Below are 144,179 nucleotides of genomic sequence, written 5' to 3'. Positions count from 1 at the left end.
TCAATGGAAAAGTCATTACTAATGATGATAATAAGGAGGTTCCTGACGCTGTTAATACATTAATATTTACAATAGCCCAACATTTCATTAGAGACTCATCTCTCTGGAAAGATAGGTCTGCAGAATTATTATCAAATCTTGAGTGTAGAACTTTAGCCGATTTTAGGTGGTACAAAGATACCTAGGGGTGGGTAAGCGGACCGGCCCACCTCGCGTAAGGCCTGCCCACATAAGCCTATATTGGCAGCGGACTGGGCCAGTCCGCCCCGCTTCTTACACGGACCAAATAAATTGGTCCGCCCCCGCCCCGCGGACCTCGCGGATCAAATGGGCCGGTCCACATGCCTAGTTTTAAAAGAATTTCAATTTTAATAAAAATACAATACAATCAAATTAAGTTCAATACAAATGTAAATAAAATATCAATAATTAGTCAATTACATCAATAAAATAAATAATGTGTTAATAAAAGAAAATCCAAGAAATAAATCTAAAATATGAAATTTAAACATCTCCAACAACAAATGATTCCATATTTGAAGTAGCTTGAGCCTTCTCCATCTCCACATTTAAGAGTATACCAACAACGAATCAGCCCCAACAAAAATAGGATAAAACAAATTCTAGAGAGAGAAGATATCTACTTTGCATGGTGTTGCGGTGGTGGGCCGAGGCTGTGCCGTTGTGGTGTGTCGCGTGACTGCGTGAGTGTGAGTCGCGTTTAGTTTTCCTTGTAAGAAAAAGAGTCAAATAACTTGCGCGCGTGCGTGACTGCGTGGTGGAGAAAAATCATGAGGAAAAAAAGTATTCTTAGCCTGCTACAATGATAACTGCTAAATATGATGTGAGCTATTTTTTATAATAAAAATATATTGAAATATCTTTAAAAAAAGTTATTTAACAATTATTTTTAGCTTAAATGATAAGAATTGATATTTTTATTATTTATGGCTCCCAGATATGAAAATGATAGATTAAAAGAAAAAGAGATCGAGAAAATATCAAAAAGGAAGATTTTTAGCATGTTATCACTTATCTTTTTTTATCTTAATCTTTTATTTCTATTATCTTTTATTTTTTTATCTTATCCTTTTTTATCTTTATCATATTTTAATTTAAATCTTTTATTTTATCTTTAAATCTTTATCTTATCTAATATATTTCTTTATCTGTTATTTTAAAAGAAAATTTTAAAGTGAAAAAAGATCAAACCTAATATAATTGGGTCAGGGTCACACAAATCAAACCTAATGCGGGTTGCGGGCAATCCGCGGGCCAAACCCGCATAGTCCACGGGTTAAGCTGGACGGACCCAAAAATATGACATAATCATAGACCGTTCAAAAAAATTGGTCCGTAACCCGCGCGGACCGTGGGCCAGTCCATGGACCTGGGCCCGTTTACCAACCCCTAAAGATACCTTCCTAACTAGAGTTTACACCAGAGAAGATAGTCAACAACCTTTCTAGAAAGAAAATTTTCTAGCCGGTCTGCCAAGATCATTAGGAGATAAGGTTAGAGATAAAATCTGTAGCCAGTTTGCTAATGGAGACATTCCATATGAGAGTTTAAGTTACAGTCAATTAATCTCTTATGTCCAGAAGGTAGCCCTAAAAATTTGTCAAGACGATAAGATTCAAAGGCAATTAGCCAAAGAAAAAGCCCAAACGAAGAGGGACTTAGGTTCTTTCTGCGAATAATTTGGACTACCAGCTTGTCCAAAACAAAAGAAAAAACAAACTGCTAGGAAAGAAACCCATGAGAATAAAAGTATCCACAAAAAGAGATTTCCAAAAGGGAGATCTTCGCACAAACCCTCAACTAGTAAAGAAATGGAAAATCCTAAACAAAAATTAAAATAAAAAATAACATGTTACAATTGTGGAAAACAAGGCCACATTAGTAAATATTGTAGGTTAAAGAAGAAATTAAGAAATCTTAACCTAGAACCGGCCATTGAAGAACAGATTAATAATTTGCTCATAAAAACTTTGGAGGAAGAAACAAAAACTTCATCCTCCATGCTCTCTGAAGAAAATCTCAACATAATCCAACAGGATGACCAACTATCATCAACAGATGATGATGGGCAAATTAACACTCTAATGAGAGAACAAAATCTTTTGTTTGAAGCAATCAATTCTATACCTGATCCCCAGGAAAAGAAAGTTTTTCTAGAAAAATTAAAGAAAACCCTGAAAAATAAACCCAGACAAAAAGATTTTATTACAAATAATAAATTTGATGTTTGCAACATATTCAAAAAAGGTTAGAAAACACTTCAGCTAAATCTATAACAATCCAGGATCTGCAAATAGAGATTAATAACCTACAAAGAGAAGTTAAAGAACTTCGTCAACAACAAGAAATCCATCAAATTATCCTTTCTCAGCTCAAAGAAAGCAGTGATTCTGAGAGTACTAAAAAGGATATCAAAAATGAAGTCGAAAATGTAGAAGATGAAATGTTTATGGGATTAATCAACAAGATCAAAATCCAGAAAATTTACATAAACATTAAAATTATTATTAATGATTTTGTTTTAGATACAATGGTCCTATTTGACACAGGGGCTGATTCAAACTGTATTTTAGAAGGATTAATTCCCACAAAATTCTTTGAAAAAACTTCAGAGAAACTAAGTACAACAAGTGGATCTAAATTAAAGATCAATTACAAGCTATCCAATGCAATAATTGAAAACCAAGGTCTTAGGATTAATACAAACTTTCTTCTGGTAAAAAACCTTAAGAACAAAGTAATCCTAGGAACTCCCCTCATTATAGCCCTGTTTCCCATTCAAATATCTAATGAAGGAATAACTACAAATCATTTAGGAAGAAAAATTATATTTAATTTCTCTACCAAACCAATCTCCAAAAATATAAATCTTATAGAAAATAAGATTAACCAAATTAACTTCTTAAAAGAAGAAGTATCTTTTAATAATATTCAAATACAACTGGGAAAACCCCAAATAAAAGAAAAAATTAAATCCTTGTTAAGTCATATTGAATCAACTGTCTATTCTGATTTGCCATATGTATTTTGGGATAGAAAGAAACACATTTTCAATCTCCCTTATGAGAAAGACTTTAGGGAGAAACAAATTTCCACAAAAGCCAGACCAATTCAAATGAACGAAGAACTTCTTCAATATTGTCAAAAAGAAATCAAGGATTTTCTTGACAAAGGCTTAATCCGAAAAAGCAAAAGCCCTTGGTTTGGTGCGGCTTTCTATGTCAATAAACAAGCTGAGCTTGAGTGGGGTACACCTCGCTTAGTCATAAATTTCAAACCTTTAAATCAAGCCTTACAGTGGATTAGGTATCCTATTCCAAACAAAAAGGACTTGCTTAACAAATTAAATTCTACAAAAAATTTCTCCAAATTTGATATGAAATCCAGATTTTGGCAAATCTAGATCCAAGAATCAGATAGGTACAAAACAACGTTCACTGTACCTTTCGGGAAATACGAGTGGAATGTAATGCCATTCGAACTGAAGAATGCCCCTTCAGAATTTTAAAAAATTATGAATGATATTTTAAATCCCTATTCAAAATTTGTCATTGTCTACATAGATGATGTTTTAATCTTTTCCCAAAACATTGACCAACATTTCAAATATCTTCAAACTTTCATCCATATCATCAAACAGAATGGTTTGGCAGTCTCTAAATCAAAAATCAATCTTTTCCAAACTCGAATTCGATTCCTTGGTCATAATATATATATATATATATATATATATATATATATATATATATATATATATATATATATATATATATATATATATATATATATATATATATATATATCAAGGTACAATCATTCCAATAGAAAGGTCAATAGAATTTGCTAACAAATTCCCCAACCAAATCTTAGACAAAACCCAGTGACAAAGATTTCTCGGTTGTCTAAATTATGTAGGAGAATTTGTCCCTTATTTAAACAATATTGTCAAACCATTATATGATAGGCTGAATAAAAATTTGCCTCATTGGTCTGATCTCCATACCCAAATAGTTAAAGAGATCAAACTCAAAGTCCAATCTATAAAATGTTTGTATCTTCCCATTCCGCAGGCATTCAAAATTGTCAAAACCGATGCATCAGACATAGGTTATGGTGGCATCCTCAAACAAAGAGTCCATGGCCAAGATCATGTCATTGCATATACATCAAAGCATTGGAATTCTGCACAATTAAAATATTCAACTGTTAAAAAAGAAGTTTTAGCAATTGTTTAGTGCATTTCCAAATTTCAATCAGATTTATTAAATCAAAAATTTTTAATCAGGGTTGATTGCAAGTCAGACAAAGATATTTTACAAAAGGATGTTAAAAACCTTGCCCTGAAACAAATTTTTGCAAGATGACAAGCATTTTTAAGTGTCTTTGATTTTGACAGAATATATCAAGGGCACCTTAAACTCTCTGCCTGACTACCTTACCCGTGAATTCTTACAGAAAAGCGGTAATGCCTCCTAAGGCATCAGGGACCTACCTGAGAGGAGGTCGAAGTTTAGGGAAAGGATCCAAGCTAGCTCTACCAGAGCCAACTACTAAGAAATCATCTTCAACATCTTTTGGGTCACTAACCCAGGCTAGGTCATCCACCCAGAAAACCAAATTTGAAGGGTCATCAACCCAAATCATCTCAGTTAAACATGAGTCATCTACTCAGGAATCCCTCAAACCGACAACCGCCAAACAAAAATCGACCGACTATGCTTGGCCAATCGAAACACTTCAGACCCTTTAAGAAATGGGTCTAACCAAATTCCCAAAAATAATCAAAAAATCTTGGACAGATATTGCCTCAGAATCTGACGATGATTCTGAACCAAACTTACAAACAATGATTCAGAATACATCAATGACCAAAGCAACTATCAATTCTAAAGGGAAACAAACCCTAGCCAAAACTCAAACACCACCCACCAAACAAACTAGTAATTATATTTATAAAAATAAATTTTCAACTATTTTGCAGATGGAACCTGAATTCTAGGACAAGAACCCATTTAAGGCAACAGCCAAGGCATTCCCGTTAGGATTTCATTCAAACCAACCACCATCATGAAGTCCAAGACTTTTTATGAATTGATATTGGTAGACTCAAATTCAATGTCTATTAAGCATTTCAAAGACCCAAAAGATCAAACGTTGAACACCCACTCAACAATTCAAATACTAAAGGTTCTTCAACCAAGACATTTTGGTTCAAACTTAAACAAAGGGAAAAAAATTTCAGTACCATTTGACCCTGTAGGTTATACCTACTGGGATTATGTTGATGTTTGGACCAAGGTTTTTTGGCACCAAAATACCCGCTTCAAACACTCATGGTTAATATATTTCAAAACCAACACAATCTATAATTTCCCAAACTGGTTTTTACAATGGTGGGATTTCTTTGGTCCAATTCCGGAGATTTTCCTAGAGCAGGTTCAACAAGGATTTGCTCAATTTGAAAAACAATACAATTCTCAGGAATCATGAATTCCAGCAGACCTTAAATATTTTTTCAGTTTTGCTCTGTCATGGATTTTTTCATGGCAATATCGTTACAGTAAAACTAAAAAAACAAACCAATATGCATCACTACAAAGGCATGCATTTGTAAAATGGTGGACTCAGTTTGATTCGTCCAAAGCTGATCCAGAACAAGTGAAGCTCTGGTTCCAATCCCATCCAAAATTTCTTAAAGCAATTGATCCAGAGACTTCTGTGTTTTTGAACCAAAAGTCTCATCTGGCTGCATTTTTAGCAGGATCAAAATGAAAAGAGATCCTAACCAAAAATCTTTAAAAAGTTCTGCCAATGTTGCAACAAGAAGAAGAAGGTTCATCCTCAAAGAAGGAAGAAACAAATTTTGTTGAAGAAGAAGAAGACTTTTTTTACCAGAATGAAGATGATTGTTTTGGTATTTGTTTAGATTAATTGTAATTACAGTCACATAACCATTTGTATTTATTTTTTAATAGTTCCGGACAATACTACCTGTCCTGTAGCAAATAAGTATCGGTCAAAACTAATAGTCTTGTAACAAACAGTCAAATAATTCTGGTCAAAACTACCGACAACTATCGGTCTTATGAAATTTTTTGGCTATATAAGGAGTCCTCAGACATATTGTGAGGCACCCTTTGATTCAGCCATTTTCCAGGAGTCTTGAGAGAGAGGTGCTTTCATAAGAACAACTTTGTAAGCTCTTCTTTCAGTTTCAATAAATTTGAAGTTTTCTATCATTTCCCTTCTCCCTTCTGTCGATCCTGTGCGGCTCTGTTGCCGCTTCAGTTTCTTTGTTTATGAAAACCTAGGATTTGTAAGCTAGTCTTCGGTGTGCCCTTGATAACTGTTTTCAAAACCTGCATCCTCATACTTCATATTGCATCATTCCTACTTTCTATTTGTCCGATTGATCCCTTCCCGCTGATCTCTGGTATCAGAGCCAAGAACACAGCCAGAGGTTATATTCTATGATAAATGTCATATCCATGAATGATATAGGTAAAAAGAGGACCAGAGGTTATACACTTATGCTAGATGTGTGGGACTTGCCAAATGGAGAATTCATATTTGTTGAAGTAGATCATTGGGGCAATCCTATGGGTTGGGAAGGAAAAACTCTACTGAATGCAATTGGGAGCTTGGTAAGGAGACACTAATGTGCTCCTATCAATTTTCTTAGTTGGAAAGACATGCTTGAGGACTATATTACTGACATGGTTGAGTTGATTTAGGTCTAGTATGAAACTTTATAAGTGTTGTTTCATTTTGCTTATTGTAAAATTTTATGTTTTGTAATTTCTAATCTTTTTTGTTTGTTAATTATACTCATAATAGAGCAAGTTTCAATTTGTTCCTGAATTAACTGAACAAACAAAGAAAATATTGATTGATGACATAAGTCTGAAATGGAGGCAATTTAAATATAAACTGAAATCAAAAGGATATAATGAGAGCAAAACTAAGTAGTAAATGATTGCTCAAATCCCCGATCCGTGGGTTGATCCTTCTCAATATCATGATTTAGTACATTATTGGTGTTCTGAGAAAGGACGGGTATACATGACAATGTCATCAACCTTTGGCTAACATAACAATTATATATTATATGATTTTTTTATTATTGACTTTTTATATTTGTTGGTTATAGAAAATAAGCAACATTAACAAAAGGAATCGCTCAAAATATGAGGGCTTGCATTGCATGAGAATCAAGAATCTTCCAAGACGGATTCATGAGATGGTTTGTCTTTTTATATTTTTTAATATTTAATTGCTTAATACAAATAGGATGATTGATTTTTTTTAACTAATGTTAGACAACAAAGGCTAAAGGAGTGCAACTTTCTCAAGCAGAAATTCATATTGACACTCAAACTCGAAAAAGATAGAAGCATTGTTACTGAAAAGACTGCTACTGTAATTGTAAGAATTTTGATTTTTATTGCAATACTTTCTCTTTGTTTTGCTCAATTTTCTAATAGAAGGTTATGGTGTGAGGAAGAGTAACTAATGAGGAGATGAATTTTGTTTAGTGACATTGAAGTATTAAGGATATTGATGCATGATAATAATTTATAAGGTGTATTTATGTAGGATGAACTAAAAAAGAAAATGGTTGAAGCAAAGAGTTCACAAAATTTACAAAGCACCCAAGATTGTACTAATTGGACAAATGATATATATTTAAAAGTCAAAGCACCTGAAAAATGAGGACGTGTGGATTGTCTTGGCAAGCTTCCACATGTTAATCTCAAAGCTCTTATGCATACAATAGAATTCAAAAATTGGAGAATTTGCTTGAAAACATTGTTATTGTCCTTAAACTATGATTTGCAGAAAATCCACAAATTGATCAAGTCTTAGAAGCTATAGATCAAGAGGTATGAATTTATAATTCAACTTATTCAAAGATTTAACTATGATATGATACTTTACAAATAAAAAACATTCTTTTAATTTAGGTACCTACAAATGGTTCTACTAGTAAAAATCATCAAACTACAAACGATCCCAACTAGAGGTGAGTTGAAATTTAATAATTAATATGTTGAAAATACCATTTTTGTTAGCATATTATATAACTTGTAGTGTATTCATACTATCTATGTATGTAGTAAGCTCTAGCTTTCCTTTACTTGGTTGTCTCCTCTCTTTCTTAAGTCATGTATGTATCTAAACTTGTTGACTAAGAAAAAGAGTTTGAATTTTATTATTTTAAGAATTGACTCAAACTAATCTAGCAACTGTAATTGAGAAGCTATCACATATATTTTCATAAGATATTCATTTATATATCTTAATATGTATTCCTTTATGTCATTGTAATGGCTTGCAACAATGGAGATAACCAAGTAATGGTTTTGAGGTAAAGACATTTTCTTATTACATATATGCTTGATCATTTTAAAAAATTGTTGATGACTTAGTTCATGAATGTGCAGATCGGTGATTACTTGAATGTGAGTATTCTGTTGGTTGTTGTGAATGCCAGATATCATCTCAGCTTGGCTAGGTGTTTTGGGACATAAATACTTTTATTTATTTTTGTGTTTATGTGATTTTACTTGGATATAGCTATGTTGTTGGTTATTGTAGATGTTAGATATCATTTCATCTTTGTTAGGTGTTTTGAGATACATAAATACTCTTGTTTATTTTTGTGATTACGTGACTTTTCTAGCAAATGAACGTTTGTCCCCTTCATCCCTCAGAGAGAGAGAGAGAGAGAGAAGTTTAATTAGTCATGTTTGTCAATTTTCAATGTTTTCTTCAACGTTTCAAAACTAATAGAACTTTTTTTTAAAGTAAGGCAATTACTTTATTGCATAGATTAGTTCCTTGAACTTGTAAAAGGCTTAGACAATTAACTTAAATACAATTGATATTCATTTCACCTAGATAACTGAATAATAATATTAATAATAATTTGGAAACATAAAGCATCTCAATAGATAACAAGCGATTTGATTTTTTTATTATGTGTTTTATCTAGGATTAAAGCCTTGAAGTACAAGTAAATGGTTTTTACCTACAACTGGAGGTTGTAGGTACAAGTTAATGACTTTTACCTACAGTTGGAGGTTGTAGGTACAAGTTAATGAGTTTTACCTACAGTTGGAGGTTATAGGTACAAGTTAATGTTTTACCTATAGTTAGAGTTTATAGATATAAGTTAATGACTTTTACCTACGCACAAATGTAATTGTATGTGAAAGTAAATCTGTAGGTAAAACCTCTACTGACAGACTATAATTTGTCACTGTACACCCTCTCCAAGTTGACGGTCAAATTGTCCGTAGGACAAAGTCTTTATTACATTTACCTATGCATTTTTGGCATCTAGTGATGGTTTTTGTCCATAGGCATAGATCATTTTTCTTGTAGTGCAAAAAAAAGAAATAATGTTTCTACTAATGATTGAAACATAATAATAGTTATTTAGTTCTAAAAGCCTAAACAGCAAAGTAAAAACAAAAGACTTTATAGCTAATGCAACAATCTTTGCTCCATTTTCCAACTAGTAAGTTCACTTTACCCTTGGTCAATTTTCTATTCTCTTTTAGTCCATTAGTAAAAACGTAAGTACCACATCTAGTGTCTAATACTTATGATGCTAAAGTGAATGTACAAATTAACCTCAATAACATAAATACCTAAATTGAGAGAAAGATTCACCTCCATTTTTTTGCTTACTCTTTTATAGCCATTTTGGGAAATTCTTCTTCCAATGTCTGATCTCACCTAAATGGAAGCATCCTTAGCCACCCCTGCATGTAGCCTTTAGGCCAAAAAAATTGGGCTTGAATTTTAGCTTTCTACCCTTGTGCCCCCCCCCCCCCCCCCCCCCCCCCCATGATGTGTCAAACCTTGTACCCCTTTCGAGGTGTTTGATCATATCAAACGTCTCCATATTCTCATGTTGTTTCTACAGCTATGAGCTTATGGTAGTAATCATGAGATATACCACCGAAATATCAAGGATCACGCTAGAAGGGGGTTTGAATAGTGTGTTAGCAAATATGATAACTATTTTACAAAGAAATGATTTTCACAAACAGATATGCAAAACACAGATACTAACTATGTCGTCCTATGAATGAAAATTAATAGAGTTTTCATAAAGGTTTTTCAAATAACACTTGTATGATCAAGTGTCAAGCAAGCTTAAGAGAATACTAATCAGTTAGCTTAAGAGAAAAGTAGAAATACTTGATTTATGTTGGTTCACTCAAACAAAACTTCATATAGTTTTCCTTTACACACTTGTAAAGGTTTCCACTAATCAAACCTGATTACAAACAAGTATTCTATCATGTCACTCCTGGCTACAATAGTATTCTCTAGGTCACTATTAGTACACCTTTAGACTTCCCTTAAATCTAAGACACCCAAGTATTGTTAACACTAAGCCCCTCATAAATTTCACAAACAAATGTTTGAATGAATACAATGATTAATCAAACCACTCAATAGAGTGGATAAACAATTAAACTCGAATACAAAGAATAACTTTGTTGGGCAAAGGATGAACTAATTAAGTGCAGAATGTATCATTCAATGACTTGACAAATTTCGCTTCACATGCTTTTGCTCGTTTTCTCTTAGAATGTTCCATTATTGAATATAAGATATCGAATTACCTTTTATAGACTTATGAAAAGTATCTGTTATGAGATTAGTGCTAGCCTGTGATATGATTGTTGTCTCATAGCTGGAGGCAGTGCACTGTGTCATGCTTTTGGTTCGAAAAAGAAAGAATAAAAGTACAAACAACATCATGTGCTTCTTCTCGTTGGCGAAAATGACCCATGAGTAATATCCTTTTCAATCCTTTTATTCCCTTATATTCTTTCATTTCATACATGAAATTTAAATGTTATCAATTTAAAATAAAAGACACAAACATGAAATCGCAAAAGATAAGCTTGTGCACTTCCCTTTTCAGCTAACATGAATTTCAGTACAACGCATAACATCACTAGTACTTAATATGAAATAAAATGTGTAAGTGATTAAGTCCATTGGATGTGAATAATAACAACACAGTGTATGAATATTGGTTTTCACAAAGAGTGGACGTTGGTTAATTAACAGTGCATTGAACATTGGATAATAACTCTTTAATAAGATAAGTTCCATTTTTGATTGCATATGTACTAATGAGAGCTTGTAGGGTAAGAAATAATACCAAGAGTGTTCATATGTAGTAAGTACTTTTCACTTAAGAATCACCCATTAGTCCATCAATAATTTATATCTTTATAATCATCAAAATTATGGGTAAAGGTGGATCATCCAGTGATGGACCATCCAGTCTCAACAATCTCCCTTTTTTTATGATGACAAACCATATAAATTTTGATCAAGATAAAACATAATTCTGATAAGATAGAATGATCATGCATGATTATGAGTTATGTTTTATAACAAATAAATCATAGCACATATATGTATGAAGGCTTGTTAGAAACTCTCCTTGAGTTCAACAACCTTTATGCATGTTGCAGATAATCAATATTAAAGCAAAACATATATGTAACAACGGGTAACACCAAAACCACACTTGTATTATTTAATAGAGTGCCTTTACATATAAAAATTCCATTAACCTTTTCCATTCTTTTGTCATTAACAAAAAGACATAGGGTTCAAAGAAAGAAATGATGATTATACATCATTGTCACTCTTGGGTTGGTGTTAGTAGAGGTGGTTGTTGTTAGTGATGGTGGTGTTGGTTCAGCAGGGATAGACTGTAACATCCCATTTTTTGTAAATAAATTAAAAAGGTTTTTTAGTTTTAAAAAAAGAAATAGAGTTTTAGAAAATGGTGAGGTTTTTATAATTAAATAAATAAGGAGAAATAACTGTATTAAAATAATGGTTTGAAGGAAAAAAATTGATTTATTCATTTGATAGGAAATAAAATAGAGTTCCTTTTTATAAAATATAAAAATAAATAAATAGAGTAAATAATAGGTCATGAGTACCCTAACTATAAATACAAACATGTTAGGTCAGTTTTCAGACTGATAATAGACTTTATGCCTCATCTTCTTCTTAATTTTGTTTTCTTTTTTCCCCTCCTAAAACCCTTTCTTTTTCTCGCATACACTCAAATTTGTCTTAGTAAAACGTCAATCTCAGACTTTTTAACCGTTGGATCGTCGTGAATGTCAGGGCTAAGAGAAATATCCTTCGCATTGTAGCTTTCTCTTTTCCTGCAAAGACTCAAAACTTGTCTAGTAAAACTATGATCTCGGATTGGTTAATCGTTGGATCGTCATGAAATAATATTCATAGAGAGAGAAAAGTGAATCACAAGAACACAATACAAAATGAAAGCTTTAATCTTTTTTCCTTCTCTCTAACGCTTGGAAACCCTATCAGAGCAAACCAGGGGAAAAGCTTGAGAAATCTCATGAAATTGCTAGAGATGCCGCTATTGCTGTCAAAATATACACGTGAGCCCCCTTAGAGGTAAGGGATGAGTTTATCGCAATTGGGGTTAGAATGAATATGTGTAGGGATCCTTAGAGGATTAAATTGAGATTTATTTGGGGATATTTATTGAATTACAATTTTCCTTTACGATTATAAATACAATATTGTTGTGTTCAATGGACCAATTGATGTTCTGATGTGAATTGATAGATAAACTTTAGTTCTCTTGATGTTTTCGTATTTTTGACTTATGATTTTGATTCATTGATTTTAACATGACTGTGTGGAATTGTTTAAAGGGTTTTACTCCCCATATTGTGAGAAACATTTTGTATAAATTGTTATATTGAAATTATGAGATGGTGATTCAAATGGTGAGTAAGTGACAAATTGAATCTGCGATGAATGATGAGATACATGTGTATTGAGATGTTGTATGTATTGAGTTGTGAGCTATGAACTATGCAATAACACAATTGTAAGACCCTTTAAGGGCGACGAGTTTTTGCGCAATGAGTATTGTGATGGGATCCACTGTGGAAACCCGACGAGTTGAGTCACTTTGAGGCGTAACGAGTTAAAATGATTTTGAAAACAATTGAGTAGTTGTGTATATTGTATAGTTCATACGTAAAGTGTATATGATTCATGAGGTGTGATAACATGTTACTTTGGGATTATACCATTGTGATTGAGACCAAGTGTATGTGATAAATTGAGTATGTATTAACTTGCAATATATATATGTGTGCATTGAGATATTGTGTGCATTGAGTTGTGAGCTATGAATTGTATAATCACACGACTATAAGACCCTTTAAGGGCGATGAGTTAATGCGCAATGAGTATTATGATGGGAACCACTGTGGGGACCTAACGAGTTTAATCACAAGTGCGACGAGATAAAATTATTTTGAGAACAGTTGAGGAGTCATGTGTTTTATACAGTTCATAGATAGAGTCTGTGTGCTAAAATATTTTCTGTGTTGGACCTGAATCAGGAGGGAGAGGCCCTAATGGACTCTTTGGAGTCTAGGCCTTGGGGGTAAATACACCAGTTTAAGTGCTCCTTTAAGTCTGTGCCGATCCCACATGGTTGGAGCATTCTCGCAAAACAGCGTGACCCTGACTGGTCTTCCTATGATTTTACCTAGTGAGAGTGACCTGACTTACTAGTGTGTGGTTTGTCTTGTAATGTATTCCTAGGCGCCCGATGAGGTTTTTCACTGACATGGTACAACATTGCATATAGGATTGAGTCTTAGTGTATTTGTTGCATAATGCTTATGTATTTATTGATATTGATTGATTTAGTGATATTGTGTTTTGATCTTTTACTATGTGAATCATGTGAAAATGAATGAGACATGTTGTGATGTGATGTGATGTTACGCGACAAAGTGGTGGAATTATGTGAGCTATGTTTAAGTAATTTGTATCTCATTTACATGATATGTATATCTAGTTGTCTCGTTTCTCTCTATTAGTTAGGAATGTGATAACCCACTCCCCGTGTGCTATTTGCGTTTGGATCCTGTGATGATCTCAAACTTTGTGTTCGTGGGAGAAAATGGTTAGGTAAATGGCTATGGAGAACCTCATGCTAGAGGACGCAGGAACACAATGCTCTAATAGGATGTTACATTGGGGTATAGCTTTCTATATTAATTGCATGAAGTCTTGGACAACCTTGTTTGAGCCGAGATGATTTTATTATTTATTTGGACAAGTTTTATTATGATGCAAAAAAAATGAATGTGAGTCTTTTACCCTTTTGAAAGGATTTTATTTAGATGTGTTTTAAGAACTTTTAATTAATTTCGATTTCTTTTCCTTTTATTATTAGTACATATATGTATAAGGTAGAGGGTGTCACATAAATAATATACTTGCTAGTGGTGGCTGTTCTGATTGCAGTTTGACGAGATGAGGTGGTTGGACAAACGAAGCAACATAAACTCCCATCATATTCATTTGAACTTGTTGAAGATTTTGCAATAACATATTAACATCAATGTGCCAAACATGAAAATAAGCTTTGGAATGACATACTTTCAGTTTAAACAAAAACAAAATGGAGTATATACAATGCATGTTTAGCAAGACAAACTAGCACTTACTTGGAGGTAAAAATTAGAGATCATACCTTGTCACATGTAACATAGTTCAAGTATCTTGATATGAGGAAGCTCAAATTTTAGTCTCTCCATTCGTGTCCACTGCTTGGGTTGCAACAAGCAAAAAAAAGTATCATTCCTTCTTCCTCTTTGGTTGTTGCCTGAAAAAAGATAGCTTTCCCATGATTGCATTGAATAGACTTAATTCGAGGAAGCGTTGGATTTGCAACTACATCCTACAACTCTTGAGTACCCTCTCTAATAGACTGATGTATCTCATTCCTAATTAAACACACAAAAGTTATCAACAACCTCTTGAACAACAACATACAACTAGTCAAACAAGTATCAATACAAGTTGCATATGTAGTGTACCTTCCAGTTTAACCTCATTGCATGTGCAACCTAACTACTAGTTAAGAAACCTTTAACCAAAAGGAAAAGCTAATAATTATATCCAGAAGATCTATGGCAAAGAATTTGGCAAAAAGATGTTAATGCTCAAGACATTCCATTTTCCTGAAAATCAATTCAAATTACTGCATGTCTGTCTTTTCCTTACTAGGTATGGAAGGATGCCTTCAGGGTAAGTGGTCGTGGAACCAAATATTACCTCTTCAAATTAGCTATAAATATATGCAAAAGCAAAATAGATTGAATTAACCAATCAAAATATTACCTTTGCAAACTCCTCTAGCTTGGAATCCTTGGATCCAAATATGTAGAATATAAAGGCATGCACATGCATATTTGACATCTAATTGTTTGTCTTTTATATATTTATGAACTTTGCTTAAGAAAACCTTCTTAGCTTGAGGGAAGCTAATTTGCAAGACCCAAAAGCAAACAAAGAAACAGTTATTCTACATTGAAATGAAAATTTCAACTAATTAATTTCAGTCTACACATATGTAAAAAGTTTTGTTGCGTCTTGGTAACATGGTGAACAAATCCTAAATGCTGAAAAATAAATTAAGTATACAGAAAGAGGAACACACCTCTGTTGCTCTTATCAACTGAGCTTCAAGAGGGCATAAACGAGTACATAGTATTTGAACCTCATAACCAATTTGAAATGAAAAGAGAGAAACTGACAATTTTCTGATTAATCAATTAAAAAATGTAGCTTTGTGAAGCTGATATACCTTGATTGAAAGTCCTTTGATATTTCACCATAAGATAACATGTTTATCAGGATATTCAAAAGACCATCTATACCAGGACAAACATGAGCATCTTTGATTGGCAAGTAGCTTTTCACTATGGTTTTGATGCCATATATCTGCAGCAAAATAAGAAAAAGAAAGACAAAGAGAGAAAATAAAAAGAAAAGTCAAAATGGCAAACTTACAACTTGCAAGCATTATCCAATGTGTCAAATTATAGAATATCAGTACTATCCAAAGTATGTCAACATGGAATAGAATATCTTCCTACCTTCAAAACAAAAAGATCACCTCAATGCCACTAACACGATATGAAAAAAAAACAAGCAATTATCTGCATTCCGTCATAAATTAACCAAAAAGTTAGAAAGGGGGAGTCCAATATTTAAAATTTCCTATCCAAAATGACTGAAAACATGCCACTAATTGATAACAAAATCATAGAAGCATATGAAATAATTGAAATGGGCACTACAAAAATACTAGCATATCCTAACTCACACAACACTATTTTAAGATACTGATAAACCATTATTGGGCCTTCTCCTAACAACTTAAATATAAGAGATGCTTCAGACATGGTATTGATTCCTCCTTTAATAAAAATCACAATTCCTGCCTCCCCATTCCCTCAATCTAAATTCAAATCATATTATTGGCAGGACTAAGTTTTCTCTACATTTTGAGCTTAAAGGGGTTATTGGCCTTCTTGGTGACTCCTAAAACTTAAGTTTTTGGGATGAATTAACCATCAGGTAGCCAAAGACATAAAAAGGCTTTGCAATCTAAACAAGCTACAGAAAAGTTTAGGAAATCTAGAGTGTTAAGTGAGAAATTTATTTAACCCATTGTGAACAAGCTTGATGGGTTGCATCTTCATTTCATGTTAATTTTCACCTATAGCACATAAATATATACCCGTTGTTGTTTAATTTAGTCATCCTTATTGGCTCCTTTTTCTTACACTACTAGAAAAACAGTTTTCTACGACACAGTATCTACGACGGTTGTATAAGAACTGGCTTAAAAAGTAGTACGGTGGCATTTTTGTAATTATTATAAGGTTTGAAGCATTTTACGAAATACATTCTAAGACGGTTATTAAAAACCGCCTTAGAATGTTATATGAAATTAAATTTACTGCGGGTTTTAGTAAAAAACCGTAATAATTCAGAAAAAAAAAGAAATAAAACGCGTCCTCCCACCTTCCTTTCGCGAACCCTAATTCTTGAAGCTGGCCTCCACTCAGCCTCCCTCTCACTCTCACGCTCTCATACTCTCTCTTCTCTTTCACCGCTGAGACTGTTTCTTCCACCATGAGTTTTGCGGCGTACAAGATGATGCAGTGCCCCACCGACATCGACAATTGCGCCGCCGGGTTCCTCACCCACTCCCGCTCTAACTTCGTCCTTCTCCAGCCCGACGACATCGACGCCGAGTGGCCCTCCCGCCCTCGCCACCACGTCGGCTCCCTCCCCAACCTCGTTGTCACCGTCCTCAAAGTCTATGTTGTCCGCCTCGAGGAGGACCAACCGCCCAAGGCCGCCGTCGACTCCCGCTGCGGTGCCCTCCTCGACGGCATCGTCGAGGCCTCCCTCGAACTCGTGTGCCACTACAGGTTCCTCTTCTGTCCACTTACTAGTTCTGGAATTTGAATTGTGCTTAGAATGCGTAGTAACGATAGGGGTTGGGTCTAGCATAAGGGGTTAATCTCGATAATGCGATGAACAACTAACGAGGTTCCAATTCCCGTTGAGAGAGGTGCACACATTTGTATCTGTGCACTTGCTTTGGAATCTGGATTGTGATTAGATTAGCTTATTTTAAAGAAATAGTAAAAATAGTGATTACTTTCTCAGAGATGATCTCAACTAGACCTTTTAGCTATGGTAGATGTGTGGATTTGCTGGAATTTAGAATGTGCAGTACCAACAAGGGTTGGATCTTGCGTAAAGGGTTACTCCTATGAATGTGGCAAACCAAGGTTTAATTTTCAAAAGAGAAAGATGCTCACATTTAGTGTGCCATTGTGCTTCAAACATGATTGTCTCCATAGGAGTATACCTGTGAGAAATTAAAAATAATAAAGTGTAGCAGAGAGTTTTTATTTTAAATTCTTTTTTGCAATTGATGGTACATTGTGGGTTGAGTAGTGTTCATTTAGTTAGTGATAATTGTATGTGTTTGGTTAATGGTGCTGGGATGTAGATTTGGTTGTTTTCAGCTTTGTTAGTTTTTTTTATTGTGGTTGTTCCATGTAGCCAACCATCTGGTTGTTCTGGTACAGGACATTAAGTTGCATTATAGAGCTGTGGTTTCTAAGTCAATAAAAAGATTGCTGCTATGAGGATCTTGTATGCTCTTATTGTGCTTGTTTTGAACTTGTAAAATTCTGATTAAACCATAATTATATGTTTGGTGCCCATAGATATTCAATGTTGTTACAAAGTACCTAGAATCCACACTTATCCCAAACAGGTATTGTTGCATTATATGTTTGTTGCTATATATCTAGTGCTTCTGAAATGCCTGGAATAGTATAGTTCATGTACAAATTTTTTAGAATAAGTCTTATTCACAAAATAAAAAATTGAAAAAGATCTAGATATGAGAGTAGTTTGACTTTGATTCCCCATAATCCCCCTCGCGAACAAAATGTAAGGTTTTTATGCACTATGTTTTGAAACATTGATCGTCACCAACCAGTGCATTATAGTTCAAAAGGGGCCCATTTTTGGGGACGTGCAAGATGTGGGGCCTAGTTTGTTTTTGGGCCATGGCCCACCAACTTTATAGCCTAATTGGATATGCATCTATCTGAATTGTGAATATTAGAAGGGTACGTATCTAAACAATAGAATGCAAGTTTGTGAATATTGGAAGGGTACGTATCTAAACAATAGAAAGTTTTGTTTATGTGATCATTTTCTATTTCATTTCATTTTTATTTTAATTAATATCATCATCTAGATCATTCATTTTGTTCGCGATATGAGTGCTGAGGTTGAAGCAAAATTGAGACAGAAAATTGTAGAGCAACAACAAACCATTGATCACATAAATAATATCCTTGCACAACTTTATTTGCTAAACATGCAAACATTGATCTAGATGCAATGAACTTGGATGAAGATGATGTTGTAATGGGTGATGCTACTGCTAGAAGTGACGCTACAAGTGATGTTGATCATTAATGATCACGTTTTATTATGTTTTACATTATATTCGTTCTAAGTTATTAGAACTTGACTTTTGGGTTGTATTAATGGAACTTCTATTTTGATACAACTTAAATATGCTTATGTTCAAGTTATTATATATAGAATTGCATTGGACAAATTTCAAATGGATAAATTCAGTGATATTTGATTAGTATTTATAAATTGCAGTTGTTTATTATGTCTACCTAATAGGTTTTCAATTAAATTTCCTGACACTGATATCATTATCTAATTTTTATTTTTGCATAAATTAACTTTTCCTCCTGTTTCCTTTCTCATACCTGTACCAAACGTATTGAAAAAGCTTGATATATATACATGCACATTATGTTCTTTTCTTCTTACATAATGGTATCTGTAGGCCCATCAATACATAAGAGTTTGACTTCCTTAAGGTTAAGCTCAGTTTTTTTTTGGAGGATAAAGAACTCGGGCTTTTTTTATGGTAAAGAACCCGGGCATTTTTTACAACTTCATTTTCTCATTCATTCTTTAGAATTCATAAATACAAATGGAAAAACAACACTACTTTGTTATTGTCTACCTCTTGAGTAAATCTATTGATATTGTATTGTGATCTGATAGTGTTTGCTTTATATGGGACCTTGAAGGCTATTGCTGGAGAAGCTGGTGTTCCATTTTTCTATCAGGCAGGATTAGAATTTGAGGAGATGTAAGTCTTCCTTTTGCATTTTATAGCTTAATTTTTCTGTGTTTAGAATACATTATATATTGTCTTAATTTTTGAAACAGGATATTAGGATCTATTTTTCTAGAATGTAATAACTAATAAGGATACATTATATATTGTCCTGGAAAGTTTGTTAACGAGGGTACATTAATGTCCTCTGTAATACATGTATTATGTTTCTTTATCTTTTCTAATATCCATATACATACAGTAGTGCTAAATCCCTTTATATATATAGTAGTTAAATACTAATACAATTTAAGATAGTAATTAGCTCTAGTAAGTTAAATTAGCACGTAGTTTGTGATTTTTCTATTACTAGCTCAAATATGTGTATTTTTACATATTTGAAGGGGAAATTATAAATTTCGCACAAATAATAAAAAAAAAATCATTATTCTACATCGGTTGAGTGATAAACGATGTAGAAACCCTTCAAATTCTACATCGGTTGACTTATAACCGATGTAGAAACCTTGTCATTCCTACCCATTCTACATCGGTTCAGTAATAAACGATGTAGAAAACCTTCAAATTCTATATCGGTTGACTTATAACCGATGTAGAAACCTTACCATTATTACTCATTCTACATCGGTTATCAGTCAACCGATGTAGAAACCCTACCATTCAACATCGGTTGAGCTACACAACCGATGTAGAAAGGTCGCCCTTCAAAGACGGTCCTCCAACCGATGTTGGTATTCAACGACACTGTGTTACCACCACGCGTCATAACCGATGTAGAAAGGTCATTAGAACTGATATAGAAGGCCTTTTTTTTTAGTAGTGTTACGCAAAAAATTTAAGACTCTGACAATTTGTTTGATAAAAAGTAGAGAACATGTTCTTGGAAATTTCAATGTACACTCCTTAATTTCGAAGACATAAAATAAAGAATAAAAATGATTACTTTCAAACTAAAATTACCTTTAAATTATGCCAATTGACATCTAAACATAAAGAAAATGGACAATCCCTATGACAATTATATATTTTTTTATTTTACATTATTGTTAGGTTCAATTTTGTAGCAATTTTAAAGGATTTGAATTTAATGCAATTAAGATGGAGGTCAAAAGGGTTAAAAAATAATAATTATAGAGACCAAAAAATGATATGTTTTAAACTATAAGGACTAAAGGAAAAGTTGTTACAATTATAGGACAAAAGGGGTAAATTAACTTAATAAAAAAATAGGTAAAAAAACTTAGTTTATTTTTTCTTTTTATTTTATGAAACGACCTAAGATATAATAGGATTGTTAAAACTATGTTTGATAAAACTAGTTGAAAAGTTAGCTGGAAGCTGGAAACTTAGCTAAAAGTTGAAAAGCTTGTCGGTAATTAGAAGCTAAAAAACTAACTTATTAAATTATAATTGTTGAACAAAACTAGTTGTTGAAATAGTTGAAAAGTATAAAGTGATAGAAAAATAATAAAATCATGATTTATTTAAAAAATATAATAAGAAAATGAATAAATATATCGTGGAGAAAAGTGAAAGAAAATATAAAAAGTTAGAAATTAACGTTTTTAAAAATATTACTTTAATTAGTGTTTCAAAAAAAATACAAAAAGCTACTAACAAAACTTCTTTACCAAACATCCAAATGAGTTTTCCCGTTACTAAAAAAAAATCTAGAAGCTAGTTAAAATGTCTTATCCAATATAGCCTAACTTTCATCCTAATCTTAAAATAAACTACTTATTAACTTCATTAGTAATTTATAATAAGTCCATAAATTCATAGATTCAAATTATCTATGTTAGGTGACTTTCAAAAGGTTAACTAATGAGTCTAAGTACTCCTATCAATTATTAAAAAAATAAAAGTCTATTCTATCCATTTATTTGACAAATTTTGACAATAACTTTTACAATTATGCAACCAGTTTGCATTGGATGATTGTTAATCTCAATGTCTTAGGTAATGTTTAGTTTAATTACATTTAAGTACATTTGAGATGAAAGTTTCAAAATTTGGTGAGTCTCACTTTCACTCTCTTTAATGGAGCATTCTAGGTGGACCGTGTAGCAAGTGGTCCATGGGTGGAATTGAAATTTTGCAGTGAATAGTAAATGAAAATAATATTAAAATAAGATAAATAGTTAAATTACATTTAAAATGTGTTTGGATAGAGAATTTTAATCGAGGAAATTAATTTATCGGAGAATTTAAATTTCTTTAATCTAAAATTTATTGTTTGGATGTATTTTTATGAAGAATTTAAATTTTTGAAATTTTAAAACAAAATTTTAAACAACTAAAAATATGAAATTTTAATTTCCTTCTAGAAGGTGGGAAATTGAAATTCTCTTCTTGATAGAAGAACCTTCCAAAACATTTGCACATTTCCTTTATAACCTTCATCCTCTCTTCCACCTGAAAGTTCCTCTGAAATCTCGTTCTCGAACTCGTGACTCTTCCCTCACGTCCATGATTATCTTCTTCAAGAAATATCATCTGAGCTCGCGGAGTATCGATTTGGTGCAGACATAGGGGGACATGTAGAACTGCACACGCCAGTCAGGGGAGCAGTCGTCGCGGCGGAGGTGCTCATTGGCGCGAAGGGCCTGAGTCATGCCTTACGTCGTTGACTAAATGTTATGGTCAGGTGCGGTGATATACGTCGTCGTTTTCCAATTCCCCTGTGACTCTCATGCCGCATCAATACCCTTCTCTTTGGATGCACATCAATCATATCTTTTCTTCTTTTTGCATTTATTTTCTTTCACCCTCACAATTTTAAATTTTTATTCAAATACAAAATTTTGAAAATAAAAGAATTTGAATTGAAGTATTTGAAATTTTTAAAATTTAAAATTTCTCAGAAATTTAAATTCCCTTATCCAAACACACTCTTAATGATTTGTTCACGGGGTTAGATTTTAAAAGTAGTTGGACCAAATCTATCCTGATATTTGTAAACCCGATTATGTCTGGGTTGGGCAATGGGTAATGAATTTACCACCCATGATCCAATCCCACCCGGTCATATATAATAATAAAAATAATATTATTAATAAGAAATAAGAAATATATGAAATAATGAAATAGAAATTAGAAAAATAGAAAGTTAGAAACAACAAAAGAGTGAAAGTCTAAAACCACCTAGGCTTCTCCTCCTACATTCTCGATCCCAACTCTCTCTCGCTCCCCATCGACTTGCCTCTCACACCGGCCACCTCCCCCCATTATACATTATCTTCTTCAATCATCCCTTTGTCTCAGTCTCACATCAGCCATACTCCGCACTATCGCCTAAATTTTATAGTGCAGCAAAGCTAGCGGCACCCACCGGACAGAAGCAGAATATGGCTCTAATACCATATTAAATTTTATAGTGCAGCAAAGGCATCCGAAAGGTCCCCTTAAAAACGGTTCATAAGGGGGTGGTCTACCCAGCTATATAAGCACTTATCATGTTCATGAATTACCCGATGTGGGACTATTCTTAACAGCTAGAAAGTCCAATTCTCATCGCGACGGCGCTCACGCGTTGGTCAATCGTTGTCATCGTTTCCTCCAATGACATTGGAGGTTCCTTTAAGAACGAAAAGTATGTTAATGTTGAAAAATTTGATAAATTGTTGCAGTTGCCCTACTGCTTAATGCTTATAGAGTTTCTCTATGCAATCTACATATTTTGTGGATATTTCGTTATTAGTTATTTAGTTTGTCTGTGTTTGTAAATTGTGAGTAATTTGTTGACTGCTATGATTGGAAAGGTGCAAGGGTTCTACCTGGTAAGATCATTAGATGGTAGTGTGAATTTGTCTGCTTCCAACCATCTTCTGGTAGCCACTTGCTGATGATGATAATGATAATATTCACCAAAAATATCTTCTGGGACTAAAATGGCATTGTCATGCCTTGCTGTTAATATTATTCTACAATTATGACTTTATGAGGTTATGGCTATATTGGTTTAATTTTATTTTCGTTCTAGTGACTCGCTATAATTTTATTTTTGTTTGCACATATTTGCCATGATAGTAGTGCCCTAACATAGAAGACATTATAATATTTTGTGGTTTGCACTTATATGATAATTTTCCTTTATATTTGTTGTACGGGTTGTCTTAAAAGTCTATAAATTAGACAAATGACAAATAGAAGTTGTACTGGAAGTGTTAATGCCTCAATTCCTCTATCGTCGGTTACTCCCTCTCAATGTCCTATTGAACTAGCAGGAGCTCCTTTACTATCAGAACGAGTGTTAGAGATTCCTAAAGAAGTAACACAACAAGGGACAGAAGCTCCATCTCCATTTGGACAAGCAAAGGTACAAAATAGAAAAACTACTAGAGCCTTTTCTAATGTCTGGATGCAATACAATAGGGTAAATAATGATGCTTTTTGCAAGTATTGTGGTAAATCATATAAGGCTAACAATTCTAAATATGGAACCACTAACTTGATAAGGCATGCGAGAGATTATATGAATAACCCTAATAGGGAGGTTGATAAGAAACAAAAGACAATTAATGTTGGAAAGAAATCTAAGGATGACCCTAATGTTGTTAGTATGAAACTTGTTGAATTCAATCAAGGGCGGATTCTTATAGCACTTGCAAAGATTATTTTAGATGAAATTTCTCTTAAATTTGTTGAAAATGAAGGGTTTAGGAAGTTTATGGAAGAGGCTGAACCCTATTTTAAAATTCCTTCTCGTTCGATTATTGCTAGATGTTGCATTCAAGTGTTTAATGATGAAAAAAAGAAGTTGAAATGTGTGTTTTCTGCAAATAAATAATTGGTTTCACTCACAACTAATACATGGACATCAATCCAAAACATCAATTACATGTGTGTGATAGCTCATTATATTGATGAGGCATTTAGGTTGCATAAGAAGATATTGAAATTTTGTTTGATAGCCAACCACAAAGGTGAAACCATAAGGATAACCCTATAGAATTGCTTGAAAGAATGTGGGATTGAAAAAATTTGTTGTGTAACAGTGGATAATGCAAGTGCTAATAATGTAGCCATTTCATATTTAGTTAGAGGTCTAAGTGTTTGGAATGATCATACTTTGTTGAATGGAGAGTTTATGCATATGCGATGTTCTGCTCACATTTTGAATTTGATTGTTAGTGATGGGTTGAAGGAAATTGACTCCTCAATTAGTAAAGTAAGGGTTGTATGCAAGTCTGTGAGGTCTTCTCCTAGTAGGTTGACAACTTTTAAGAGCTGTACGGAGGAATTTAGTGTAAATTCTAAAGCAATGTTAACACTTGGTGTACCAACTAGGTGGAAATCCACTTATTTGATGTTAGATGTTGCTGAAAAATTTGAACAAGCTTCTTATTGCTTTGAGTATGTTGAGGCTGCATATGTGCTCAATCTTCTTACTAGTGAAGGAGGATATCCTAAAGATGTTGATTGGAAACGTGCTCGTGTTTTTGTGAGTTTTTTTTGAAGGTTTTCTATGATGCAACTCTTTCTTTTTCTGTGTCATTGCATGTTATAGCTAACAATTTCTTCGAGAGGTTTGTTAGTATTGAAAAATCCCTAAATAAGTGGATGCGCGACGATGATCCAATGATACAAAAGATGGAAACTAATATGCAGCTGAAATTCAACAAGTATTTGGAGAGTTGTGAGATCAACTATCTTTTATTTGTGGTTGTTTTTCTTGATACACGTTACAAGTTTGAGTAAATTGAATTTTGTTTTAAGGAAATGTATGATGTTGAGAAAAGCAAAGAGATGGTGAAAAAGTTTGATGATCTCATCATAAAATTGTTTGCGGATTATGCAATACAACATCCCATTTCCATTGAAAGTAGTACTTTGGCTTCAAACATTGACTCGCAATTGAATTCAGACCAAGGTGATGAGGATAAGGATTGAGATTGTCAATTTAGAAAGAAAAAGAAGAAAAAACAGGGTGATGAGCAAAGGAATGAGTTGGAGAGGTATTTTGAGGATGAAGTTGAAGATGACAACCTTGGATTTGACATTTTGGCATGGTGGAAAATGAAAGCTACCAAATATCATGTTCTTTCTTTCATGGTTAGAGATATATAGGTCATTTCTATGTCTACTATGTCATCTGATTTCGTATTCAACACAGGAAGTCAAGTACTTGATCCATTTCGTAGCTCATTCAGTCCCACTACGATTGAAGCTTTGATTTGTGTCCAAAATTGACTCAAAGTTGATAAGCAAAATGTCAATGATTTGAGTTGAATTAGATGAAACAAAAAAGATTGAAATAGGTATGAAAACTCCCAATTTTTTTCAATTGTTTACAATATCAATATGAATTAATATTCTATTCTAATGAGATTTTGTTTGAATTCTTGAGCTATATGACTTGGCTTTAAATTCTGCTACTGGGACTGCTAGTATTAGCAGGACCACTAGTTCTTAAGGTAATATTTTCAACTTAGTTTATAATGTCACTTAATTTTTCTACATATTTTTTTTTCTACACATCATGCATTAATTGATTTTGTTCTTTTGCTTGCAGTGTTTGAGCAACTGCCCAGCATTGCCGCATTGGATCTTATGACTCTCCAACAAACTGCACCGTTGTTTTCACTTTTAGACTTTTAGTTTGTATTAGTGTTTGTTTTTTGGGTTGATAATATTATCGTTTATAAAATTTATTTTGTTCAAGTGTTTGCTTTATGGGTGCAAGCCAGCAACACATTAGACAACAACTTTTTATTTTGTCAGTGCTTGACACTTTGACTGTTTTTTTATTTTCAATTTTTGTTGGTGTTTTAATTGTTGTTAGACAACAAAATTAACAAATTTGTATTCGGTTTTATTCAGTGGTGGTTTGAATTTTGGTGTTAAACTTCTTTTATGCAAAAAAAAATATTCTAAATTTTTTTTAAAAAGATTTCATGACCCGATTGACCTAACCCGATTGACCTAACCCAACTTAACCTGTTTACGACTAGGTTTGGTTGGGTTGGGTTTAATGATAATGTAGGGAAAGTCAATTAGACCCCTATTTAATACAAGTCTAATAAGTTAAATTGTTTAATAGTAAAAAAAGGTACTCGTCTATTCCAAGAATACTTTAGGCAGTGACCAATATTGTATTTGTCTAGAAGGACAAAGTAGAAAGGATTTTCCATCATCGGCGTGTGAATCCTAGCAGGAGGTGTTTCAAATTGACATTTAATTGTTTGTCCGACAATGTTGCACTGAGCTTAATTTATCAATGTCAATAACTATTTTCTTCACAAAATCTTACATTTGTTCATGTGCACCCGATACAGTGAAACTCTAACTTATAAAAATTCTCCTTTAATTAACTATTCTTTTCAATTTACACTCTACAATTTAACAGTAGACTCACAGGAGATGAATTCTACATTAGAATCTAATTCAATCCACTCTTGTATAAACAAATCAATATGTTCGAACACATAATCGTTGATTCCCTGTCATGGAAAAATATATTATCACCTACGCAATTCAACTTTCAAATGTTCTACTGATGAATGCAACCAAATCAGGAATCACAAATCAAAACGAGATCAACAAAACTTGAAACCAAAACACGTCCAAATTAAATGTGTAAACTTGCAACAAAGGATCTTCAATTCAATGATCTCCGACGGTGAGAAACGGATCTTCAATTCATAGATCCTTCTGCTATAAAAAAATTACAAATCCTTATTTCTCTTTTCTTTCATTCTCTCCCACCACCGCAACAACCATCATTCTCACATTCTCTCACCTTTGTTGTCAACAAGGAAGACGAAAAGGGCCATAGACAAGAAAGATAAAGAGGGAGAAAATTATGTTTTTTCATGTGAGAGTCGATGGTGGCATAGATTTGGAGCACGAAGGTAGCGTCGTCGACGCGCTGGGCAATGAGGTGAATAGGAACACAGGTTGAGGTTTAAGGGAGTTGGACAAAAGTGAGATATGAGAGTCAAAGTTAAAATGGTCTACTCAACATATAATTTATAAACAATTCATTGTATAATCAAACTAATATTCTCATTGCCCCTCACAAATCTCAACCATCCAATTACTTAAAGTAAGATCCAATGGTTATAAAAGAGGGTAAAAATGAAAGTTCCAATTTAGAAAATAGTGATGCTTGGGTGAACCACCTATTTAGGAATTCACAGTAGAATTTGTCATCTTTAATTCAAATATTTCATCTTTTTATCTTAATTACTTTCATACATTTTTTATACTTGTGAATCAAATGCACTCTTAACGACTCATGCATAATATCATTAATTTGGTTATATATATATATATATATATATAATCTTTTGATGGAATTCGAAATATTTTTTTTTTATTCATTATTGGTACATAATCAAAGTATTCAAGTATGTTACAGTCCTATTTATGTTGTGGCACCACAACTCCGAATATGAGGATTCTGTATCATCAATTAAGGCTTGAGGATTACATGAAATTCTGACTTACGTAAAATCCTAGCAAGTCGAACAACAATATGAATAAAAATAACTCGGCGTAGCTAGCCGTCAGTGTCTCCATGCATTTGAAGCTGGAAAAAAATGAAATAAAAAAAAGACAGATCAGACGTTATGGATAAAATTAATCATCATTCATGCACGGTGACACAAAGCTACCAAAATCAAAATCAAAACAAAAATTAGAAAACAAAGAAGCTGAAAAGTATGACAACAAGCAGAAAGAGGAGTAAATAGTTTATTTTGTTCATAGAAGATAGCGTCGCTAAGATTTGTTTATAGTTTATTTTGTTCATTAAAAAATTACACTCAAGACTTCTGATTGTGCACTTCTATCAAATTAGTTCCCATCTCACGAATCTCAAGAAATGATTTAATGACTTATACATATTAAATCACATTATTCAGAAATTAAAATTAAATGTTTTAGTTATTATAAATACGAGACTTCATTAATCATTTGATTGTGATATATTAAAAAATTCATTAATTTTGATTTTCATAAAGTTTTTAATTTTTAAGAATATCTCTATCACCACATAAGTACGTAACAATGGCATATGCCATACATTTGACCATATCATATGTTGATAATCATTTTCAGGTGGCATATATGTAGTGTAATAACTAATTAATCTATATTAAATCATTATTAAGTTGTGAAACTATTTTTTTTTTAATTCATAACACCAAAATCAACACACATAAAAAATTAAAACTAAAACCACATAAATTATAATTCCAAAAACTTGCTAGAAACATATTTTATTTTAAAAAATAATTTTATACTTATATTTTTAAGGAATTATTTTGACTAGTAACAAAAAGTACAAGAGTATATATGAGTGGTATACCTTGTCTTGAGATGGTCCAATCCTTATCCTTCCCAACAGCCCAAAAGAAATAGCCCTTCAAGCCCGTAAACCTTGCAAACTGAACCTTTTTCTTTATGGATGGCCCATCATCGTACCCAATCCAAGTTGTACCCGCATAAGAGTAGAAAGCCACAGCTACATCATCATACACCACAGTGGCACCATTCTCTTTGTTAAACACCAAAATTTCATCATAGTCCATAGTACCATCTGTATCCGTGGCTTTCCCAACTGCTTCTGCCTCAACCCCATTAACGTTCGGGTCTCGGAGCGCCCATGCCCGACCATATAACGGTAAACCCATAACCAACTTTTGGGTGGGCACACCCGATTCGATCCAAGATCCGATCCCATATTGGGTACTTATGTTGGACTTTGGATCATATAATGCTGCATTAAAGCCTGTAAAATTGTCCCAAGTCCCATGGTAATCAAAGCACATAGGACTTGCCCAATCCAAGTAGTTCCGAATGGCTTGGGCTGGATATGATCTTGGTCCATCACCGATGAGTTTGATGGTGGAAGCATAGTAAACTGCGGCTGTCAAAAGCAATCGCGGTTTTCTACTTATTTTTGCTTCCACCACCAAAGCTTGGTGCCACTCTTGAAACAAAACACCAAGGTTCGACATATCGTGTTCATCATCTGGGAACTCCCAATCTAAATCGAGACCATTGAACCCGTATTGGCGCGCCACGTGGATGGTGGAGTTTATGAACACTTGTCGTGTGTGTTTGTTGCTAGCCATGAGGGAGAATGCGGTTGAGTTGCTACCACCTCCTCCAATTGACAAGAGAGTTTTCACCGGCGGGTAACGGTAGCGGAGTCCATTGATGAATTTTGGTATCCATTTTTCATCAAATTCGGTGACACTAAGGTGAAAAAGTTGAGGGTCTTGTTGGATAAAGGCATAGTAGATATGAGTGAAGTATTTTGTGTCAATGGAAGAGGGTGAAAGGTCATCACCCGCAGGCCAATACGCAGCTCTAACACTTCCAATGTTTGGTGCATATTTCCAATTAGAAGACTCAACACTAGCTTGAGAATGGAGACTCATGAATAGAACCAAAAGGAGTGTGATGCTAAGTCTTTGGAGGGCCATGTTTATCATAAGAAGTGGTTTATTGAACGTGTATTTATATTTAAGCTTGTGGGCTTTATGGACATAATGGTATTGTATGGTGGGTATTTATATTTTCGGTGGCGTTGGAATGTTGCGTTCAAACTCTTATGAGGAGTAGATTTGTTGAAGTTTAATTGAATCTTACGCCTAGGTATATTTAATATGGGGAATAAATCAAGCACAAGGAAACAAAATTGGACAAGGTAACCAATATAATAAAGGTCAACCCGTCTAGAATCATATAGGTGTGCACCCCACGAGGTTTGTTTCGATAATGTCAATCTTGTTCAAGTCGTTGGCTATTGCATTCGAGGAATTAAGTGTGTATGTACCAGAAATTGCTTCCTCCTGTGTGTGAAAGGGGCCCTGCTCATGACATATAATTGACAAAATTTACATATAAAATTATATTTTATTGGTATTAATTACTTTTCAGTGTAGTCATCATGCCAACTGTAAACTTTAGTCATGAGAATCAAATTAATTATTGTCAAGATTAAAATATAAAATAATAATTTTTACTGAAAAATATTATATATAATTACTTATTGATATTTTGTAACCAAATACATATTCTTCGCATAAATATATTCGCCATTTTCCACTCTAAGAAACGTCAAACCCACTTACTCATTCATTGGACAGTAATTGGTTCGCAAGAATACATGGGTTTTTTTATGGTGTAAGCTTCAGTTAGTGCATTTGTTGAGTGGCCACTGATGTTGCAGTCCGGAGACAGATTCATAGTGTCTAAAATATACTAAATAAATTTTGTTTTTCTTGAGTGGAATTCGTCAAACGAAAACAGTGACGCTACTGTAGTACGGTACCCAAATTAAAGAAAGCAATAATATCTCCAACAAACTGACCCTACTCTGTTATCAAAATAATTAAGTACAATAAAATAAATAAATGGAAGAGAGACAAACACATAGACATGACAATGAGAAAAAAACAATGAAGAATGGTAACTAAAAAAAGAAACATAAAGACAAGCTATGAAGAAAAAATTAGAAACCTAATACACATATGTTCGAAATTTAAACTAGATGGAGACACTTTACTAATTGATTATTCATGAATCCACGGAATTATTTATGGCGCTCAAGAAATATTCATATTTATGAGTGGAAGTTATTTGGACTTGGTTGGGGACATATATATGGATTTAAGCCAAAACGTTCTATGCTGCATTTCAGGCATTTTGTCATGAGTGGATTTCCTGGTTCTCTTGTATTTATCTTTTATAAGTGCTCCTTTTTTATTGGTAAGTACAAGTTTGTGCTGATGAGTACAGAAGCTTAAATTTAAACAATAGCCCATATATTGTGGGGCATAGTGGATATTAATTAGAATAATAAGGCATAAGCAGAAGTGGTCAATATGGAAAGATGTTTTTCACTTAAGACTTGTAGAGATTGGTCTTTGGAAAGTTGGAGTCACTTCACTCCACCCATTAGGCTGAATATTACTCATCTTTAATAAATCTCCAAAAGCACGCACACACACATTATTCACATGTATATACTACTGACATATACTTTCAATTTTTATACTAAAAATATTTCTCTATTCTTGCTGTTATATATGAGATTTATTTTCAGCATTTACCTCTTCTATGCACACTTTCAATATAATCTCTATTTATATCACATCATTTTATTTTCTTTCTTTTCATAGGAACTTGATTGAGAGACATTTCACAAGTTTAATGAAACAAACAAAAATATAACATTAATCCATAACAATTCGAAATCTAATAAGAAAAAGGAATTATTGAAGAATTGGTTAACCTATGATGTTCACAAAGGAAGAAGAAGAGAGGATGAAGGGTGATCGGAAGATGACCACCAAGAATGATCAGAAGCACGGGAGAGGAAGGCACAAGAGAGAGGAAGGAACAACAAGTTGAGGAAGAAGAGAGAGAAATTTTGAGGGTTTAGAAAATGAGGAGGACATGTTTTATCATTTTGAAATTTTTTGAGGACATAATTGTCCAAGCATTATTTAGGGAATAGATTCCCAAAAAGGCAATTTCAAAAGCTAAAAATTTAAACTTCAAGAAAAGATCTGTAGCTTTCACTTTTCCAAAAGCTAAAAAAAATTAATAACCAAACATTCTTAAAAAATAAAAAAGATCTTTTTCTAGTAGATAAGATGCTAAAAGATCTTTTGGATGCAATCCAAATGGGCTATATCTCACCCATAAAATTTAAATTATAGTAAATTATTACATATTTAATACTATAATATAAATTTATCTCATTTTTTAATATGGATAATAATATTTTAGATTTAATTAAATAATATTTTATTAGATAAATTCTCTTTTTATGATTATTTTTTATTTTTTAAAAATTAATTTAAAATATTTTAAAGTGTGTGTCTACAATTTTAAACAAAAAATATAAAATTAATATTACATATTTAATACTATAATATAAATTTACTGTTTTTCTGAAGCTTTAACTTGTTAATTTACTCTTATTTTATTTGGACACACAAGTTATGAAAAATTGTTTTTGAAAAAACTGTTTTAAAGGATCCTTTGGATGATCTCTGCAACTAAACAGATTTATGTGAAATTATATTTTCTTTGTTAGACGATCTTTTGGTCATTTTTTTTCAAGAGTATTGTGAAATTTGCATAAGAAAAGGCTAAATATGTGTAAAAACGTTTTAAGTTTATATTAAACACACTATCCAATCCCTTTTAGTGTGTTCCGTTTATTTCAAAAGTGACATAAATAAATTGCCCCAAATTCATATATCTAAAATATAGTGACAATAATTTTAATAATACAGTAAATATTTTCATCCAAATTCACCAAACTTATTCAGTAATTTCATCATAGATTAAACTAAAATAATAATTCAATCTCTTGTTTGAAGTAAAACATCAATTAATAGCACAAATATAAATTTAGTTAAACCTAAACAACATTAACTCGATCTTTCACTATTTTAATTTTCAAGATGAACATTATTTATACAATTTATAAACAAATATCCTTAAAATGTTTTATCTCAAGAATACATGTAAAACAAACATAGCATATTCTATGGCTGACCTTATTATCAATAACAAGTCACCGAAAAGCAACCAATAAGTTAGAGAACATAATTGTTTTTTAAGCTCTTTTTTATTTTTTTTCTTTAATTCAAATTTACATAATCTTTTTTTAATCCCTCATGACTAACTTTTGACCGTTTGAATGTACAATTTATAACGATTTTTTTTTTATCACAAGAGATACTAAAAAACATTTTGCAAATTTAAGCACTAAAAAAATACAATTAAGTTGATAAAAAAAAGTCAAACTCCAACATTAAGGGACTAATTAAAAACATATTTTAGCCTTTTAATTTAAAGATTTTTTGTGAAAAAAATATATGATCTAACTTCTTAAAAAGATCCAACACTATCTAGTTGTAATATTTTTTGGAAAGCTCATTTTCTTTTCTTATCAATTAATTATGATGAATCAGGAGGGCTAAAAGCGAAAAAAATGCTACTCTTACTTATTTTATTGCAAATTTAAGATATTGGACGTGGATTAAGGTTAACATGCACTAGTTTTGATATTTGAACGTTAATATGCAAACATAAAAAATAAATAACATAGCATTCAAATGTAAACTTTTCCTGGCTTAAGCAGCCCATTGACCAACCATGTGCTTAGAACTAACCACCCTTAGTTTTTAACTAATTAATCTTATAAATTATTGTTATGTTCCTCGCCTCGTTTGTTATTTATGTATTTATTATGATATTGTTATGATTTACTGAGTTGTTTGCCATTTTGATAATTGGACTGATCAATCTAATAGTTTTGCGAAACATTAAAGTTGATATGGATCATTTAGTGGTGGGCATAGGGAGGAAATGTGTGATTACTTATAGTGTTTGCCTGAATGCTACTAGATACGGTTAAGGGTACAAGGGAGGAAAGGCTTCCCCACTAAAATCCTTTGGATGAGGAGAATGCATGTGCTCAGACACTTTCTTCGCAAGTATAGGGAATCTAAGAAGATTGACAAATATGTCTAAAAGTTGGTATAGATAGCACTATTTAGGAGTGTTCATCGTTTTGGTTATTTAAATAATCATAATTAATAAATAACTGAATTATAAGTGGTTATAATAACTATAACCATAACTAGTTTTGCATCGTTATAATTTGGCATAACTGGCTATTGATTTTAAAAATCGGTTATATAATCATTTATGAATATAACTAGTTATATAACTAATTATATCTAAAATCAGTTATATAACCTGTTATTAAAATTAAAATAATTAGTAGTATTATGTTTTTGACAAGTTCTGGTTTTATGCTCTATGATTATATGAATCATCATAAATTAAAAAGTTGAAATTATTGGAGTGTTATTGCTGAGAAAACTGGAAATTAAAAACTTCTTAAAGATAGATCAAAGTTAATTACAGGTAGAAGATGATGTTTCCTTTGCCACTTAGTTCATTAGTAAGGTTAGAATGAGTGATATTATGAATGGAGAAAGCAGAAAGCTTGTTAAGACATTAAGACCAAGACATGTGCAGTAGTACTGACCTGTTGTAGCATGTTCCAGACATGGTGATGGGAGCTGCCGGATGGCAATCCAAAATGGTCTTCCACATAAGGCCATCAGGTGCTTTCAGGCCTGTCGATTTCTGCAAGTTCTGCTTCCAAACAAACCATCCATCCATCCAATTTTTCTACTGTTACAAGTTTCATTTTAGTGTTCATTCCTTAAGTGGTCAAATACTATATGGATTTTGTTATTTTATCATGTCTTCATTGTGTGGATTATTTTATTTTATTTTATTTTTCAGGTTATGTCGTATCTGTTGATTCCTATATGAACTTGCATGTATATATCTCAATATTTAGGTGTTTTGCCTTATAATGATTATTGTTTGGGGCTTGGCTTAAGTCGCGCCTTATAATATTATTTTTTAATATCTATGAATATCTCTGTAGCTGGCCAACACTAATTAAAGAGTACATTGAGGGACAATTTACTGAAAATTAATTTAGGAGAGATTTTAATAAGGTAACTTGGATATTGACTACTCTATATGTTAGTAGCTTTTGTGTTTTGTGAAACATTAACTCTGGGCCGGTCCAAACATTTTAAAGAGGGTCCCTATTTGTATACAAATTTTAATATGTAAACATATAACCCAAAAAAAAAAAACACAAATAATTTCATTTAAAATTACAAGTATTTTAAAAAGATGTCTCATAATTTGTCTTCAATCAACTCCTACACCATCCTTCATCATTGATACCTTTGACGTCTCGCCTATCAACTACAAGACAAAATACACACAAATCATTGTAAAAAATTGATTTATTTGAGCATTTCGAGATGCAAAATCATTAATAATAACATTAATATTAATATTTTTCAACATATCATTTTCAATAGATAGCATTGTCAAACTAGTCATTTTTTCTTGTGACATTGATTACCTCAAGTATATTTTTATTAATTTTAATTTTAATTTAGAAAAACTTACTTCAATTGATGTTACAGTCACATACAAAGTTAAAGAATTTCAATGGCTGACAATAAGTTATCAAGCAAAGTCAATTCAATTCGAAGAAAAAATCTTTTGAATCAATATCTCTGATAAACTGCATTTAGAAAAGGTTGAGTGGGCACAAGCACAATGTTCCCTCAATTTATTATCATCATCATCTAAAAACTTTAACTTATTTGAATTAAATAAAAATCCAAAAATACTTTCAAATGTTTTTAATTGCTCAAATATATTCTTTAAAGAAGTAAATGTCATGTCTATAACAACTAAAAAATAATTAACTCTAAATGACTTGGCAACTGATTGAATTTCTTCATCCTGATTATTCTTATCAAATTGATTTTTCCTAATAACAAGATATTTTGTTGAAAGAATTGGCTCTACATCTATCTCAAGTGCAACACTTTTAGTAACATCCATACTAGATGTGAAACCTTCATTTCTATATTTTTCAAAAAACAACAAAATACTTTATATTTGCTTTTTGATATTGTAAATGCACATAGACTTAGATTGCAATTTCTTGCTCACCATATTAATAGAAAATAAGATGTCATACCAAATAATCATACCAAACAAAAACTTAAAACTCTCAATTACATTAACTGAATTCCCCGCTTCACTCTTTAACTTGACATCATCACAGATTTAAACAATTCCAACAAAGCAAATCTTAATTGAGGACCTTGAAATCTAATAGCTTTATCACTCTTAATTCGACTCTCCCAACGAGTATTAGACAAATATTTTACAGTTAACCCAAGAACATTATCAAACAAAAATTTTCATCTTTTTGGAGAACTAAAAAATAATGAGTATATGCATTGAACAACTCCAAAAAAAGAAACAACTTTAACACAAGAATGAGCCATATCACTAAGAGTAAGATTAAAATTATGACAAGCACAAGGCATATATAATGCTCTAGGATTTATTTCAAAAAAACTTTTTTAAACTCCTTGGTGTTTTCCTTTCATATTACAACCATGATCATAATTCTAACCCCTTACATCATCAACATTTTAAGATCAAGAGACTTCAACATATTTTGCAATTCATTAAAAAACCCTAATCCAGATTTGTCATCCACTTTTAAATATTCTAAAAAGTACTCTTCAATTTTTATTTTATTATTTGACTTATTTTCACATCGTATTATCAAAGTCATTTGTTCTTGATGATTCACATCAGGGGTACAATCAAGAATTACAAAAAAAATGTTTTGCTTCTTTAATGATTTTTATGATAGAACTTCTAACACTAGGCCAAAAAAGATATCGACTCATTTTGAATTTTATGCCCAATATAATAATAATGAATTTGACTATTACGAATGCGTCTAATACGATCTTGCATTATCAAATTAAATTTGGCAATCATTTCAATTAATCCTAAAAAATTACCATTATTATCTTTATATAATTTTTTATTTGATTCTCAAAAAGTCAAATTATGTTTAACAAGACATTTTATAATTATATAAATTCCAAATAAAATTTGTCTACAACGCTCTTTCTCTTTCATAACTTCTTGTTGCAAGTTTTATCAATTGTTTGATTCGTATCCAATCTTTCTCTCAATTCATTCCAAATATTCATATGCTCAAAACTATTCTCATATTGTTTAAGTCTCTCACTAATATGTCTCCAATCTATAAAGCCCTCATTCGCAAGCAAACTTTTGTTATTTTCATATTTGAACAACTTATAACAAAAACAATATATTTTGTCAACATATTTTTGAGTAAACCAACCATTTTCTATAACTAGTCTCATAGTTGCTCAACTTTTTTATAATAATAAGCATAAGAAGATGCCTAGAAGTGTTATCCTTAGGAAAAACAACATGTGCTTATCTTATAGGCCATTTTTTCAACTAAAGTGTCTTTTCCTTTGTTATCGGTTATCCCATTTTCTAGGATCATAAATATCTAAAGGAGAAATGAATTCTTCTTCATCAGTGCCAAAATTTTCATTATTTGATGCATTTGGCAAATCATTAGACTCAATTAAATCATTAACTCTCACTTAAATCATTAACTCATTCTCACCTCACTCACAGGATTTTTATTATTCAAATTTTCATTTAATTGATCTAAATTTTCATGAGAACCTATATTTTTAAAAACAAATTTATCAATGGCCCCTCTTTGTAATTTTATTAAATCTTCCTCTAGTTTTGGTTTTTGTCTTTCTTCACTTCCACATAAATGCTTTTTAGACAGGATCTTATAAAAGATAAATCAACTAGTTAACTAACAAAAAAAAAAAATTGCACTTGGAGGTAAAAGTTAGTTGAATATTTGCTCATACGTTTACCAATTCCAAAAGCTAATGTGTAACACCGTAAACATGACAAAAATAATTTGACAAAAAATTAGTCATAAAAATTAATCATATAATGTGGAAGAAATTATAAAAAAAATTAAAAGAACAAAATTTTGAAAAACCATTTTCATAAGAAAAAATATTTATTGGCTTGCACCCAATTCTTAATTATTCTCATAAAATATAAGCAGGCTTCCTTCTTTTCACAAACAAAAAGTACTATTAATATTAGAATTTAGTACAGGATGTGACAAATAAGATGACCGATAGTGATACACGAATTTATAAATATTACCCCACCTAAAAGAGCTTCCCAACAACAAAAACCACATTAGCAACAATAAAAGAACAAAACACATCGTAACACTATTTATTATGTTAGAATTAATGTTTTATGTGAGAAATATGTAACTTATGTAAGGATTAATAAATAAATAATTAATAATTAAGGACTAAATTATAATTGGGATTAATAAGAGAAATTTATAGAGTTAACGTGATGGGAGTAGTGGTTATAAAAGGGATTAATACTCACTAACGTAAAATAAGATCCTCTTTCTGACAGAAAAGTGTTCTCTCTCACTCACAGTTATGAATGGAGAGAGAGGCAGAAAGAAGAAAGGTCTAAGGAAGTGAAAATCTTATTTCTCTCCTTTTTCAAGGAAATCAAAGTGCACCGGAGAGAACTGTCTATGGAGAAAGGTACAAGTCTTCCTATGGAGAAAGGTACACATCATTATCTATTGTTTATTGATTGTTTGTGAGAATCATAGGTTTCAAGATCCTGTTGTTTCCTATAATTGATAGTCTAGAAAACCTCTTAAGATTTTACATGTGATATCAGAGCAACTGTTATGAAATTTATGATTTTTCAAGAATGATTTAATATGTATGAATCCTAATTATGAAATGTAGAGATAATTTAATTTCTTCCAATTATGCATCAACCCTAATTATGAAATTTAGAGGTTTTTTTTCCATTGCAAGTATGAAATCTTATATTGAAAAGGATATAAATTAAGTTGTTTTTCAAATCACAAGTATGAATGCATAAAATTATATTATTCTGATCGTGTTCAATAAAAAAAAAAAACTTGTAATATTTATATATAGTAAATACTTTGAATTATATATATTAAATTTGAAGAAAGATTTCAAATTTATATTTTGTGCAATCTGATTTGATTGGATGATAATGGTGGCTGGTATTGGTAATTTATTTTGTAATGTGAGAAAGTCAATTCTTCTTCTGCCCCTATATGCTCGGTGCATGAATTGTTTTAAAAAGCATCTACAGGTTCCTTTTAATTCAAACTTTTGAAAAGCTGCGCCACACGAGTACGTTGGTTGTAGAGAAGTAAGGAAATTTTGGAAATTTCTATTTGCAACCTTTGTTTGTTATTTTCAATCCCAGTAGCCCTTTTTTTTCCGAATGTTATTGTTGAATGTTATTGAAGGATTGAAAGTTTATATCTTAGAATTAAATTAATGTGAATGTTTTGAAATTATTGGTAGCAATAAATATGTATATGTTACATATTCCTTTGAATGTGTTTGAATGCAAAACACAAATAAATGCAAATATTATTTTATGGCCTGGAATAAAATTAATAGAATGACTATGAATTGTTAATAGCAATAAGTATGTGCAGATCATATATATTTGGTTGGAATTAAATGTATGTTGAATTTGTTAGTCACCAAAGTGGCCAAATTTGTAAGGTTATTTAATTCCAAATTAATGATTATTTCAATTATACTTGGTTGGAATTAAATGTATGTTGAATTTGTTAGTCACCAAAGTGGTCAAATTTGTAAGGTTATTTAATTTCAAATTAATGATTATTTTAATTATATTTGGTTGGAGTTAAATGTATGTTGAATTTTTTAGTCACCAAAGTGGCCAAATTTGTAAGGTTATTTAATTTCAAATTAATGATTATTTCAATTACTCATAGAATAATGGATGTTAAATTATATGATTATTGGTTTATGGGTAATTGAAATTCATTGTTATAAGGCATTTATGGATCACCCAAAGCTGGATTAGTTGTTCTTATAATTAATGAATATAATTGTAGGCGATTTGTGTGTATCATTAGTTTTATTTATATGCCCAAAGGAAATAGATACTACTAATTGGTGCATATTTAATTGCCAAATAATGTTAAGAATTTTTATTAGCATCACTATGTTTATATGTTGTGTGTTGGTGTATCACCCAAAGAAGAACATCAATATACATTGACCGTTATTTGAATGAATCATATGTATGACATGTATTTTATGTCTCAAAACACTTATGTGAATTTTATTATGTAATACTTGTTTTGAATTCATTGGATTCTTATGTATCATCTTTGCCAATTTTAATGGGCTTAACTTCTCTGATAGAAATGAGCAAGTCCAATTTTACCTCAGTGTTTTGGATCATGGTCTTGCTATGTTGGAAGAGAAGCTTGTTACTATTATTGATGCTAGTAGCAATGAAGAAAAACCCACTCCAAAGACTGGGAAAGATCGGATAGACTCAACCTAATGTAAATGAGAATGACTGTTGCAAACAATATTAAGATAACTCTCCCTAAAATCGAAAGTGTTAAAAAGTTTATGTGATTAGTGGGAGAGCGCTCTCAAACAGCTGATAAGTCTGTTGCTGGGATATTAATGAGTATATTGGCCACCATGAAGTTTGATGGTTCACGTATTATGTATGAACATGTCATTGAGATGACAAATATTGCAGCAAGACTTAAGGCCTTGGGAATATAATGGCCATGAATGAGAACTTTCTTGTTCAGTTTATTTTAAACTCATTATTGTCTGAGTTTGGCCCGTTCTAAATGAGCTATAATACCATGAAAGATAAATGGAATGTGCATGAATTGCACAGTATGTTAGTTCAGGAAAAAATGAGGCTTAAGAATCAAGGAAGTCACTCAGTCCATTATGTAAGCCACCAAGGGAATCAAGGAGCTGGAAAGAAATTTATGAAGAAGCATGATAAAGGCAGAGGGTAATTAAAGATCAATACTCTTTACAAATCCAGAGGAAGGTATCAAAGGGAAATAATTGTCAATTTTGTAGGAAATCAGGACATTTCTAGAAGGATTACCTAAAGTGCAAGTCTTGGTTTGAAAAGAAAAGTGAGCTTAATGCTCATGTATGTTTTGAATCAAACTTAACTGAAGTTTCCCATGATACATGATGGATTAATTCTGGATGTATGACTCATGTTTCTAATGCTATGTAGAGATTACTTACAATCCAAACCATAAGCCCAAATGAGAAGTTTGTCTTCATGGGGAATAAAGTGAAAGCTCCAGTATAAGTAGTTAAGACTTATTATTTAAAACTTGACACTGGACATCATTTAGATTTACTGGAAACTCTTTACGTACCTAGTTTATCTAGGAATTTAGTTTCATTATCTAAACTTGATGTTACTGGATACTCTTTTAATTTTGGTAATGGCTATTTCAGTTTAATTAAGCATAATCATGTCATTGGTACTAACGTTCTTTGTGTTGAGTGCTTAAACTGCCATATGGATTCATTCCATCACTAGCTATTCCAAGCCTAAGATTTCTTGCCTCTTTACCGAAATCCAGATACAAATGATCAATCTTCTTCCACTAGGTGAAATCAGCTGGATGACGAAGCACTCCATCACAGTTTCTCCCATTTGCATGTCATATAAGGTCTTTTGCGTCGTCTCCATTAGCAAATAGACGCTTAAACCTTGGAATGATGGGAAGATACTACAACACCTTCACTGGGGGGCCCTTCTTTGAGTTTTCGTCACTACTACAGTCGTCATCATCCTTCACTTTGTACTGTGATACCCCACACCTAGGGCATTTCTTGCAATTCATGTCTGTACAGTATGCAATCATTTGGGCAAGCATGAATCTTCTGATACTCCATACCCATTGGACACAGTATCTTTTTTGGCCTGATAGTAACTTTTAGGCAACGTGTTTTCCTCTGGAAGCATATCGTGCACTACTTGAAGTAGTGAACTAAAGCTTTTGTCACTCCACCCATATCTAGTCTTCACATTAACCAGACTTAACACCACTGACAACAACGTCAAGGAATTCTTGCACCCCGAATACAAAGGCTTCTTTGAATTAGTTTGCAATGTATCATACATAAGGGCATGTGCTTGCTAAAAAGACTCTTGTCCAACATCACAAATCATATCCTCTAAGAAATCTCCCATTTCTACATCAAATGGTTCAGATTGAGACCCTCTTTGCATGTCTGTTAATTCACCATGTCATATCCACGTGGTGTAATTCTTCTTAATCCCATCACACAACAGATTCTCCTGTATGTCGTCCAGCATTTGTCGTCTCCCGTTGAAACAATTGATGCAAGGACAAAAATATTTCTCGTCCTCATCTAGTCGACTTCTTTCGGAAGAAAACTGCAAGAACTGATCAACGCCTTCCTCATATGCAGGGCTCATGCGACGTTCGTTCATCCAACTTCGATCCATCTAAATAATAACTCTGTGATACTCACAAAGTTATTTGATGCATGAAAATCTCACTTTTTTATTATAGGTGTGGCCCTATCTCATTCAGGAAGACATTTTTTTTATGGTAGCTTCATACGTCAAGGTTAATTTTATTTTGTTAAATTTGACAAAATTTCGGCAACATTTCGCATTGGTCTCTAAGTACACTACATGAAATCGGTGAGATTAATTCCCCGATAATCCAGTATGCACTCAGAGAACAACTAGAAATTCTTTGTAATGAAATTTCATCAAATTAAACAAAATAATGTTAACCTCAACGCATGAATCTACCATAAAAATATCAGTCTCCCCAAACTATCCAAACGGACAATTCAAGATTGAATACAATGATTAATGCAAATTGTCTGCAAGAATCATTGCATTCAATCTCAAACAGGAATCTAAGGTTCACTCATCATGAACATAATTTACATAACATATATCAATTGTCATTAATGACAGTGAACAAGTAATAAAAACATTGGTAACAAACATTTGTACTTGTGATGATCAGCAGCACAGTCCAAAATCAAAGCAACAATCCAATAAATAACTGAAAGACCACCTACATCAATCATCATTCCCAAAAACATTAGATATGAATTTGAGTCATACAATATCATATTTCAAAGTATCCTATTGTTACTTCTACTAGGTGCCTTGCACCTCCTCTCGTAAACCTTCCTAATAGGTTTATTTCTATCAGAATTTGAGTCATACAATATCATATTTCAAAGACCTATAAGTACAAGGGGTGCAATTAAAAAAAGAGTTGTATATTAGTTACAGAGAGCAGTGGTCAACTGATTGACAACACACCTATAAATACCACAACCTCCCTTTGCACCCCTCATCATCAACACATCCAAACAAAGCCTAAAACAAACACCTTAAACTACCACCTATTCTTTCTTTGTTGTCTTTAAGATATAAATTGGGAACTAAATAATCAAATGATATAAAGAAAGTTTTTAAAAATTTTCAAAAGAAAATAAAAGGGACCTGTTCTATCTGTCCCGTGAGCCATGACTAGTTCACATGGGTCAACTTGTTCAGGATTGGTGTTTCCATTTTTTATCTATTTTTTTATATTTTATTTTTGAGGATTGGATGGATCAGTTCCTGGGTTTTCTAGTTCTAGCAGCCATTCTACTCTAGTTCTGGCAAATGAGTATGATAATGAGTAACGGATATACAGTTGTGATGTTTAATGCATCTTAATGAGCTGCTGATTGTGACATTGTTGAGTTTCGGTATTTAATTTTGAGGAATATAGATGATGTTGAGAAGACTGTGGACGAGATCAACGAACAAACAGAGAACATGAAACAAATTCAGGTAGCATTGTCTACTCCAATTGGTGCAACTACTTACTTTAATGAGGTCATTTTCTCAAATTTTAACTTTATTTGTAGTTTATGAAAATGAGAAATTTTTTATCTTTTTAGTTATTGAGCATAACTACAAAGTATGTGACATATCTGGGCATCATTCTAAAATCTGAATTTGGTTGCTATTCAGGATAAATTGGAAGTAGAACTTGAAGACCTAGAGGGTGTTGAATTGGAAGAACAGCTTCTTCAGCCTGCAACTACAGCTCCAACTGCTACAGTGCATGTTCCAGCTGGGCTACAACCCACTCGCTCTGTGTCTTCGAAGCCCACTACCGAGGAAGATGAATTGGCAGCTTTGCAGGATAAGATGGCACTTTGAGCAAGTCCCTTTTCTCAGCTGCGACACTATTAATTTATGTTATCTATTCATTAATCTGTTCTAGTTTGTTGGTATTGCAATTAAGGTGGCAGTTGAGTGAATTTGTGTGTGCACCAGTTTCATGTTAAATATCAACCTTTGCACAGTTGAGTCCACTTGTATAATAATAGTTTGGAATGAATTCCCTAAGGTTGCTTGTCTGGAAAAGTTTGACGATCTTATTTTATGCAATTTTTATTGATTTTGTAGCTGGCTTTGAATAGGCCAGAATTTTATAGGCATTAATGTTCATTATAAGTGGCCTCTTTTAAAATCAAAAGGTGACACAGAGAATTTTGCCCCCTTTCTTTCTTGCTTACCTATGAAATTATTAAACAGACAAGAGGATGTATATAAAGGTTATAAAAATTCAATAGCCCTTCAAAACTTATACTTTCTACTGAAATGTTTTAGTTTAAATGTTATTCAGATTGATAAGTGGATAATCATAGACTTAAGTCACAATGGAGAGTAACGAATTAAAAATGATTGATCTAGGAGAGGCAATGCTTGAGTTGTATTATTTTATTTAGATTATGTCGGAAGAGACAGTAATAATAAGTTACTATTGTATTGTATAGTTGATGTAACAACTATATACATAAAAGACAGTAGTAATTTAATAATTGAAGGCAAAAATGGCCTTGCAATTTTGTCTAGTGGGTATTCAACTAGAGAGACAGAGCACCAACCATTGCAGATAAGCACATCCCTACCAAACCACATAACACGTGTATATTGGGAGGAAGAAAGGATGTGATTAGCATATAAGTAACTTATTGTACTAATGTTTATGGGCTGGTTAATCTTATATTTTTAAGTGGACAGGTATATTGGGAGGAAGAAAGTATGTGATTAGCAGGGTTGAAGGTAAGAATGTCACCTTGTCTACAGAATGCTATTGGGACTACTTTATTTAAAATTATTTGTTGCTTTTTCCTGTTTTGTTTTTAGAATCCATAAGGCTTGATTAGAAGCACTAGAATTTCTTTGCAAGGAATGTTAAGGGGAAGCAATGCTAATACATTACAAATTGGAACAAGTTCCACGCATCGGGAAATTGTTTTAGGCAATAATTGCAAAATAATATGATGATTACCAATAGCCTAACAAGTTCCTTATCGTTAAATCAGGATGCACCTAGGGAACATGGAAAATTTTCATGATATGAAGTTGTAAACCATGTGAGTTGAGGGCTTTGGTTGTTAGAGCAGCTCCTCATCCTGTTGATTATAGAAACTGCTATCATTTTGAGTACCCTTTTATGGTTTCTCCATCAATATTTAGCACCCATTTACGTAGGTAGGAACTTGTTGGGTTTTATATTAGTGTAGATGACAGTCTTCTGAGTATCTAATCATATAAATTAGATATTAGTTATGGTATAAAAGGCTTCCTTGGTTTGTTCATAGCAGCCTCTTCCAAAATGTTCGTTTTTATTCCCTAAAGAGAGGAGCTCCTTATATCAGTTTTCTATCAGCTGACCATTGCTGGTCTGTGTAACGAATTAATTTAACTTCTATCACTTGGACCTCCTTAAGTTTTCTAAGAAAACAAAAATATATAATGAAATAAAATAAAGCATACCATAACATTATCTTGAAATGAGATCTCATGAGAAATCCATCAATTATGACTTATGAAAAGAATTCAATTCATTTTACATTCTTATTTTCTTCTCCTATAAATATTTATAGAAAAGTTTATCTGAATAGAGCCTAACTTGCATTTTTCACTCACCAATTTAGAATTCAATCTTCAATTTTGACCACCCAAATGTTGTAGGTTAAATGAATGAAACTAGAGCCAAGGGTATAAGGTTCGTCCAGAGTAACGACACCTTCGATGAAACCTATGAAGCATACATAAACAACACCAAGAATTCAAGTTCAAAGGGTGATGCCATTTTGGTAGCAGGTGCATTAGGTAGCCCTCAAGTTATGATGCTAAGTGGCATATCTTGGATCAAGTGGCCTCAGAATAATTAAGAAGGGGGGTTGAATTAATTATTCCTAAACCTTTACTAATTAAAAATTTACACTTCTAAGGCTTTTACTATGTTGTTAAGTGAATAAGGAGTAGAAGATAAAAAAGTAAAAGCGGAAATTAAAATGCTCAGCGGAAATTAAAAGAGTAGGGAAGAAGAAGACAAACACACAAGAGTTTTATACTGGTTCGGCAAAAACCTGTGCCTACATCCAGTCCCCAAGCGACCTGCAGTCCTTGAGATTTCTTTTCAACCTTATAAAATTCCTTTACAAGCAAAGATCCACAGGGGATGTACCCTCCCTTGTTCTCTTTGAACAACCTAGTGGATGTACCCTCCACTAGAACTGGTCCACAAGAGATGTACCCTCTCTTTTTCTCAGTCAAACCCAAGTAGATGTACCCTCTACTTGTACCACAAAGGATGTATCCTCCAATGTGTTAAGACAAAGATCTCAGGCGGTTAAACCTTTGAAACTTTGTGAATGGGGATACAAAAGAATTCTCAGGCGGTTAGTCCTTTGAAATCTTTTGTATATGGGAAAGGGAAGAATCAAAAGAATTCTCAGATTGTGTCGTTTTGAATTCTTTGACAAGGGAGAAGGGAGACACAAAAGAATTCAGGCGGTTAGTCCTTGGCGAATTCTTTTTGGCAAAGGGAGAAGAGATGAAAAGAATGAATAGCACAAGTTTTCAAGGTTTAGAAAACCAGAAAATTTTGGAAAGCTTTTGGCACAAGAAAGAAGAAGAAGAAGTTCAAAGAGACTCATAAATCAATGTGGAAAAATTGCTTGTGTAAAGAATGAATTGGAAAAAATAGATGTGTAGAATGATTGATTTTAAGTGCAAAACAAAGCCTTGCTTTTATAGACTCTTCATGTCTGGTCAAGAGAACCATTAGAAGAGTTATGACTTTTAGAAAAAACTTAAAACCAATTTGAAAAAGTCAAAAACTATTTGAAGAGTTACATTTTTTGATTTGTTCAGAAACTATCACTGGTAATCGATTACCAAATTAGTGTAATCGATTACACAAAGCTTTTTTTTGTGAAAGAATGTGACTCTTCACATTTGAATTTGAATTTCAACATTCAAGCACACTGGTAATCGATTACCAAAACATTGTAATCGATTACAACATTTTGAAATCAATTGGAACGTTGTAAATTCAGTTGAAAACTTTTTCAAAAACATTTTGCTACTGGTAATCGATTACAACAATATGGTAATCGATTACCAGAGAGTAAAAACTCTTTGGTAAACAAGTTTTGAGAAAAATTCATGTGCTACTCAGTTTTTGAAAAAAAAAATTCATACTTATCTTGATTAAGTCTTCTCTTGATTCTTGTTTCTTGAAATCAAATTTCCTCTTGAACCTTGAAGTGTTCTTGATTCAATCTTGAACTTATTCTTTGATTCTTGAGATCATCATCTTTGTTATCATGAAGTGTTCTTGACCTTTGAGCTTTTTGTCATCACCTTTGTTATCATCAAAACTTCTTTGAATCAATCTTGATTAATCATGAAGCTTGCTTCTACAGCATAGGGCCAAAAGAACAGTTGAGAAGGTTCAACATTTCAATAGTGCATGAAATGCAAGATAACCCTTGGCAAGCAGTTTTGGTGGACTCAAAGCCACAAAATAGGCTCCCTGATCCACCCCAAATTATTGGCATAACTGATGACTTCAAGATCATAGTTGAAGCATCAATACTTCCCCTAACTTCCAACTCATCAAGGCTTAATGTTGCTGCCAAGATAGCAATGCCTACTTCAAAAGGGATGCTTGAACTGAAGAACACTAACCCTAGGTAGTTGAGATGTTGCGTGTAACGAGGAATTTAAGTTCAAGGTTCCATTGATTGCCCAAAAACCATAGGTTGGAGCGAAGGAATTAGGAAATGCTTTTTAGTAAATGCCTATTAAACAGAGTTTTTGCTAACTGGGCTAATAATTAGTAAATGCTTTTTAATTAAAATGTATGGTAAATAGAGTACCAAAAATACATATCAAAGACTACAATTTGAAACTACTAATCAAGGTGAAACAACTCTACATCAGTACTTCTTGGTAATAATCTAGTTTGGGTGAAATATTGATGGTTCAATTGAAAATAGATGTTAGGAAAAGTTGTTATTGTTAAATAGTGTATAATGTTAGTAATTATCCAATAGCACACAATGGCAAATTGTTTAGCAGCACTAATTAAAAGAAAAGGAACTAAGAACCACTAATTAATTTGATTTTTAAGTAGCACTAATAAAAAGAAAAGGAACTAAGCAGCACTAATTCTGGTATTGGTCCAATAACAACCTTGCCGATATCAACTAGGCATTAATCTTCAACTAATAACTTAAGCTTCTAGCTGAGTTGGTTTGGTCCTTTGATGGTTTTCGTGTATATTGACTGACTGCCCTAAGATGTTGAACATGGTTAGTATAGATACATTTCCATTTGATATGACCCTACCTACTTCAAATTAAAGGGATTACCATCGAATCTTCTCACTGCCTATTAAACCTTAACTTGTAAATTAACATAGAGAAATATGATAATAATAACTGCTACACATGTTGCTTTCTTCATACCTAACTAACCGTGTGACCTAAGAGTAAGTAGTACCCAAATGAAGCTCCAGATCCAAATCATAACCTGTAGGCAAACCTATCTCCAAGTCTATCCTAAGAATCTCACCCTTCTTCAACATTTTGCACCCATCAAGATGAGGCTGAGTTATTGTTAGGATCAAGATTAAGGTTGAGCCTTATAGGGCCAGCAGCTTGACCTTGAACTTCATGAATTAGGGGTGATGACTGCCTCAACCTTGGCCTATCCCTCCTATGAACATTCATGTGTCCACCAAGTGCCTGAGCAGACTTAAACTCCTTTCTGCAGAAGCTGTAAGTGTATGATCTTGGTGGCCATGGGAAGCCATTCACATAGTCTTGATCTGCAATATTATGTTTCCCAATTCAGAATTATCATTTATCATCCATTCTTGAAAGGGCTCATGAGATCTTGTCTTTCAGAACTAGGTTTATACACAACTTCAAACTAGTTCCTCAAAAGCTTGGACAACCAATATTGTTGATCAATTATGGTAATTCTTTGGTGGAGCAGGTGCTTCGAGCCAATTTTCCATAGTCTTTATCCATTAAGGCAAAGGAAGCTTCTCACTCCTTTAACATCCTAAGAAATTGACCATTCTAGGAAAAAAAGAGTGATGCTTATGAAGGATATGCTTTAGTTCTTGTCCTCTATAGGAAGAACCTTGGTTGCATTATCATTGACAAGAACAAGGTGTTCTCACCAACTATTCCATGTCTCATATTATTTGACGCGAAGCTGCAGTTTGGTTTATATCTAGAACTTAATACCCCTTAAGTGTAAAAGTACTGTGACCATTATCCAAAAAACTTGTCCTCTTCTTTCTCCAATTTTTGTAGTCTTGCATAAGGTCTCCAACAACTCGACCTCTAGAATGATAGTCACTCCTCCCAAATACAATACATATGCATCTACCACTATATTGTGCCTCGCTCCTAACCTTGTCCTCAATAGCTTCAAATACCCCTGACTCTACCTTCTTCCTTATATAACAGACAAAAATCTTATTCTCTCTATATAACTAACTCCCCCTTTCTGTCAGTACTTCTTATAGTGAATTATGGGCCCTGGTTAGCAAGTTGAAACTCCAATCACTAAACCAGCCATGAGATTCATGGCCTTGTTAAAAAGCCACCATCTACAAACATTTTTTTATGATAGTAACAATGACGATTCTCATGCATTTATCCTAATCTATTACTACTAAGTTGATCCTAGTGGGTTTACACTTCAATTCTATAATGGGTTTACACTTCAATTTTAGTGACTTCCCTGGGAAAAGAAAACATAAGTTTAATGTAAATTTCTTTTTATGCATATATGTTATTAAACAATATATATATATATATATATATATATATATATATATATATATATATATATATATATATATATATATATCAATTTCTATTAAAGAGACACAGAACAGAACCATGCTATATGTTAGTCGCTTTATACGACTAACTTTTTTATAGAAATCATTTTCCAAAGCTTGTATAGATCCCCAATTTATGGTCATTTTGGAGTAAATTTTGTAAATAAATCTTGTTTTATGGTTAACGCTGTCTCTAGAATATTTCCATTGAATTTAATGATGAAATCTGTGCATTTTCAGGTGAAAAAGAGGCTAAGTTTTGAATTGCAAAAAGTAGCAGTTGGGCTAAGAGTTTATCCACTGCTAAGCGCAGCTTCAGCGTGCTTAGCGCAAAGGAGAATTTGGCAAAGCATCAGCAACAAAGCCGCGCGCTAAGCGTGAGATCGGTGCGCTAAGCGCAGCAGGTGCCTTCAGCCAGGCTAAGCTCGAGACTGGCGCTAAGCCCAATTTCACTTACTCGTGCTAAGCGCGAGGGTGGCACTAAGAGCAATGTCGCGATTTCAAAGCCTATTTAAAGTCTGTTTTGTGCATAATTAGGGTATCACCTTTACCATCTTTATGACACTTTTATGACAGCTTCTACAGACGGCCAGGGCACAGAAATTCCAGAGCAGCCAAAGGCCTATTTGGGGAAAAGAGCCCTAGAAGCAGAAAGGAGGAGCAGCTTGTGCATTGAAGCCTAGGTTTTGTCATTTGAGAGAGATTATTTGAGTAGAGAGTAAGTGTGAGATGCTGAGAAGAAGAGGAGGAATCCCCCTTCTTGTGTAAGGAACTATCATTCTCTGCTTTTAATCTCAATTATTGTTAGGGTTTCTTTGTAATGGCTGGCTAAACACCTTAGTTGGGGATTTCTAATAAACAACTGATGTAAATACCTAATATCTAATTGATTATGTTTTCTGTGTTCAATGCTTCCTTCAATGCTTAATGTTTGTATGCTTTTGGTCTGATCACCCACTTGTGTGCATAGTTAGGTGACTTTAGCATTGGGAAATGTACTGTTGCCTTAGAACTTGATTGAAGCAGGATTGAAACTTAGCCTTACATGAGAGATCTGCGGGTTAAGTTTTGGTTTTAATTATGTTGTACAATAATGTTGTTTAGTTTAGGCCTAGTCTTACATGAGGGATCTGCGGATGAAGCTTAGGTTAAATTAGGCTAAACTTTAGTAAGCTACTTGAGCTGAGTCTAGTCTTACATGAAGGATCTGCGAACGAAACTCAGTTTAAGTTAGTCTAAACCTAAGAGGGTTGTCTAAATCGGGTGTAGTCTTACATGAGGGATCTACGGACGAAGCTTGGATATTCCGCCTAACGAGGGATCGAGGGTTTAGTAATTTAGGCAACAACATATAACACAAGAGCATGATTGATTAGAGAAATATATTTCTATGCATCAGCTTGTTTGTTAGAAAGACCGAACATATCTACCTACTGTTGTCATTTTATTTACCTTGCATTTTATAGTTTTTAGCATACAAGTTTAGTTTACATTTTGTTTGAAATTATCACTTATACATGTTCTCTCAACAATGCTTCAATTCTGAACTTAATTCAGGCTAACATTAGTTCCCTGTGTTCGATACTCGGATTCATCCGTTTAAATTTTAAATACTTGACGACCCGGTGCGCTTTCCGGTAAACCCCTATTGAAATTTCCTCGAGACATAAATGCATAAAAACTAACTGCAATGGGGGGCGATCACTATACATCCACATAACCAAGATTTCAATGGATCCTCTAAAAAACCAATAACAGCACTTGTTAAGGGAATTAACAAATAGCAGAATTTTTATTTAAAAAATATAGAGAGCAAGTATAGAACAGAGCCATGCTATACTGCCATATGTTTAGTGAAATGTTAGAGAAGAAAAGAATAATTTTACCCGCAATGTTCCTTCTGTAGATGAAAGAAATAACAAGTACAACTCCTAAAGCTGCAACAACGGAGGTTCCAATAATTATTTTGGAGCTCTTCTTGCTCTTGACAGATTCTTCACAGTTGAATTTGATCAAAGAAAACAAAAATGGTTAAAGTCCACATTGAAGGATCAAGATTAAATTCTCAAAGATTATATATTTTGGTTTACATTTAAGTTTAACACAAGGCTTACCTTTGGTGAAGGAGCAGAGACTGGCTGTGGCTTGGGTTCTACTGATGGTGGCGGTGTAATTGGGGTTGCAGGCTCACTTGGTTGTTCTTAGGAATTCAACAGACGAAGTAAGATCAAAGGAAAATTATTCTCCAAAAAATTCACCTTTACATTGAAATCCTATTGCAATCCATTAAAATTCAGACTAGATAGTGCTTCATAAACAACAACACAAATAATAATCACTAAGAACAAAGGGTCACTGCCAATAGGCTCACTCACCTCTAATATAGCGCAAATCAAAGGGCCTAAGCCTAGTCTTAGGGTATCTGAAGCTTGAAACAGTCAAAGTACAACTTTCCTAAATAGATCACATGCTGGTTGCGACCAACTAAGGGAAGTTAAAAGCTTAGTTTAAGGGAAGTTATAATTAAGGCAAGTTAACATAATGGCAAGCACAAGCAAAACTTACCCTATGATTGCGAGTACAAAGAAGAGCAAAGAGTGCTTTGGTGCCAATGGAATGGATGCAAGGAAAGCAACGAACGTCGTTCAAAGACAATAGCAGTGACAACATGAATTTTTTTGAAGCAAGAAAACTTACCAAGACATGGCGGTAAGCGTCATAGCAGACACAACCAGATCGTGATGACAGCCTGAGGGTGGCTTTGCGAGACTCAGTGTGGGGGGTCAGGGACAATGGCAATGACGAGGGTGGGTTTGCGAGATTGAGCGTGAGCAGAGAAAAGGGTTTTGAGTTTTAGTTTAAGTAAAAACACAACATCGATTTTTTTAAAAAATCGATGTTAACATAACCTCGTTAACATCGGTTTTGACAAAACTGTTGTTACCTAGGTCATGTTAACATCAGTTTTGTCAAAACCGATGTTAATAAACTCGTCTTATTTATAAGTATGTCACCGCATTTGTGTTAACATCAATTTTGTCTAAAACTGATGTTAACCTAGCGATGTTAAATGTATAATTTTTAGTAGTGTCATAGTCATTCCTCGAAAATACTAAATCCTTTCCTATTGCTCACTTGTTCGAATCAACATCTCCAAGCTACATCCTCTTAGTATCACAAAATTTATTAGTGAACTAAACAACACAATTACATTCATCAATTAATTGCAACACATAAATCAAATTTCTAGTTAAAGTTGGGATATAATGAACATTAGACAACTTCAATTTATCACTAATCAACATTGTTCCTCCTTTGTAGCATTGGCTTATTTTCAATTATAGAAAGATTCTATGTATATTTCCTATGCCTAATAAAAGGAATTGTAGATAGGCTTGTCATATTTGTAAATACCCAGGGGAGGAGAAAAAGAAAAGAAAATGAGCTAAGACACCAATAATATCTCACAATTAAATAAAAGCAAGTGGATGCCACCGACTCACATGAGCCAAATTCATTGTGGTTTTGGTTTAATTTTAGGGTGTCAACCAGTTGACTAGACCATAATTCATCACTGACATCATCAACCACCAGCATAAATTTGTCGTTTCCAGTTTCCATGAATAGTGGTGTTTCGCTGTCGTATACTCAAAGATAGTGGACAACTTTTTTTATATAGCAATTTTTGGGCTGCAAAATATTTAGGAATTAGGGTGTGAAAAGATGGTTGTCGCAGTCCATGTTAGAGCATGGTCTATCAACAAATATTTACGTACAAAGAAAGATAACCCCCCAGCAAGAAATCATTGAACTCAAATAACCATATGTGCTTGTAGTTGTCACAAGCTAAAAGGCAAGTAAGGGACAACGTAGTCTATGAAATATAGGGAAATATATGGGGGAATATCTTCTAGTCCCATTCGTTGGAGACCTAGTGCAAGTACACTTTGTAACTCACTCATGCACTTAGATATTCAAAATTAAGATAAGAATCAAATCAAAAGTTTAACTTATTTTGATTAAACAATATATATGAATTATTATAAATTTTTTGGTATCTAAGTTCAGCCATATGAATATAAAAGATAAGAATGAGACAGATTATATTTTATTTTAATAAACTAAATTTGAGACATCCATTTAAAACATGAATTATTCAATTTTCATCTACAGTTATAAATGTGTTATATAATTATATATTCGAATGTGCTAAAAAAGTGACTACGCCAAATCTGGTTCTTTATCTAAACATATGTCTCCAAGCTTGATTCATTTTAGAAAACTTACTTTAGATCCATTCATATGGTCATAAGTAGCACACAACTTGCATGCATAGAAAAGCAAACTGGGCTTTGGGAAAACGACTTTTAGGATGCGTGTGAAAGAGAGCTGTGTATCAGATAAGATGAAACACGAAATTAAACAAATTAAGGTTTAGAAAGAGAAAAAAAAAAGTAACTCAGACTGACAAAGTGAACGTACACCATGTTAGGATTATCTATAACTCGTATACGTGACAATCAAGGCCCAGCCAACCATGTTTCGATTTGTCATTATCAGCATTATGTTTGTGTCGAGAGAAAGAGAAAAACATTTAAAACATCATTCATTATTTGATTTTATGAAGTAGTTAGTACAAATGAGTGTGTTTTTATTGTTAATTTATTATATTATAAATGTGAATGATGTATTAATTTTATTGATGGTTAATCTTTATTATTTATCTTTAGTTGAAATTTTTCACTTAATTTTATTTTTTTATTTACAATATTCGAATATAATATCTTATTTGAACAATCCAAATCGAGTTTCACTTTGACAAACATAAGATTGGTAGAAATATCATTATTTATATAAACTCATTGAATTTAATATAAATTATAAAATTTGAATGGAAATATTATTTTTTTATAAGAGTGACTTGAACTTTGGATTTAATTTAAATTAAACTTATACATATGTATGTATAATTTTATTTGTGAAAATTTTAGATAGATAGTTAAATATATAAATATGAAATTAATCATTAATTTTTATTTTCTCTGTAATTTTATTTTCTAAATTGCACATGATAAATTTAGTTAAGTTTAAGTTTTTTTTTTTAATTTTCTTTTATCTCTCACGTTCTCTTTGTTATATAATTTGAATTCGATGTCTTACACTAAATATATAAAGAATGTATAGAATAAATGAAATATATACAAAAGGATATTCTTTTTAAAGCCTTAAAAATTAATAAGTATTTTTTTAATTTGTGTTCGTAGGCACATGTTAAAAAGTATTAAATATATTTTACTAAATAGTATTACTTATTTTAAAAATACTAAATAATTTCTATATATAGTTATAGTATAATTAAGGTTTTTTTTTTATTTTTGACTCCCTAGCTAGTACGCATAGGCACATATTAAAGAAACTAAATAAAATACAACAAAGCAAATTAGTTGATTGATCGTTTAGAACTATCCTGGTTATGATGTGTGCATGTAGGTCCTCTTTTAGCAGTATATGAAATAAATTATATATGTTTATCTTTTGTTTCAACAATTAATTCACGGTATGATCGAGATATTGGATACTTTAAATCATCGATCTGTATTCTTTATTTCATAAATTTCAAGGTTGTCTTTTTAATATATATATATATATATATATATATATATATATATATATATATATATATATATATATATATATATATATATATAAAACAAAGCAAAATAAGAAAATGAAAATCAAATTTTGATTGAATCCAAACACATATTTGAATTTAAAATTAAATCGAAAGAATGATTAAATTTAGTCAAATGACCTTTTTACCGAAAAATATATCGAATCCAAATAAGAAGAGAAGATTGGAGAAGAGAAAGAAGCATTATAGTTGTCTTCTTTCCGGTACTTTCACGTGGATTTCAAATGTGGACCTGATTAGAGAGACAGAGAGATCTCTTAAAGAGATTTGGTTCTATGCATTGATTAGACAACTAATTAACAATATACTAACATGAAGTCATTGAGTTGTTTGCCCAATGGGATTAATCACTTTTAAATTCAAAAACTCACTCATGGCTCTTTAAGGTGGGGTTAGGACTTTTGCTAATCACAGTGCCAAAAATGACTTGCGAATATGGTAACAATAATTAGTATTATATATGTGCAAAAGCCAAAGTTATATAACTAATCCAATAGTTTAACTTGGAGATTTGATCCACTATAATAATGTAACTTTATACGAAATATAATACCACTATCAAGGGCATTAGAGGAACTCCACATCTACTTCCTCTTTTAATTGTCGGCCATTTGTCTCTTCTGCCACTATAGGACACATCAAATAGGATTTTTTTTCCCCTTATATTTTCTTTTACACCGTCTTCAATATTTTATTAGCTGTGGACCATTTTAATTTATAGTTTCTTCAGCATTGGTTGCAAACTAAGAGAGGAACAACGTTGGAAGGAAAGCAAAAGAGTACTAGATTGTGTTAAAATTTATTTACTAGTCCTATATAAGTATTAGAATGTTAGTTCTCATAAGTAGCTAGTCAATAATTCACAAGGATAAAAAAAAATAAACATGGCAGAAATAAAATATTTTAGAATCAATTTCGTGGAAAGACTTGGATGCATGAGCATGTGTCCATCTTTAACATATATGTAAGCAACAATGATTTTGAGCAAAAGGGAAAGATATGTATTTCACAACTTAATTACAGGTAACGATTTTATCTAATTTTCCGTTTATAATAAAATTACAAAGTTTAATTTTTATATATTATTAATGTAAAAAATATTAATAGAAATATTATTAATGTGATTTTTAGAATAATTATTAATTATTAGATGTTAATAAATCAATCATATATAAGTGTGGAGAAAAAAGTTATATATTAATAATGTAAAATTGTTTTAAAATATTATTTAATTAAAAATAAATTTATTTACTTTTATAATAATTATCTAAAAAAATCATATTTGTGATTGAATGATTGTAAAACTGTTGTGATTGTATTACTACTTGACTCATAGCAATTTATTATTAGATAACAATATAAAAACTCTTTACAATATCAATAGATAAACTATTTAGTCGTTGTATTACATGTACTAAAAATGAAAAGGGGAGGAGCATCTAAAAACAAAGTCGGCCAAACAAAAAAAGAAAAAAGAGGAATAATAAGAAGCGAAAGTCTTCAAAATCAGAGATATGCAAAGGGACAATCTTGCAACAACTGGGGACACGGTGGCTTTGTTGATGGACTTTCAAGTACTAACGAAAGTTTGTTTGGTGACTTTGGTATACAAGGACAATGTTTGGCTTTGTCTCCTATGTGAACGTGAATATGATCGAGTAGTATTATGATATGGTATGATTAAGGTACTTTTTAAGGCCGCGTGATCCTATCACTCCATAATTTCTCTTCTTTGTCCTTGTTGTGCAGTTGTGCCCCAATGCCAACTCCAAACGGTACCTTATCGCTGGTTTTCCAATAGCCTACAAATTGCAATGTTCCCACACATGAAGGTGTCATTGCAACGATAAATAAGACTTAAAAGTAAATCTTGAGAAAAAAATATATAACATAAAATAAAATTTATGTGTTAAACTTTTTTATCGTAATTATTTTATTAACATGTGATTTTTTTGTTTTATAAAAACAAAAATAAATCATTTTTCATTTATTGAATCTAATTAATTAAATTTAAATTTTAATTGTTTTTATTCTTTTTGAAGCAATTATGTTTCCAAATGCGTGTCGATACATGAGCATATAAACAGTCACATGGGTTCACTCCAAACCATACAGTTCATGCAGATATAATTCTCTCACACATATGACCCACTGTATTAGAGTACAAAACAATTAGATGTGAGTCTACACATCCAGCCACATGGGTTGTGGTACGGGACTTTCAAAACAAAGTCAAATAAAAAAAACCCATAAATCCCATCAATTTTTCTCCTGAAACGCTTCTATAACTACTATATTGAGAAATAATGTAATTAGTTCTTCCTTTTTCTATTTAATTAGTATTATTCGTATGTTTATAAATTTTCTTAAATTTCAATTAATAATAAGAAATATGCTCAAAAAATTATATTAGTATTCTCATATACTCTTTTAACGATATATGTTTAGAAAAAATGATATTTGTAGACTCTAATTTTTTAGTGCAGGAGGTAAGGATAAGATAAGTAAAAAGAAAACAAAAAAGTGCAAGATGTATTAAATAACATGATATGCTAAAAAAAATAGAAGGAAAGAGATATGAATATATATATATATATATATATATATATATATATATATATATATATATATATATATATATATATAGATGTAGAAACATCATTATTGTTTGTTGTAATGCTTATTCCACATCCATATATTGGATAATTAATAATCAAAATGAAGCATTTGTCTATTTTTAGACATTAGTTGATTTTCTTTAAATAAAGTTTTTAATTTTGAGGCTTATGAGAAGAAGGAAAAAAAAATCTATATTGATAGAATCAATTATCCCATTATAGTATAAATATTTCTAACCTAAATAGGGTTACCTAGCTAGTGTGCATGATAGTGTAGACATACAAATAAAATAAAAGCAAAAAACAAGTGTCTCTCTCCAATATATATCCTACTTTTATCCATTTAAAATGTGAAGAATCAACAAATTAAAATTCCTTAACCTAACAAACAAGAAAGTACTCTGCAGCTAGCAATGGAAGGACTAAGCATGAAGGAGCCATGCTTTTGTGACAGACCGACAAGTTCAAGCATCTTCTCTTCTTCTGCTCCTCCACCAGAGGCTCCCCCAAGTCCAAGTACCCCACTTCAGCATCCACATGAAAAGAAGAAACAGCTATGTGTTGAGGAATTAGAAGAGGAATTAGAAAATAAGGAGCCAAAAAAGCAGCATGTTAGTGTTACCCTTTTGGATCTGAATATTATCTCAGGTGGTGAAGATGAATCATGCACTCTAGAAGAAGGACCAGAACTCAACCTTATCACTTGTTTGGATGCGGGGTCATCATCCGATAATGCAAATTCTTCATCAGAAACAACAACAACAACAACAACAAACCCTCTTGGTAATTCTGATGCTACTGAGCCTAGAGTGTTCTCTTGCAACTACTGCCACAGAAAGTTCTACAGTTCACAAGCACTAGGTGGCCACCAAAATGCACACAAGAGAGAGAGGTCAATTGCAAAGAGAGGACACAGGTTTGGATCTCAGATTATGGCCTTTGGCCTTCCCCTTTTGCATCATAACAACAACAACAACAACAACAATCGTTTTGCAAGCATGGCTTCTCTACCTCTTTATCATAGCAATAGAGGAACTCTTGGAATTCAGGCACACTCCTTGATCCAGAAGCCTTCTTCTTCTTCTCATCATCATCATGTGAATGGTTTTGGAGGCTCTTATGCACACCATCATGGTTGGTCAAGGCCAATCATTGATCAACAACCCGGAATAGCAAAGCTTGCTGTGCCAGATTTTCATCACAGAACAAAATCAGCATTATCAGCATCACAAAGCAGTGTTGGTAGGTTTGAAATAATAGTTAATAGTAGTAATACCATGTTGAATTCTGCAGCCAGTAATAAAGAAATCGGTGGATGTGTGGCTAGTGGTGGAACTTGTTTGAAGACTACTACTAATCAAGAAGAAATGAAGCACCTTGATTTGTCCCTCAAGCTCTGAAGTCTGAACCAAAGCCGCGATTTCAGCTCGAACCGTCAAGGTTTTTGGACTCTCAGAGACCACATCGTGATCACAATTGTGACTGCAATTTCCCACGATGTCAAGGATCGCGATGAAACTGCATGACCGCAACTCTTAACATTAGATGGTCTTGGCCTTATTTATATAGTCTTTGCATCGATGATATGAGTAATTGTAGATTAATTAGTATAGTTAAGATTTTGCCAAACTTATTTTTCCCAGTGTGAAATAACATTTGTGTAAATTTGATTATGGGAGGATCCAAGTTCTTTAATTTTCTTGTAAATGACTACTTCAGAATCATTCAACTCCTGTTAGGTCGGGTGCTTTATTGAGTTGAAATCTTAAAGTTGTTGATGAGTCCTTTTCTTCCTCATATCACTTTTTCCCCTATTCTGTCAATAGATACAAGTAAATCTAATGAAGGGTTTCTTTTCGAGCTCCAAAAACTCTTGTCGACCAATCTCAAGACTGAATTAGAATGTGTCACGGTTATTTCCATTTTCATGTAGCTCAATTTTAAAATTTTATCTGTAAAATAATTGAAAAGGGAATGGATTGCTACCCTTTTGTGAATACTTCATGCTCCATGGGTGTGTGTACAGATCTCTGTTACATAATCATTTTTTTAATATCACATGTATTTTTCACTTTCACTAGACGTAATCCTATTCGAATCGGATAGAATTGTTATGGCTAATAAAAAAATTTCTCTAAGTATTTTTTGTAATTACATATTCACGATTTGAACCTTAAATATTATGTTAAGCTGAAATAATCTATCAGTTGATTCATATGTTTGATGCTAATTTGTTGCATAATTTTATATGTTGTTTCAAAACATGACACAATAAATAGCATTTATGATGATTAATTTATAAAGCACAATTCATCGTTCCACATATTTCATAATGCATGCAGAAATAATGCATTTCAAGTGGGTATTACAATATCTTCAAAAAAAATAATTTAAAAATATAAAAAAAATTAAAATGGGGTTATTCCTCTTCACGGAGTGGGACAATAAGATTTGATAAAATGTACTTATTGGAAGGGCAATGCAATTAAGAACCAATAATGGCAAAGTGAGTACATATTAATAAATACTTAAATTCTCTCATTACAACAAAGACCTAACTGGTGGGTTTGGGAACCGGATAACATTATGAACATAAAATATCGGGATAAAATAAACCACACGGTTTGTCTGTCCATACATGGAGCAGCAGAATAAGACTTGCAATAATATATTGGTTTTAGAATACGAAGGTATTTTTATCCTACATGGGGTTCATGTACTAGGTCTCTATCATCAAGAGTGGCCTCAAATCTAGGAAAGATTCGTGTGTTTTATATTTTAAAGTATAAATAACATGTCTAGTGACCCCAATGTAGGAAGGACAAAAGCCTTTGGGTTTAACTAATAATTAGCAAACGTGGCTGTTAGTCATCAATTAAAACCCTAGGCCTGCCGTCCCATTCGAACAGTTGTGTGCAAAGTAGTTAGTACAAACTTGTTTTCAGATGGCTCATTTCCGAGAACATTTATTATGCATCCCCTAAGTTGTTTTTAGCGACAACCAATATTTTTAATAAGAGAAAATATTGTTTAAACTGAATAAGATTATTATAAATAATATTTTTTTTGAATACTTAAAAAAATAATTTTACCATTTATAAGAATTATATTTGACTCAAACATAATTATTTATAATAAAAAATATATATGATTTTAAAAAAAAACAAACTCACTTGTTAAGTTAGAATAACATTAAGTTTGATAGTGTTAAGAGGTTTTATTTTGAAGTTTAATTTTTATGCAATTAATTAAAAATTATGTTGAGTATAAATTTTAAAATAATTATTATTAAGATTAATAAATTTATCACATATATATTTAGATGAAAATTTAAAATATCATATACTGCAGGAGCAGCATGAACTAATTACTCTTTATTTTATCTGCTTCTGTTCCCACACGAAACTTAACTTTTTGTCTTTTTAGTTCGATTTACAAGTGCACATGTTAATGATATTATTACTACTTCTTTCATTTTTTTTAGTATCTAACCAATTAAATGAAAACACCTAGTTTTGTCATGGATTCGTACAGCTGGCTTTTCGTATGGAACGTTCATATATATATTTTTATCCAAACAATATAATATTGACAAAATAGATTACATATTATCGGTAAAAAAAGTTTCACATTATTAATTTTATATTATCATTTAACAATAAAATAATATATATATATATATATATAATAATTTTATATATTAATTTTTATAATAACTTTTAAAAATAATATTAATGATTATTTTTAATTGATTGACTATAAGAAAAATTTACAAATTTATACATGAAAAATAATTCAGCTCGAATCAATAATAATTTTTACACATAGTCAAACTCTTTCTTTAAATATCAGTTACATACTCAAGACGTCGAGCTTAAAATCATTGATTAAGTTGACACAATTGTATACTAATTAATCACACACTTAGTGTTACGGTGTATATATTTTTAAACATAAGAAAAATTTAGAGAAATATATATTAAAAAAAAGTTTAGAGAAATATATTCTTAATTATATTATAACTTTGAGTAGAAACAACGATGCAACACTAATCCGTGTGGTTTATGGTGCATCACATTTTATCTTATACCCTTCATACTAGATTATTCCTCACCTAACCCTCTCCACAATAACCTTTGTATTTGGCCACTATGCGCCTCCATCAGAGGCAATTGTTTACGGTTTACCAATTTCTTTTGTATTCTTTCCGGCATTAGTTTCTCTCCAACCTATCATGGGGTCTTGTTGAATGGTCTACCAATAAAATTTGAAGCATAGTTCATAAGAAAGGTACAAGCTTTCCAAGTTTGAAGGAGAAGGTAAGTGAAGGGTATTATGACCCAATTCACTGTGCTAGTTCTTCAATAGGAGGGCATGTCTTCTATTTTGGAGCATAAGGATCATTTTCTCTAAAATTTCACATCAGTTCAAACTCATAAGCGAAGAATAATCAGTATCAACACCTACATTTTTTGCACTCCAACATCGAACAACCCTCAGATCGCTTATGAGTTTAAACTCCTGGAGGTCAATGATTATTCTTTGCTTATGAGTTTAAAGTCATCGACACCGAACAACCATTTTCTGATTACACAGTGTTTTCAAACTTGAAGAAAAATTATCAAAATATAGAAAGAAAAGAAAAAGACAAAAAAAATACTCGTAGAAGACGGTAAAAACTTGAACAGTGTTCTAAAAACCTATCCACATTTTAGAAAGAAGTTATGTAAGTAATTTTTTTAAGTAAATAATAGAAATTTAATTGATATCAATAATTTTAGAATCTAACAATTAATTTAGATAAGTAACATAATTATTTGAATAAAATAATATAAAATTAATAGAATAAGTATATATAAAATAAATTTATAAAATTAGAATAAAACTTTTGTACTACTTTTTTATATGGGCTGAATGAAATTACAGCCCAAAACGTACCTATAGTTAGCCCAAACACAATTAGATATAGATAAACATATAATTAAATAAAAAAATCAATGGATATAGCAAAGAAACATTTTTATATACCATGAGTCATTAATTGCTAGGTTCAAGTCGTGGAAGGAACCTTCCTTCATGTACATAAATAAATGCAAATAGATAAGACTTGATTATATATTTGATTCTTTAATTATAATTTAAAGTTTAATTAATTTCTTAATCATTAAAATATATAATCAGGACTCTTAATTTTTTAAAACAAAATTATTAGGGATATTCAAAATCAAACCAAATGGAACATAAAATTAAAAATCAACCCAAAAAATCATAAATTGCAGAAAAATTGAAGGACGCCAGATGGTTTGGTTTATTTTTGTTTTCCCCAAAACAAAGCGGTTTGGTTCAATTTTCGATTCAATATGCAAAAATCGAACCACACTTATTAGTTTAATTATTATAGGACTCTAATACGACATGTAGTTTAAGTTTAAACTTCTATGAAAAAGACACTTACATACCATCTTACACTAAGACTAAAACCATAAACTTAACACTTAACACTCAGCCTCTCACTCTCTCCTTTAACGCCTAAAATTGAAACCCTAAAACTAACGCCTAAAATCACTCTCCCCAGGCCCTCTTTGTGTTTACGGTGGCGCTCTCTCTGACGTGGGCCTCTCGACGTTTGCGGCAGCGCCTCTCTCCCACACATGTCTCGAGTCTCTATTTTATTGATTTCTTTTTAAAGTTTAGTCATTTCAAAGACTATTTATTATTCAAGTTTAGTCATTCTAAACAATTAAGCGACCTAATTGAATATTTTAATAATTAAATAAATATGAAAAAAAAAATAATCAAATCACCATTAAATGTTAGCTTATCTAAAACTAAATTTCTACATAAAAAAATCAAAATCAAAATCAAAATTTCCTCCAAGTAAAATAAAAACTCAATCTCCTTCATTTTCTTTTACTGCCGTGATCTACTAGTCACACTCTCTCCACTCTTTCTTCCATACTTGCTTGAGTGAGAAATACAAGGTTCAAGGCTTAATAGATCAAGGAGTGATTGTCTTAACATATTTAAAAGTGGAAATCTTTTCCAAGATCAAGGCTCTAACAAGTTACAACCACCACATAGGAAATGGCATCCTTTGTTTGAACAGACATAAATTATTCTTGTGCGTGTTAGTTCCTTGTATGATAAATATTGTTAGTTATGGGCCTATAGCACTATAAACAAGCCATTGGTATAAAACCATATAGAAACAAAGGACTACTTATGAAATGAGGTCACTGCTTCACCTTCCCTAAAGCTTTTCCTTATGTAACTTTTTTTTTCTTATAATGGAATCTGGAAGCTCTGGTATTTATGTTCTGAAAGCACAGAGCCGTAATGGGGTTGAAGAACACCACCAACATAATAAGCACAGATAAAAAAGATACCAAAAAATTAAAAGCTAAAACAATGGCTAATCTCATCAATTTCAAACCATGGTCAAATGAGTTGCTGTCTTTTCTCACCACCACTCTCCGAAACCACTCTGCTCCAAACTCTTTTGCCTTGTCAAACACCTATCCAAAGCTTTTCAGGTCTTTAAGTGAAATAATGGCTACACATTTGAAATTCTGGTTCGTGAGAAAAATCTCAATTTTAGCTAGGAATTTCCTATTTCCATTTAGAAAGAATCCAATGAGTGATGAACCTTGACAATTGGTTCTTCAACAGCTTAATTACAAGTTATGGTGAAGTTTGGTTGTTCAAATAGTCTGACCATTGGTGTTTCACCATTTGTTTTTACACTCAACAAGGGATCCAACCAATATGCCAAAAGGTGTGTCCGCTGAAATGCTCTGCATTTTCCAAAATGAAGACATTGTTGGAGCATCTCTCATACAAAGAACATTATAAATTTTTCAAGCTCAGAAGTAGATGTTCTTGAAAGAACATCTTGGGGTATGCTTTCATGAGATTTCTTCATACAAAGCACATCTCTCATCCATTGCCCTAAAAGCTAAAGAATCACTAGATGATTTTAAAAATGAAGATGGTGAAATTGATGAACTTTCCATCAGAACCAGAAGCTTAAACAAGATGTAAAACAAAAGGGAAATCACTACACCAGAAATGCATTCATATAACACAATCAAGATAGTGCTTCTGGAAGAAAGCGTTATTGGAAAAAAAGAAAACACTAGTCTTTTAGATAGCGCTGCTTTAGAAAGGCATTATCCAAGTTTAAGCATTACATATGCTTTCTTTGGAAAGTGCTATGCTTGAATTATTGTCATTTAAAAGAAAGTTACACAAATAGGCACAACGCTTGATTAAAAAGCACTATCTAGTTTATTTATTAACATAATGCATCCATAGGAAAGCACTATCTGATTTCTCCTTCAAATAGTGCTTTATATGGAAAGTGCTATCTAAAATGAAGAGTTATGGAAACACATGTTAAACAATATCCCAACAAATCATGACCTAAGGCTAAGACATCAAGCAATTACAAGTCCTACCAAAATGGGATGCTACAAGATGCAGAAGACACCAAGAATTAAATAATGTCAAGGTGGACACAGCCCGATCTGAAGTTACCAACCACTTCCACCATAAAGCATCCTTCATTCCACAAATTAGCAAACTTAGAAAAAACATCACTTAGTTTAGGCCTCACACGAGCACAAAGACACGAATGGCGCAAAACCTAAAAGATATGTCGTCTAATGAGTGTATGACCAATCACAACACATTATATGCTCGTCAATCACCAAATAAAGCACAATGAAGAATGGAAAACAGATTGTGAATACCGAACATAAATGCAAGGGCATTACAAAATAGAAAAAACAAAATAGGTTATTACTCCTGAGGATAGGAGACATTAGGCTTGTCTTACCTTACTCATAACACCATGTCAGGCAAAAGCTCTACATTTATGACACTAATTTACAGTGTATTTAGCATCACTAGTACAACCACTTCTAAACCTAAAATACAAATTCACAATTTTATCTGTTATTGCTAAATTTTCTGATAATTTTCTAAACTTTGTCCACTAAAAGCTCCAAAAATATGTATGAAAACTGCAATGCACATATAAGACTCGTATTGCTCAACATTCTTATATTATTTTACATGATTGTAACAAAGAAGGAAAACGATGCAAACATTATAAATCCAATGAATTTCTACAGAAATTAATTCCTACATTGGCAAAACTTGGAAATGTTTACATCAACTCTCAGTTTCAAGATTTACCTGTCTACTTTTCAAAAGACTTGAAACAATTCATCCACTCTAGAAGTTTAATTCTATCATTGTTCATCATTTATTCATCATACAACCACAAAAGGAAACAGAGCCTCTATTATTTCCTATCCTTGCCTCCTAATGCACAGCATTCTTAAGGTGCATTCCAATCAAATAAATAAATTGATACCAAATGCTAATGTCAAAACTTAGTGTTCACATCAATTCCTAATTGCCAAATGCAAAGCTTACCAATCTATCTTTCCATAAAAGACTTGAGACTATCCATCCACCGCAGAAGCTCAATTCTATCCTTGTTCATCATATATTCATGCAAGAAAACTGCAAGCTCATTATTCACTCCCCTCACATCCAAGTACTCGTAAAACTTCTCCTGAACTTTAGCCTTCAAATCCCTGAAATCGAAAACCAAAACACACAAGAATCAATAGCAAACCAACTTCAAGTAACCAAATAACTTCAAAATATCTAGGTCTTTCACACAAGTTCTCATTAATTCAAAGTCACATTACTGACAGGTTTTAAAATATGGTTCACAACCGCAACTATGGCTGCAACATGAACGTTTATGTGCCTCCACCAAGGTTTTAAACTACAGTTTGCAACCGCAATTTTGGCTACAAAGTCAAGGATTTTTGGCTCTCACCAACCGCATCACAACCACAATTTTGTAACCGCCGCATTTGTCTACAATTTCCCACAATATTACTACGGATCACAACAAAACCACAACTGCAACCACAATTTAAAATGTTATGGTTCTAAGCTAATAACTAAGGAAATTAACAAAGATGAATAAGAGTAATTTGGATTCTGCCTGCCTCATTTCATTGATGTTGATTGTTATTTATACTGAATTACGGGGATAAAGCCCATTACAGAGCAAGGGCCAGCTGTAATCATCAACAATTGCCACTAACAGATTTGTCAGCTAAATATTCTAACAGAATCGCTAATGCTATAACAGAATGGCAAAATGCAGCAGCAAGAGGGACAGCAATCTGGTGTAGTGCTAGCAGATGATTCTGTGCCTTGTCACTATCTGGCTGGGAGAAATTACACGAAGTCACTGAGGTATTTGGACCTCGTGGAGTATATCTTGGGTCTATTGGGCTCGAGATTGTTCACATCACCTCCATCCGGGAGAAAGACCTTGTCCTCAAGGTCGTAGGAAGTCCAGAGTTGTTCCCAGTCTTCCCAGGTGGTATCCTCGGGTGCAGCGCCTTCCCATCGGACCAACACCAGCTTCGTTGGAGGGGAGGTAGAAAAATCCCATTTCCAATCCACTATGGACATTGGTTGGATGACGGGGTCATTTCCCACGGTAAGCAACGGTAGTGATCCCAGAAGAGTTTTTTTTTTTTTATCAGCAAAGATAAATATATATTGATCTAAGTACCAGAGGTACAAAGTGTACAGATTAATAAAGCAGACAATTGGTTTCAAAACAGACTTAATGTAGTCTTGGTAGAAACCAAAAGCTGGATACAAAAATGAATATATTTTCTACTGCTGTTATATTGTGCTATCCTCAACTAATACATAAACCCTGATCTAAGATTACTCGACCAGTGGTTGTAGTTTATCCCAAAATCATTTTCCCAACTTCTTAACCATGTCCGGAAGAGTTGGTGTGGGGCCACAGTGATGTTATAGTTTTGAGACGTGAAAAACGGGATGAATCTTTGAAGATTCAGGTAACTTCAGTCAATAAGCTACGGAACCAATTCGTTCCGATGCGAAAAGGCCCAAAGAAATGTTTGGAGAGCTTGTTGTAGGTGGGCGCTACTGAAGTTTGACGATGGGGACGGAGGAAAACATAAACCCATTCGTTGACCCAGAACTGAACATTGCGCCAATGAGCGTCCGCTGCCTGCTTAATGGATGCCTAGGCCTTGTGTAAGCGGCGGCGTAAGGTAGCATGAAGTTTGGTGCGGGTAGTTAAGATGTCATCGACGACGGCAACTCGAGAAGTGCCCTGGAGATACTGTGGTATGGACGGTGGTGGCTTCCCGTAGGTAGCTTCAAAAGGTGAAATGCCGGTTCCTGAATGTATAGAGGTGTTGTAGGACCACTCTGTGAGGGCAAGGTGCTTGAACCATTGAGAAGGGCGGTCATGGACAAAGGAACGGAGGTATTGCTCTAGGACGCAGTTGAGCACCTCCGCTTGGCCGTCTATTTGGGGATGATAAGTCGTGCTCATTCGGAGCTGTGTGCCGCATAGGCGAAAGAGTTCCCGCCAGAAAGCGCTAATAAAAAAGTGGGTCACGATCCGAGATGAGATTGCGAGAGAATCCATGCAACTTGCAGATTGTCTAGAAACAGGGATGCGACTTTGAAGGCAGTGTACTGTGAGGGTAAGGCACCGAAATGGACGCCCTTGGTGCATCTGTCAACAACCACCAAAATAACCGTGTAATTTTGTGAGGATGGAAGACCCGTGATAAAGTCCAAAGATAAATCCTCTCATATTGCAGAAGGGACAGGGAGAGGTTGGAGCAAACCAGCGGGGCGCTTGGTCTCATATTTCATTTGTTGGCAAGTGTGGCATTGTGATATCAACTTACGAACGTCGGAACGCATTCCTGGCCAAATGAAATTTTCTTGAAGATGATGGATGGTTTTAGAAACCCCCATATGACCACCTAGGGGGGTGGCATGAAATTCTTAGAGTAAAACCTTGGAAAAAGGAAAATTGGGAGGGAGCCAGATTTAGCCACCAGAAAAGAGAAGGTCCCTGTGAATGGTGAACTCGGGTTGAGAGGAGGGGTCATTGTGGATCCTCTGAAATAGTTCTTTATATTCAACATTGTCATGCAGGGATTGTTGAAGTTTGTCCAGAAAATCGAAGTTTGGGACCGACAAAGACAACAATTGATCTGCAGAGGGTGAAGGGATGCGTGAAAGAGCATCAACAACAATGTTGGCAGGGCCGGATTTGTATTGAATGGAGTAATCATACCCAGGAAGTTTATATAGGTACTGTTTGCTCTGGGATTTGAATAACCTGAGCCATGAGATCTTTCAAGCTACGATGATCAGTAAGAATGATGAAGTGGTGGCCGAGGAGATAGTGCTGCCATTTGCGGACCGCGGCTGTAATTGCGATAAGTTCCCTAACATAAGCGGAGGCTCGTTGGAGTCTGGGACAAAACAATTTACTGAAAAAGGCTATGGGGTGTGAACGTTGGATGAGGACAGCGCCCATGGCCTGAGTTGAAGAGTCTGATTCCACGACAAAGGGGACAATGAAGTCCGGAGTGGCTAAAACAGAGGTCGTGGTCATGAGTTGCTTCAACAAGTTGAAAACCTGTTGGGCATTTGGATTCCAACAGAATTGGTCCTCACATAGCAAAGCCGTCAGCGGGCCAGCGACCTAAGCATAGCCTCTGATAAATTTGCGGTAAAATCCTGTTAGCCCGAGGAATCCGTGCAATGTCGTGGACGATGTTGGTAAAGGCCAGTTGAGCATGATTTGAATTTTATCAGGGTCAAGTGCAACCCCTTGAGCCGATACAATATGTCCGAGATAGTGAATGCGTTCTTGTGAGAAAAGACATTTTGAGCGGCTGAGGAAAAACTTGCTCTATGATAATGTCGCGAATATGGTCTTGAGGTGATCAAGGTGTAAGACAAGGGAAGTGCTATAGACGAGAATGTCGTCAAAGAAGACGGCAGCGAATTTCCATAGAAATGGCTGAAAGAGGCCATTCATGGTGGCCTGAAAGGTTGACGGAGCGTTGCAGAGGCCAAAGGGCATCACCTTGAACTCATAGTGACCCTCGTGAGTCCTGAAAGCTGTCTTATGCACATCCGCAAGAGCTACCCGAATTTGGTGGAACCCTTGTCATAAATCGAGCTTAGAGAACCACGATGCCTGGCCAATTCATCAAGGAGTTCATCAATGGTGGGCATGGAGAAGCGATCCTTTACAGTGATGTCGTTGAGTGCTCTGTAGTCTACAAAGCACCGCCAGCAACCGTCCTTCTTTTTCATGAGGAGAATCGGCGAAGAGAATGGACTCTGGCTCGGTTGTATCAAACTGGCCTCAAGCATAGAAGTGACTTGCTTTTCGAGCTCAGACTTTTGATAATAAGGGTAGCGGTAGGGTTTGATGTTTACTGGGTTTGTGTTTGGGAGAAGGTGTATGTGATGAGTGATGTTTCGAGGTGGTGGTAGGGTGGTGGGTTCGTGAAAGAGATGGTCAAACAAAGAGAGGAGAGTGTGTAGTTCTGGTGAGGAAGAAGAGGCATCAGGTACTTGGGTTGGTACTAGTTGGGTTGGGGGTGTGAGTGGGATTAGGTGGAAGAGGACAACAATGCTCTGGGTTTGCGCATAACAGCGCAGTTGTTGGGCCGACGCTGGTGTAATTAGCAAAGGGACATCAGCATTAAGGGTAACACGTTGGCCCAAATATGAGAAGGTCATTGTTAAATGCGAATAATCAGCAGTGACTGGTCCAAGGGCTTTTAACCATTGAATCCCTAGGACAATATCGGCACCAGTGATAGGGAGGTTGAAGAGATCCGCTGGAAAGAGGTGACCCTGAACGGCGAGAGAAAATGAAGGGCAAACGGAATCACATTCAAGGACGTTTCCATTTCCAACCATAACCCGTAATGGGTTGGTGGGTGAGTGCTTGAGGTTCAGAAATCTAGCAACCCTAGTTTGAATAAAGTTATGGGTGTTGCCGCTGTCCACCAAAATGACAACCCTGTGATGGTTCACGGCACCGTAAATCCGAAAAGTTTCTGGCGCCAAGAGCCCTGCTAAAGCATTCATGCTAACATGAGGAAGTAATTGGTCAGGCAAATCGTCAGGAAGAGAAGAAAGAGTTGGGGTATCGCCTTCGTCATCGACAATAAGGAGATGAAGGGATGGCTTGCAACGGTGGCCCGTAACCCACTTGTCATCGTAGTGGTATAGCACAAGCCCTTATCGCGGCGAACAGCCATTTCTTTCGATGAGAGACGTTTAAAAGGGAGCTTGGTCGAAGGTAAGGGATAGGGGTTTGTGGGTAATGTGACTGTTTGGGGCGGAAGGGAGAAAGGACGAGGGCCACAACGGCGATCGTGGAGCTTGTCCTCCTGGAGTCTAGCCAAGGCTATTGCCTGAGGGAGAGATAAGGGTTGAAGGGCTTGGACCTCGTGTCGTAGTTCCGAAAGTAAGCCTAAGATGAAGCAACTGAGAAGGAACGGAGGAGCTAGACCGACGGTGCGGTTTGCTAGGCGTTCAAACTCCGTCAAGTACTCCTTGACAGTGCCACGTTGTTGAAGCTTGAAGAGGGCGCCGTGAGGGTCATCATAAAAAGAAAGCGCGAAATGGGATTCAAGTGCCTGGAGCAAGGCAGGCCAAGTGGTGAGGAAGCCGTTATGGTACATCCATTGGTACCAAGTGAGAGCGGCACCTTCCATGTAAAAGCCGGCAACGATAAGTTTCTCTTGATCTAGAATGTTCTGATAATCAAAAAACCGAGTTATTTTGAATATCCATCCCATAGGATCACTACCGTCAAAACAAGGGACTTCTAGTTTCATATGTGGCCGTGAGCTACTGGGTGGGGTTGGAGATGAGGGTATCGGGGTAAGGGCAACAAGAGGTTCTAGTAGGGAATCCATCTTGGCGTTCATGTCGTGTTGGGCTTGGGAGAGGGCAGTTTGGTTCTGCGAGAGTGAGTGGTGGCTCTGTGTGAGTTTGGCTACGGCCTCGTCGAGCCGTTCAATGGTGGCTTGCCATGTGTTATGTTCCGACATGACGGTGGTAGCAGGTCGGACCAGTTGTTATGGTTCTAAGCTAATAACTAAGGAAATTAACAAAGATGAATAAGAGTAATTTGGATTCTGCCTGCCTCATTTCATTTCATTGATGTTGATTGTTATTTATACTGAATTACAGGGATAAAGGCCGTTACAGAGCAAGGGCCAGCTGTAATCATCAACAATTGCCACTAACAGACTTGTCGGCTAAATATTCTAACAGAATCGCTAATGCTATAACAGAATGGCAAAATGCTGCAGCAAGGAGGGACAGGAATCTGGTGTAGTGCTAGCGGATGATTCTGTTCCTTGTCACTATCTGGCTGGGAGAAATTACACGAAGTCGCTGAGGTATTTGGGCCTCGTGGAGTATCTCTTGGGTCTATTGGGCTTGAGATTGCTAACATAAAACCTTGGCTTCCACGACCACATTGCATCGTCAATCATGGCCTCATTTGTCCATAATATCAAGAATCACAACAAAATCATGACCGCAATTTAAAACCTTTTAACCGACATAGGACACAACACACTAAACACAAAACATTTGGCCAGTGAAGCAATGAACATAATCAAAACAGTTAATGCCATTTTCCAAACCTGAAATCAGGTCCAACGTAAGGCCTAGCCGCCATCCGGCCACGCCTTAACATGTAAACTTTCTCAACATTCAAACAATCCGGCCACGCCGAGCACACAAACTCTAACTCACTGTCACCATCCCCTTTTGCTATGTCCACAATTAAACTAAGGTGAAGACGCATATTTACCCCAGAACTATCATCTCCACACGCAGGAACATGCTCACACCAATCAAACATGGTAGCCTCAATTTTAACATCCTCAAATTCCCCAAATTTTCCCTTAATTGTGACCACTTGCTCCCCACGTCGCTCTTCAACCGTAAACGAATTGAATTGAGTCTCAGGCTGCAAAAATTACCAAATAAAAATTAAAACTTTTTTTTTTTTGGGTATTCTAAAAATTAAAACTTTTGCTCTAATGAAAACATGGGTTCATATAAACGGTTAGATATTATAGAATGAAATAAGATTAGTGTTAACCTGGTGTGGAGGAGCGTATTCTTCTTGATACTCGATTTCGTTTCGGAGAATTCGTATGATGTTGGAATCAAAGGGCGATTTGGTCGCGGGTTCTGGTTCTGCTGCGTAGGTTCTGGCTCCGACACGCGACGTGGCAAAGCATGCGCTTGACACTCTCGGGGTTCGAATGAGCGATGTAGAAGCTCTTTGGAGCGTTCGAATGAGAGAAGAAGCCATTGTGAAGGCTGAAGAGTGGCGCCTCTATCGTTGCTCCCCAGCCAGTATCATCACATTCTATGTTCTGTTCTACTATTCAGAAGAGTGGGCCTCAGACCTTCCACATTTGCTATTCTCACTACCTATCGAGTGGATACAATTTTATGAAATTCCAGAAATATCCTCTCGACGGAAATATGATTACATTATACAATAAAACCGTATTTTCGTTATACTTTTTGAAATGCGAAAAAAATTACTATGAAATCATATTTCCATTATTGTAACATAAGGGTATAAAACTATATTCCATTTTATTGAATATGCACTGAATCGTGTTTTAGTTACATTTATTTTTACACCCCTATATTGCAATAACGGAAAGATGATTATGTGTATCTATCTATAATCTATTACTCTATAAGATAGACAAAGGCAATACAGGTATTGTAACTGTACATTGGTCTCCACTTTAACTTTCCACTTTTGCCCTTAATATGTACTTAATAATCTATATTTTTTTGTAACTACTTTGGTCTTCATTCTGCACTTTGTATAAAATCAATAGCATATTATAAAGAGTCAAATTTGATTAGTGACCGTTTCCACTACTTTAGCCTTCGACTATAACCACAACACCATCATTCTTCCAATTGGACAACACAGAGAGTCAAGCACGAGCAAAATTCATGTGTTCAATCTCTTTTTATCTCACTCTCCTACAACCATTTTATTGCAACAAGTTCTGTTTTGTTAAGGTTCATATTCAAACAAGTGGTAAATTTGACAGTTTTCAAATAATAGTAGTTCATTTAAGAAGTCAAGAGAGTAGTGGAATAGTTTGAAATACAAAAGTTAAAAAAAATATTTAGTAGTTTAGCGTTTTAAAATTTTAAAAAGAGAGAGAGGGAGAGGATTTTTCATATAGTAAGTTAGGGTGTATTTGATTTGCATTTTCATTTTCTGTTTTTATTTTCTAAAAACTGTTTTCATTCTCAAAAGATTAGAATTTTCAAAACATGTTTGATTTAACTTCTTGTTTTCTTTTTTCAAGAAATAAAACACTGAAAATGCATTTTCAAAAGGAATTGTATTTTTAGATTTGCTTAAAATTACATTCATTGCCCGTGCGTTTTCATTTTATCCAAAATGAGCTTCCTGTTTCAACTGAAAACACTCAAAACGAGATTTTATTATTTCTAATTTTTGGTTCGTTTGGAAAAATATTTTCATTGAAAATGAAAACAGAAATCCAACCAAACACATTTTCATCATCAATTTCTATTTCCAGTGAAAATAAAAACAGAAAACAACTAAACCAAACACCTTAAAATTTTAAAATAAAAAATGAAATTTTTTAAACAATAGTAGTTCAAAAATTTAAAATAAAAAATGTCAGTTTTTAAATAAATAGAGGGTTTTTTAAAAAAAAAAGCCAAAAACAGATTAGTGGAGTAGTTTGAAATTTTTTTTTATAAAAAAGACAATTTTAAAATAGTGGTTTATTTAATTATTCATCATTAAAAATTTGAATAAACAACTTAATCCAATCAAATAATTAACAAATATCACCTGATTATTTTAAAAGTAAACATCAACTAATATAACATAAAATAGATATTAGAAAAATATCATTGTGCATAAATTTCCATGAAAAAAATCAACAAAACCTCTTTTATGTTTTGAATGATTTAAGAATATAGGATTAAATACTTAAACAAACATCACTCATGTTCAATTTATCTCTATCCTTAACATTTATCATGAGTAAGTTAGTCATAAATCTATTTATCTATCATCTATATCAATAGATAAAGAGGATATAATTTTTTCTTACCATTTTGGTCTCCATTTTTACCAACCCCATTTTATCCTTTGTTAATTACATACTCTCTCACTTAAAGTAATAATATTTTTGGATTTAAAAACCTATCAATTTGCTAATTAAGCTCCCAAAGTTTTTTGCTATCTTTTAAAAAAAACTTTTGTACCTTTCTAGATTATATATTATGTCTTAATTTGACGTGTCATCCATATGAGAAATTATATATTTTTTAATTTATAATATGACCTATATATTAATCTTAATTTATTTTTATTAAAAATACATGGCTATCACAATCACAACCATACACATATATAATAATTACAATAATACTTTAGTACAATAAAAATGCAAATACCTAAAAATTTACCGAATGCATTTTCTATTATATAAAATTAATTTGTACAATATATCAATGTTTATCTTCTGCATATACATATTATATAAAAATTTATTGAACATATGTTGTATATAACTACAAATTATCAAACTAAAATTAATATATACATTAATATAAATCAAATTTAGCACATTAAAAATGTAATAGGACAACAAAAATGTAGACACATAACCGTGGTAACGTTTGTATTTCCGCTAGTAGATAGAGGGAGACTATGATTAAACTTAAGATAAAATTGTGTTTTAAATAATTTATAAAAAAATTAAATTTATTTATGTGTGTATATATATATATATATATATATATATATATATATATATATATATATATATATATATATATATATATATATATATTAAATTTTAGACAATTTGAATATTCATAAATGTATAAAATAATTATATAAATTTATTTGTTTTAAATAATATATTAGATATTAAATTATAAGATTAATTTCGTGGTTAAGATAAAAGCTTTAATATAATAATTGCATTAATAGAATTAATATATATATATATATATATATATATATATACACACACATTTTTTTCTTTATTTACTAATATAACAAATTGCACAATTTATTAAAATTTAAGAATAATTATTTGTAAGAGACAGAAAGGAACAATTTACAATTGATTAAAATTTAAAATTTAACGCGTCGGAGTCAATAGCAATCAGAACACCACTCTAAATTTTAACAAAATAAGTCGTGCCTTTTCTTTACGGGTCAAAATAAATCAAGTCTATATACAATTTTCTATAAATATAATTGACATATAGCCAATCAATAGTAGTAATTATGACAAACAAGAATAATAACAAATAAAGTTATTTTAAACAGGTTAAGAGACATACATTATTTTTATATCATCAATTAATAAAAAATCACCACCAAGCACACATGTGGTCTAAAATAAATTTAATAAAAAATCATTTTAAAAATATTTTTAAGGTAATTGTTAAAAAATTATATATAATAATTTATGATTAGATTATTGATATAATATCTGTATTATTTATTTTATTTTAAGTGAATACAATATTCGTTTTTATATACATAATTAATTTAGTTAATAATATTAATTTTCTCATTACTTAATATAAAAAGAGAGAATAATGATTAAAGAGATATTTTCTCTAATTCACATAAGAGTATTTTAGTAAAAATAATTAATATAAGAAATAATTTATTTATTTTTTATTATCATATTATAAGCGTAAAGTATATAATAATTTTACTAATAATTAATTTTCATTAAAAATATGACTGATGATGTTTGATATGAGAAATTTCTTTTTAATTATGTATTTTAGAAAGAAAATCCTATTAAAAATGATAAGAGAAATCTTTCACTAGAAATTAATCATGAATAAAACATGAATGTTTAACCTATTTTAATGGTTATAAAAAGGGATATCTATACTTCTCAAATGATGGAAGTAGTATACACATCTCTAAATGAGAAAATGGATTATATACAGATTGAATAAAAAGCAAATACTACTTAAAATCTTTACTCGTGATGATTACTTTCCCGAAACAATAAATAATGCATAATGGGCACCACCAAGAGAAAAAAAAAAAATGAATAAAAGCTAAGGCAGGGAGCAAAGCACACTGCAAGATTCTCTTCTTCTCCGTGTTCCGAAAGCGAAGGGGAAAAAAACACATAGCATCAATCATATAATGAGAAGAAGAAGAAGAAGCAAGAACAATTAGGTATTTAGGATCACCAAAGCAAAATCAGAGAAAATTTCAAGGGCCACTCTCTTTTCCTTCTTCCCATTTTGCCCTTGAATTTTCTCTAGATTTTCCTCATTTCCCTCCGAACATATCATATCACACACCCATATAGCCCAAAAGCCACAACCTGCGAAATCAAAAAAGAAAAAGAAAAAGAAAACAACAACAACAACAACAATATCGTATTCCATTCCATAATGTTGTGTAAACTGGTTCCGGTGCCGCGCAAGAAAAAACCCGGTTTGAACCCGGTTTACCTTAACGTCTACGACCTAACCCCAATTAACGGTTACGCTTATTGGCTTGGCCTCGGAGTTTACCATTCTGGTGTTCAAGGTAACCAACCCCGTTAGTTTTTTTTTTTTTTTTGGTATTTTTTTTATCTTCAATTTCCTTTGCTATTGAATGAATTGAACAAAATTTCGGTGATTGGGCATAACCAATTTGAATTCAGATCCTTGGAATTGGTTAGTTTTTATAAAGTTTAAATATTTTTAATGAAATTTAAAATGGGCCGTGTAATGTTAATTAAAAAAATAGTAGTAATATGATGACGCCATTAACGATTTTTTACCTAACTCTAATGGAATAAAATGAAATTATCTATGTTTTTTTAAATCAATTGAATGCTATATAGTTTGTTGGGTTACTTGAATTTTAATTTAATTTCAATTTTGATGTAATTATTGAAATTCTGATTGAGCTAGATTTTGAGTTGGGGAAAATACTGAAACCACACTGATGTAGATTTTGTTGTTGTTTGATATGATGTGTGTTTCATTATGTTTATTCTAATGTACTATTAGTCTAATACTATGGTGCGGTGTATTTGTTGTTGTGATGGTTTTGGTGATTGGGAACTGGTTTAGTAACTTTGATTCTTTGTTTTTTGTAGTTCATGGGGTTGAATATGGATTTGGAGCACACGAACGCGACACGACTGGGATTTTTGAAGTGGAGCCTAGACACTGCCCTGGATTCACCTTCAGGAAATCAATTTTCATTGGATCAACGGATATGGGGCCGAAGGATGTTCGCGCGTTCATGGAGAGGCTGGCTGAAGAGTATTCTGGGAACACCTACCACCTTATCCAGAAAAATTGCAACCACTTCTGCGAAGATGTTTGTGTCAGATTAACGGGAAAGTCTATTCCTCGATGGGTGAATCGGCTTGCTAGACTCGGTAAAGGATATAGGAAAGTGTGTTGTGATTAGCTGTTTTCTTGATCATGTTTGTATGAGTTGATTTTTCATTCAGTTGTTTATGAGATTTGCAAGAAGCTATGACAATTGTGGTAATGGATACTTCATCATGAATTTTTTCCTATCTGAAAAAGATGATGTTTTGAAGGATCCATGTGATACCTCACCTCTAGATTCTAGAGTGACACAAACCCTCTTCATCCTCGTTCAAAATTTAAGTAATATAAGCTCTGGACTAGAGAATTTGCTTGCTTCTTTTCGCATATCAACCATGACCAAGCAATATGTAGTTATGTGGCCATGACTGTTAAAATTTGAGTGTTATAAATAAAGGATTGAATACTTGTTTGTTCAGTTGGATATAAATATGAAAATCATATATTGAATAAGAATTCTTCACCACATGCATTAGGTGACAGTTTTGCCAGTAGGTTTAATGCTTAATGCCTACAACATTTAAATCTCTGGCTGTTTTACTACACTGCAGCTGTTCCCATTTAACATGTACTTGTTATGTCATAAATGGCACATGCAAATTTCTCATGTTCCTGCGCTGCATCTTGTGATAAAGAAAAAAGAAAACAACTACCAAGCATTTCATGATTTCTAATGGTAAGTTTTGTTTCTCAATATGAAGGTTTTCTCTGCAACTGTGTTCTTCCACCTAGCCTAAATGAAACAAAGGTTCGCCAAGTTACAATAGACAGGGTTCAAGAAGGAGGAGAAAAGAAGAAAATGAGAAGCCAGTCGAGCAGGTACGAGGCTTCACCCAATCCTACATTGTCCAGTAGCCAAAGACATTGCCTTCCTCCATCTTCTGTAATTAATGCTTCTCCGTCCTCAACCTTAACCGTAAAGTAAAGCTTTGACAGGAGTCGAAGTCCAAACTCCGAAATATATATAGGCTGTTAGAATCATGTAACCAACCAAAGAGGGGTAGAGAAGCAACTTTTTCATCTGCCCTGTCTTTCTGTTCTGTTGTATGTATACCTTTAGTTGTGAGGCAATGGCAAAAAAAAAAAATGAAATGGTTGCATTGTCTCTTCTTTTTAAGCGGTTGCTTTCTTCGGTGAACAGAAAGGGTCTTCATTTCTAGATTTTTAGTCTGAATTGAGATTTATCTATGTTACCGCTGATGTAGAGCATATATAGTAATGTGTTCAATGTGTAAGGATAGTGTTACATTTGCTGAAGCTCAAAATAATGCAAGACAGGAAATAAAAGAGAGATGGTGTGTATGAGGGCAATAAAGAGTAGTTAGCTGAACCTAATCAGGGTTCTCTTTTCAACAGTGATATGCAAATGCAAAGTACGAAATGTTAAAAGAAACAGAAAATTTGGGGATGCTGTGTTTCAGAGACCAAATTAGCTTGAAATTGAGTTAACTTTGCTTTCTGGACACTCAAATCCAAATTAGTCCTTGGACCTTCTATTATTATGCAAGGGTTTATTATTATCTTTTCACGCAGTGGAGTTGGCATGGATTTGTTGCTTGATGGTTGCTGCTGCCAATGTATTATTAAATGCAAAGCAATATTATAGGTAGAGAAAGATGCAGCTAATAGAGTTAGCTGCCACCTCAATTAGGTAGAATTTGAGAGCTGTAATTTTATAAGCATCCGTGAGGAGGATGTGTATATGTAATCTCCTTAAGTTGGTATCAGTGTGTTTATTCTTTTTTATGTTAATTAGTTGAGTAATCACAGATGAGTTGGCATGACATAAATGGCTTACCAATTGGGGCACTTTATGCCTACCCGATCATATATCATGAGTTTGGATCTTCTCACATTATATGATCATATTAGAGAAAAAAAAGAGATAATCTGTATCAGATAAGGACTTGCCATGGTTAGTTGTAGGACCCACTAATTATATTATAATGACAAAGTTATATTTCATTAGATGAGGTTGGTTATATATAAATTACTCATAGATCACACAACGGCATTCAATTCAGCTAAAGACTAAAGTTTCAGAGATATTATTTATCATGAGGTTCCCTAATTATATTTGATAAAAAAAAAATCTTTTTTCAATATAATATTTTGTTACTTGACAACATAATAAGATCCAAATCCATATATTATCACGATCAGTCCTCCCTCTAACCAGTAATCCTCTCATTTGGATGTTGTCTCCTCTCTCCAACTATAAAGTACTTTGCTTATTTTTTTTATTGGTGGAGATAAGATGAAGTTTAATGAATCTAAAAGGAACATAGTGAAATAGAACATAATGGAATGCAAACCTTTATTCCATTGTTCAGATACGTTATGATCACAAATTTAGAAAACAGATCGTAACTATGATTTTGGCCATAACGTTAAAGTTTTTGAAGTGTGATTGCATTGACTATATTTGTCAACCATCTTCCATGATATACAAAAGTGCAACGAAATCGTAACTGCAATTGTAATTTAAAATCTTGATTACGATATAATAGAACAAAATTCATGTTCAATCTCATTCCCCCAAATTGGAGGGAAATAAAATAATAGAGAAATAATTCGACCATAAGGAGAAAAAATCATCTCAACTCTTCCAATAACAAAAATTGAAAATCCACAGGTAGTCTCACTATTGAAGCAGATAACATTAGCATGTGTCTCCCTCCATCCACACACTCTTTCCTTTGCTCCGTTGTATTTTGGCCTGTGGCAGTAGTGTAAAGGATAAGGCACCACATTATTATTTGCTTTCCCATGCTTGCTTTGGACATGCATGATGCTAAACTTCGCGTGAAAGCATAACAACCAACAAGCCTTTTTTCTTTCTTTTTTGATTTTGAAATCATGTCCTCACATGTCGCACCTTCCGCGTTCTTTTCTTATTCATTACTTTGTAACTGTTTTGGAGTAAGAATCCAACAATGGAGAACTATTACATTATCAATATATAACGAGTGGGACTATTGTTGAATTTAATTTTTTTATTAAATTAGATCGAGATGATTGTAAACTATTGAGAAGATTTTTTTTCCAAATTAGTCTCAAAACATCAACTAGAGTTTTCACGTTTTCTAAATCATTTGCAATTCTTTTTTATAACGTTATGTTTGTTTCATATCAAATTATTATTATGGTTAGATAAAGAGGTTCAAGTTCATAGACTGATCCGTGGGACTGAGGTCCATGTGGGTCACGGATTACATTTTTTTAAGAAATCATGATTATGTTGTCCCGCATAATCTGTGGACGGTGCGAGTTTGGATCACGGGATCCGTAGGTAAGTCCACAAATCTGCAACCACCCGTCAAGTCCAACCCAAACTCAATTAATCCTAAAAGTTTAATTTAAAATTTCTTTGTATTTATGTTGAAAATTTATTTGATTGTGTTAAAAATTTTATAATGGATTATTTGTTAGATTTATTAAGACTTTTTAAAAATATATATAATTGAGTGTAATTGATAATTTTTTTTTTAAAAAAATATTTATTTTAAAATTGTAGTTTTTTTTTAAATTAAGCTCGTAAGGTCCACGAGACACGAGACACGGATGGACCAATATATTAAGTGCGAGTAAGAGTTATACTTAATGTTGTTTGGTCAAATAGAGAAATATTTTCCTTTTCACTTATACTTAAATTTATTATGGTTTGGCATGCATAAAAACTAATGATCTGGAACTTAAAATCGAGTTAAAAAAATCAAATCATGATTTTGTGAAACACCTTTGTAAATAAAACTTAATTTATCAAATATTATATAGGCTGATTCAAGTGAAAATTGAGTTTGAATGCTTCAAACAAAATTTTGAATTTCAGTCGTGAAGAAAAAAGGAAGTTGAAAAAAAAAGGATTCAATATATAAAGGTGACAATTTTTTTTAAAAAAAATTACTTTATCGATAAAATGAATAAATTCTTCATATTTTACACAATATATAAAGGCTTCAGTAACATGCATTATTATTAGTAATAATAATAACTCAATTCCATTGCAAACGATATACCAAACAAAAAAATAATTTATTATAATTTAAGGTTTAAGTCTAATTTAATCTTATGAGTTAACAAATGAGGAGGAGATTTCCAAATAATTTAAGAAGTTCTAGAATAACAATTAGTACCAAAAACTTAGCTCATGAGATAAAAAATTACTCTCTACTTATATTATTTTAGTCATATCATTATATCACTCACACACAAAAAAAAAAAAAAATCACTGTATCATTATCATGAGATCTCCAACAGTTTACATTCACAATGTATAAGATAAACTTCATGATACGGTACATGTACTAAGATGTATAGTTCTTATCGCTCAAGACACAGAAAGTAAAGGGTCCAATGTTCAAGTACCAAAAAAAAGGGTCCTATGTTTCGGTAGCTAGGGTGTACAATTTCTTAGCAAAAAGAGTGTTTTATTTTTAATGTTCAGGTTGATGCTGAGTGGTACTTGTCGACCACGCATGTGTTACTTATCCCATTTGCCGACAATCAAATCAAATAATAAAAATAGATTTTTTTTTCTAGTTTACATTGTCGTTTTAAAATATAATGTCAATAATTTTTTATAAAAAAAGGTATGGTAGTACTTTTTTCAGAAATTATTGGAAGTTATTGACTCATTTGCTTTGTGCATCCCCAGTTGAGTATGTAAGTGTAAAGCAACCGAAATAGCCCATTGTTTTGGAACACGAAATGGTTCTATGAAGGTTTTGCAATTCTGCTGCTAATCAAAAGAGACACCTTTCAACTTAATATCATTATTACTGGTGGAGAGAGGCATCCTGTGCCTCTTTACCTATTTTAATTAAAAATAAAAAAGAAAAAGAAAAGAAATTAGAATTAAGAAAACCTAATAACATAGTAGGTAATTATTAGAAGAGAAGTAATAAAAATTTTAAAATTGATAAAAGGTAAAATAGTGTAATGAAATGTGTATACTAAATAAAAGTATTTTCTTTATTATTAGTATAGATTATATTAGAAATGTCAACAACTTTGTAGATTTAGATTTAGAAGCTTTCAACTCTAACTATTACTATAGCGGATATCTATCATGGTTAGGTGCCTAGAAGAGCCGAATAAATGTATGACACTCTTGGTTAGGCTCTCAACTATCATGGTCAAGTACCTAGAAGAGACAAACAAATATTCGACAATCTTGATTAGACACTCAGTCGTCATTAGTACACGACATACTGAACAAGGTAGGGAGGCACCATTTGCCCTAAAATAGGCAACATGACAGAGGTCTATGGATAATCAAGGTTTAAGCAACCTAAGCCTTGATTAGAGGTAAATTACCTAGATGGTAATTTATCCACAAAGGTTCACGGTTCAAGGCCCATAAACGTTTGTATAAATAAAGGTTAACCCCCAAATCTTTAGTCATTCTTTTTATCCTTAAGACAAATTGTTCACGGTTGAAATCTTAATTGAGTGTTGAAGTATCTTTTGTAGAACTCTCCCTTTCAACTTGTGCGTTAAAATGAAGATGTGAGCGAGTAGATTAGAGATAGGGGATTCCTTAAATTTGGAAAGAGGCTCCTGACAAAAATTAACAAGATCAATTATATAATACCTTACCTCAAAGGTGAAGTACCTCTAGGTGTGGAGTGATCTATGCTATGACATTGTTCATGTAAATTTTTTCATTCATAAGAATTAAACTTGATATTAATTATAGGTTTATAACAATTCCCATATATAGTCAACCGATTGAACTAAATCTCATAATAAATTATTCGTGTAGATACTCTTAAGTTTAAGTAAGTGTTTAGAAAAATAATAATTAATTTATATGAAAAAAACATAATTGATGAAGTGATTGTGGTGTATTTATAGGAGAATAAACACCACGTGTTTGGTGATTAATTTACCATTGTTACTCTACCGTGTCTCCTATAAAAAATGGTTGAAATTGCTAATCACATTAGATATTCTTTATACAATGTCCACACTTGTGTTAAGAATCCAAATAAGTTTTTATGATTTTTTTTCTCAATTATATGATTTTTTTAATGAGATCTTCGTAATTTTTTAGATAAAAAAAAATAATTATTCAGCTTACTATATTACGGATCATAACTAAGATTCTTTATTTATTCACACTATTAAGATCTTGATTATGTTGAAGGATACTAATTAAAGTATATTCATTAAATTCATATAATATCAATTTAGTAATCTAACATATTCATTTAATTGCATTAATATTACTTAAATATAACTCATTAAGTATAAATAGATAATATAACTGTTATTAAAATATGAATTCATATTAGATAAAAAAAAAATATAAATTGCAAACACAGATAATTCAATAAAGTGGTCAGCTCTATAACCAGAATTATTTGAATGAGACTTATCCAGAACAAAAATCGTGCGAGTGCAAGGTATACTTTAGAAACAAACAAGGAGAGAGACTATAAATTTCCTCTATTTAAGTATAGTTTTATTTTTCTTTTTCAAATAATAAAGCACTCAGTTAAAATATTTGAAATTTGTATTGAATGTATAAATTAATTATTTTATAAAGAAGTTGTAAATTTTTTAAGAGTTTAATAGTCATGTATTAAAATGATTGTATTATAAAATAATTTTATATTATCATTTAATCTTAAATCATTATTAACATGATTTTTTAAAATAATTATCATAAAATTCAATAAATTTATCATGATTATTGAACATGTTGTAAAAATTTTTACATTTTGGTTGCGTAGCTATCTTTCATCTTTTAAAATAAAAATCATTCCTACAAAATTAAAAAAAAAATCTAAACATCATTTTTTTTCAGTAATAGCACATTGAATCATCAACCAATATTTATCAACCAACCTTTTACCAGATGCCAAGCTAAATCATTTGTCTATGAATTTGCTGCGTGTAAACAAACGAAAAGTTACATCAATAAATATTTAAATATATCTTAATTTTATGCTTAACCACTGATTATGTGTTTTTTTATATATAAATATGACTAATATTCAGCTTTTTATCTGATTTAATGGCGTTTCGTCAAGCCAACTCTTTTTAACATAATATTTAAAAATTTCTCCCCCGCTGCTAGTGAAATGATAATGTAGATGTTACATGTCTCCTTTGATTCAATCTTTTTCTTCAATAATATAGATGTTTCGTATTGCTAAGGGGTACGAAGCCTATGAAAAATTACATCATATAATATATAATTTTTTGCTCTAAAATTGCATTACATAATTAGATAGTGATTTTGTAAAGACAACTTTCAACCTTTTTTTTATTTTGTTGGGAATTGAACGATATGACATGTTAAAGTAGTCCACGATACAGCTCCCTCGAAATTACATTCATTGATAATAAAAAAAATAACATGGCGAACAATAGAAAATTCTAATTCACTGTTTTTTATTCTACAATCATCCTTAATTTAATTAAATTTAGGGTAAGTTATCTTTCCAGTCTTTGAAAGTGTTAAGTATTGTGTTAAAACTAAAAAAATTCAAAACAAGTCTATAAAATTATCATCCATCCATCTTATTAGTCTAGTTAAATATAATGTGTGATTTAAATGATAATATTAACATAGTTTAGAGACTAAAACAAACAAATTAAAAAAACTAATAATTTTAGAATAAATTATATTCGCAATCTAATTCATGTGTTTTTCTCAAATAGTATTCACACTCCTTTTTTTTTTTATATTAATTTTATTCTCAATTTTTTAACGTCGTTAACTAACGTCAATTAAAACATGTGAGTAAATGAAATTATCATAACATCTTTATTACACTAGCACCTCTTTCGTTTTTTCAAATTACACCCGGTACTACTCCCTTCTTTTACATTATTTTTACCCTACTTTTGTTAACGTCGTTAAATAAGGTTAATTGAAATATCTGAGTAGACGAAATTGCACTAATATCTTTATTACATACTCAATAACAAAATAACAATCTAATTGGACCTTTCTTAAGACAATAATAGTTTTTTCTTTAATATTTGATTTTTACTTCATTGTTACTAGTACTTGAAGAAGATGAAGCTTTGATTGAGACATTATATCAAACACCTAACCATCAAAAATAAATATTTGAAAGAAATGAGTTAAAAACATAAATGCAGGAGCAAAACACTAAAATTTGAAGTAAAAAAACATATTCAATCAATAGACATTACCGGGAACACGTCCAATAAAAACACAGCAACTAAACGACCCAGCACACACAAAAAATTGCACTAAAAAAAGAAGGATGTTAACACATACGTATTAACAAGGTGGGTTCCCTTCCAACAAAAGACGAGTTTACGCCCAATTAGAGAAAAAAGAAAAAAAAAGAAAAAGTGTTAAAATCTCTTCATGTTAAGAATGATGTCATGTCTTGTATGAAGTTAAAAAGAATAAGAAGTGAGTATTTTAGATATAAATTTTTATTAAAAGTCACGTGACATCATGTGTCTACTTTTTTATTAAATTATTAAATAATATTTAATATGAGTTAAATAATTAAATGTTTTTTTTTGTAGGGTGCAAAAAAAAAAAAGAGGTATGAGATGCAATTTGAAAAAAAAAAAAAGACAATGGTGTGCATGTGAGTATAATTTACTCATAATTTTAAAAATTTATTATGAATTTCCTAATTTTTAGAATTCAAAATTTCAAATTAATAACCCTTAAATCTTTCAGAAACCGAAAAGTAATTTAATCTTTAATTTATCAGGGCATGTAATAAAAGGAATTATTTAATACAGTTTTCTCATTGACTTAGTAAAAAAATTCATCGTCAACCAAAGTCGTTTGCCAAGATGCAATTTCATTACTTTTCTTTTTGTTTTTTCTTTTGTACCATATATATATATATATATATATATATATATATATATATATATTCTTTTTTCTGTTCTTTGATGTTTGTTAAAAAAAAGGAAAATAAATCAATTGAATACATGTGATTAATATTTTAAAGTTTATATTGAATCATTCGAATATTATTTAAATTTAATCATTGACCGCAATAATTTTTAATCAGACTTTATTTATTTTTGACTAAATCCTGAATTAATCAAATTTCAAATTAATTAAAGTTTTTTTTTATGAATAAGAAGATTAGAAGAAAAAAAACTAAAAACAAAATCCATAATTGAGAAATAAAATCATGTGGCCCACTGCCAGTAAGGTACAAACAACCGACCCTATAGACAACGCAGATATCAACTGCACATTGCCTCTTGGGCCACTTCCTTTCCTTCGGCTGTTTCCTACCAAGCACTGTCTTTTTGTTCCCCTCTCTTCCACAGGGTCTTCAAAATTATCATGTTGAATTTTTTTTTTCACCCAGCTAAACCTTTTTTTTGGAAGTTACATTACATAATTTATATCATTTCTTTTTCAAAGAGTTAATACAATTTTATAGCCTGTTTGATATTTGAAATAAGGAATCACTTTTGAGATGTGAAAGTTATAACTATTAGCTTCTTAAAATCAGATATAAAATATGAAACCAAACACATTAGTAATCTTTAAGAAACACCTTGAGTAACTTTTTTTTTTCTTTAGCAAGAAGTTTCTCCCATCAAATGTAGAGCCTAATCTTCTATGAAAATACGAAATGCAAAGGGTCAATGAACTCATCCTAACTAGATTTTCTCCATTCAATTGAACCTCCAATCTCTTGCTTGAGGGACAAGAACCCTAATCACTCATGCCAACCTAAATTGATCAACCTTGTGTTATATTGATTCTTAATATACACAAATTGATTTGCAAAACTGTTAACTTACCAATTATTTGGACAAAATTATTTTTACGATCCTTTAACTTTATTTAGTCTTCTACTTTTTTATCCTTTTTTTAATTTAGACCGAAATACAACTAAAAAAAAATTAGAAAACCATGCACTAATAATTTTACCATAAATCTATTCCACTTGTCGAAAGTTATAAATAATTTTATTTAAAAAAACTAATCTAAATTATGGTAAACTTTTAAACACTAAAATAATACTATAAAATACTACTATTACATTTAGATACTAAACTATTCATATACTGATAAAAAAAACACTAAACTATTTATATTAACTCTTAGGAAAAAGTACAATATTTTTTCTGTGCCGTGAACTAAATATTAACCATTGGATTGAATTGAAAATAATTGATACTTGCTTGGAACGGGTCAACCAAATTGGCCGTTAGTACCGGCCACTTTAGGCAACAAGCTGCTGAGCTGCCAAATGCAAATGCACCAAAGAAAAAAGGAAAGAAAATGTCCTAACTCACATGCCGACATTTGGTCGAACATTTGGCGTGCACAACACGAGTAAAAAGTTCCAATCACACACGCCCTGACAATAACAACAACAGTGCCAATAACAACTTTCTTATAGCAAATTTCCTTTCAGCAATTCCACCAACAGCAAACTGAACATTATAAAAAAAAAATTACATTGCAAATTCCACAAGCCCCTTTCTCTACCGCTACTACAAATTTTCCCCTCAAAGAAGTTAAAACAAATCTGTTAGATCTATATTAATTATACAAATCCATTGACAGATTCTCATTCGCTTTCTTTATATTCACCAAACAAATGTGTTAGTGTACAAAGAAAAACCTATATCCTAAATTCCAACTTCTAACTATTACTTAGTTGTAATTAATCAAACTTAAAACACATTCAAATTTGAAGTGTGAAATCTCCATCTAACAGTTTAATTCCGATCTTCATTCAAAAAGTTCCGGAGTCATTGATTTGTTTCTCTTACATTCTAGCATCACAAGAACATTTTTGGGTGTCTAAGCTAGATATCCTCTTCTCCACAATCATAAATCCATTCAAGGGACTAACGTTGTTAATAAGGAGTTTCAATTGACTTCTCTTAACAGATGTGTTATTCCATGTACATCGTGATCTTTTGACTTCTCTCGACAAACAGGCTTCCATACATGCAAATATTCAAGCATTACAAGAACTTGAATTCAATTGGTTTTGGGTAAATTAAACTATCTTTTGCCCTAATTAAAGACTAAACTCTTAGAGTATTAAGAACATATACTTTTCTATACACATGGAAATCTAAATTCATTCTTTCTCCCCCTAAACTTTTACTCTAAAGGAAAACAAATAAACAAAAAATTTAACCACCCAAATTAGTGTTCACCTTCTCCAAGCATAAACCACCAAAGAAAACCCAAGAGGAACCACCAACTCATTCTCCTCCACACTGGACCATTCCATAACCGAAGAACTTCCCCCAAAAGATCCACCAGAAGTAGAAGACACCGACAAAGACGAAGAAGACCAACTCTTGCCATTCCTCCACTCCCCACCACTCCCCATACTCCACTGTTGCTCCTCCTCTTTCCCACCACCACTACCTCGTACCTCGTCCTCCTCGAACTTAAACATGAAAACCGCGTGACCCTCGATACCATTATTATTACTATTGTTGTTGTTACTACTACGATGATTAACAATATCCTTATCCTTCTCAAAAAGCCAATCGTGCACGTCCCACGAGATCTGCACGTGCACCCCGTCGATCTCCACACGCTCGCTCCCTCTGAACTTCCACTTCAGCCTCGCCACTTCAAGAACCTTCTCTCCATCCACACTGAACAACAACCTCGAACTATTCTCGTTCTCGTACCCGTATCCGCCACAGTTGTAAACGTCGCAATCTATTTCGATTTCCCTAACCTTACCTCCGAGTTTCGCTTTGGTTTGGTACACCCGGCTGCGGTGTGGCGCCACGTGGACGTTGTCCCGCTTCAGGACGAGTAATTGGTTTGTTTTGCTGGGCTTCTTGGCCTTACTACTCCTGGGGGATAAGTCCCCAATGAGTAGGCTGAGGCCATGTTCTACCTCGATGGCGAGGTAGAATCTAGAGCGAGGTTCGAGTCCAGACTCGAACCTCGCGTTGGAGAGGTTCCAGAGGAAGACCGTATTGTGAGAAAGCTTCTTGGACCCGTTTTTCTTCCATGGCTTGAGGAGGAGGTGGAAGGAGGAACGGTTGTGGAGGTTCACGTGGAGGGAGCGGCCTAGCAGGGAGCGCGACCATGTCAGTGAAACGGTGCCGTATTCGGTGTGGTAGATGTAGGTGGTGAGGTTTGTGGGATCGTGGTTGGTACGTTGTGAAGCTCTGAAGCATGAAGAGAAGGGGGAAGAGAGGAAGAACATTTGACTGCAAGTGTGGTTTTGGTTTTGCTATTATTAAGGTTTTTACGTTGTTTTTTTATTTTGGGTTTGGTGTGAGGTTTTTGAAGATTTGGGGTTTGAACTTCGAATTGTGAGGTTGTAGTATGAATGAGAATTTTAAAGTGGAGGGTTGGAGACTTGGAGATGCTTTTGTAAGGGGACGTTGGGGGAAGGGGGTTATGTGAGAGAAGAATCTTAGCAATATATTCTACGTACCAGTCTCTGATTGTATATGACTATATATTGATTTTTATTTTTATTTTAGAAAAAAAAATTGTTTGTGTTTCTTTTTATAATTTTATAGGATTTATTAAATTATTATTTTTTTACTAAAATAAATTGATTTCTTAATTTGTTTGCCGTATTAGTTAACAGATTTAATGTTATTGAATAGATTAACTAACTTTCGTAATTCTTGTAAATTAGTTAAAAACTAATGTACAATTTAATATTTTCTTTTCATATATTTTTTTATTAGTTAAAATTTATTTAAAAAATATATAATTAATTAAAGAATGAGATTCCCACAAGTTTGTGATTTTAAATATAAGTTTGATTGCCTTGAAGACAGAAAAAAAAAATGTGTAAGAAATGTGAAAAGATGAAAGTGATAAAAAGTTGCTTTAGTGTGAATGTGGAAGTTTAAGCAAATTTTCTTAAATTTAAGCAAAATCAAACACAAGTGAATCAACGCAAGACTAAACATAAGCTTCAATTAATAGTAAAAAAAAAAAATATATTAGACGAAATATAATAGAAATTGTGTTGATGTGGGAAAATGACAAAACAACAGGACTTGTGAAGTTTGACTCTGACCCTTGCATGTATTGAAAGAGTTGTAAAGAAGGTTTAATGAAGGGGAAAAGTGATTTGGAGTTGGAAGAGGAGGGATGGGTGGACCACAAATTAAGAAGATAGAAAAAGAATCCTACCATTTATTGGATATTGGCAAATACATCACTGATATTGACTAGGGAAATCAAAATATCAATTTACAGGCACCTTCCCAAGATCCAGTCAGTGCAATGGATTTTATGATAAAACAAACAAATTAAGCAAGTCTGAAATGGATTCAAAACTACTATGGTGGACAAGTTAACGAAATTAATTAGAAGGGGGAAGTAACAGCACACTCGTATTAAAAGAAGAAAAAAATATTGGGTATATTTTATTTACAGATAAATCAAACCAGTTAATGAATAAGTGTGTTGGTGTTTTGTATTGGATTTGTAAGTATCTTGTACATAGTATAGGTAGGTGTTTTTAATTCAAGAAAATTTTAAAATATATATAAAAAAGATAAAATATGCTGAATTAATTTTAAATAAGCATTAATTTAGGAGAGAAAAGGACTAGAGTGTAAACTTAATGAATGAATATTAATTATAAAATATAAATGATTGATATTTGTGATGTTTTTTTATTTAAAATAATTACTTTTAAAATATTGATATTTAAGAAAAAAATATTTTTAAAAAAGTTATTGATAATTTGGAAATTGTTTAAAACATAAGAATAAATACTAAATAATTATGACGTTGATGTAGATTGAAATTATTAATGACAAATAAATGAATTTTGGTACGCAGTAATAAAAGCAAATTAATTAAACTCATACTAACAAAATATCTTGGGTAGATTTTGTGTATATATATATATATATATGTTTATTGTCAATTTTTAGTATACTGGATTTAAATATTGATAAATAAGATTTACATAAATATTTCCAAGTTAGCAGAGGGTTATAACTTATAATCTCAATGTTTTTTTTGGTAAACTCATGTATGCCTGATCGAGAGATAAAAATTAATTTCTCTCACGATATTGAATTTTTTTTTAAGGAAACCACATCTCTCTTAACATGATTTTTCGATATCCATAAACATGAGATGAAACTCTGCCTACAATATTCTTTCCATTTCAAAATTATAGTATTTTTAAACTTTTTTTATTATTCGAAAAGTATTGTCATCATAGAAATTTAAGATTGAAAAAAAACAATCATGTTCTCATTTAATAATTGTATAGATAATTAATTCAAAATTATCTCAAGTGAATATTAATTCAAATTTTAGGTTAAATATATTTTTGATCGACAATATTTTTTTGCTAAATTTACTTTTTATTTAATTCTTAAACAAAAATTTTAGTATTTTTGGTTCTTATATTTTTTTTCTATCAATAATTTTAATCTAATACTGTAAACCAACAACATTAATTGAATAGTGGCATTGATAATTACATAACTTGTTACATCATCAATCAGTTTTAAGTGATTTTTTAAAAAATTATATTTGTAATCCCTTATATTAGTCCAACGCCATCAATTAATCTAATAATTTTTTTAAGGAAACTACACTAAAATCTTTAATCAATGTGAAGTTAGACATTTTTGCTAATATTTGAGTGCGAAGAAAATCTGTTTAAGTATTAATTGATCATTCATGATAAAATAACAATTAATATTTATTCTTCTTACTCTCGGATAAAAATAATCATCTCATATTGTTAGATATTAGATTACGCCAAGATCTATAATTAAATATGTAATTTAAACTGTTAATTATAATCTAATTTAAATGTTGCCGTTTCTTTCTGTAACTATGATTTTTCACCGGATATGCCACATATTTCTTAAATATTGACACATGACTTACATAGACTTTTTTATCCCAAAAATACAAAAAAAAACTAAATATTTATTCAAATAATATAAGTAAAAAAACATTTACATAAATGATACAAATTTACTATTCAAGTTGAGAAATCGACTTTTCAATATAAGTAATTAATTTTTAAAAAACATAATTTAAAAATCAATTCTCCAGCAACAAACATGTGTATATAAAGTTTAGATATATTTAATTCTGTTGAATTGACATTGATTCTAATTCTTGTCATCGATCTCTCACAAAAACTCCCCTCTGCGCTGAACAGATACTAAAAATTGAAGTTTCAACACAAAAATGTTAAAATCAGAATTAATTAAATGCAAGTTGAGGCTTATTGGGGAGGGTCCTAACAGAGGACTATGAGTTTGCACAAGCCATATATGTAAGGGAATTTAAAGCATATACAATCTGAAGAGGAGAAAATGTGTTATTTATCATGTTTTGGAATAGCAAAAATCTCAAACATGAGAAAGTGGGTTGCTAATTAGATGTTCCCCTACAGGTACCCAGCTGGAAAGGCCATGTCACTATTGTTAATGTGTGAAAACTGGAAAAAGAACGATATCACTGCGCAGTGCATGATTGAGAGAAGGGATAAAGATTCTTTCAAGTGTTTGGATTCCTCTCAATTTTGTCTCCAAGCTGTGAGAGTAGGCTTTTTGGTCCAAAAGGTTGTTACTTTTCAAATGTACGTACAAGTATTTATGAGACCCGTGTATATAAAAAAAAAAATACAAAGTAATTGAGAATACACATTTTTTAACCCACACTTTATTACCTAAATGGCTTAAACTAGGAGCAGATCCGTGCTTTGCACGGTTTTTTTTAGTAGAAGAAGGAAGAAGAAAAAAAAAGCAAAAGAGAGAGAGAGAAAAAAAATATTTTAAAAGATAAATGGAAAGCATGGACTTGTCCGGCTGTCGAAACGTGAGCATGACTGGACAGATTTAATACATATATAGACATAATCTTTTGGTTTTTATGAAATAAGAGATTTTTAATTTTAGTTCTTTTAAGATTTTTATTTTGATTTTAATTTTTAAAAATTATACTTTATTTTGTTTCATTTGTCAAAGTAACGATATTATCATATGATGTAAGAATGATGATAATTTATTTATTTGTCACGTCATCAATCAGTATATTTATGTATTTTTTATATATTATATTTTTAAATCCTCATCTAATTGAAATAATTGATGAATATAGATTAGTTGATGGGGAGTTAAAATATAGTTTATCAAAAACAAATTATATATGATTGTTTAGTTAGATTTTTTTAATGACATAACAAGTTAATAAGTTGTCAACATGATTATAAGATCATTTGTTAACTTTATTACTTAACAGTAAAGACTAAAAAAAAAATATTTAACAAATTAAAATAAAACAAAAAATAATAAATAGTCATTTTTGTTCGTGAAAGTGTAAAGTGTTGACACTTGAGTCTTGAAAGAAAAAATTATAAAATAGTCATAAAAGTATGTCAATTTAGTCATGTTATTAAGTCAGTTATAATAATTGACGGTTGTTACTTGTTATCCACTTGACTATCATATATCTAAATTATTGATGTGTAATTGTTTCAAATTAATTAGTAATTTTGAGTTAAAACATTGAGTGTGTATTATCTTATTATGATATATACATTTTGTTAAACCAAAAGTAAGTTTTCAACACAACCCATTCACTTTGATAAAAAAAATTATAACATTTTTCTCTCTCTCTTTTTCTTTTCTTTTCTGGTCAACCCAACTCAACCTTGCCAACTTATTAAGGTTATGTGTTGGTGGGTTGGATTGAGATTTTGAATTCAATATAAAAATATATGCAACCTAATCCAACTCATTTTTAAATTGGGTGAGAAGAGTTGGATTAAGTTAATCTACTTAATATTTCTAATCTTACTTGATTCAAATAAAAGGATCTCTTTGATAAAATATACACATAGTTTTAAATTAAGAGAATGTTTTTCACCCAATCCAATTATTATTTTATTGGTAAATATTAATTTTATTAGATCGTTAATTTTATTAGTAGATGAAATCAAATTTATGACATTTTTTTCTTTTCTTCTCTCTTAATCATCGAACTAACTTACCTAAAATCTATTACAACTCAGCCACTTTGGCCCCAGAGTATTTTGGTCGAGTCCATTTCTTAATTTTGTTACAATATCAATGCAATTCATTTTAATCTAAGTATTTCTCACACGACTGGAAAAAAAGGCATTTAACGACGATTAATAAACCCCTTCAATGATGGTTGCCAACCGCCTTTAGATCTAACATCGTTGAAAGTCGAGATCATTAACGATGATTCCAAAGAAAACCGTCGTAGAAAGTTCTTGCTTTCTAAGACATTTGTTTACTAAAACCGTCTTAAAATGTACACTTTCTAAGACGTTTCTTTGTCATAGAAAAATGTTTTGGTGCATTTTTTCATCAATCCAGCTTATAATTATATGCCAAAGATTTAATTTCAAATCACCCTCTTTTTGCAATAATAGAAAAATATATAATTTGAAACTTAGTCAGACACTTAAGTATTGCTTTTATTTATTTATGTCATTAAACACTATTAGAAAGTAATTAACAACTTTAAATGCTTAAGGAATTGATCGATCAAAAGAATAATATTTTTTATAAGACTTGAAAGATTTCTAATAACAAATAATATGTTATTTTCAAATGCTATTATTGTAGAAAGGATAACCTCATACCTTTTTGCATTGCAAGAAGATAATGGTGTAACACCTTTATTCTGCTATGAAGCATTTTGATGGCACTGTGTATTCTAGTAAAGTGAGCAACCACTGCATTAAGAAAACATGGAATATTAGATACATGCAATACAAGTAAAAAAACCCACACTTTTTCAATCTGCCTCTTCTTGAGTAGTGGGTGTTATTTAGTCATGGGATTTGGAATAGAGAAGAAACAAGAGGAGGAACTCCAGAAATTAGCTTATCTACAAGCCCATATTTTTTGTTTTTTCATTTAAAAAAAAAGATATTTTTTTCTCAAGAGCTTTTTTCTAGAATTGTGCTTGGTCCAAGTTTTCCTTTAAAATGAGAAGAGAATTTTTTTTCCCATGTAAAAGCTAGGTCACACACTACATTATTAGATTTCTAAGAAAGGCATTAATTTTACTAATACCTTTTTCATTTGATTTATTTAGCCTCAACAAAAGACAAGTAATTTGGGTCACAAACAGGTCAGAATACAAACCTTATGCGGTTCAAGGATGCAATAGCTCAGAATGCGCTTCGAATCATGTCTTCATTACGATCTACTTCTTGCTTAACACCATCTTGCTTTGGCTTAAAATGAATAGTCTTCTGGAGAGGATCAACCAATGAATCTAACACTGAAGGTGAAATCCATGTTAGAAAAGAGAGATACAATACAACAAAAGCTTAACACTTCAACAGAGGAAAATAAACCTACTAAGACTGCAGAAGGGCACTTGCCAGCTAGTTCCATAGTATCAGGTGGCATGGCATTTTAACATCATAATGATATGAAAAAACACAATGAGTAACAAATTTAGAGAAAGGGGAAACCTAATGGTATTTAGTAGCAAATTATAAAACTAAATTTTCAGTATATTAGTAGACATTTGGCATCTTACAAATTTGACATCTTGAGCTAAAATGTCGTGGAAAACGGATGAAGGGTAAAGTTCATTTAAAAAAAATATTGTAGAAGCATATGATATGAATTTTTTATGATGCCAAAGATGAGTGCGATTCAAGTTAAGAATTCAGAAACGCAAGAAGAACAATGTACTTAGTTAGGATCTTAGAAAGAATTCCTTAATTGATGTTGCACAAGTTTGGCTAAAGGAAATATTTTACAAAAGTTTTTTAAGAACAATTATCTCTTCAAAAATATGATATTTCGTCTTTGGTAATCGATTACCTGTGGCTAAATTGATTTCTGAAACAATTTGAAAATTTTGAATTTGAATTTATAAGCCTGTAATCGATTACACAAGGTATGTAATCGATTACCAGAAGTTTAAACTGTTTGTAACAACTTTTAGAAATTTGAATTTAAATTTTAAAAGCTTGTAATCGATTACATCATTTGTGTAATTGATTACCAGACACAAAAAAATTCAAATTTCAAGTCTGAAGAGTCATAACTCTTCAGAAACTAACTGTGTAATCGATTACCAGTAAGGAATTTTCGAAAATAACTCCCAAGAGTCACAACTGTTCAAGAAGTTTTTGAATGGCCATCAAAGGCCTATAAATAGGTGACTTGCGATACGAAATTCCTTAGAATTTTTCTGAACAACATTGTCTTATCCTCTTAAAATCAAATTGTCTTATAACTCTCAAAATATTCCTTGGCCAAAACACTTGCAAATTCAATAAGGAATCTTGAGCGGTCTTCCATTGTAATATTCTTTTCTTAAAGAGAGAATTCTCCTTCTTCTTCTTATTCAAAGAGATTTGTTTAAGAGACCGACGATCTCTTAAGTTGTAAGGATATATGAACACAAGGGAAGGTTGTCCCTGCGTGGTTCAGAGTTTGTAAAAAGCTTTTTACAAGATAGTGGAATAATTACATTTGCTTTAGGGATGGATGAGTACTTTAGGGTATCAAATTGTAAAAATGCAAAAGATATGTGGGATACCCTACAGGTAACACATGAAGGTACAAAAAATGTGAAAAGATCTAGGATAAATACATTGACTCATGAGTATGAATTATTTAGAATGAATCCAAATGAAAGCATACATGACATGCAAAAGAAGTTCACACACATAATTAACCATCTTGCATCTTTAGGAAAAAAATTTCCAAATGAAGATCTTATCAATAAAGTTTTGAGATGCTTAAATAGGGAATGACAACCCAAGGTAACAACCATTACTGAATCACGAGATCTATCTAACATGTCTCTTGCTACTTTGTTTGGAAAGTTACAGGAACATGAAATGGAATTGATGAGATTGAATCAACATGAGAAGAATGATAAGAAAAAGAAAGGAATTTCTCTTAAAGCTTCATCATCAACCCAAGAAGGAAGTGATAAGGAGGATTCGATTGAAATAGACGTAGATGATGATCTTAGTCTATTTGTAAAAAGATTCAACAAATTTCTAAGAGTCAGAGGAAATCAAAGAAGATCAAATTTTAAATCAAAGAAAATGGCAAAAGATTCATCCTTTACTCCAAGATGTTATGAATGCAATCAACCTGGACATCTAAGGGTTGATTGTCCAATGTTCAAGAAAAGAATAGAGAAATCTGAAAAGAAAGTCTTTAGTGAAAAGAAGGCTAAGAAGGCCTACATTACATGGGATGACAATGATATTGACTCTTTTAGTTTTTAGTTGAAAAAGCCTTGTTTAAGGGTCTGGTAATCGATTACTATTCCCTGTAATCGTTTACCTTAGAACAACAAGGTTGTAATCGATTACAATAGCCTGTAATCGATTACCAGTAGGCTCCAATAGTTACAGGGTACTCCTGTAATCGATTACAAAGCGTCCTTGTCTATAAATATTTGTGTTTTCGTAGAACCTTCATTCTCCCCTTTCGTGTGATGACGCAAAACCTCCCCCAATCTTCAAATCTTCGTATCTCTCTCATTTCTTAACCAAATCGCTTCAAACAAAGCCTAATCTTCATCTTTTTTAATTCTCTTCCAAACCCATTGATCAAAACCAGTTGAAACACCTTCAAATGGCAGAATCATCAAAGAAGTGAAAGGGATCTTCCTCCACCACCACCGCTGCTGGCCACTGCCACCAAGGAACCTTTGGAGACCCACCCACACCAGTTCCTCCATCTCTTTCATCTCCTCGATCTTCCACATTATTTTCCTAAGATGATCAACGTCAAAGGTACTACTCTCAATTCTGTAATAGAGTCATTCTAGACCCTAAGTACCTTGACCTTGAATTTTTTGATGTAGAAACATTTGATTGTTACCAAGTGTTTCAAAATTCTGCTTTGGTTGATTTCATGTCTCTGAAACTGCGCTACTTTCCTAAATTAGTTAAGGTTTTCTATAATAATTTGAAGATTCAGGATGATGTTCTTTTCTCTGAGGTGCATAATATTCCCATTGTTGTTGATCAGTCCTTGTTTTATTCTTTGACTAAGCTGCCCAGTCAATGTGTTCCTTTTGAGGGCACTCTTGTTGATGACTGAAAATTTGATTATTCTAGTCATGATGCTCACAGAATGGTCTGCAATGACAAGACTGACATGACTGGCAGATTACTTGCTGAGTCATTTACCTTCGATTGTCTTATCATGAACTATATCATTGTTAGTATTTTGCTCCCTCGGTCTTCAAACCTTGCCCAAGCCTCTAAGGAGGATTTGATTTTGTTGTGGGCCCTTTAAATTGGTCGTCAGATCAACTGGGCCCATCTAGTTCGGTACTACATGCATAAGGCATTACGGGCCAATGCACCTTTGCCTTATCCCTACCTTGTTACTTTTTCTTCACCATTTCAATGTTCCTTTGGATGATGAACCATATGTCAAGGTTAAAAGGTAATTTTCCATTGATGTCGGTGCGGTTACCTCCTTTGGTTACCGAGAGGATGTTGATGGTCAGTGGGTTCGCAAACAAGACTTGCCTCCGCCTATTCCTAATGAACGTACCCCATTTCCTCCACCACAAAGGGATGCTTCCTCTTCTCTGCTGACTGAAGTCCTCACAGAGCTCTGCGATCTTCGAGCATTTATGGGTGAGCATTTTGATGCGATGGATACTCACTTTGATGGAATTGGTACTCGTATCACTAGGCTTGAAGATGATATAAGCTTCATCAGGCGTTGCTTCGATCCCCCGACTGACTTTTAGTTATCTTTCTTATGTTTTATTTCCTTAAGCTTTATGGTTATTTCTTTCGCCTTGTATTTTGGCTTTTATTGCTTAGTACTTTTGTTATGGTTGTCTTGGATGTTTACCATTATGTTTTGGTTTGTGTTTGGTTATTTTAGACTTTGATTTGGATGATTAAGACTTGTTTGGTGTATTCTATGGATTGAATCAGTTTATGGATAAAATATGATTTTACTATTGTCTTAGTTCCTTTCTCTAGACGTTTTCGGCTTTTTGATGTTGCCAAAGGGGGAGAGAATTTAAGGGTAGAATTTATCATGAACTTAGGCATAAATTCTCATCTTAAGGGGGAGTAAGGGTTGTGAGCACGCATTATCAATGGTATATCGTTTATCTTGATTTCAGATTATTGTCATCATAAAAATGGGAGAGATTGTAGAAACATATATGATATGAAGTTTTGATGATGTCAAAGATGAGTGCGATTCAAGTCAAGAATTCAAAAATGCAAGAAGAACAATGTACTTAGTTAGGATCTTAGAAAGAATTCCTTAATTGATGCTGCACAGGTTTGGCTAAAGGAAATATTTTACAAAAGTTTTTTAAGAACAATTATCTCTTCAAAAATATGATATTTCCTCTTTGGTAATCGATTACCAATGGCTAAATTGATTTATGAAACAATTTGAAAATTTCGAATTTGAATTTAAAAGCCTGTAATCAATTACACAAGGTATGTAATCGATTACCAGAAGTTTAAACTGTTTGTAACAACTTTTAGAAATTTAAATTTAAAATTTAAAAGCTTATAATCGATTACATTGTTTGTGTAATCGATTACTAGACACAAAAAAATTCAAATTTCAAGTTTGAAGAGTCACAAATCTTCATAAACTAACTATGTAATCGATTACCAGTAAGGAATTTTTGAAAATAACTCCCAAGAGTCACAACTGTTCAAGAAGTTTTTGAATGACCATCAAAGGCCTATAAATAGGTGACTTGCGATACGAAATTCTTTAGAGTTTTTCTGAACAACATTGTCTTATCCTCTTAAAACCAAATTGTCTTATAACTCTCAAAATATTCCTTGGCCAAAAAACTTGAAAATTCAATAAGGAATCTTGAGCAATTTTCCATTGTAATATTCTTCTCTTAAAGAGAGAATTTTTCTTCTTCTTATTCAAATCTGTTTAAGAGATCGAGAGTCTCTTAAGTTGTAAGGATATTTGAACACAAGAGGAGGGTGTCTCTATGTGGTTTAGAGTTTGTAAAAAGCTTTTTACAAGATAGTGGAAATCTCAAGTGGGTTGCTTGGGGACTGGACGTAGGCACAGGGTGTGGCCGAACGAGTATAAAATCTGAGTTTGCATTCTCTCTTCCCTTAAACTTCTTTTATTTATTGTTATTTATCTTTTGCTTTAAATTTTTTTATTTTGAATTGTCTTTTGAGTAATTCATATTAAGGGTGCAGTGTTAATTCAAAAAAAGAGTTAAATTTTAATTGGGAATTGTTTTTGTATCTTAATTCAACCCCCCCTTCTTAAGATAACTGAGGCCACTTGTCCAACAAATATGATAGATGTCAACATGAAATTAAAATCATTAGATACGTGATCAAACAAACAGAGCTTGGTCACAGGGTGAGGTTTAGTATTGTAACCATCAACATGAAATTAAAAATATTAGATAGTGAATTAAACAATGTCATACAAGTCGTATCTACACAGGAATTAGCTTAATTATTTCTTGCACGGAGAGCCATGCAAGTCGTATCTTTTCTGCATCTCTGAGCTCAAGTTTTGTGTAACATTGCAACCTTGTAGGACCAATGTGGGATCATTGGGGAAACATACAAAAACATGGAATTAGTGCTTCACATACAGTTTGAGACCCAGGACCCAGCAGGTCGGATTTTGCAACCCGGATTTAAGAAAAGGCATTATGTGTTCTATTCCTTCTACTTTAAACTAGAAACACTCCAAAGGTATATATTCCATTTCTTGACCTCATCTCTTCCATTTCAAACTTTGATCTCTGTTATCGATTTCTCTTCCCTGCTATGAGGTGGTGGTAGCCAATCGGAGCTGATATTTGTTCTTTTCCCTATTCTGAACTAGCATTTGAGTGTTGGTCTTGCTACATTTATGAAAAATGTGTTATGGACTTGTACATGAAGGCTTGTTGGTTATTGGTTGTAGTTCTGTAATCATGGTCCATGGATGGAGGGTTTTTTCTTCAAACATTTGTTTTCTGGTTTATGTTGTTGTTTCATTTACTGAGAAAAATGTGTAGTGCTAGTGAAGCCACTAGTAGTTATAGCGTAGCTGGTTCTTTATGTAGGTATTGCAATTCTGAAGTGATCAAGAATGCTCTGGGAAGTAGAATTGATGTGCCAGGGAATCATGGTGTTTTAATTGATGGTAATCCTAGCAAAATCAAGTGCAAGTACTATTAAAGAGTCATGACAGGGGTTGTACATTGAAACATCTTTTGGCATCAATAGAGAAGGATGTTTTAGCTTGCTAAGCTGTCAGTGATGAGGTGAGGAAGTGAATGTGGTAAAATTGACCATGCAAGAAAGATAAATGAAAAAATTAAGGGGGTATGAGGAAGGACCAAGGCCCAAAGAAAACGTAGAAGATGGTGGTGAGAAAGGATACAAAGCAATAATTGGTTGCGATTCATGAAATTATTTTTAACGGAAGAGGAGTAAGGACTCAATACACCATCAGTAACATTTTCAAAAATTTGAGGGAGGAAGATAGTCAAGACATTTCTCTGTTATTTTACAACAATGTCATTCCCTTCAATGTGACAAAAAAGTGAAGAATTTGACGAGAAGTTGGAATTGGTTGGTCAACATGGGTTAGGATTTAAGGCATCATCCTACATGGATTAGAGTAAAAGATTTGAAGCAAAAAGTAGATTTAACCAAGCAGGCATTGGAGGAGCATAAAGCTTGTTGAAATAAAACGGAATGCAGCATAATGACAAATGGATAGACCAAAAAGAGGAGTAAGGCCATACTTCCTGGTAAATAACCCTAAGGTTTTTATTTTTTGGAAATTTGTGAAGACATCACACATATCTAAGACATCTAATAACATATTTAAAATGTTGAATGAAGTTGTTGACTAGGTTAGTGAAGAAAACATTGTCCAAGTTGTCACAGACAATCAACAAATTATAAGGCTTCTAGAGAAATCATAATGGAGAAAAGGAAGAGATTGCATATGACACCTTCTGTAGCTTATTGTATTGACTTAATGTTAGAAGATGTTAACAAGATTCCAATTCACAAAGAGACAGTAGAAAGGTAGAAATCAATTAAAACCTATGTTTAAAGGACATCTCTCATTTCTTTATTGAGACACCAACATTCCTAAATATATAAAATCACCCTAATTCCCCTAACTTCCCTTTATTATATTCCTAATAATACCCAATCTATTATTTCTTTCTCCTAGTATACACCTTGCACTCATTTTCCTAGGTTGGGTCTCTCTCAGCAGGTGAAAATCTCTCTAATAATACCTCCCTCCACAACTATAACCTTGTCCTCAAGGAACTAATCCTAGTCTTGAATGACTTATACATCTTCCCATGTCGCCTCTTCCTCAGTTTTCCCTTGCCATTTATTTAGGACTCGGGGTATCTTCTCCTCCTTCCGTGTGACCACTGTCTCAGTGAAAACCTTAGGGTTTAAACATTGTACAAAGCTAAGATGCCAGGTTTGTATTATCCAAAAAGGGATTTCTACTTACAACTAAGTAAATTTAGGGTTTAAACAAACATAAACTCACAATGTCAATAAATTGATAATATGATAAACACCAGGCATGTATCAATGAAACCTATGAGGGACCACCAACAACAAAAAAATAAATTAAATTTATGAGGACGAACACAATATTGGTACTTACTGCACAACGGTCGGAGGCAGCTGGCTATTGAGACTCAGACAGACAATGGCAATGGCGACACAATTCGAAGCTCACGACGGAGTGAAGGAGGTACGATGAAGCTTGCGACTGCGTTCGGAGGTTTCCAGAAAATGTCTTTACTATGTCAAGAGAAGCTGAATGTAGTAGCAGTAGCAACGAAAGTGAAAAATCGAATTAAAATATTATCACTTCAACGATGGTGCTGGTTAAAAACCGTAATAGTCTGGTTACAAACAAACACGGGTTTTATAAAACCGTCTTTGTAACATTCACATCAAAAGCAGTTTTATAAAAATCGTCGTTAATGCCTTTAAAAAGTTGATTAAAATTTCAAAAATGTCGGTGCATGATTTACTACATTGATTTTCCAATAAATGACGTAGATTTAACAATGTTGATTCTTTATTTTGTAGTAGTGTCACCCTACATTGGATTCTCGAGTTTACGTGTTTTCGATACCGTTTGTTCGGAGATCAGTTATCCTAAATGCCGGGGAGCACCATAGTACTCGGGCTGTACTACATGTGGGTCTACAACAATTAACAACATGGAAACGGAATCAAACACTCTCTCACAATCACATTTTATATTGTAGTTGCGAAGACCAGAATTAAATGCAACACATGAATCGGTTCCTTCGGAGGTTCGTAATAAAGCCAGTGTCGGTACATGAACGGTACTAGACACTAGTACTCCTTTTTCAAGCGATTCTTCTTTTCTTTTCTTTTTCTGAGTATGAATAAGAGTATTTTTACATGTATTAAAGTGAATAAATTCTTTAAAATAATGTTGTAATTAAGTAGTTTTCATAAAATTCTTGTTTTTTTAAGGCCCTTGTGATATTTTCTTAATTGATTGACGTAAAAATGTTAATTGCTATCACTCAATTAGAAGATTAAGATGCATATATTTAATTTAGCAGATATAGAACTAGTAATAAATGACGCAAAATAAAAACGAAAAAAAGCGAAACATACAAAGAAAGGGGATAGTTGTGAATCTTTTACGCAGTGCTTTCTTTTTAGCGAACGAATTAGGGGCACAAGAAAAAAAGGCAGAAAAGCCTTACATTCTTTTTTTTTTTTGTCAAAGAAACATATCACAAAAAAAATATATTATTTTATAGGAAAATGTTTTATTGGTGAAAATGTTAGCAAATGAATCCAACTTGCGATTTTTACTTTTCTTCTTTCTCCTTTAATCATCCAACTCATCTTATATGTCTTATGTCACAAGAAAATATTACTACTCCAATTTGGAATTTAAGAAGAAAAGTTATTTAGCATTTTTTTAATTGTATCAATCTTATTTAGGAAATAAATTTATTTCTTTTTAAATTATCATTTCTCAAAACTTGATATTATATAAGAATAAAAGAGAGATCTATTAAAAATAAAAACTTAACTAAATTAAGAATATTTTAGGAAGGATGATCATTAAATAAAATGAAATTAATTGAGATTTTCTTATATTTAAAATTAACACAATTATTTTTATATATTTAACACTAGAGGAAGTATATGAATAATGATAAACAGTGATAGAAAGGAAATTTTTGCATGTTCCACAATCAATGATTCCTATGGAATACTAAAATATGTGTGATGGGTTATAAAAGTATATATATAATATGATATTATATTCTGATTTAGAAATGAAATTTACTAAAATTAGTAATCTTTAATAAGTTAATCATAAAAAGTATTGTTAGAAAACGATAAAACGTATCACTAGCATTTATTATTACTAAATTAAACATAAAAAACAAATATTTCAAACTTTAAATTAAATACAAAAAAAAAAAAAATCTTGTACCAAACAATCCGAAAGTTTATATATTTTTTGGAACGAAGAACCCACTGTATTTACTTACTGGTAGCCAGAGACTGATACCTAAAGTTTGTATACAGAATTACAGCCAAAGCCAAGCAATACTTATGAAACTTAACTTTTTACTGAAATGTTTATTATTTTGGAAAAACGTTATAAAAAATCATAATTACTCAAAGCTTAAAGTCAAAGTGGACAATTAATAAATAAAGTTTAATTTCTAATGTTAAAAAAAAAAAACTCTCTATAAGTATATTATAACATTTTTTTATTGAATGACAAAAAATAAAACCTCTTGCATTGTGAGTCCATATATAAGAGAAATAAAATAAGTATCAATTGCAAGTCGCCTCTAGATACATGTACTAAAATTAAAACTTTCAAAATTATTGTAAAAAACCTGTCTATCTATCTTCTATATCTATATATAAAAGAGAAGGAAATTGAAAATACTGAAATACCCATGGCTGAGAGGTTGACAGCTGTCCAAAATTTTGGTTTTTTGGTCAAAATGCCTATAGCTGAGAGCTTGACACCTGTCCATTTTTTTTTGCATTTTTTTGTCTGTTGCCACATCCAGGTGTAGCATTGCATGTGTGATTTGCTATATTGTCCTTGCACGTGGCTTGCTTTATCATTGTCTCTCAGTTGAGAAAGCAAAAAGAAAATCAGTAAGCCATGTATCTTGGTGTGTTGTTGAGTGATTAGATTGCTGTTTGCAGCTTTGGTGGTTGGTGGTGTACGTGGCTTCTTTGTAGCATTTTTTACTTCTTTCACTAGCAAGTTGCAAGCTGCTGATTGCATTTGTTTAACTTTTTTCATTTGTTTTTTAGCTGTTCTGTTGTTTAGGATTTTGGCGTGAGGCTGTGGTTTCCAGTTCGTGATTTCTGTTCTTCTGTGGTTGAAGGTTCGAGTGCATGTTTATGTTCTTATAGCACGTGTTTTATTCTATTCTTTATTGTTCACAAATTCTTGCTTTTCTTTTCGTCAGTTGTTCTTTGGATTGCATTTACATGGTTTTGGATTGATCGTATTATTCCTTTAGAGCTATAATTGTTTGGTTTTGTTTTTTTGCTGACCACCTTGCTGCCATGTGTTATTTTATGGTTTTATGATTATGGTTTTAAGCCACGTAGCTTGGTGTGTTGTTGAGTGATTAGATTGCCGTTTGCAGTTTTGGTGGTTGGTGGTGTACTTGGCTTTTTTGTAGCGTTTTTTACTTCTTTCACTAGCAAGTTGCGAGCTGCTGATTGCATTTGTTTAACTTTTTTCATTTGTTTTTTAGCTGTTCTGTTGTTTAGGATTTTGGCGTGACGCTATGGTTTGCAGTTCGTGATTTCTGTTCTTCTGTGGTTGAAGGTTCGAGTGCATGTTTATGTTCTTCTAGCACTGTTCTGTTCTATTCTTTATTGTTCACAAATTCTTGCTTTTCTTTTCGTTGGCCTACATTTGTCAGTTGTTCTTTGGATTGCATTTACATGGTTTTGGATTGATCGTATTATTCCTTTAGAGCTATAATTGTTTGGTTCTGTTTTTTTGTTTTTTTGCTGAGTTGGCTTTTTTTGTTTTTTGTCTCTTATCAGTGGCTTCGATGGTTGGATTGTATTTACATGGTTTTTGGCTAATCATATTATTGTTCGTCTATTGTGCATTTGTGTTTTTTGATTAACCATATTATTGTTTGTGGGTTCTGCATGTTTCGTTTTGTCAAGTTTTTTTTGTTTGGTGATTTTGGTTTCTGTATGTTTATGTTGCTCTGACACGTGTTCTGTTTTGTTTTTCATTATTTACAAAGTCTTCATTTTTTTATTGGCTTGCATTTGTCTGTTATTGTTTGTTGGATTGATTGATAGTGTAATACTTTTTGTGGTATGTTAGCATTGATGGAAATCTTATTGCATGTGTGGTTTAAGGATGGGTTGGTATTCTGTTTTCCAAAAGCTGAACTTTGTTGTGTTTGTTTTCGGCCTTTCTATTTGTTTGTTGATGGTTGCAATATTATTTGTTCAGAGATATAATTTTTGTTTCTGCTTCTCTGCTATTTGCTGATTTGGTTTTTTTTTGTTCAGGTTGTTGCATGTATTGGCTTAGTAGTTCAACGAATAGTATCATAGTTTTTATGGTATTTTGTCATTCATTGAAATGTTATTGCATGTGTTATTTGAGTCTGTGTTGCTGTTCTATTTTTTGTTAGCATTATTTTCTTTTCTAAATTGACAATCATTCTTTACATAGCATTTGCATGGTTTTGGATTTATTAAATTTTTCATTTAGAATTGGCAGGTCTATGTAATTTTATGGCGAGGATTCCTAACAAGATTAGGTCTAGTGATGGATCAAAAGAAGCGCTTAAGCTTGCTGTTAGGATCACCGATCTTTGGTTCGTTGGGACTCCTGACAAGTCTGAGCAAGCGGAAATGGTTTTTGTTGATTCTGAGGTATATTTTGTGCTCTCTATTTGATTGTTGGATTGTTGTTGATGTCATTTATTGATTATATAGTTTCCATATTTCAGGGTGATCAAATTCATGCTATTTGTAAATCGGATCACCTCAAGTCTTGGAAAGCTGATTTGAAAGAGAATTGCACTTATGTTATGCATAATTTCAAAGTTGTTAAGAATGATGGTCAATTTAGAGTGTGCGAACATGAGTACAAGTTATTTTTTATTGGAGTGACGGTTGTTAGAGAAGCTGATTTGCATGAACTGCCTTTTAAGGAATTTAGATTTGTTGAATTTGCAAATGTTGTTGCTGGTAATTTTGTGTCTGGCCTGTTGGTTGGTGAGTATAGTCACAATTTGTGCTTTCATTTTGATCATAACTTCTTTGGGTTTTTTCCGATGACTTATTTTCATTTCTGGTGGTTTAAGATATTATTGGGGTCGTTGATCAGGTGGTCTTTCGGCATGTTTCATCGAAAAATACCAGGGTTGTTTTTAGAATGAAGGATTTGAGGTTATGGTTAATCACAGTTTTTGCTATCTCCTGTGTATATTTGGTTATTTAGAGTTTATATTGTCAAGAATTCTATTTTTCATTTTGCATGGTGCTTATGTCTATCTTATCCTTATGAGGTGATGGATGTAATGTTGTTTCTTTGCTGTAGTGGTGAAATTTTGTCTTGCACACTTTGGGAGAATTACTGTGCTCAGTTCCTATCCTATTTGAATGAACGTGGGGATGATGGGCCGATGGTTATTATATTGACGCATGCCAGAATAAAAGATGCACAGGGTAAGTATGATATTTTATTTGTTGATTTGGATACTCAATAGCTGAGTTTTGTTGTTGCTGTTGTTGGTATTTACAGGAAGTTATCCAGCTTCAGTGAGCAATTCCTTCAAGGCGTCAAAACTATTGATTAATTATCCTATATTAGAAATTCAGGAATTTAAAGAGAGGTATTTTGCTTATCATCTTTGCTCTGTGGTTGTTAAATTCGTGTGACAATCATCTTGACTGTTTTCTGTTATTTTATTCTATTTATTCGATTGGCTTAGGCTTTTAGATTTAGGTGTTGAGGTGAGTCGAGTTTTGCTACCTGGCGATCAAGCAAGCTCACAAGTTTCAGGGGGAAGTCAGCTATCATCAAAGGATTCGTTTCTTTCAAAGGCTGAAGCCAAAACTATTTTAGAAATCAATGCCATTTCTGAGGTGGACCTGTTATCTGTGTTTATTTTATATTCATTGCAGTTGGAAGTCGAGTTTGGCTAGATTTGTTCGCATTCATATATTATAGCTAATGTGTCTAACAATGACATTTTATTGTTGGCAATTTGATTGTTATGGTTTTTTAAAAGGACGCTGTTTGTGTTACGGTGGGGACTATTAGCAAAATAGTCATGGATAACCATTCATGGTGTTATCCAGCCTGTGCTCAATGTCATAGGAAAACTGATATCCCAATAGGACCATTCACATGTGGATGTGGCAAGGATAATGATCAGCCTGTTCTAAGGTAATTGGAGTTTTAGTCCATTAACATGTTTTATTCAGTATTTTGTTTTTGACTAACATCTAAATTGGTAGGTATAGAGTTGAAGTCATGGTTACACAAAACAATAAGAGTGGCAAATTTTTGCTCTGGGACCGTGAATATGCTGAATTGATTGGCCAAACGGCTGATGATGTGAATAGGGTCAAGATTGAAGTATGTTCATGCTTTATGATATGCTGCTTCTCATTTTATGTATTATATTTTGTTCTTCGAGTTGTAACTGGCAGCTGGTGAATATGTGTTGTTTCTGGCAGGATGGTGATCTTGATTTGAATGCTTCCCCTCAAGCACTTGACAAATTGTTGGGTCATGTGCTTGCTTTTAAGGTCAGGATTCAATCAAGATTCAAAAATGCAGTTGTACTTAAATACTCAAAAGACCTGGATTTGATCAATGCTGTTCTGGAGATGCTGGCTGATAGTGAGGTGTTCTTTTCTGATATCTATTTTAGTCGTTGTTGTCATGGTGATATGATTCATGAGTTTGACTATCATCAACTTATATATGGTGCATGCATGTTCCAAAATAGATCCTTCCAATGTTGATTGCAATGATGCTACACATGCTGAATGTGTGAGTTAATGTTGCTGTCATGAACATTAATATCTTATATGTTTTTTATTTACCAGTTTATGCTTTATGTAGCAATCTCTATCTGTCACAGCTAACCATGATCCGGTTGCAGGGTTGCCTTTAACACCCAAAAAGTGGATGTCATCTGATGAAGCCAATGATGGGTTAGGGAGCTCTCAAATTTCGTCAGCCCAACTATCGTCTAACAAATTAACAAGACATTCTCATAGGAGCTGATTTAGCTGATTCCAGATTCTTATTGTTGTGTTTTCATGCTGCTATTAAAATATTGGCATATTGAGCATATAATTATGTAGTTTTTGTTATCAATGCATTTGCACATTTGAAAAACGGTTTTTTTGGATTCATGTTTTTAGACGTTCTAAATTGAGATCTGTCCATATTGTGTTCCTGCTGTAGTATTGGAAGTTTTCTTATATTAAATATGACATCGAAAGCAATTGATTTTCGCTGTATTCTTTGTTTGGTTGTCCTCGATACAGTTGAATTGTTGTTTACCATACCTTTGATGGTCTATATGGTTCTAACAAATTAATGGCAAAGTTAGCCTAAATAAAAAAACAGTGAACGAGATAAATTGTTGTTCAAATAACATCAAATATTAAAAAACAACCAAGGAGGAAAATTTATAGCTATGTTGGCAATCATGTTGCTACTCGATATTCTCACGTTTTTAATTTGTTTGTTGATTAACTGCTTAATGAATTCCATTCCCATCTGAATTGCCTGAAAATAACAGGAAAAAAACCATATTAAGAAAAAAATAGCATGCAGAGGATTTTGTTAAATTTTTAGTTTCAGTTTTCCTTCTCAATCGAGGTGCTCTTTAAATGACATCATATTTCCTTAGTTGGAATGTGTTTGCCATGAATGTTATCACTCCATTTTTGTAGCTATCACTGCTTTGCTAAAATCATGTGTTCGATATTTCAGTTGCAATTTTTAATTTCATTGATGGCTTGCGCAACTTTAATCTTGATTTTAACTACAGCAAAGTAGAACTATATAAAACGGGTCTAATCTATGGTGAAGAGAAATCAAAGAAAAAATTGTAATGTGCTGGACAAGGTTATATAATGCCAAATAAAAGATGTAAAATAGAAATTTCATATTTCAAATTGAACATATCAGCTAATAGATTTGAGCGTACAAATTAAACAAATTTGTGTTAGTGAATGGAAAATTCATCAACATATATACAATGTCTTCCATTGCAAGCTTAGTAGCAGTTACCAAAGTCAATATTTCCGCCAATAACTATGATCATTTCTACCTTACCTATTTTCCATCATGGCCTTGGTTTGTGTGTTTAGATTGCCACCAGAGTCCTAAATAGACAATATCTTTCATTGCAAGTTTGCAACAGTCCCAAAACCCAATTTTTGCCGAAACCAAGTGTCATGATTTCTATACTACCAATTTTGCTAGCTGTTGATGTTGCATCATAGTTTTGCTATGTCATCTACCTTTGGTCTCATCTCTTTACCTTACAATTTAGGCAATTCTATCATTAGCCTTTTTCAATATATAGAATTGGCAAATTGCAAACATATCTAATCCAGGAAATTCCACCACTAATAGCCAGCCTATAATCCATAACCAATGAAGTCCCCCATCTCCAATTTATTCCATATTCTAATTTTATTGTAGTTTCTGCAGATTTAAAATAAGCGTTTGGTTCTTCGTTTCAACATAAATCTATTGTTTAGTTTATAATTCACCCAATTCTGCCTTTAGTCATTTTCAACATGCAAAACTATCAACATGCAAAGAGATCTGATTCTGCAAAAGCCAGGATCAACAAAAAACGTATTATGCAACATAAGCAACATGGTCATGCTCAGTCATCTTCACAACCAACACTTAACTGCACTTCAGAATATAATAGTGAGACATCTCATATAGCATGTTCTGCAAGAAATCAATTTACTTAGCTGCCTTAATTACATTTTCTTTTGTTTTTCCTCTATTTTTTTGTGATTACGTCTGATTCATCAAAAAGTGAAGATTCTGAATCCACACAAGGTACTGAAAAAAAATGTTTCATCCTCTTTTTTGCTATGGTTTACACATTGCTATTATATGTATTTCTAATTTATGTCACCACTAATAGTCAGCCTATAATCAAGAAACAATGAAATGCTTCATCCTCGATTTTTTCCATTTTCTAATTTTATTGTAGTTTCTGCATATTTAAAATAAGTATTTGGATCTTCGTTTCAATGTGAATCTATTATTTAGTTCACAATTAACTCAATTTTGCCTTTAGTCATTTTCAACATGCAGAACTATCAACATGCAAAGAGATGTGATTTTGTAAAAGCGACGACCAACAAAAAATGTGTTATGCAGCAGAAGCGACATGGTCATGCTGAGTCATATTCACAACCAACAGTTAATTGCACTTCAGAATATAATAGTGAGACATCTGATATATCATGTTCTGGAAGAAATAAATTTACTTAGCTGCCTTAATCACATTTTCTTTTCTTTCCTCTCTATTTTGTAGTGATTGTTTCTGATTCATCAGAAAGTGAAAATTCTGAATCCACACAAGGTACTGAAAAAAATGTTTACTACTCTTTTCTGCTATGTTTCAAATATTGCTATTATATATATTTCTAATTTATGCAGGTTCAGGCTCTAATTTTATGACTCCCTTCGAGGATTGTCAATCTCCAACTAATCAGTCTGTAATCAACACTGAAGGTAATGACTATAATTCTGATTTCCAGTTTCAGATGTTACTCTACATATTCTTAAGTTAATATTCAAACTTCTGATCATGATATTGTACTATGATATTGAACAATTTCAGGATATTCTGATCTTGGTGATCAACTCATCCAATGTAGTTATTGTAATGCACAAATGTGGTATGATGAAAGAATATCAAAAAATAAGAATTTTGAGAATCCAGGGTTCAGTTTATGTTGTGGAAATGGCAAAGTTGAATTGCCATTATTACAAAATCCACCCGAATATCTGCAACAACTTCTATTTCATGATGATACAATTGATAGTAAAAATTATCAACATAACTTGCGAGCATACAACATGATGTTTGCCTTTACTTCTGCTGGAATTAAGCTAGATAAAAAAATTAATAATTCAAGAGGACCTCTTACGATCAGAATACAGGGGCAACCATGCCATAGAATAGGCAGTCTATTACCAATGTTTGGCAAAAAACCCAAATTTGCACAGCTATATATCTTTGACACAGAAAATGAAGTGCAAAATAGAATTAATGTCATGAGGTAGAAGTTCTTTTATTTCTGTCAGTAAGAAAAGTATTCATTCACTTTCAATAGTTTGTGCAGTTATCAATATTTTTAAATATTGTTTTTTCAGTCAATATTTCGGAATTCAGAATCATATTGTTTCAGCTTTAAGTCACATGCTACATCAACACAATTCTTATGCTCAAAGTTTTAGAATGGTCAGAGATAGATTGGCAGCTGATCAAGCCAATAATATCAAATTGCAACTAATAGTTGCTCGGGGAAAAGATGGTCGTGTATATAATATGCCTAATGTTCCGGAAATTGCTGCACTTATTGTTGGCGATTTTCATCCAGACTAAAAAAGAGACATTATTGTTGAAACTCAAAATGGAGAATTACAAAGAATCCATGAACTTCATCCTAGCTATGTACCACTACAGTATCCTCTGCTCTTTCCTTTTGGAGAAGACGGATATAGAGCTCACATACTTCATCGTTGTACTTCATCCAGCAAAAAAAGAAAGCGAAACCGTCTAACAATGAGAGAGTGGTTTGCTTATAGACTTTAGTCCAGGTCAAATGAAGCACAAACTTTATTGCATTCTCGAAAATTATTTCAACAATTCATTGTTGAAGGTTATACCATGGTGGAATCTGAAAGACTTAGCTATATCAGAAACAACCAAAAGAAGCTTAGAATTGATAAGTATTCTAGCTTACAAACTTCATTGGATACTGGAACAGCTAAAGGCTTAACCAAGGGAAAAAGAGTCATCTTACCCTCAACCTTTGTTGGGAGCCCACGTTATATGGATCAACTTTACTTTAACAGTATGGAAATATGCAGTCATGTTGGTTTTCCAAATTTTTTTATTACTCTAACCTGTAATCCAAATTGGCCTGAAATTCGTAGATTACTTTCACCTTTGAATCTCAAACCGACAGACAGGCCAGATATTGTATCACGAATTTTCAGATTAAAATATGAACACATGTTGTCAGACTTAACAAAGGGTCAATTACTGGGAAAAGTGGTTGCATGTAAGTTGACCATCATTTTTATACTTAAATACAAATATAACTTGGTCATTTGGCCATTTTTGTTTGTTGTATAAAGCAAATATTCATGGCTAAAATATTACAATTTAACCAACGCTTTTACAGATATGAAATACAGAATTATACTTACCATCATAAGATTATCTTTTGTGAATCACACATATGCATTTTATACAGTTTAGTTGGTCATCAGCTTTTATACTTAAATTAAATACAAATATTAGTTGGTCATTTGAAGATTTTTCTTTGTTCTATAACGTAGATATTAATAGCTAAAATATTACAATTTAACCAACACTTTTACAGATATGAAATACAGAATTATACTTGGCATCGTAACTTTATCTTTTGTGGATCACAGATATGCATACTATAGAGTTTCAAAAGCGAGGACTCCCTCACGTGCATTTATTACTATTTCTACATCTAGACAATAAATATTCATCTTCAACCGACATTGATCAGATAATATAAGCTGAAATACCTTCCCATCAAGATGACCCAGAACTCTACAGATTGGTGGAGAACCATATGATACATGGCCCATGCGGAATTTTACAACCCAACTCTCCATGTATGAAAGAAGGCATATGCAGTCGTTTTTATCCTAAACAATTTCAGCCTCAGACTCTTTTGGATTCAAATGGTTATCCAGTCTATCATAGAAGAAACAATGGTCATTCAATTTCAAAGAATGGTGTTATCATTGATAACAGATATGTAGTACCTTACAATCCAAAATTACTGAAAAAATATCGGGCTCGTATAAACATTGAATGGTGTAATCAAAGTACTTCAATCAAATATTTATTTAAATACATAAACAAAGGCTATGACAGGGTGATTGTTGCTATGCTTTCTGATAGCGATAATGCAGCTCAAAATGTAAATATTCATAATGATGAACTTAAAGAATATCTAGATTGCAGGTAATTTCATCTTAACCTACATAATTTATTATCTCACTATTATTTTTACTAACAAAGCTATATCACATATACGTTTCTCCCTGTGAAGCTGCTTGGAGAATATTTTCTTTTCCAATCCATGACAGAAAGCTTGCTGTTGAGAGATTGTATTTTCATCTTCCAGATCAACATAACATTATTTATGAAGATCATGATGATATAGATGATGTACTATCGAAACCAAGTATTTCAGATTCAAAATTCCTGGCTTGGATGAACACTAATAAAGATTTTGATGAGGCCAGAAATCTAACTTATTCCCAATTTGTGTCAAAATTTGTATATAATAAAAGAAACAGATCATGGCAACCCAGAAAAAAAGGATATACCATTGGAAGACTCATATGGGTAGCACCAACATATAGAGAAGCATGTTTTGCAATGGGCTTTCTACAAGATGACAGAGAATATGTTGAGGCAATCAGAGAAGCCAAGGACTGGGGCACAGCTAATTATCTAAGGAAATTGTTTGTATTAATTCTGTTAACAGGTGCCATGAGCAAACCTGAGGAAGTTTGGAATCAATGTTGGCATTGGCTAGCTGATGACATTGCATATCAATATACTAAATCAACAATCAACTCAGGTAGGCTGTAACGTTTTTTATGTTCCACACCAATGGTCACAATCATTCACTGCCAACTTCATTTTTATTTTTTTATTGACTAACAACTTGCTTTTTTTTTCTTAGAAATACAGATCAATGATGATACACTTAAAAATTTGACATTGATTGAAATTGAACAACTCTTGCACATAAACCAAAGATCACTAAAAGACTATCCTACAATGCCATATCCTCAGGATATCAATCTCACATCGTACCTACAAAACAACTTGCTATTATCAGAACTCGACTACAACCATGATGAAACGAGATCAGAATTTAAACATCTTTTTGCATCCATGACAGGCAATATACCTATTCATACATTATAAATTCTATTAGTCACAGTTAACATCTTATAAAAAATGGTCATTGCGAATTATAAATTATATTGATGCTTTTAATATTCTATTAATAACAGGGAATCTACCCTCACTTAATTGTTTCCATCAATGACTAAATTAATCTTCATTTCGATATAACATCAGCTTACCTATCAATGCAGATGAACAAAAAACAATTTATCATAGAATTATCCAAGCTGTCAACAACAATGAAGGTGGAATGTTTTTTCTATACGGATTTGGAGGCACAGGAAAAACATTCATATGGAGAACATTAACAAGTTCATTGAGAGCAAAAAATCAGATTGTAATCATTGTTGCTTCTAGCGGAATAGCCTCTCTATTATTACCAGGAGGCAGAACTGCACATTCGAGATTTAAAATTCCTGTACCAATTTTTGAAGACTCAACATGTAATATCCATCAAGGCACCGAATTAGCAGAATTATTGAACCAGACAAGCCTAATAATTTGGGATGAAGCACCAATGGCCCACAAATTCTGTTTTGAAGCGCTTGATCAAAGTTTAAGAGATATTATCATAGATAAATCAAAGTCAAATCAAATATTTGGAGGGAAAGTTATAGTATTTTGTGGAGATTTTTGCCAAATACTATCGGTCATCCCAAGAGGAACGCGCTCAGACATTGTAAATGCAGCAATCAATTCATCCTATCTATGGGATTCATGTGAAATATTGACCTTGAAAAAAAAACATGCGCTTACACAGCAATCTAGAATCAGTTGATGAAGAAGTAACTGCCACATTTGCTAAATGGATTCTAGACATTGGAGATGGAATTATAGATGATGAAAATGATGGTTATGCTACAATTCAAATTCTTGCTCATCTACTCATCACTCAATATGATGATCCAATCAGTGCTATAGTCAAATCAACATTCCCAGACTTAGATTAGCACCACAATAATCTTGAATTCTTTAAATCCAAGGCAATACTGGCCTCAACAAATGAAACGGTAGAACAAATCAATGATTACGTGCTATCCTTCATTCCAGGTAATTATATCATTACTTATTTAATTGTCACTTGCTCAGACAAAAATATAACCACTGAAATTGTAATTTTGCAAATCATAGGTGACCACGTGGAATATCTAAGCTCTGATTCCATTGATAAATCAGAAACCAGTGAGAATTCGTATTTCCAACCAATCACTACTGAATTCCTTAATTCATTGAAAACATCCGGTTTGCCAACTCATTGTATCAAACTTAAAATTGGAAGTCCTATAATGCTGTTAAGAAACCTCGACCAAAATCAAGGTCTATGTAACGGTACTAGATTAGTAGTAACAAAGATGGCAAAACATGTAATTGCAGCTGAAATTATCTCAGGTAAAAACATTGGCTTGGCTGTTTATATTCCAAGAATGTCAATGTCTCTTTCACAATCACCCTGGCCGTTTAAACTATTAAGAAGACAATTTCCGATTATGCTATCTTATGCAATGACAATAAACAAGTCACAGGGACAATCACTATCCATGGTTGGACTTTATTTGCCGAAACCAGTATTCACTCATGGCCAATTATATGTTGCATTGTCAAGGGTCAACTCAGCAAAAGGATTAAAAATTCTCATCCATGATGATGAGCAGAAAAGCATGAATTCCACCACCAATGTAGTATACAAGGAAGTGTTCAGAAACATTAAAACTTAAATTTCAGTTGTTTAATATCAGATTCAATTCTATTGTCATGCTTTTTCAAACAGTTCTATTCTTTAATAATTAATTGTTCAATATTATATTATCACTGCATTATATAATTTCAGTTATTATAACCTTCAATACAATTCAATTGATATTAAATATTGAGAATTGACAATCAATTTCAATTCTTTTTTGATGCGTTCTGAAACAGTGCTCCTCTTTTGTGATCACTTCTTCCAGACAATTCCATTGATTTTAAATACTAAGAATCCAGCAAGAATAACCATAACCAATCTATAATTTTTTAAATACCAATGACAATTCCATTCATATCACCACTTTCACACAGACACACATCGAGAAAAATACATATGTATATATGTGCGTGGTTTTATTAATAGCAAAATATGCTAGATCAGTTAAACATCTTATCTTCTAAATCACATTATAAATAAAAAAATAAGGATAAATAAGGTTGACTAAGTAGCGGTAGTAGTGATTAGTGGACTACAATACTTTGGAACTTGATCTCTCTGGGACAATTACAGTCCTCACAGAAAATCCTTTTCATTTTGTTTTAATTTATTTCAGTTTGAATTTCACGTTTTTTACTCTATCTTGCCTATTCTTCTCTATTTTCTAACGTGCCTCCATTTTAAGCATTTTTTAGAAACTGCACACACAACAGTTTCACAGGGCCATTTATTGAGAAGATATGGGTGACGACAGAGTTGATACTACAATTACTTCAAGCATGAGAATGTGTAAAATACTTTAATGATTAGGTGAATTTTACATTATTAATCTATTAATTAATCTATCAAGCCGAAAACCTCATGGAAAAAATTAAGAAATTTAAGACCGAACTATTATATGCACACCACAAACAACACTCAAGTCCAATCACTTCTGAAACCATTCAGAAAAAAAACCATTTGCCATCGAAAAGATAAATCAATTAATCAAGTGCACTCAACTATTAACCCATATTACCCGTTCCTCTGCAAACATCATCTTAACATCAAATCACCATACTTTTACTTCAGAAAAACCCAACATGACTACCTCATCCTCCACCGCTTCAACCAGAGTAAAAAGCCACTCTTACAAAGTTTATATCTTGCAATGCATTATTTTTTCGTTTAAACTTTTGACATTAGCAAATCTTTTGTTCATGCAGATCAGATATCCAATTGTGAGACCACCTGCAATCATGCAATTCAGAGTAGCTTTCCACAATAACTAGGTTATAGTTTAAAATACAAAAAACTTTTTTTCCTTCCCTTGCATCTGTTGGTTATTGATTACATTCCATTTGCACGGTTTTTGATTGATCATGTCATTTCTCTTGGTTTTGTTTTTTCCCTGTTCCCTGCCTTTCGTGTTCTGTTTTTGCCTATTTCTACTTACTTCCATACTTGCATTGCATTTGCATGCTTTTCAATTCACCACATTTTAAATATATAGCATTTTGCTTTGATTGTGGATTTCACGTGGAATTTTATATCATTTTCATTTAGTTCCTTTAACTTTTTTCATTTTCTCTTTTGACATATTATTTCTTTTCATACATTTTCTTGCTTTTTATATTTAGACATTCATAGAGATACCTCCATTTTATCATCAACAATGGGCACCCAATTACCCACACGAAGTTCGGTTCAAATACAATGGAGCAACCTACCCAATACGGGTCCAACAACACTGAGGAAGATATTTTTTTGCAGATGGACTCTCAGAGGTCAGGGCAAATTTAAAAATTTACGAGTCTATTATCATCAACTTCTTTGCCTGCGATAATAATACCATCTTTGATCTACATTTTACACCTCCCCTGAATCAACAAACATGTGGTAGACCAAAACTTCATTGCCGTGTACATGCCTGGAGAACTGAAATTACCCAATGTATACTGGGTGCTCCCCAACCACTGGTAATATACAATCACATTAACTTGCATTATTATGAGAATTCCAATAATATTATTAATCTTTGTAAATGATCCCCAAGAAATCCCATCACATTCAAGGAAATATGTGAAACAATGTGAGAATCACTTGACAATTTTAAGGAAGAATGCACCTCCTCTGCAATGGGACGTCGTTACACCTGACCGCGGCATTAAAGATAAAAGTATCGTCTGGCCATGGTACAAGTTTCTCAAGGAAAACGATTTCCATCACGGAGACGAGGTATCATTATATTACCGGCCACATGAAAGAATTTGGGAAATGGTCATCAGAAGAGAAAGGAAATGGCTATAATTTTCGCTTTATATGTGATTATATTTGGTTTAATATGTAATTATGTTTTGTTTATATTCTCTGAACAATCTCTATTTCATCAACATTATAATTATATATCTATTTAATATTCAATTATACTCCTGTGATTGCAATTTTATTAACCAAGTGACCCGTGCGTACGCACGGGTTACAGACTAGTTAGTAATAAAAGAACCATCAATTCTTCCATGTGTCATGTTTTTCATTATTTTGGCTTTTTATATTACCCTCGCTTGCACGTGCACATCACTTCCCTCACCTCTTGCACAACCTCTCCGCGTTCTGCTTCCATGCTTTTTCGTTCCACCATTTTTAGATTTTCATTTTCAAATTCAAATTCAAAAGTACAACTAAGGTGTGTGTAGGTTCCACACACAGCTCATTTTGTAACGTCACGTGTGACACCCTCTATCCCATACATATATGTATTAATAATAAAAGGAATAAAAATTCAAATATTAATTAAAAGTATTTAATTTTTTTTTAAATACAAGTCTTTCAAAATGGTAAAAGACTCATATTCACCTTTCTAACATCATAATAAAACTTGTCTAAATAAATAATAAATTCACTTTGGCTCAAAACAAAGCCGTCCAAAATTTCATACAATTAATATAGAACTTATACCCTAATGTCATATCCTATCAGAGCATTGTGTTTTCGTATCCTCTAGCATGAGGTTCTTCATAGTCATCCACCTATTCATCTGCTCCCACGAACACAAGATTCAAGATCATCACATGATCCAAACACAAATAACACATTAGGAGTGAGTTATCACATTTCTAACTAATGAAGAGTAACGATACAACATGTAGGTATAAATATCATAAAAACAAAATAAAACATACTTAAACATAGCTCACATCATTTCACCACTTTATCATCCAACATCACATCATCTCACAACACATTTCATTCATTTTCACAACATTCATGTACCCAAGGATCAAAACACAATGTCATCAAGTGAATCAATATCGATCAATACATAAGCGTTATGCAACATATACACTAAGACTCAATCCTATATACAATGTGGTACCATGTTAGTGAAAAACCACGTCGGGCGCCTAGGAGTACATGGCAAGACAAACCACACACTAGCAAGTCAGGTCACTCTCACTAGGTAAGATCATATGGAGACCAGTCAGGGTCATGATGTTTTGCGAGAATGCTCCAATCATATGATATCAACATAGGCTTAAAGGAGCACTCAAATGGGGTGACCCCCAAGGCCTACACTCCGAAGAGTCCGTCAGGGCCTCTCCCTCCTGATTCAGGTCCAACCAAGAAAATATTTTAGTACATAGACTCTATCTATGAACTGTACAAAACACACGACTCCTCAATTGTTCTCAAATAGTTTATCTCGTCGCCCTTAAAGGGTCTTAGCATTAACTCGTCGCCCTTAAAGGGACTTAACATTAACTCGTCGCCCTTAAAGGGTCTTAGCATTAACTCGTCGCCCTTAAAGGGACTTAGCATTAACTTTTCGCCCTTAAAGGGACTTAGCATTAACTCGTCGCCCTTAAAAATGTCTTATAGTCGTGTAATTGTACAATTCATAGTTCACAACTCAATGCACATATATATCTCAATCACATACATACTCAATTTATCACATACACTTGATCTCAATCATATACATACTCAATTTATCACATACACTCGATCTCAATCACAATGGTATAATCTCAATTTAACACGTTATCACACCTCCTGAATCATATACACTTTACCTATGAACTATGCAATACACACAACTACTCAATTATTTTCAAAATCATTTTAACTTGTCGGATTCCCACAGTGGATCCAATCACAATACTCATCACCCTTAAAGGGTCTTATAATTGTGTGATTGCACAGTTCATAACTCACAACTCAATACACACTTTCCCTCGGATAAAGCATAAGAGTAACTATGTTCTCATACAAACACTTCTTGTTGTAGTGTTCTAAAGGGATGAAATTCTGTATGAGCTGGAAGACCTGTTCGTTGGGTCTGAACGGTAAGCGCTGGAATTACATTTTCAGTTATGTTAAGACCTTCTAAATTCATGCAGACCTTCCAATAATAGATGATAAAAATTACATTTTATTACGTAAAACTTTTATCATAAAAGTGTTGTTATTGTGATTTTGCAAACAAAAATTTTGCTATTTGATATCTATGTAGTAGAGTCGACATCATCTGTGGAAAAAATAATTTAAATTTATTGGTGTTAAGATATTTAAATTAAAATGTAATCATTTTTTTTTATCATATCTATAACTTGATATATAAAAACTTTATTAAATAATGTGTAGTTGTGTTCAAAAAATGATAATTGGAAATAAAAATTATATTTAAATTAATTAAAAATATATTATGTTATTCAATATATTCTTGATCAAATAAATTAACCTATTTTATTTTTTATTTATTTTTATTTCTTAAATCAATTTTTATAATGAATAACTGCACCCAAAAAAATATAAATTATCGTCTTAAATCAATTTTATGTCTTTAGTTTTATTTCTTGAATTAGTTATACATAATTACAATTTTACTATATAAGTATCTATGGTAACTATTATTGTTATTAATATTGATATTCTTTCTTTTATATTTGTTTATCATTGTCATTAAGAATCAAGGGTGGGAATGAAAGTGATGTTAGAGAATAAGAATAAGGAATAACATGTAGTCTCGTGATGATCCATTGTTATACTTATCTTAACCATCATTTATATATGTATATTTTTAAAAAATAATTATATATAAACATATGATTAAATACTTTTTATTTTTTGGGTTTAACTTTGTTTTCTAAATCTAATAAAATACTTTGATTTGTTCTCATGTTTTTATTAAATCATTTACCATATTATATTGTCAAATTGATGCTTCAAATTAGTCTTACAATTGTTCTTCAATGTATTTGTAATGAATGCATTTCAATATGTGAGCAATTTTAGATTTTTACTCCATAGTTTAGTCTTTTGTGAATAATATACTAACAACAATAACCTCAATAAAATTAAATATGTATTTCATTGTTTATGAAATTTTAAAATATTAATAGTCCAGGATATCATCAAAGCTAACTACATTGTGATATTTTATAAAATATATTTATATTTCAATTATATTAGTTTTTTTTATTCTCATTAAATAAGTTTTATACAATTACAATTACACTATATAAATATCTATGATAACTATTATTGTTATTAATATTCATTTTCTCTCTTTTATATTTGTTTATTATCATGGTCGAGTATGTGGGACGGGGATGGAGATGATATTAGGGAACAATAACAAGGAATAGCATACAATCTCTGTTGCCATGTTTATCTTAACTATCATTTATATATTTTTTATAAAAAAAATTATATATAAACATAAGATTAAATACTCTTGCTTTGCTACAAACAATGTTTCTAACATTATGACTTTGTTACTTCCATTTTGTTATATAATATCTATTTTCTTTTGCTTGATCTTCATATTAGTTATATGCGCTGATGATTCATTTTTTAGCTTATATTAATTTTTTCCTTATTTAATTGCTTTCAAATTTAATAAATAACAATAACATATAATATTATAATGGTATAGTCCACACCTATATTTTTTATTTTTCGGCTTACTCGTACGAGAGACACAGATATTAAACTAGTAGTCTCTTACAAAGACAAAAACTGATGAGGTGTCGTTATAAGAAACGATAAGATTGTCCTTGTTGGACTGAACGGATTGAAGTGATAAGAAAGAAGGAACAAACAAATAAAAGTACGATTGGGATATAGAAGCAACAAAAGTCATGGAAGAGCATCATGTTCATAAAATATATAATAGGTTTTTGGTTGATTATATAGCATTTATAGTTTTATTATACCTACGTTAACATTTAATGGAAACATTCATTAATCAGGCTTGAAACAGAATCCAGGGACAAAACTAAAATCAACTGTCAGTTCTTCATTCGTACTAAAAATTAGTTTTAAAAGAATGATAAAATGAGGGCAAAATTGCATTTTTGGTCCCACAGTTTATCTCTAGTTTTGGATTTGGTCCTCTAGTAATTTAATTCACGAATTAGGTCCTCCTATTTTATAAAATCATGCAATGTTGGTCCCCCAGACCACAATTGAAAGTTGACCGTTAGCAAGTGATGTTGACTGTCACGTGTCACGTTCTTATTGGATGATGACTACCACATGTCATGTTCTGGTTGATCAATGAAAACAACAATGCATTTCATCTTTCATGGAATTGACATCCAATCAGAACATGACACGTGACAGTCATCATTCAATAAGAATGTGACACGTGGCAGTCAACATCACTTGCTAACGGTCAATGTCCAATTGTGGCTTGGGAGACTAACATTGCATGATTTTACAAAATAGGAGGACCCAATTCGTGAATTAAATGAATCGAACTAATGTGGCGATCGACCAGTCCAGTCCATTTCTTAAAACATTAATTGCACACACACACGGGCCATGGGGTAGGGGATGAAAATCACACATTTGTGATGTCTAGGAACCTAATTTGCGTAATTGAAGCGTGAGAGACTAAAATTACATATTTACAATAACTAGTGAATCTAAATAAAATTACAATTGAAACTTGGGGGACTAAAATTGCATAATTGAAACCTATGAGGACTAAAATCACACATGAAGACCAAAAGTGCAGTTAAACCTTAAACAAAGTTATACTTTTTTAAGGCAAACTAAGTTATACCTTGTCACTATAAAAAGAAGGATAACAGAAATGACATCACCCCAAGTTTAGTTAAAGGGATCGAGTCATGGAAAAGAAAAAATATTGTGTAGTGTGGGACAACCACATGCTTATAGTAAAAAATCCTAATCAATCTTCATGTACTAGATAATTGAGTTTTGTTAATTCTTTCTCGTAACTTGAAAAAAATGATTATGTATTACATGAAGATTGATCAAAATCATTGACACACAACCATATAACAATTTCTTCATAATAGATGACAAGAAAATCAATGAGATGTGTAAATGTTTGGTGAGTATTATAATTTTTTGTAACACAACATTTTTCAACATTAGACAAGATATAAAAAAAACAAAGTAATTAGGTATTATACAAAAATAGTCAGTTTTAAGCACCATTTCAAATCTTACTCAACAGTAGACAATTGACATTATAAGTTACATTATACCAAATCAGTCCAATTCAACTTTTCCCTTTTCTCAGCCAAAGTTTACTATAATCCAGTACGTACCAATAGTTACTTGTTATTTAAAACATGAAAACACACTTAAATCACAATATACTTGACCCACATAAAATATACAGAGCAATCAAAGAGCCAAGCTTGAAAGCCATATAAATTCCTAAATTAAAAGCAACCCAAACTGCCTCCAAGGATTAAATCATCAAGGTTTTTAATTCAAAAATCAATATCTTATAAAAGGTGCAACAAGCTAGATGAAAGTCACCAAACCAAAATTCAGACTCACAATGAGAACCAAAATTAAAAGTGCTCTAAATCACAACAAACTTATATTAACAACATCTAGTTAAGTCTTAATTAAAATATAAAATAGATAAAACTTAGATATAACCAACATCAGAATAGATATAATCACACCAAATTTCAACAATAAAGTTTTCAATCACACAAAATGGATGAAATCAAGGCCCAAGAATAAGTTAAAAATCACTTACTATAAGAACCAAACACAACGAGAACATAAACACCAATTTTGGTATGGTGGCACAAAGTCACGGACATAGAGAAGAAGAGACTAATAAGATAAAGATAAGGAAGAACAAAAGACAGGTGAGGGGGATGAGAAGTTACTTATTAGTGTGATGGTGACGAAGTCGTGCTGGCGTGACAATGGATTCAAAGGTGGCCATGACGAAGTCATGGTGGCTTGATGTGAGGAAGAGAATAGGTGATGACAGTGCAAAGTGGTTGTTGGGATTCATGGTAAGGTGGCGGTCGTGGTTGTGGATATTTCAAGGGAGAGCGATAGAGCAGATAATGGAGATGGGGTTCTAAGTTTGTGGTGGTGGTGAGATCAAGAGAGAAACTAGGGTTTGTGAAGAGTCAGGATATGAGACAACAAGGAGAGGGAGTTTGAATTAGTATAGGATGAAAACTTTTCATCATTGATTCTAATTAGAACAAATGTACAAATTCATTTGAACACATATTAGAATACAAGTTCAACATCGATTCAAATTAACTAAAATGATTTCTATATTAATTTATAAATAACCGATGTTGTAATAATAACATAAAACGTGTTTCATGTAATAATGTGTATTGAAAAAAGTTCAATACTAACTAGAAATAATACCAAGTTAAAATAAGTGATAACAATGTTCTATCAAAAAGGCTAGCCCAAATCAATATACTCTTACATGTACACTTTACTTTAATAATTTAAATCTAGTTCTAGATGAATTATTTTCTAATAATAAACATGTTCTTATCTAGCTTATACTTTACTATTATTATTTTGTGTAATAACATCTTCAAATATTAATTGTGATTGCATTTCAAAAACTCTCCAAGACAAATTTTCATACACTGCTCCGAAATCATATTAGTAAACCTAAACTTTTCCAAAAGCAAAGGTTAAGCTAAACCCAAATCGTTTAAATCATAACATCTTTTATGTTTTTTCTCCATGACCTTTACTTTTGAGACAAGTGGACCGAGAGATAGGTGTGTGACTGTGATATCAAATCGTACAACAACATGTATTATGACTCGGTCCAACATGCAAATCAACAAAGGTAGCCCCGGGTTATCATTCATTTGACAAATCTGTAACGGTTCAGAAGGCGCCATTGACAACCCCTATTGTCTTCAAATTTGGCAAAATCATTCACCAAATGTGAAAAGGTGAGGGGTGAAGGAAACCACCCATGATCCATCAATCAGATAAACAGAGCATTCTTTATGGGCAACATCATTATGCTTTTTATGTAGTTTGTCCTCTTTGACCGGCTGGTTCATTTCTTTTAGATATCAACATTAGGTTTACGTACAAATTCGCAATTCCATCATACGTACGTATTCTGTTTTTCCCTCTATTGTTTCCTACTTGCAAGACCATATTAAATGTGAGTGGATAACCATCGATCCTTGATTGTATGATTTTTATTTGAAGCTTCCAAGAAACTGCGAAGATACTACCCTCCTTTTTTCTTTTAGTTCGAATAATTTTTTTTATCAGCACAGCAAATATGATAATTGTTAGAGGTTAAATTTAATGAATAAATTCATAAGTAACAATAAATAATTTTGAGTGTAATATATATATATATATATATATATATATATATATATATATATATATATATATATATATATATATATATATATATATTTATAACTTAAACTTAAATTTTAACAATTTTTGGTCGTATCAATAGTCCACCAGTTAGTTGTTATTATTAGAAGGATTTGAATTAACAACATTTTCTCATGTTCTAATGGTAATTCTAGAATTTAGAAAATATTACATAAATCTTTGAAATTAAAATTTATTAGTCATATTTGAAAATTATTAAACAATAGTTATTATTTGATGTAAAGCCATCCACGGAGGTTAGCTTAAATCAAGAGATTTCTCATCACCAAATTTCCTATCATTGGGACAATAAGTTCCAAAATGTATCAGCAAATGTAAAAATTCAAATGGAAACTACTTTTATTGTTGTTATTATTGATTATTGATAACGATAACGTATAACTGGGTTGAAACTTGGAACCGGCCGGGAGACAGATACGTGGTCCTTCACCTCATTGCTTATATATTGAAACAAGGGAGCAAATATTATCACAATTAAAGTATTCCTAAAGTTAACCCATAAAGGTTGACGCATTGGTGTATGGTTTTGATGCATTGGTGTATGATTTTATTGTGTTTATATGAGTGAGAATAATTTATTTAATGAGAATTTATGTTCGATTTTCACTGTATGTAAAATTTCTTTAGACTAAAATCAACTAATGGGTTAAAAATCACTTATGATTTCTGACCTAGGAAAAAGAAAATTCCTAAATTTCATTCAATGCAACCACGGTTACTGCACCTATATACCATATTTTAATTAATTAGACTGATGTATATATTACTTTTTTTTTTTGGTACAAGACTATGTTATTACTTTGAACATATATAACAATTTCTATCATATTGCATACAAATATGAACAATGCAACCTCAATTGTAGTTTTAATACAGTCTTGGATGTTTCAAAAATCTTGGCGTCACAGTATCACAGCTGAAATTGCAGTCGATCGTGTATCATTTTTAAAACTTTGAGCTGAATTAACTAGTGATCTTGATTAGTTCAATTACATTTTATGATAAAAGTTCAAGGTAGAGAGATGAAAATAAGAGAAAAGAAAAACTGAATATTACTTTGAATAATGCTTAAAACGAGCAAATCAGATTTTACTTGAAATCTTATATAATTAAACTTGTAACTAAATTTGTAATTAACTAAACTAACTTGTAATAAACTAAATTAATAACTAATTTGTAACTAATTAAACTAATCTATATCTCTAATATCCCCCGCAAACTGAAATGTGTTGAAAACACTTCAAGCTTGGAGAAGATACATTTGCATCAAAGGAAATGAAAATAAAGTCTGAAAAATATATCTAAACATGTCGAAAATACATTGGTCAAAACTGTAGCTTTTAGAAATCTTCGACCAACTTTGACTTTTTTAATCTTATTCCAAGAGTTCAAAGCAAGCATCAAAGCTTAACCATCAAGCAAAATCAACAAGGTCATTTGGCAGAAGCTCAAATCATTAATCTATGAAACTATCAAAGCTTAACCACGAAGTAGAAACTATACCTCGAAGTTTAACCAATTAGTAGAAGTAACAAGACTTAACCATCAAGAGTAGAAGCCAAGCAACAATTCAATGCTTAACCATCCATGGCAAAAACTTAAACAATGCTTAATCACCATGAACAGAAGCTTACATAAACAAAATAGAAAAATCACAAAATTTATCTTCTATGATGACTTTTCACAAACACTTTGTAAACCAACAATAACCAAGGTTTAACCACCCATGACAGAAGCTAAAATCATCAAAACAGGCCTAAAAGGATCTTGGAAAGCCTTTGTGGGAGCATTGCATGTATTACCGCCTAGACTATTAGCCATTAACTATTGTTTCATGTTGAATACTTTGAGGACTAAATATAGAATCCACAGCCCTGTGTGCCACTGCACTTCCAACACCAAAAGCTATTCCTTCATCTATGGTCCTAAACAGAGATCCACAGTTGCCACCTTGAACAGGAGCTGGACGTGGAGCATGGTTAACACCACCAGAGCTAACGCGACCACGAGACATTTTTCTTGCTAGACAAAGAAGGAAAAAAAAGTGTAGCAAAGAAAAGAAAAAATTGGGATAAATTCATTACTCTGATACTATGATAAAAGTTCAAGGTAGATAGATGAAATTAAGAGAAAAGAAAAATCGAATATTACTTTAGATAATTCTCAAAATGAATATATAAAATCTTATATAACTAAACTTGTAACTAACTAAACTAATAACTAATTTATAACTCACTAAACTAATCTATATCTCTAATATTCAGCTTTAAATATTTTGAAGGAAAATTTTGGCCCCATAATATATAATCTTATTTGGTTTGATCAAAATTACCTCCTGTACATTAAAAAAATATGCATAAGAATTTCTCGTAACAATGTTCAAGAACACAAAAGGAAAATGACACATAAGCGTCTAAAATCAATGATGACGAAAGCGACAAGTTGAGGCAACCAAGTCTGAGCTTGAATTGAACGTTCAGAGAGAAGAACAAAGAAAACTACGTATACAAAGGACTAGCACGTGCACAAGGAATTTGATTTTTGACCTCACGAGCAAGTGTGAAAACCAAGTCTAGATTAGCTTAGTCTTCTTGATTATGAGCAACCCTTCGTTGATTGGTATGGTCTATGTCAATTACATATATCAAGTTGTGGGACTCATGAGATGCATGCATGGCATAAAGAGAATGTGATTGTGACCTATTGGTAGTAATTAAAATCAGGGTTTTATGCAAAAACAAAGAAGCTTCGAGCTGGATTAATTAATACGGACATTATTGAATACATTATTAGCCATTTGGGGGTGGCGAGTGTTGATAATGACAATATAATAATTATTCATTTTTTGTTGCGTATGTGAGGAGTTTAATTGCTAGGGGGATTCTGGGCAACTAATTTTCCGTTGATTACTTTTCTGACTCATGCGTCGCTAACTAAATAGCTATGCCTTATTTGGAGAGAGGGGCCAGAAAACAAATTAAAAAAAATAAAAAACAAAATAAATTAAATAAAGCAAGAATTAAGGAGTTTAGAGGTCCACCATGCATGTACGTATAGCGTTGATATTCTAGGGCTTCCTCAGTTGTCACCACTCAATATTCAGCATACTTCAACAATATAAATCTTGATTAGATATGCTTCCTTTGCATTCAAAACCACCTAGTACCGTAGCTAATTAATATTATTGTCCATATTGATAAATGGGTCTATATGGATAAACCAAAAGTATCTCAGGATAAGAAAATATGAAGAAAAATAAAATGAATTTTTTTATAAATTAAAATTAATTTATAAGTAAGATATATTTTTAACTTTCGCATAAGTTCATTATAACTTATAGAGCAGTTAATTTTTTCTTATTTTCTTAGAAATACCTTTAGATAAGTTTATTCAAATAGACCTATATTTTTTACAAGGGCCAACGGTTTATTTAGACCAATAACTGAAAATGGGATCTAAAGAATCATCATAACATTAAGATTAAGAATATGTTCAATAAGACATTTTAGTTAAATTTTATTTTTACTAATTGAAAAACTCATTTAATTGTTTGGTAAATAATTTTTTTAATAGTTTCTAATATTTTTTAAAATACTACTTAAAATAGTATTTTTTAAAATGATAGCTTCTAACTTTTTATATGTTCTTTCATTCTTATCTTTGATATATTTATTCATTTTTCACGTTATCTTTTTAAAATAAATCATAATTTTATTATTTTTTGTCATTTTACACTTTTTAGTTGATTTTTTTTTCATAAATACACCTTTTTTTCTTCTGTTTTTTTTTCAATCTACACTACTTTACAATTTAATTTCCAATATATATTACTTGAGACTTTCTCTCTCCTTTTTATTTTTTTAAATTTAAAAGATTATAAAATATAAATATTATATTATTTAATTTTTTAATTGGTTTCAAAATTACTTATTTATTAAATTAACTTTTATAATTTTGTTTATTAATTTTTTTAAAAAAATGATATTATTAAATAACTAATTTTACTAAGTATTTCTAATTTAATAAGTTAGGTTTTCTGTTTTTCAGTTATCAGTTATCTATTCTGTTTCTAAGTAGCTTTTCAACTTCCAATTATCTTTTGAACTAGTTTTACCACTCAGTCTATTATCAAGTAGAAAATTCTGCCGTGCCGAGAGTTTGCCTTCAAATAGTATTTCCCACACTTCTGAGTTAAATGCATGTTTCAAATGTTAACTTAATATCTCTAAAGAACATTGAGAACTATCTCCGATAGCTATATATAGAAGATCTGCTTGAGCTAAAAACATCACAAAAATGAGGGAGTGAGGAGTATTAAAAGTATATTGTTTAACACTGTTATTTATTTTTTATAATTTATTAAAAATTAAAAAATCATGAAAGAAATCTATTAAATAAAATGTGAGACCAAATAAATTTTATAATTTTTAATAAATTTTATTAGATAATGTGTGTTAGAAAGAATATGCTAAAGAGTATATTCATAGCATTCTAAAACGTAAAATAGCCTCATACAAATGCATTCAATATAATCTTACTAAGCGTTATTTTTCATTCTTTATATAAAGAATATTGTTTTTCAAGTTATGGTGTATTTTTAGAAATCACACTCAAGAATATTATAACCTAAAGAGACTAGTAAAAAAATATATTGGTTGAGTGATATATATACAAAATGATTGTAAATAGTTTGATGATAGTGAAAATCTTAACTAATTAGTCAACAGTTAGATATATGTATCCTTGGATTAAGTTTGGATGAATCAACATAAACTTCTGAATCCTTTTTCTTTATCCTTACTTCCTAGTCTCGTGAGAATATTAACTTAAAGATTTTTCCTTTTGAAAAATGTTGTTTTTATCTCCTCCAGTCTTGTGAGAATTTTAACTTAAAGATTTATCCTTTTAAAACAAGCTATTTTTTAAAAAGTCCTTTATAGTAGTGATTTCTAAAATGTTTTAAAATACTGTATGAGCAATAACACATGAATTTGTTCAAAAGTGTTTTGATAAATTCTTTTTTATTTAGAAATTTGTTTACAAAGTTTATTTTTTTAAAAAAATAAATTCATTCTCCTTTATCATGTTTTTATTTACCTTTTGTTTCATTGATATATGACATTTTCATGTTGTTATTTCCTTTTTTTTCCACTGATATGGTTTTTCTTTTATAGCGAAGCATATATACAAAAAACTTGCGATGCAAGCTATTCTTCTCATTTCTTCCTCACATTGATTAATTTGTTTGTTTTAATTCATGCTGTAAAAAAATACAGAAACTAAAATTAAAAAATATTTTTTTAAAAAAAGCTAAAATAAAAATCTTATTTTATAGAAATCAAAAAATTATTTAAGTCTTTTGAAGAACAACTGGCTGGAGTGACAAGACAAGATATTGGATTACACACACCATGATATTGGCTTTAGCAAATGCAGTAAGATATAATGATTTTATTTATTGTGCATCTATTTTTCCTAGAGATCACAGCATGAGAATTCCTATCTATAAACAAGCATGTCTTAATTCAACCATGTGATGTTTTAGCCTTCAATTATTATTGGAATGATGATATAGCTATCAAATTTGAAAAGTCATTGCTTCTTTTTATTTCCGTAAAACCATGGAGAGGAAAACTGGTCAAAGTAAACGCACATGAATAAAAGGAGAGGAATACCATGATGAGTTGAATATTTTCTCTGACATGTTGACCATGCTCACATTAAGAGAAACCCATACTTTTTAAATTTTAGAATTTGACTAAAATATATTTTTATCCCCGATAAATATTTGAATTTGTATTTATTTCTTCATAAACTTTTTCTTTATACTGAACCTTTAATAAAAACAAATTCATGGTTCGGTTTTTTACCATATGTATAGATAGAAAGATTTTATTGACAAATTGTTCTCCTCATTTAAAGATACCCTTTGTGTTTGTAAAGGGAAAAACACATTGATTAATAGAATGATAGGATAATTAAATATAATTATAGTTTTTATAGAAGGTATTTAAGTACTTTCTTAATTCTTGTACACGGTTACCTAAAGATTTACATGATAAATTTAGTCTCTCAATTTCTATCTCGCTATCACATTAATTTTTTAAATTAAAAAGACTCAAATAAGTACTTAAAATTTTTTAGGGACTCATTTTTCCCCTAAAAATATATCATTATTATCACTTAAGTCCTTGGTCAAGGGATAAAGAGGGATCATGGATTCAAATCCCTTTTCACTAATAAAAATTAACAATCAATATTTGCCCATAAAAAAACAACTTAAGTCTCTAAACTAAAGATCTAAATGAAAAAAAAAGTACATAAATGAAACCCTAAAAAACTTCATAAACTTATTCAAGTTTTTCTTACTTTTAGAAATTAATGTGACAACAAGATACAATTTTAAGAACTAAATTGATCATTTACTCTTACATAAATTATAAATGAGACAATTTTGTTGTGAGAAATGAGAATTATAAATTTAGACTATTAGATTTATTTGAATGATCAAAATTAAAAGAAAATACACAAAACTCTCTAAAGTAGTGATGTGAACATTAAATAATTTTTACATTGGCCCTGCATTTATGATTGTATGACCCAAATTTGAAGTTCCACATTCTTACAAAAACTATTCTCACTATAATAATTGGTCAAATTAATACATGGAATTAAAAAAGGAAAAATAAGCCCTAAAATGAATTGGTATGTTAATTGTTAAGTGCTTGAGTACGGTAGCCACCTCACCTCACATACATGGTTGTTATTTCACACGAATGAAATGGTCAAAACATTGATGAAATAATAATAATTTTTTCCTCACCTGCATCTTTGTTCTTCTCCAATTAGTTTTATGTTAGTCTTCTGATGTATCTATTTAAGAAAATGTCACAACACTAATTCTTAGATTTGATGCTTAATATAATTTTATATTTCCCCTACATATATAATGTTATGTGATTTATACCTTAGATTCGCGATTATTTTAAATAATGTATCACATGTTAAAAAAATAGTGTAACGAAGTATCAACTAATTTTTAAACTTTATGAATTTTTTTAAACGTGGTATAATTTATAAAAATTTTACTTTGGATGAAAAATTATTCAATATATCCATTTTTATTTAAAATTTGACACCAGATCGTATTACTTTTTCTTGTGATATAGATGTAATGGGCCGAACAAGTGCAGACTGGAACGCTGGGCTAAAAGTTGTTGTGTTATAGTTTCAAATAAGACACTTGCTATTTCAATCTCCAATTTCGCTAAATACATTCCCATCTCCCAATTAATATTGGAAATAATTGTTTTATTTTGTTTTATCTCTTCACAAATTTATTTATTTTTTAATTTTATCTTTTTATATGTGATCATGAAATATTGTAACATCCTTAAACCACCCAATAATTATTTAGATAGAATTTATCTAGATATATAACATATTATTTAATCTTTTAATAAAAGAAAATATTAGATTGCTAGAATTTTTTGGAAAGAAGTTAGTATAATTTATTAGATTGATTTAAAGACAATAATAATAGAAACGAAATAAAAAATCGATGTTAGCCAATTTTGCACCACCACTGGTTACATAAAAGATACAAACGGTGGCCATAATTTTTTAAATAATAATAAGTAAAAATAATAAAGATAAAAGATAAAAAAATATTAGTTAAACAAATTTCAAAATTACATACAACGCTTATGTACTGTCCAGGATCCACAAAATACATGTGGCATCTTACGTGACACTTCGAGACATACGTTGACCCTCTATGTCAGTCCTGACACAAGAGCACGGACACCTAGTCCTTAACATTCAGGCTTTCCAATCGACATGTTATCTCTAACTTCTAATTATTTGAATATAATTCCATCCCTTTATCTCTTGACAGGTATTCAATTATCTACAAAGGCACACATTATCTATAAGTAACAATTATCTACTAGTTTTTATCTCTAAGCTATATATTATTTCTAACTTTATCTACAAGTTACTGGCTATTATCTACAAATCGATAATTATCTGTAAGGGTTGTAGCAACCCCTACAAACAAGGACCTGCAACTCCTACTCACTCCTATAAGTATCAGGTTCCCTCGTACTCTCTCGACACCACAACACACGTTCTTCACTTATGAGCTCTCACCTGCTCTCATATGCATAATTTCTCATTTACTCTCCTAACTCATATACTTACTTGAGCGTCAGAGTCCTTTATTTTAGAGGTCCCTTCTCTTGTCTTTCTAACAAAGATCACTCTCAGTCCGACGTGTGAAGTCTAAGAGCCCACCTTAGCCACGTTCACCCTAACATGTGCCAGCTCCGAATTTTGGTAAGTACATTTGGCGCCCACTGTGGGGCCGTAGTAAAACATACCCCACGGTCTCTCGTTATATCCCTCTCTTTCACCCATGATTAGCACTCAATCTGGCCTTAGACATGAGACCCCTTTCGAAGGCTCCAACCCTCCACCAGCAACCATGATAGATACCAATACTCTCCAGCAACTCCAAAATCGCATTGCGGACATGGAGGACGCCATAAGAAGGAGCTGAGAAAGCTGAAGGCTAACCACGATCAGTTGGAGGCTTGTGTGAAACGCCCTCAGGGCGATGAACACTCCGCTCACACATTTCTTGAGCGCACCCAAGGGAAATCACACCCTCGACGCACAGTCAAGACTAAAGATGTTCTAAGTCTCTCCCACATGCATCGTCCAGTAGGATAGACTACTCGTTGGCTCCTCTTTGTTGACCGCATCATGGAAGCTAGCATACCCTTAGGTTGGAAACCACTCAACCTCAACTGATATGATGGGACCACCGATCCAGATGAACATCTGTATGCTTTCCTGACTCAAACAAATTTGTATACCAATGATGATGCGATCTTGTGTCGTGTTTCCCCAATGCCCCTTAAGGAGGAGGCATTGACCTGACACGATGGACTTCCTCCATGATCCATCGACAACTTCGACACTTTTGTTGAGCGCTTCAATGTATAATATGCAACCAGCCAGTCACATCGCATGACATTGGCCACACTGGCCAGCCTACGACAAGCAGATGATGAATCTCTCTGAAAATTCATGGATAGGTTTGGACACATTGTCGTCCAAATCCGTAATCTCAACCCAGAGGTACAATTACACTTCATGCTCCTCGTTGTACGGCCTGACAAGTTTGCGGACAATCTATGCAAAAAAAACCCTTAGTAGCATGGACGAGTTATATGAACGAGCCAAAAGCTACATCCAAATGGAACAAATGTCCAGATTTAGGAAGAAAGTCAGATAAGCCGAAAAGAAACACGACAAGCGAGAATGAAGCACCAAGACCGACTCACACAAGTCAGACAAGAGGCATAAGCTGGACAAGTGCCATCCTCTCCTAAAAGGGCCCAGGTACGAGCATTACACATCTCTGACACCTAATCGCACTACAATCCTTGAGGAAGCTTTCAAATTGGAGGTCCCCATTAAGCTAGCTCCAGTGAAAGCTCCCAGACCGGGGTTAGATGCGACCAAATATTACAGATACCATCGCAGTATTGGTCATAACACAGAAGATTGTTTGACCCTAAAGGACAAAATAAAAGAGTTCATACAGGTTGGGTATCTAGCCCTATTTGTTCAAAGGTCGGACAACCACTAAGAAGGAGTGAGACCTGGAGGACACCAAGAGAAGTAACATAGGAGTCATGATGCGGATAGAAGAAGAGATAGAGTAGAAGATCAAGGTAGTCAGAGATACCAGCAGCACAAATGTGAGCGATAACCTGCACAAGAACAGGAACCCGCCCAACAAATCAGAGGTGTAATCAACACCATTGCGGGTGGATTTTCCTACGGAGGATAGTGCAACTAGTCTCGTAAATGTCATTTTCACGTCATTCGAGACATCGGCATCAACTTTGTCGACACACCATCACAACGAAGTTTCCCTTCTATCACTTTCACGGATAGAGACTTCAAGGGTATCAACCCCATCAACAAGGATGACCCCATGGTTGTCTCCATCATAATCGCCAACTTCATGGTGCCCAAGGTCCTTGATAACTGCAAAAATTGAGTAATTTGATAGTCAATTTTGGCTAATAGTGATTGCAATTTCTTCACTTTACTATTATTTTTAATGAAATAATGAACAAATTAACAAAAGAAGAAGATTTCAAGAGCTTTAAAGGGAAATTGATGCAAAAATTGAAAGAAAAAGCCTTGAAGAAAAGTTGAAAGAAGTGGACAGCTCGCATAGCATGCGATACCGGCTCAGCGTGCATGCTCGCTTTGCGATCAGCTCGCGTTTAGCGCAAAGAAGGCCCAGGGGAAAGCCCAAGGTCATGCTTAGCGCGAACACCGCGCTAAGCGCATGATTAAACCGCCATTCTCGCTAAGCACAAGAGTGCACGCTCAGCGCGCTGTTAGCGTGAAAAGTAAGCTATCTTAGACTGTTAGTCGTCTTTTACGACTAATTTTTGTATAGAAAAATTTCCAAAATGTAAATAAATCTCCCAACTTATGGTTATTTTTTGGTAGGATTGTAAATATTTCTAGTTTAGTTTTCATTTGTGCTCAGTAGAAGCCTTCCTATTGAATTTAATGTAAATTTCACTTCAATTTTAGGTAAAAAGGAGAAAATTATGAAGGTTCAAAAGTGTTGTCTCGCTAAGCCTGAACCATGCGCTTAGCGAGACCAAACCACTAAGCGAGACAGCAGTGGCTTAGCGCATGAGGATAAGCCTGAAGAGAGTTCTTCCACGCCAGCACGCGCTTAGCACGTATACAGCTCGCTAAGCGAGGCGGTTGTCTCTTCTGCGCTAAGCGCAAGATTGGCGCTAAGCCAAATATCACTTACTTGCGCTAAGCACGAGAATGGAACTAAGTGCGCCTTCGAGGTCATAAAGCCCTTTTTAAGCCTGATTTGAACATAAAAAAATAAAGAGAGAGAGCGTGACGACGTGAAAGAGGTCTGAATTGACTGTGAATTGTGTGCAGAGAATAGAGGAAAAGCTGAGCAAGGAAGCAAAGGTCCTAACTTTTAGGTAGATTCTAGGTTTTAGAGTTATTTTATAGGTTCTTAGAGGTACAGGAGGCATCCCCATTGCTTTGTAATCTGGTATTTTCTCTGAAACCCTTCTCCTATTTGTGAAAGCCACTCCCTTGTAATGGAGGGCTAAAATCCTTTGTTGGGAATTTCTACTGAGTACTTGATGTAAATATTTTTATTATCTATTTGAGGTTATTTTCATGTGTTCAATGTTTTTATCTAAGCTTATTGTGTGCATGCTTGTGGTTTAATCACCCATTGGTGTGTGCTGTTAAGAACTTTAGCATTGACAAATGTATTGTTTCCTTGGAACTTGATAGAGCAGGGCTAGATAACTGTAGTGCTAGACATAGTGTGCAAGGTTCTAGTTTTTATTATGCTATTTAAATTAGGCTAAGTTCAACAAGAGACATCTGCGAACGAAGCTTAGTTTAAATTAGTCCAAACTCATGAGACATCGATGTTGGTATTTTTGTCCTCAGCATAGAACACAGGAATAATTTCAAATAGAGAAAACCCCTAATTGCATCAAGTATCTCGGTGGAAGGACCCAACGCTTTTACTTATTTGTTTTCACACTCAATTGTTCACGTTTACTGTTTCCTTGATTACAATAGAATATACCTTTGTTTTCAATTCATGATACTTAATTCTTTTTACAAACAACTGTATTTTGAATGACGCTTTTCCAAGTAAAATAGGTTCCCTGAGTTCGATACTCGGATTATTCTGTTTTAATAATTTACTTGACGATCTGGTGCACTTGCCGATAGATTTCGAACCCACACAAACAAGTAGTATTCCTAGGGGCAGAAACATAGGCCTATAAAAGGAGTAGGAAGCAGAAGGGAAAGACACACCAGGTCTTAAAGCTTTCTAGTGAATATATCCAAAGCCTGAGCACCTCTAGTAGGAGAAACCCTCTTTCTTAGCCATTCCCCATTTTCTTTCTTCTATTCATCTAGCCCTTTCTTCCATCCACATTAGCCCCTGAAGTGTAAAGTCTCTCGTGGCTATGAGAGGGTAAACCCCCTTTGTTGGGAGCCTGGCAGGTCAAACTCTTGTAATGTAACTCTTTTCCATTATCTATTTAATGCAATCTTGTTTCTATTATTCTTCTATGTGCTTTTCTGTTTATTATGGCCTGATCATCCATATAATATTTAGAGGGTGATGCATTGAAAAATGATTATTTTCTAAAGAATTGGGGAAAGGTATCTAAATAAATTCATTGCTAGAAATAGATTGATATTTGTTTACCCAATTTATGCATCTCTAATCTTAATGTGGTTTATTATTTTTATCTTTGCAAAGAAATTTGGGAGAAAAGAATAAATAAATTAGGTTCTTTGTGCAGAAAACCAAAGATAGAGTGTCTTAGTAGATGTGGGTGGAAACATGGATTTCATTAGATAGAGAAAATCATTAACATTGCATTACAAGTTGTTTTGGCATGCTAGGTCCCAACATTATCACATTTTGAATTCATCTTTCTATATTTAAATCATTGTTTATTTTTTTGTTATTTCATTCTTTTTCTTTTACTCCAATTTTCACACTTACAATTCCATATCTCTTCTACTTCTTCTAATTGCAATAATTGAGTTTGCATCACTTAAGTACAACCAAAGTCCATGTGGATTCGACACTCGGACTTCCGAGTCTTTTACTACTTAAAACGAATTGGTACACTTGCCAACTAGTTAATAGTCCTCATCGACCAGGGCAGCTCCACTGATATTTTATATTGGAAGACATTCCAGAGACTTGAAGTTTCGCCTAACACCATCCAACTTCACGCTGATCCACTCCTTGGTTTCGTAGGGGAACAAGTAGAGACTACAGGCTATGTCGACCTTATGACTACCTTCGGTCAAGGCCTGCTCTCCAGAAGCTTTACAATCAGGTATCTAATCGTCGATGCAAATACCTCTTACTTTTCTTTGATTGGCAACAGAACACTCAACGAGCTCGGAGCCATCGTCTTCATCCTGCAATTGAAGATGAAGTTCCCTACCTTGACGGGATAGATTGTGACTGTCAAGGCGAACCAAAAGCAAGCATGACAATGCTACACAGAAAGCCTAAAAGTGGCACCCTATCCTCCCACCAAGGAGCCTACCAAGCATCACCCCACAATGGCCGAAGGTACTCAAGTCATGAGCATGGACAAGGGGTCTCCAGTCTAAGCCCTGGATGTCTACCAAGCAAGCCTGGATGACAAATTCGATGTAGATCCACGCGAAGACAATTCTGACAGAGGCCCAAAGCCTATTGAAGAGGTGGTCAAGCTACAGCTCAGACTCAAACTCAGGTAGTGCATGTAACTCATCAAGGACTTCACAACCATGAGCATAGGCGCATCGCTGATGTCTTACACAAGAACACAAACCTGTTCACTTGGCAGCCATCTAACATGCTAGGAATCCACCCCAGTATTATTTGCCACAAGCTCGCCATCTGTCCCTAGACTAAACCGGTATCACAGAAGAAAATGAAGCTAAGAGAAGAATGACACAAAGCTGTCAGAGAAGAAGTAGACAAACTCCTCAATGCCAACTTTATCAGAGAAGCCAGATATTCCACCTGGCTCACCAACATCATCATGGTAAAAAAAGGCCAATGGAAAATGGCGAATGTGCACCAACTATACTAATCTGAACATGGTGTGACCCAAAGATGCATACCCTCTACCCAACATTGACAGGCAAGTTGATGGAGCGTCCAGATTCCAGGTGCTAAGCTTCCTGGATGCTTACTCTGGATACAATCAGATCAGGATTCACACTCCAGAAGAGAAGAAAACGACATTCATCACTGAAGATGCTAACTTTAGTTATAGGGTCATGCCCTTTGGCCAAAAAAATGCAGGCGCTACCTACTAGAGATTGATGGACCGGATTTTCAAGCAATAAATCGAACGAAATGTCAAGGTCTGTGCCCATGACATGGTGGTCAAGTCTTAGAGCATAGCTAAACACGTGGCAGACCTGGAAGAGGTCTTTGGAGAGCTCCTCAAATACGATAGGCACCTCAACCCAGAAAAATGTACTTTCGGGGTCGACAAAGGCAAGTACTGGGATTTATCATCACACATCAGGGATTAGAAGTCAACCCCAAAAAATGAATTGTTATCTTAGATATGCACAATCCTACTAACGTCCAGGAAGTCCAGAAGCTGAATAGAAGACTAGCATCCCTGCCCAGGCTTCTCCCTAAGCTCATCGAAAAAGCAAAGTCGTTTTACAAACTGCTCAAGAAAACTGAGCCATTCATGTGGGACAAGACCTGCAAACAAGCCTTCTTAGCCTTCAAGAAGACCATTGTCACACTATCAGTCCTAAGTTGACCTAGGCCAGGAGTACCCCTACTCTTATATCTCTCAATAGCCGACAAAGTCATTAGCTTAACCCTTGTACAAAAGGAAGGGAAGCACCAACTCCCTATCTACTTCACCAGCCCCATACTCCAAGACATTGAGAAACACTACCAAATGATAGAAAAAGTGACGCTAGCACTCATTATAGCGGCCCAACAACTTAGGCCCTACTTTTAGAGTCATTAAGTGGTAGTCAAGATGAACTACCCCATTAAACAGGTTTCGTGAAAGCCTGAACTAGCAGGGAGAATGGTGGCTTGGTTCGTAGAACATTCAAAATTTGACATCCAGTATGAACCCCATAGCCCCATGAGGACACAGTTCATGGCAGACTTCTTGGGAGAATTTGCCAAGAATGACTAAACCACCCTAGACTGGTGGAGCCTCTACATTGACGACACGTCCAAAGTGAAGGGGAGCAGGCCAATAATCATCCTTGAAGGCCATGACAATGTCACTTTAGAGCAAGCCCTCAAACCCTTAAACAATTAGGCTGAGTATGTGGCGCTCATCACAGGTCTAAAACTAGCAAGAGAAGTTGGGGCCAAAAAGCTACAATGCTACACAGACTTGTAGCTTGTCCAAGGGCACGTTGCCAACTGATACTAGTCCAACGAGACAATGTTGCTCAAGTACTACTACATTACCAAAACTTTCATTGAAAATTTTGAATGCTTTGAGATGTACTACATACCTAGGGAGAGCAACACAAAAGCAAACCTTCTCTCTAAGTTGGCTAGCACTAAAAAGACCGGGAACCTTAAGACTGTCATCCAAGAGACACTCCAAACTACCACCATAGAAACTAAAGACGTTATGGGTTGAGAAGAGGAGGAACCAAATTGGATGACCCCCCTACAAGAATTTCCTAATTCGGGGGGTGTTGCCATCAGACGAGAATGAAGCCCGACGCTTGAAACGGAAGGTCAGCTACTACGTCATCCTTGATGGCGAGCTATTCAAAAGAGGGTTGATAGCTCCCTTGTTCAAGTGCCTGAACAGCCAACAGGCAGATTATGTCATGAGAGAGCTCCATGAAGGAATTTGCGGTTTCCATACAGAGGGACGATCCCTTGCAACAAAGGTGGTGTGTGTTGGCTACTACTAGCCAACACTCAGGGCAGACACCCTTGACTTCACAAAGAAATGCAGATGATGCCAAGAGTTTGCAAACATTCTGTGCACCCTTCCTAACAATCTCCACAATCTAAGCTCCCCTTGGCACTTTTCCATGTGGGGAATAGACATACTGGGACCACTGCCAAAGGCCCCAAGAGCAGTCAAACACCTACTAATGGCCATCG

At 32.7% G+C, this 144,179-nt stretch overlaps 7 protein-coding genes across 11 annotated transcripts; 4 read left to right on the top strand and 3 right to left on the bottom strand.

Annotated features, from left to right (window-relative positions):
- Nucleotides 1–27,925: 27,925 nt before the first annotated feature.
- Nucleotides 27,926–30,420, bottom strand: LOC100787511 (class V chitinase CHIT5). Its single transcript, XM_003550158.5, has 2 exons — nt 28,944–30,420; nt 27,926–28,163 (listed from the first exon to the last, which is right to left on the bottom strand). The coding sequence occupies exons 1-2, from the start codon at nt 30,073–30,075 to the stop codon at nt 28,141–28,143; spliced, it is 1,155 nt and encodes a 384-aa protein (XP_003550206.2). The 5' UTR covers nt 30,076–30,420; the 3' UTR covers nt 27,926–28,140.
- Nucleotides 30,421–43,377: 12,957 nt separating this feature from the next.
- On the top strand, nt 43,378–44,397 carry LOC100775560 (vacuolar protein sorting-associated protein 32 homolog 2). The gene is made up of 2 exons (XM_014769650.2): nt 43,378–43,876; nt 44,015–44,397. Exons 1-2 carry the CDS (start codon nt 43,817–43,819, stop codon nt 44,204–44,206), a joined length of 252 nt encoding a protein of 83 aa, XP_014625136.1. The 5' UTR covers nt 43,378–43,816; the 3' UTR covers nt 44,207–44,397.
- Nucleotides 44,398–58,936: 14,539 nt separating this feature from the next.
- On the top strand, nt 58,937–60,393 carry LOC100820461 (zinc finger protein 3). The gene has a single exon (XM_003549261.5). It carries the CDS (start codon nt 58,937–58,939, stop codon nt 59,921–59,923), a length of 987 nt encoding a protein of 328 aa, XP_003549309.1. The 3' UTR covers nt 59,924–60,393.
- Nucleotides 60,394–64,932: 4,539 nt separating this feature from the next.
- LOC100786969 (uncharacterized protein At2g39795, mitochondrial) lies at nt 64,933–73,843 on the bottom strand. Of its 5 annotated transcripts, none has more exons than XM_006601114.4 (4): nt 73,555–73,843; nt 73,091–73,419; nt 66,966–67,129; nt 64,933–65,317 (listed from the first exon to the last, which is right to left on the bottom strand). In XM_006601114.4, exons 1-3 carry the CDS (start codon nt 73,768–73,770, stop codon nt 66,970–66,972), a joined length of 705 nt encoding a protein of 234 aa, XP_006601177.1. In that variant the 5' UTR covers nt 73,771–73,843; the 3' UTR covers nt 64,933–65,317; nt 66,966–66,969. The 5 variants fall into 5 exon arrangements, with proteins under 5 accessions (XP_006601177.1, XP_040867375.1, XP_006601178.1 ...); XM_041011441.1 differs by having other exon boundaries at nt 64,933–65,076; XM_006601115.3 differs by lacking the exon at nt 64,933–65,317 and adding an exon at nt 65,603–66,168.
- A 3,613-nt stretch (nt 73,844–77,456) lies between these two features.
- Nucleotides 77,457–80,584, top strand: LOC100786432 (deSI-like protein At4g17486). The gene is made up of 3 exons (XM_003550156.3): nt 77,457–78,057; nt 78,617–78,904; nt 79,562–80,584. The coding sequence occupies exons 1-3, from the start codon at nt 77,919–77,921 to the stop codon at nt 79,783–79,785; spliced, it is 651 nt and encodes a 216-aa protein (XP_003550204.1). The 5' UTR covers nt 77,457–77,918; the 3' UTR covers nt 79,786–80,584.
- A 9,138-nt stretch (nt 80,585–89,722) lies between these two features.
- On the bottom strand, nt 89,723–91,265 carry LOC100819926 (uncharacterized). Its single transcript, XM_003549260.5, has one exon. It carries the CDS (start codon nt 91,031–91,033, stop codon nt 90,011–90,013), a length of 1,023 nt encoding a protein of 340 aa, XP_003549308.1. The 5' UTR covers nt 91,034–91,265; the 3' UTR covers nt 89,723–90,010.
- Nucleotides 91,266–108,849: 17,584 nt separating this feature from the next.
- Nucleotides 108,850–110,738, top strand: LOC100819394 (replication protein A 70 kDa DNA-binding subunit C). Its single transcript, XM_041011439.1, has 6 exons — nt 108,850–109,279; nt 109,431–109,558; nt 109,635–109,725; nt 109,825–109,978; nt 110,125–110,282; nt 110,354–110,738. The coding sequence occupies exons 1-6, from the start codon at nt 109,266–109,268 to the stop codon at nt 110,553–110,555; spliced, it is 747 nt and encodes a 248-aa protein (XP_040867373.1). The 5' UTR covers nt 108,850–109,265; the 3' UTR covers nt 110,556–110,738.
- Nucleotides 110,739–144,179: the final 33,441 nt, after the last annotated feature.

The sequence above is a fragment of the Glycine max genome, chromosome 17 (genome assembly GCF_000004515.6).
Source record: "Glycine max cultivar Williams 82 chromosome 17, Glycine_max_v4.0, whole genome shotgun sequence".
NCBI classification, from domain to species: domain Eukaryota; kingdom Viridiplantae; phylum Streptophyta; class Magnoliopsida; order Fabales; family Fabaceae; genus Glycine; species Glycine max.
Note: the sequence above shows the minus strand (reverse complement) of the source record. Positions and strands in the feature narration are given on the sequence as shown.

Excerpts from the sequence above, each read along its gene's own strand:
- LOC100787511 (XM_003550158.5), bottom strand. The coding sequence starts at position 30,075 with ATGATAAACATGGCCCTCCAAAGACTTAGCATCACACTCCTTTTGGTT. Across the intron at positions 28,164-28,943 it reads TTGGACCATCTCAAGACAAG|CTTCAAATGCATGGAGACAC; the intron begins GTATACCACTCA and ends ATTTTTTTCCAG.
- LOC100786969 (XM_006601114.4), bottom strand. The coding sequence starts at position 73,770 with ATGGCTTCTTCTCTCATTCGAACGCTCCAAAGAGCTTCTACATCGCTC. Across the intron at positions 73,420-73,554 it reads AATACGCTCCTCCACACCAG|CCTGAGACTCAATTCAATTC; the intron begins GTTAACACTAAT and ends TAATTTTTGCAG. Across the intron at positions 67,130-73,090 it reads TACGTTGGACCTGATTTCAG|GGATTTGAAGGCTAAAGTTC; the intron begins GTTTGGAAAATG and ends TTTCGATTTCAG.
- LOC100786432 (XM_003550156.3), top strand. The coding sequence starts at position 77,919 with ATGTTGTGTAAACTGGTTCCGGTGCCGCGCAAGAAAAAACCCGGTTTG. Across the intron at positions 78,058-78,616 it reads TTACCATTCTGGTGTTCAAG|TTCATGGGGTTGAATATGGA; the intron begins GTAACCAACCCC and ends TGTTTTTTGTAG. Across the intron at positions 78,905-79,561 it reads GAATCGGCTTGCTAGACTCG|GTTTTCTCTGCAACTGTGTT; the intron begins GTAAAGGATATA and ends CTCAATATGAAG.
- LOC100775560 (XM_014769650.2), top strand. The coding sequence starts at position 43,817 with ATGAAACAAATTCAGGTAGCATTGTCTACTCCAATTGGTGCAACTACT. Across the intron at positions 43,877-44,014 it reads CAACTACTTACTTTAATGAG|GATAAATTGGAAGTAGAACT; the intron begins GTCATTTTCTCA and ends GTTGCTATTCAG.
- LOC100820461 (XM_003549261.5), top strand. The coding sequence starts at position 58,937 with ATGGAAGGACTAAGCATGAAGGAGCCATGCTTTTGTGACAGACCGACA.
- LOC100819394 (XM_041011439.1), top strand. Across the intron at positions 109,559-109,634 it reads CAGAATAAAAGATGCACAGG|GAAGTTATCCAGCTTCAGTG; the intron begins GTAAGTATGATA and ends TGGTATTTACAG. Across the intron at positions 109,726-109,824 it reads ATTCAGGAATTTAAAGAGAG|GCTTTTAGATTTAGGTGTTG; the intron begins GTATTTTGCTTA and ends CGATTGGCTTAG.
- LOC100819926 (XM_003549260.5), bottom strand. The coding sequence starts at position 91,033 with ATGTTCTTCCTCTCTTCCCCCTTCTCTTCATGCTTCAGAGCTTCACAA.